At 44.6% G+C, this 144,179-nt stretch overlaps 1 long non-coding RNA gene across 1 annotated transcript; it reads right to left on the bottom strand.

Moving 5' to 3' along the window:
• Positions 1-9,564: 9,564 nt before the first annotated feature.
• LOC141047427 (uncharacterized) lies at positions 9,565-97,003 on the bottom strand. The gene is made up of 2 exons (XR_012219800.1): positions 96,918-97,003; positions 9,565-12,152 (listed from the first exon to the last, which is right to left on the bottom strand). It is a non-coding gene; the product is annotated as an uncharacterized lncRNA (long non-coding RNA).
• Positions 97,004-144,179: the final 47,176 nt, after the last annotated feature.

A 144,179-nucleotide genomic window follows, 5' to 3' on the forward strand; every position in this document is an offset into this window, starting at 1 on the left:
TCTTCACCTTCCTTAATGATCTTCAACGTAGCTAACCTCTCTTCGAGATTTTGCAACTTTTCCTCCAACAGGGACACAAGCTTGCATTTGTGGCATGTGAAGTTTGGCTTTTCCACTGGTAAATCTGTGAACATGTAGCAAGAAATGCAGCTCACCAAATGGCTCCTGGCCTCTTCCATCTTGAGATTTCTTAAAAACGATGAAAGATGAGCCAAAATTTTTCCGATTTCCTCTTTTCAGCTGCAACGGCCAAAACCCAGTGATCGTTGAGCCCGCGGAGACTCTTCACTTATCCCAGAAGGCACTGGGAATATGCAAATGATCTCCTCAAGACTCTTCCCCTGGTTTTCCGATTTCCTCTTTTCAGCTGCAACCGCCAAAACCCAGTGATCGTTGAGCTCGCGGAGACTCTTCACTTATCCCAGAAGGCACTGGGAATATGCAAATGATCTCCTCAAGACTCTTCCCCTGGTTTTCCGATTTCCTCTTTTCAGCTGCAACCGCCAAAACCCAGTGATCGTTGAGCTCGCAGAGACTCTTCACTTATCCCAGAAGGCACTGGGAATATGCAAATGATCTCCTCAAGACTCTTCCCCTGGTTTTCCGATTTCCTCTTTTCAGCTGCAACCGCCAAAACCCAGTGATCGTTGAGCTCGCGGAGACTCTTCACTTATCCCAGAAGGCACTGGGAATATGCAAATGATCTCCTCAAGACTCTTCCCCTGGTTTTCCGATTTCCTCTTTTCAGCTGCAACCGCCAAAACCCAGTGATCGTTGAGCTCGCGGAGACTCTTCACTTATCCCAGAAGGCACTGGGAATATGCAAATGATCTCCTCAAGACTCTTCCCCTGGTTTTGATACTAAGATACAAACAGGTTCAGGGACTGGTCCTGGTTTAGACAAGGACAGACACAGGTAAAGGTTGACGGTTCAGGCCTGGGTATACAGACCCAGGTAAACAGGTTCAGACAAGATAAGAAGCAGGACAGGATCTGGCAACTTAGTAGTGGCACAAAAACATAAAAATAATGTTGCTTAGGCCCCTTCCAACAGATGGAGGTGCCTTAAGTACCATGTGTTTCACAGCAATAGGCTGTGGACTAATTAGAAATGAGTGCACTGTCTCTTTAAAAAGAAAGACGTTCCCGCACGTGCTCCTTAAGCACACACAGCGAGCTGAGGGCAAGGTGTTCACACTATGGCCTGGGGTGGTGAGTAGAGTTGAGCGAATTTGTTCGGATTTGTTCACCGAATATGAATTTACCATATTCGTACCATAGTATAAACCCTATTTGTGCCAAATGTATGTTGTAAGATGGCGGCCGGAAGAGTGCTGGAGAGGAGATATGTGTCATCACGGCTGTTAGGTGTGGTGATGTGAGCTCGGAAGTATGCTCCAGCATCTATAGTGCTGAGAAAGTTTTTTGGCTATTCGAGGGCTGGGTTTTACGAGTGGTCATAAGAGATGGGTGGGAATGACCGCTCACATATCACAACCCCAGGGGGCGTGGCTTGGCTAATAAAATGGAAGCCAATTGCTTCATTCAGTGTCTGTGACTGTAGGTGTGGAGACGTCCATTGTGTGTGTGCTAAAGACACTGACCTGTGTGAGTCGATACTATATGAACTGTTTCTTTTTCTGTTTCTTACTTTGTGCCAGAAAAGGCTGTTCATTTGTTTTCCCATCCATAGAAATTTATGCCGTTTAAAATAAACTTGTTTGGACATTTGAGTGATACTGTTTCCTGTGCCTACTCAACCGCAGCTGAGTGAGTACGGATCCCTACAGTTCGTGGTGAATGCAGGTGGTGAATGCAGGCACAAATAACAAGAGGCAGTGTGACTGCTGATACAGCACTTCTTGGGTTAAAGTGGCTGAAAGAGGGAAATCTGATAGCAAGGAGGAGCTGCTGAAACACCTGGTCCAGGAGCAGCAACAACAGCAAGAGACCAACAGGTTGTTGTTACAGCAGATCCAGCAGAGCCAGTAGGAGCAACGGCAGCAGATGCAGCTTCTGGCAACTGCCATCCACGGCAGGACGAGCGCCCCCACCCAAAGTCCAACTGATGATGCTTACGTGAGGAAGAGGGTAAGACGAGCATTGCAAAAGATAACCTAGGGGGATGACATCAAGGTGTTCCTGGCAGTGTTTAAGAGAGTGGCGAAGCGGGAGAAATTGCCTCTGGAGAAGTGGGCCGAGGTTCTGGCGTCATATTTAACAGATGAATCGCAGAAGGCTTATTATGACTTGGCGTTGCAGGAAGCAAAAGAATATGCCAAGTTACTGGCACACATAGGAGTAACTTTGACTGTCAGGGCACATCCGGTGCAAGAGTGGGCGTATTGCAGTGAGAAACCTCCCCGGTCCCAAATGTTCGATCTCCTACATCTGGTCCAAAAATGAATGCAACCTGAATCCTCCTCCCCAGCACCCAGCACAGATGGTGGAGAAGGTTGTCATGGAAAGGCTGATACACTCCCTACCCAGGCAGGTGCAATCCTGGGTTGCCCAGGGAGATCTCCATAATGAGAAAAAACTTTGTCCAGCTCCACGATGTAGTGAAAAATATTCTTTATTCACTCAATAGAAATGAGGTTTAAAAGCCAGCATGAGTTACAAGGCATGCGATCGATCTACGCGTTTCGAGTGGCTAAGCACTCTTAATCATGATATGCAGCTTTGTCCATGTACAGAAGTTTGATGCGTATATCAATTGCAACTCTCTGAATCTAAGATTTCTAACACGACATGAAAAGACCACTATTGATTTTTTGGATTTAAATCTGACTGGCATACCTAACAAATCTGTTATTACTCGTACATATCGCAAGGAGACAGCTGGGAACACAATTCTCCATGCAAAAAGTCATCACCCCAGGCACACAATTAAGGGTATTCCTGTGGGTGAAATGATGCGTGCTAAGAGAAATTGTAGTTGTCCCTCTGATTATAAAAAAGAAGTTTCTGACATTAGACAACGTTTGGGTAGGAGAGGTTATAATCGATGGAGTCTAGACAGGGCTGAAAAGATTGTTTCAAAAAAATCTCGTTTTAAAGACTCGCATAAACTATCCAAAAATTCTGCTAATCCTATAACAATGGTGTTACAATTTAGTAATCAGTTTTCTAATATTAAAAAAATAGTTGAGGATAACCTGGCAATTTTAAAAGAAGATCCAGATATTGAAAAAATAATAAAAAAAGGACTAAGGATAGTTTCCAGAAAAGCACCATCCTTAAAAAATAGTTTATCACCAAGTTTTCTTTGTACTCGGCAAGAACATACGGGCAATTGGTTGAAAACAAGAGGTTTTTTAAATGTGCTGCCAGTCAGTGCAAGATGTGTACCTATACCAAAAGGTGTGATAAATTTGGAGATTTTGATGACAGTAATCTATTTGACATCAAAGATTTCATAAACTGCAACACCAAAAATGTAGTTTATATCATGGAATGTGTTTCATGTAGGGATGGGCGAATCCTGAAATACTCGGAATCGCTAGACTCTAACGAGTCCGACTCGGAAACTCGCTACTCGTTGCGAGTCTAGCGAGTCCAATGTTAATGAATGGGGATGCGAGTATTGCAGCGATTCCTGTGCTGCCATTTTTTTTGTTCCGCTTACTTCCGGAAAGTAAGCAGAACAATTGCGGATGGTACCCACGGTCCGGAGGAGAGGAGACTGTCCTCCGGGCTTTGGGCACCATATTCCTGTAAAAAATAGAATTTAAAAATAAAGAATATTGTTATTCTCACCCTCCGACGTCCCGCGCAGCCTTCCTGCCTCTCCACGCATCCGTTCCCAGTAGTCCTTTGCGAAAATGCCCGCGATGGCGTCCGTTCTCGCGGGATCGCGAAGTCTCGCGGTCATTCGCGCGACGTCATCGCGAATTACCGCGAGACATCGCGATCCCACGAGAACGGACGTCATCGCGGGCATTTTCGCAAAGGATTACTGGGAACGGATGCGTGGAGAGGTGGGAAGGCTGCTCGGGACGTCGGAGGGTAAGAATAACAATATTTTTTATTTTTTTTTACATTTTATCTTTTACTACTGATGCTGCATAGGCAGCCTCAGTAGCAAAAAGTTGGTCACACTAGTCATACACTATGTTTGACGAGTGTGACCAACCTGTCAATCAGTTCTCCAAGCGATGCTACAGATCGCTTGGAAAACGCTAGCATTTTGCAAGCTAATTACGCTTGCAAAATGCTAGTTTTTCCGCGGGAAAATCGCAGGAATTTAAAATGCGATTTTCCCGCGGAATGGAATTCCGGAATTCTCGCGGTAATTTCTGCGAGAGTTCCGGTACATGTGCACTTAGCCTTATTTGCATTGGACTCGTTACTGTGCGAGTAATCGCTTGGAAACTCGCAGAGTACCGACTCCTGCGAGTCCCCTACTACTCGCAGAGTAACGAGTCCTAACGAGTAGATTCGCCCATCCCTAGTTTCATGCCGACTTAAATATGTGGGTAGCACAAAACGCACGTTAAAAACTAGGATTAGAGAGCACATTCTCGATATAGAGAATGCTAATATGAATAGAAACATATCGCAGCTCTCCCGACATTTTATTGAGACTCATAGTAAAAAACTGGACTCATTAAAAGTATATGGGATTGAGAAAGTCCACAATCGGATTAGAGGTGGGGACTTAGAACCTGTGCTTAGGAATAGGGAGGCGTGGTGGATGTTCAAATTAAACACCAGTATGCCACGAGGCTTGAATAAAAGAAAAGACACCATGCTCTTTTATTAGACTAGCACTTATCAACCCTTTCCTCTTTGAAATATCTATTTTATTACATTTTTAATGAATCCTCATGTTCTGATTAAATATATATTAAAATATGTGGGAATATGGTAGTTTTTTGCAAGGTTTTTCATAGGGTATTTTTTGTGCATAGAACTGTATTTTCATGCCGCTTTTCGAATCTGCAAGTTTAAAATATAAAAACTAAAATATTTGACATAATTTTGTGTTGATTAGTTACTCAGGAAATACTTTATTTATTTGGGAAAGTCTATGATAATAATCTCTCTATATATGCATTAAAACGGTTTTTTTCAGTGCATGAAGGGGAAATATAATAACAGAATGCTCCCCCCCCTTTTTTTTTTTTTTTTTGGTTGAAGATATAAACTAAAAATTAAATATAACGAAAACATTTTTTTAGTGCAAATAGAAGTTTTCCATCTTTCTGTCTTGAGAAAGTTTATGATAACGACTTTTCAATAAATGTATCAGAACGTATTTTTATGATTGGTGTATGATGGGGAATAAAAGAATTAAATGTTTTTTTGGCTGTGTATATAAACAAAAAAATCATATACACTGAAAAAAATTCTTTAGAACAGTGCAAATTGGAGTTTTCCATCTCCTCTTTAAACGAATATATTATGGCTGTGTGCCCATTTGGTGCGCTAATTGAAATAGTCCCTGAAAAAATCTTTCTATTTATGATCCTTTTTTTTTTTTCTTTGTATACATGTGTATACTAAAAAAATGGTTTGTTGTGCTAAAATTAACATTGCACAAAAAAGAAATAAAAATTTGACATGTAATTGAAAACCGCATGCATCTTGAAAAAATTGTATCTATGTGAATTTTACTGTTGTGAATGGTTGCAACATTGAGATCTGTTATGTTTCTCTTCTATTTCAGAAGTTTGCTTCATTTTTTCATGGATAATAACAAGAGAATAATGAATAAAAATTAATGAATAAAAAAAGATAAAATACTACTGAAGGTGATAATATTGTATCTTAATGAATCAAATTGTTATATTTAATTGTGATATTTCTTGAAAATTATAATTGTTAGTTTTCTCTCTATTTGTTTTATATTTGTTTTAATTAATTATTTAACCGGTGTGTAGACCGGATAGAGTATATAAGATCTACCCATGGACAAAGCTGCGTATCATGATTAAGAGTGCTTAGCCACTCGAAACGCGTAGATCGATCGCATGCCTTGTAACTCATGCTGGCTTTTAAACCTCATTTCTATTGAGTGAATAAAGAATATTTTTCACTACATCGTGGAGCTAGACAAAGTTTTTTCTCATTGCCTTGGATTGTGCGCTTTGACACAGTGGTCTCGTGCTCCGATGTTGGAATGCTATGTCTGGTGAGCTGGATTTGTATCCTGATTTAGATCTCCATAATGCCAATGACCTAGTGAGCTTGGTGGAAAGGTATCAGGTGGTCAAGAGGTCCATGGGGCAGCAAGGAGATGGGGCATCCCCATACTGGGGTTCCCAAAGTGGGGCTGACACCCAAAAGAGGGGAGCTAGAGCCACACCTGGGGGGCTGCCAAGAGTACTGGAGTTAGTGCCCAAGGTCCCTTCCCATAGTATAGTGTGTTGGAGGTGTCATACCCCTGGCCATGTAGCCATACATTGTCCCATGACCACCGAACCAATGGACTGCAGCACAGGACGGTGCTGCTCGTACTTTGCATATCCAGCCTGCAATGTTGTTCCCCAAATGGGGAAGGGGCCGCACGAATGCCCCGTGTCAGTAAACAGGGCATGAGTGACTGGTGTACTTGGAAGTTTGGTAACGCTAGTGAGGGCCACAATTCCCCATTGGCTGATTCCTGGAAAGAGGGTGGATGTCCGCTGTATCCATGGTGACACGAAGGACTATCCTGTGGTCCAAGTGGTCATAAACACAAACTGTAGCAGCGAGTCCCATGAGGTCGGCGTGGTCAAGGACCTATTGCACTCTATTATAATAGGGCAGGACTTTGTGTTATTTGGAACTTGTGGGGAAAAGGGAGGCCGTCTTGTTTTCCGGACAACAGCCTGGATGCTCTGGAAGAAACCTTGTCGCAGGCTGCAGATGACAGGTTTCCATTTTGTTTACTCGTTGGCGATGAGGATGAGGCAGCATTCACTGCACTGAGGCCAACGTCCCTGAGCTGGAAGTGTCCGGGGAAAACCCTGGAGGCCCAATTCAGGGACCTAACTCTTAAAGGGGCATTTGACAATGGAACTGTGTTAAATGGGGTACCTTAGGAGCCGGGGGCTGATAGTCGGTTCCCTCATTTTGCTGTGAGTGGAGATCTGCTTAATAGGGTAACTAAGCCAGAAGGTGAGGTAATAGAGCAGCTGTTGGTACCAGGGCCCTATAGACGCAGGGGCTTAGACATGGCTCATTCACATGTATTGGGTGGTCACCTGGGGGCCGCTAAAACCCAGGAGTGCATTCTGCAGAGATTCTACTGGCATGGTTGTTACAGAGAAATTGTGAACTATTGTCATTCCTACCCCATGTGCCATTCGAGCGAATAGCAATGGACCTGATGGGACCCTTACTAAAATCAACAAGAGGACATCAATACATATTGGTGGTGTCATGATCCAGACTGGGTTTTCAGTCCTGTCTCTCCAGGTTCCTGGTCTGGTCATTTCAGTGGTTAATCATTCTCAGCCTCTGTCTGGGTTCAGGTTTGCTATTTATCGCCACTGCTTCCTGCAGGCGATGTCAGTTATAGTTCTGCCTACGGTGTGAGTAGCTGACTCTATTACACCATGATTTGTCTTGCTGTTATTTCTGACTTGACCCGTGTCTGTGTTATTCACTGCTCCCTGTCCCAACTCTGTGTGTCCCCTTTGTGTCTGAACTTCTTGGTACTTGAACTCAGCTTGAACCCTGACCTGCTTTTGTCTCTTGTCTCTGGCATATCTGCTCCTGACCGTTACTGATCCCCCTGCTTCATCTGTGTGCTAGACCTCTCTCCACTCTTTCGCCCCCTAGCGGAGCTAGCTTCTACCTGCATTTGCAGCAGCATGATAGGTGGTTCTTGATTATGTTACCTGGTACCAAGAGGCAGTACCCTTAAGAAATGCCTCTGCCAAGTGTATCGCTAAGGAGCTGATCCATATCTTCTCCCAAACCGGGCTACTGAAGGACCAAGGGACCCCCTTCATGTTGAAGGTCATGTGGGAGTTGTGCAAGACCCTGCAAATTTCCCTACTCAGAACCTCAGTGTACCATCCCCAGACTGATGGGCTGGTGGAGAGGTTTAACAAAAACCTTGAAGGCCATGCTGAAGAAAGCAGTGGAGAAGGATGGCCGAGACTGGTACTGTCTGCTTCCTTACCTGATGTTCTCCATCTGGGAAGTACCCCAAGCTTCCACTCGCTTCTCCCCATTTCAACTGCTCTATGGACGACACCCTTGAGGGCTCCTGGATGTGGCGAAGGAATCTTGGGAGGCTGAAACCACCCCCTATAGAAGTGTAGTAGAGCATGTCAACCAGATGCAAGAGAGGATTGCCATTGTGATGCCCATTGTGAAGAAGAACCTACTCAAGTCTCAGGAAGTCCAGTCCAGAGTGTATAATAGGTCCACCAGGGTAAGACAGTTCAACCCAGGGGATCGAGTACTTGTGCTGGTGCCCAAGGTGGAGACCTAATTCCTGGCCTAGTGCAAGGTCCCTATGCAATAGTGGAGAAAGTTGGTGAGGTCAACTACAAAGTCCACCAACCAGGGAAGCGGAAGCCCTACCAGGTGTACCAAGTGAACTGGATCAAACTGTGGCAGGACAAAGAACCCGTGGAACCTCCTTGTTTGCTGGCCAAGTCTGATGTCGGCGCAGAGGATGTTAAGGTGGCAGACATATTGTCTCGCTCACAGAAGCAGCAGTGTCGAGAGATGCTACAATGTAACAGGTCTGTTCTCACAACATCCAGGTTTTATGAAGGTCATAGAGCATGATGTTCTGACGGAGCCTCATGTCCGGGTCAACTTGAAGCCTTACCAGAGTCCCGAAGCACTCCGAGAGGTGATCTCCAAGGAGGTGAAGTTGATGCTGAGCCTGAGAGTCATGGAGAAATCAAAGAGTGGTGGAAAAACCTTCTCTCCTCCAGACGCAGAGAATGCACACTTGTGACCGTCACATTTCTTGGTATAAACAGATCCTTGGAGAAATATTATATTGTCCCCTTATATACTTATACATGGTTATTAGATCGCCCCTCAGTAATCTTTTTTCTAGAGCAAATAATCCTAATTTTGCTAATCTCTCTGGGTATTGTAGTTCCCACATCCCATTTATTAATTTTGTCGCCATCCTTTGTACTCACTCTAGTTCCAATATATCCTTCCTGAGCACCGGTGCACAAAACTGTACACAGTACTCCATGTGCAGTCTAACCAGGGATTTGTAAAGAGGCAGTATAATGCTCTCATCATGTGTATCCAGACCTCTTTTTATGCACCCCATGATCCTCTTTGTCTTGGCAGCCACTGCCTGGCACTGGCTGCTCCAGGAAAGTTTATCAATAACTAGGATCCCCAAGTCCTTCTCCATGTCAGATTTACCCAGTGGTTTCCCATTCAGTGTGTAGTGGTGATATTGATTCCTTCTTCCCATATGTATAACCTTACATTTATCATTGATAAACCGCATCTGCCACCTTTGGACTGTCGTAGCTGTTTTTGTTCTGACCAAGCGTCAGCTGTCCAGATCACCAGTGAGTCCGAATCGTGAGGTTTTTCGCCCTTTCTGTTCACAAGCGCTTGGAGACAAAGTGACACACACACTGGTCGTGGCTAAATCACTTTATCTGACGTAATGAAATATAAGACATGTTTTATACCATTTACAACAATATGTGACTCTGGAGCTCATTTGGCCCCCACCATCACCTCAGGGTCGTACGTACCTTGTTTACAATATACCCAGAACACGTTGTTGAGAACAAATATGATAACAAGTATAGTTTCCTTGAAGACAGAGACTACTAGTCTACATAAGAATAATTCTAGCAATAATAAGGCAAAAGGCAATTGAAGTCTTAAAGGCATTTAAAGGGATATAAAAGCAAACCATTAACTCTTCTATATCAATTTCCCCCTTTTGTAAATGGTATAACCTTTGCCACAGGGTCAGGTGATGTCCACAAAGGAGCTACTGTCTCATGGGTCTAGTACCCATAAGGGGGCTTCCTACCTGCTTCGCCCATCCACCCTCAGTGTGGACACTCACCTTCCCCATCAGCAATGGCTACCTGGGGTCTATGATACACTACAGAAGGTTCAGCCTTAGATTTTTTTTTCCCACATACATTATTCACTAGCTTAAGTAATACATATATTAGCGCTTTTACGGCTACATAAAACAATAAGCAAAACAACAAAATTTGCATACAAGTCTATATAATGCCAAAAATCCATCCTGCTAAGCTATTAAACCAATTTGCTGGATTTAGGAAAGAGAATGTGTTAAGGGCATGTCACACTAAGAGATATCGCTAGCAATATCGCTATAACTAGTGACGTTATAGCGATATTGCTAGCGATATCTCTGTGTCTGATACTTACCTACGACCCGCTCCCCCGCTGGTTATCGCTGATCGCGCGAGAACGTTCAGGACTGTTTCTCGTCGTCAGCTTCCTGTGGCGCTTCCTGCTGTGAGGACGAGCGACGGGTGGAGCCGGGCGGGAGGATGCAGGATCGCCTGGTGTGACAGGTAAGTAGCGATCCCCGTCCCCAGCGATGTCGCTAGTGAGATCTGCCTATGTGGCAGCTCACTAGCGACCACTTAGCGATGTACCAGCGATCCTGACCGCATCATATCGCTGGTCGGGATCGCTGGTACATCGCTAAGTGTGACAGTACCTTTACTCCACCAGGAGTCTCTGTTTGCACTGTGCTGCTTTAACCATTGGTCTCTAAGTTCACCTATTTTGTCTATACTGGCCCTGATCTGGAGATTGCCAGCAGGGTCGATATAATTACAACAGGTGGGACCAATTACCTGACACATTCCTCCTATTTTTGCTGTCAGGTAATCTAGTACTCTAGTATGTTGGTTAGTAACTACGATTAATTGTCTCTGTATTGTATTAGTCTCATTTAGAACTTCAAGAATCTGGAAAATCTGATCGTCCAGGTAGTCGGTAGCTTCCACTAATTTATCCCACAGTTGTGTTATGAAGGGGTATATTAGCATACTACTGAATATTTTGTTATCCCCATCTCTACTAGATGCGGCCTACCATGTGGCTTATTGTCTGCAGTCCTTCTATACAAAGTGTGAATTGAGACTGCTGCTGTGTCTATTTTACTATGAGGAACTATGAAAGTGGCTGGTGTCAGTTTAGCAAGAGTGCAGACCCCTCTTATGTCTGGCCTTCCCACCTGTAGGCTCGATGTCCGCAAACCAAGAATACTCCTTCAGGGAGAACACAAACGTGACCAGGGGTCTGTATACATTGGTATAAACTCAAAAGTCCTGACCTACTGCAGGCTTATGGGCACACCAAGTATTATTCATTGGCTTTCCCCTTATACCAGATGTACATTTACCCCTTTCTTTCCTTATTATTTTACCCGTAGATGCTCTACAGCCTTCAGCACCATCCTGGTACATCGTCTTATTAACCTGTGTTTGATCATGAGTGTATATACGGAAGCAATTATTGTCCTCACCACAGGCGTCTGCTCCAGTGTGTTGAAGACTGAACTACAGTCCATCATTGGGAATAGGGTCTGAGTGAGGGATTTCAGTCCTCCTCCTGGCGACCATATTTCCGACATCTGAATCATATTCCCGCCACCACATTTGTACCTTTAGGCCGCATTATATTAAACTGAAACCAGGGATTAGCGGCCCATTCGACTATAGCCAATGAGGCAGATATATCACGGGGCACACCTAGATTGAGTCCAAGTCTCATTGTGTATGCAGTGTGGGGTTAATACCTCCCATATCTCCAGAGGTAAGGCTAAGAATGGCATAGTCCTCGCGGATACAGGGCTGTGTGTACAGATCCAACAGTCTTTCGGTTTCTGTCCTTCCATGTCCTTTATAAGAAGAGCATGATGCCGAATAAGTTTGTTGTCCCAATCAGCATTTAAGAGTTTGTCCTGTGTCTCTGTAGAGTGCAGTAACCCTGTCACTGCCAGCAAGGTGATGAGGAGAACAGTCATTCTGCTGGTGAAAGGACCTTCTTGCAGTGACTGGCGTGGATCCAGGTGGACTTTCCCTCAAGTTTTACTGAAGTGGATGTGGTCAGCTGGACTTGGAAGGGGCCGTCAAATCGTGGGTCCCGGATCCTTCTCACGTGTCTGCGTATAACCACCCAATCACCTGGATTCAGCTGATGCACATCTGCACTGGCATTAGGATCTGGAATGTATGAGAACACATGTTTATGCACCACATTAAGTCTTTCCTGCTAGGCCTGGACATACAACCGTGTTGCATTTGTAGCACCTGTGGGAAGTACAGACCAGTCTTTGGTGCACTACCAAACAGGACTTCAAAGGGAGACAAGCCTGTCTTTCTATTTGGAGTGTATCTAGCTGAAAAGAGTGCAAGAGGCCAGCACTCTACCCAGCTCTTTCCTGTGTCTGCCATGGCCTTTTGAATTTTCAGTTCAAGTGTCCCATTTAGTCTTTCCACTTTCCCACTACTTTGTGGCCTATATGGTGTATGAAATGTTTGCTGTACACCCAGGGCCTGCATGACTTCCCTCATTATTTCTCCCGTGAAGTGTGTACCCCTATCTGTTTCTGTGGCTTCTGGGACACCATACCTGCATATCAGTTCTTTCATCAGTTTGTCTGTAGTCATTTTAGCATTTGCACATTTTACCGGATAGGCTTCCGGCCAACCAGAGAAGAGATCTACACATACTAGGATATTTGCATACACTCCTACCTTGGTAGCTGTATGTCGTCAATCTGCAGTCTCTGAAACGAGTAGAGAGGCCTAGATGTCGCTTTCTTAGGTACTTTTAATGTTTTACCTGGGTTGTGCTGTGCACAGATGAGGCATGATTGTACAAGTTTCGCTGCGTAACTGAAACCAGGAGCGATCCAGAAGGCATCTACCATGGCACACATGTGACTTTTTGAGGTGTGAGTGGGGCCATGTGCTGCTTGCACCATGATTGGGAACAGGGACTTTGGTGGGCACAATTTATCCTTATTCTCCCATACTCCGTTTGAGTTCAGCTCAGCTCCCAGTCTCCCCCGGTGTACCTTCTCTGTTTGGGCAGCCTTTTGCCGGAGGGATTTCAGGACATCTAGACCCAATGTGGCTGGAATACGCTGACTCCCCGCCACCGTCCACTGCTCTCTCTAGGCCGCCTTGTGCTATTTTAGCAGCCTCGTTCGCCCTTCTATTGCCCTCTACCTCCACGGAGTCACCTTTGTGTGTGCTTTTACCTTGACAATGCCAACCTGGACTGGTAACATCAATGCCTCCATTAATTGTTTCACCAGCTCTGCATTTTTAATGGGCTTCGAATCTGTGAAAATATTAGCGACTTTACCTGCAGCGGCTCTACACGCCTCAGTGAGTGCCTTCAACTCTGCCTCCTGCGCCGACATGTGAGGAGAGAGTGGTTCCGCTCGGATTACCTCATGTGAGGATACTACTGCATATCCAGTGTAGAATCGTCCATCCTGGTGGTATCTGGGGCCATCTACAAAAAATAAACTCAAAGTCTGCATTAGGAACAGGTTTTTCATGAATGTGTGCAAACCCAACTGTCTCCTGACACATCAGTTCTATGCAGACATGTTCATGCGTCATGTCAAAGTATCCTTCCTCACTCACTAATACGGTCACCAATTCCCCCTTTTCTGAATCCACAGGCAGGAGGGTGGCTGGATTCAGAACGTTACATCTTTTGAGGGTGACATACTCAGGAATTAGTAGAGCACACTCAAGTCAGAGCTGTCTGGCCATAGACATGTTTTGGTTGAACTTGTACGAGTATGGCATGGATGTCATATGGGGAATAGATTGTCAAAAGAAATGTCAGTGTGATCTCACATGCCTTTCCTAGTAGTAGTGCAGCTGCTCCTACCGCACAGACACAATCAATTGTATTTTGTGTGAGGTCCCGGGTCTGATGACAAGCAGTCATAAAGTGGTTGGAATATTTGTGAAGCGGACCTTATCCAAGGCCTACTGTAGGTCACTAAACCTAGGAAAGTGCATAGATGCTGATGTGACCTGGGTAGAGGGAGATCTTGAATTGCCTGTTTCCTGTCAGGTGTGTGGTACCTTCGGCAATACAATGTCCCAACAAATATCACCTCTTGTTTGTAATACTGTAATTTGTCACGTGAGACCTTGTAACCCTTAGGGTCATCCACGTACTGTAATAGTACAATCAGCGGATGAGGTGATTGCCACTACTCAAGGATCCCTGCCATTGCTTCTGAATAGATGGCAGGGGATTTCTTTCCCCCTTTGTGGGAGGACTGTCCAACAATATTGTTCACTTCTATGAGTAAAGGAGAAAGACACTGACAGTCAGGGTGCAGGGGTACAGAGAAGAATGCACCTGCTAAATCAATGACTGTGAAACATTCTGACATTACTGGGATCTGTGACAGTATTGTGTGTGTTAGGGACGATTGAGGTCACACTCACTGTATCATCATTAATAGCCCTTAAGTCATGAACCTTTCTGTAAGTGTCAGCAAACCCTTGAGTCCTTTTTTCCTAATGGGATACAAAGAGGTGTCGCAGGGGGAAGATCTTTGCAGTCCGGGGGGGGGGTTTCTTTGCACCAGAACCCCTGCCTTAACATACTCTCTAATATCTATGCTCGGGGTAATTGATTTGGCTAGGCTCAAGGGGTATTGCTTAAAACAATTCAATCATGACAGGGGGAATGGGCAACCGACCCACATCATTTTTCCCCCCTTGCCCAAACAGTGTCTGGCACCTGTCCCATTTCTTCATCCTCAGGCATTTTGGTGTCAGGTGTTCGTTTCACCGCTTTTGTCATATACACCATTGCCGCAATCTTACACAAATGTTTATCTGAGAGGGGACTTGTGACTGTAATACCCTCAGGAGAGTACTGTATGATGGCCGGGATCGCACTCAGCACATCTGCTCCCAGTAAATTCATAGGGGTATTGTCACTAACAATAAGTTTTGTAAGTACCACAATTCCAGTACCTCACTGTTTCTAGGTCCTTAGGTCCCTTATTACGTCTCCATTTTTTTCCTTGTGCTCCAGCATACATGACAGGTCGTCTTATTGTCCTTGTTTGCTCAACTTCTTTAGCTACTTTAAGGAGGTCTTTCAGATCTACATATCTCCATTCAGGTCTGGCTGTCTGTACTGCGTCTCGTAAGTCTTTGATCATACCGTCAATGAATGCATTCACCAGTATTGTAACATCAAGTGGGTTTATGCAAATGTCCCCCATGTCTGCCCATTTCAGCTGTATCCGTCCAAAGTACATCTCTACCCTCTCTCCTTTTTGCTGTGTCACACTAGTCAGGAGTACGGACTGCTCTGATTGTTCCACTGTAGCCCACTGTCTTAGTGACTCACAGTACGTCTCCCCAGACCGTGCAGATTTATCATCCATGCCCCAAGCCTGATTCTTTGTCACATCTGTGTGTGTCTTAATTATATGTCCTAGTGCGTCACTTGCCTTTAAACTCACCAACCTCTCTAGGTCTGCCCAGGTACACTTATATGTCTGCTGTACTCCCTTTATGTGTCTGTAAAACGGGAATGGTTGGTCTTCAGGGTCAGGCAGCTGCTTCAGCAAAGCTAGCTGGTCAGAGGGGCTCCAGGGATAATACACCTGCATCTTTCTTATTCTAGTCGCACTTCTAGGTCCTGATGGCGTTGGTCGTCTGATGTCTATTGTCAGCTTACTCCTCGAAGGTCAATGTCCCCACTACCCACTATCCACACTATTATGTCAGCTTCTTATGATCTTGTCTGGACAGGATTTAGCGCAATTCGCTTAGGTCAGTAGCACAGGTCACACAAGTAGCTATTCAGTCTGGTTTTGTCTGAGTCTGATCACAGTGTTTACAAGTCCATCTGTTTTGTCTGGGTCTCTGGTTACACTTTGTCAATCAAACATTCATAATACACCTTTCATACTGCTGCACATTCTCAAGCATCATTTATTCACTTGCTATTTTCTTCCCTTGTCTGTGCCTTTTTGTACATCCAAACATTCACACTCTGGTATTTTTGCCTTTTTCAATATTTGTCCAACCTACCTGTTTCACTGCTTCCTTTCTGCTCTGTCTTTTACAATTTGCATAGCTGTCTTGGATCTCATTGGGGGCACCGACTGTACACAGAAAAAGTTGCCATGGCTTCAACCTTTTTCTGCCGACAGCTCACCTTTCTTCTGAAATGCCCTCCCAGTGTGCCTGGACCTCTGTCTTACAGGCCACACTTAGCAAGTCAGAGAGAGCCTGACAAGGTGTAGCGGGAAGGCTCCTTGCCTCTCACCCGGTAGACCTACAGGATGTAACGGGAAGGCTCTCTGCCTCTCACCCGTTAGATCAGCTGGCTAGAATAGGATCAGGCCTGAATCCTTCCAGCCCAGCTCCATGGATTGTTGTGGGAAGGCTATTTCAACTTTAGACAGCTCACCTTTCTTCTGAAATGCCCTTCTGTGTGTCTGGACCTCTGTCTTACAGCCCACACATAGCAAGTCAGAGTGAGCCTGCCAAGGTATATCCAAAGGACTCCTCGCCCTCACCTCTCACCCACAACAAAAAACCCGCTGACTAAAGTAAGAAGGCCCAGGTGTGATAGGCCTCTGACCTACTTTATCAGCCGTACAGTCGGCTACCTCCTCTATTGATACACAATTTGCTATACAAATCAATCACACAACTAGAAGCAGGTTCAAACACATTAATGACCAAACAATCACTTACAATGACCAAACAATCACTTACAATTCCCTTCTAAATTAGGCACCATATCTTACTTTTAACTTCCAACTTCAATTAAGTACTGTTGCTTTAAAATGCACAAATCTTTCAGCGTGTACCTTACGGATAGAATTACAGAGAATTTTGAGCACAGCTCACACTCAGCAGAGATAAGAGCGAAGGGAGAAGAAAAACTGCGCAGCGCCATCCTTCCCCCCTACCATCAGCATTCCGTAGTTCTTTAGACTTACCAAAATCAACTTCTACAAAGAAACTCAAAATCACAGGATTTCACTGTAAGAGCAGATAACTGTATAATGAGATTAACCATGCCTTGCCCTTTTTCTGGCCAAATGCATTCAGGAAACTTTACAATGTAATGCCACATATAACACGAGCTATATCATTACTCAATTCATTCAGTCTCAGATGTAGATTTGAAATATCTATAACGCATCTGTCCGGGATTCCACCACAACTAGAAAGGTAACAAATCTCTTGACACAAAAATGATGTGTGATGATTCATTCATACGTGCTCATTCACGGATTTTTTTATACTCAATTACTCATCTCTCATCTTATTCAGAGGTTCTCATAGACATACTGTACATACAAGGATTCACACAGCCTGACTATCTTGCACTTTGGATTTGATTGACACTTTAACCTACAGCAGTGTCCACTGACACTCCGAGAACACCAAAGCCCACTTCTTACACAAGAAACATTGAAAACCAGAGCAACCAAAAACCACAGCCTTACAAATTTACTGTCAATCCAAAATAACCACTGCACAGAGTCTATCCCAGACTTTGTGCTACACAGTACACCAGTACACAACCAGTTAGTATATTAGTATATTGCCAGGACAGTTTAACAGATAATACAGATGACAATTATTATCTTATTACTCTATTATTCAACTCTCATACAGACATAATCACCACTCACTGGTGATGTGGGTTCTTTTGAACCATGCTGTTACAGTCTTACCCAGAGATATGTAGACATCCTTAGAAAGGTTGCAGATGCAGAATCAATGTAAGAATAAATGCTCTCACCTGCTGCAGCCTGGATTCTGCATTTTCAACCCTCCAGGAAGCTCCCACATACGGATTCCGAATAGACTGGTTTCCACTGCCCCACGTTGGGCGCCAAAACTGTCGTAGCTGTTTTTGTTCTGACCAAGCGTCAGCTGTCCAGATCACCAGTGAGTCCGAATCGTGAGGTTTTTCGCCCTTTCTGTTCACAAGCGCTTGGAGACAAAGTGACACACACACTGGTCGTGGCTAAATCACTTTATCTGACGTAATGAAATATAAGACATGTTTTTATACCATTTACAACAATATGTGAATCTGGAGCTCATTTGGCCCCCACCATCACCTCAGGGTCGTACGTACCTTGTTTACAATATACCCAGAACACGTTGTTGAGAACAAATATGATAACAAGTATAGTTTCCTTGAAGACAGAGACTACTAGTCTACATAAGAATAATTCTAGCAATAATAAGGCAAAAGGCAATTGAAGTCTTAAAGGCATTTAAAGGGATATAAAAGCAAACCATTAACTCTTCTATATCAGGACCAAGTTTCCAACTTATCCAGATCCATCTGTAGCAGAATACTATCTTTTCTTGTATTGACTGCTTTACATAGCTTTTTATCATCTGCAAATATCGATATTTTACTGTGTAAACCTTCTACCAGATTGTTAATAAATATGTTGAAGAGAATAGGTCCCAACACCGACACCTGCAGTACCCCACTGGTCACAACAACCCAGTTAGAGAATATACCATTTATAACCATCCTCTGCTTTCTATCAATAAGCCGATTACTTATCCATTTGCGCACATTTTCCCCCAAACCCAGCATATTCACTTTGTGTACCAATCTCGTGTGTGACACGGTATAAAACGCTTTGGAAAAATCAGGATATACCAAATCCAATGATTCACCTTGGTCCAGTTTATAGCTTACTTCTTCATAAAAACTGATTAGATTGGTTTGACAAGAGCGATTCCTCATAATCCCATGCTGATATGGAGTTAAACAGTCATTCTCATTGAGATAATCAAGAATAACATCCCTCAGAAACCCTTCAAATATTATACCAACAATAGAGGTTAGACTTACTGGCCTATAATTTCCAGGTTCACTTTTAGAGCTTTTTTTGAATAATGGTACCACATTTGCTATGCGCCTGTCCTGTGGAACAGACCCCGTCTCTATAGAGTCCCTAAATATAAGAAATAATGGTATGTCTATTACATTACTTAGTTCTCTTAGTAATCGTGGGTGTATGCCATCCGGACCCATAGATTTATCTATTTTAAACTTATTTAGCTGGTTTCACACCTCTTCTTGGGTTAGATTGGTAACTCTTCATATAGGGTTTTCTATGTCTCTCGGCATTTCACCTAGCATTTCATTTTCCACTGTGAATATCGTGGAGAAGAAGGTGTTTAATATATTTTCCTCATCATCTACAACCTTTCTTTCCTCACAATTTTTTAAGGGGCCTACAATTTCACTTATGATTCTTTTACTATTGATTTAGTTGAAGAAAAGTTTGAGATTAGTTTTACTCTCCTTAGCAATGTGCTTCTCTGTTTCCTTTTTGGCAGCTTTAATTCGTTTTTTAGATAAAGTATTTCTCTCCCTATAGTTTTCAGAGCTTCGTCCTGCTTTAGTAGTTGAAATGCTTTCTTTTTACTGTTAATTGCCCCTCTTACTTCTTTGTTTAGCCACATTAGGTTTTTCCTATTTCTTGTCCTTTTATTCCCACAAGGTATAAACCACTTACAGTGCCTATTTCGGATGTTCTTAAACATTTCCAATTTATTATCTGTATTCTTATTTCTGAGGACATTGTCCCAGTAAACCAGATTAAGGGCATCTCTAAGCTGGTCGAACTTTGCCTTCCTAAAGTTCAGTGTTTTTGTGACTCCCTGACAAGTCTCCCTAGCGAAAGAAAAGTGAAACAGTACAATATTGCGGTCACTATTTCCTAGATGCCCGACGACCTGCAGATTTGTTATTCTGTCAGGTCTATTAGATAGTATTAGGTCTAAAAGTGCTGCTCCTCTGGTTGGATTCTGCACAAATTGTGAAAACTAATTTTTCTTGGTTATTAGCAGAAACATGTTGCCTTTATGGGTTTCACAGGTCTCTGTTTCCCAGTTAATATCCAGGTAGTTAAAGTCCCCCATAACAACGACCTCATTATGGGTTGCAGCTTCATCTATCTGCCTATTGGAAGCTGAACGAGGTTTCTAAGACTGTTTATATTTACTGTTCTATTTGTATCCTTTTTTATTTACTTTTTAGCAATGTTTGAAAAAGTCCTGGATGTGGTCAAAACGTCACACTCTACTTAACAAAATTTTTTTGTTCATCAGACTTACATTATATCTGTGGTGTAATTTTCTGCACAATTATTAAAATTTTCCTTTTCTGCATCCATATGAGTGTGGCTGACTGTTTTCTACAATTTTTGGATTATTCTGGTTCAGCCAGCACCACCCACTATCTACGAGCTGTGTGCACCACCTGTTCTTGCTGATACGACCCTTTTGTTACTTTGTGTCAAGGCTGTCAGTCTGTGCTGGGTCTGTGCTGCAATCACCTGTGTTCATTTTCCTTAATCAGGCTTCTACTTAAGCATGCTAGGTCCTCCTCCCAGTGTCAATCATACACTTGCTGTTGCCTGTGGGACATTGATCCCTCTGCGCTTGACTTGATTCTCTTCCCGGACTCAGACCCTTTGCTTGTGACCTGACTTTGCTTGTGCTTGCTCCTTGTAAACGGTTTTGTCACTCTGGCTTTCCTAACCTCAACTTATGTATTTGACTTCATCTCTGACTTCCCTTTGTCATACAGCGCCATTTCCTGGACCTGAACTCACATTGTTTGACCTCCCTTTACTTACAGTCAGTGGCGGATTATAATGAGGTCAATCTGGGCGGTAGCCCAGGGCCCTGTGGTGTGTTGGGGGGCCCACCAGCCCAGGGTAAATTGCCCCATTATAATCTGCCACTGGCTTCAGGACGTGCAACTTTACCGCTGACCTATACTGGTTACCTGGGACACTGTCTCTTTAAATGAAAAAGATGACTCATTTAATCAAGCTGCACACTCTACGCATGCGTTGTTCCACATTGCCCAATTGCATTGCGGGAAAAGTAGTCTCCTCTGCCTTGGAACCTTACTGCTTGGGACGCTCTGGGACACTACAGTTCCCGTGGTGCTTTGCATCTCAGGTGGGCGGACCGTTGCTGTAGACAGTAGATACTAAACTTGAATGCAGCGGCAGGAAGGCATTGTAGTAATCAGGGAGGGAGATGTGTGATACCCGGTAGCTGCTCTGCACCCTGCACCGGCGCTCAGCGGAAGTGTATCTCACTGTGTCCATTGCTGGGGCTGTGACTGTATGGCATCCTGTGTGATTGGGGTACATGGCCGCTTACTAGCGCTCTGCTGTGTGTCATAAGCCTGGTATAGTCAGTGTATACAGTCACTGTGGTGTAATGCACACATTGCGGCTCTGGCTTCCATTTATTGCAAATACATGTGGTGCTGTATACCATGTGCCGCTGCCTGTATACCATGTGCCGCTGCCTGCATACCATGTGCCGCTGCCTGAATACCATGTGCCGCTGCCTGTATACCATGTGGTGCTGTATACCATGTGCCGCTGCCTGCATACCATATGCCGCTGCCTGAATACCATGTGCCGCTGCCTGTATACCATGTGGTGCTGTATACCATGTGCCGCTGCCTGCATACCATGTGCCGCTGCCTGAATACCATGTGCCACTGCCTGTATACCATGTGGTGCTGTATACCATGTGCAGCTGCCTGTATACTATGTGCCATTGCCTAAAAAAAACACAAAAAAAACTGAACTGGAGTAGAATTGAATGACATGCATGATGTAAAAGCATGTTCACACTGGCCAGTGTGAACATGCTTTTACATCATGCATGTCATTCAATTCTACTCCAGTTCAGTTTTTTTGTTTTTTCTTCAGCATTTTTGTATTCAGTACAAATAGGGTGTGGCCTCCTTTCTACTGAGCTGTGTAGTTCACTTATAGTCCCTCTGAAGCTGGGTGTCCGTTTGGGACCCAGAGACTCTGCTACTATTCACACTAGGTAGGTTCTGTCTCAAATGGGTACACCTTGCCGTGGTGGGACAGCTTTATACTTTTTTGATCAAAATTGTGTTTACCAAGTACCCTATGTTATTTAATGCACTTGCTTTTTTACTTATTTATTTTCATAAGGGTATATACACACACTGTTTTTTCCTTTTGGTTTTGCTTGCTTTTATAGCCAGTGTGAACATGCTTTTACATCATGCATGTCATTCAATTCTACTCCAGTTCAGTTTTTTTGTTTTTTCTTCAGCATTTTTGTATTCAGTACAAATAGGGTGTGGCCTCCTTTCTACTGAGCTGTGTAGTTCATTTATAGTCCCTCTGAAGCTGGGTGTCCGTTTGGGACCCAGAGACTCTGCTACTATTCACACTAGGTAGGTTCTGTCTCAAATGGGTACACCTTGCCGTGGTGGGACAGCTTTATACTTTTTTGATCAAAATAGTGTTTGCCAAGTACCCTATGTTATTTAATGCACTTGCTTTTTTACTTATTTATTATCATTAGGGTATATACACATATTGTTTTTTCCTTTTGGTTCATGTGCCACTGCCTGTATACCACGTGGTGCTGTATACCATGTGCCGCTGCATGTATACCATGTGCCGCTGCCTGTATACCATGTGCCGCTGCCTGTATACCATGTGCCACTGCCTGTATAACTTGTGGTGCTGTATACCATGTGCCGCTGCCTGCATACCATGTGCAGCTGCCTGTATACCATGTGCCACTGCCTGTATACCATGTGGTGCTGTATACCATGTGCCACTGCCTGTATGCCATGTGACGCTGTCTGTATACCATGTGCCGCTGCCTGTATACCATGTGGTGCTGTATACCATGTGCCGCTGCCTGCATACCATGTGCCGCTGCCTGTATACCATGTGCCACTGCCTGTATACCATGTGGTGATGTATACCATGTGCTGCTGCCTGCATACCATGGCTGCTGCCTGTATACCATGTGCCGCTGTGTGTATACCATGTGGTGCTGTATACCATGTGCCGCTGCCTGAATGCCATGTGCCGCTGCCTGTATACCATGTGCAACTGCCTGTATACCATGTGGTTCTGTATACCATGTGCCACTGCGTTTATACCATGTGGTGCTGTATACCATGTGCCGCTGCCTGTATACCATGTGCCGCTGCCTGTATACCATGTGGTGCTGTATACCATGTGCCGCTGCCTGTGTACCATGTGCCGCTGCCTGTATACCATGTGGTGCTGTATACCATGTGCCACTGCCTTTATACCATGTGGTGCTGTATACCATGTGCCGCTGCCTGTATAACATGTGGTGCTGTATACCATGTGCCGCTGCCTGTATACCATGTTGTGCTGTATACCATGTGCCGCTGCCTGTATACCATGTGGTGCGGTATACCATGTGCCACTGCCTGTATACCATGTGGTGCTGTATACCATGTGCCGCTGCCTGTATACCATGTGCCGCTGCCTGTATACCATGTGCCACTGCCTGTACACCATGTGGTGCTGTATACCATGTGCTGCTGCCTGTATACCATGTGCCGCTGCCTGTATACCATGTGGCGCTGTATACCATGTGCCACTGTCAGTATACCATGTGGTGCTGTATACCATGTGCCGCTGCCTGTATACCATGTGGTGCTGTATACCTTGTGCCGCTGCCTGCATACCATGTGCCGCTGCCTGTATACCATGTGGTGCTGTATACCATGTGCCGCTGCCTGTATGCCATGTGCCGCTGCCTGTATACCATGTGCCGCTGCCTGTATACCATGTGGTGCTGTATACCATTTGGTGATGTATACCATGTGCCGCTGCCTGTATACCATGTGGTGCTGTATACCATGTGCCACTGCCTGTATACCATGTACCGCTGCCTGTATACCATGTGGTGCTGTATACCATGTGCTGCTGTCTTTATACCATGTGGTGCTGTATACCATGTGTCACTGCCTGTATACCATGTGGTGCTGTATACCATGTGCCGCTGCCTGTATACCATGTGGTGCTGTATACCATGTGCCGCTGCCTGCATACCATGTGCTGCTGCCTGTATACCATATGCCGCTGCCTGTATACCATGTGGTGCTGTATACCATGTGCTGCTGCCTGTATACCATGTGCCGCTGCCTGTATACCATGTGGTGCTGTATACCATGTGCCGCTGCCTGTATACCATGTGGTGCTGTATACCATGGGGCTGTGTTATAATCCATGGGGGGAACATTATGTTCTATGGGGGAGGCTGTGTTATATATGGGGGGCTACATTATATTCTATGGGGAGGTGGGCTGTATTATATTCTATTTGGGGCTACATTATATTATAATGGTGGCTGTTTTATATTTATTATATTCTATGGGGGTGATTGCATCATACTCTATGAGAGGGCTACATTATATGAGGAGGCTACATTATATTCTGGGGGAGCTAGATTATATTGTATGGGGGCTTCATTATATGAGGAGGGCTACATTGTATTCTATGGAGGGGCTACATTATACTATATAAGGGGCTGCATTATATTCTCTGGGGGCTGTATTAACCTCTCTTAGGAGGCTGCATTATATTCTATGGGGGGTTACATTATGTTCTGTGGGGTGGCTGCATTATACTATAAGGGGTGGCTGCATTATACTATAAGAGGGGGTCTGCATTATATTCTATGGGAGGTTACACTATATTGTATGGTGGGGCTGCATTATACTCTGTGGGGTAGCTGCATTATGCTCTATGGGGTGGCTGCATTTTACTATATGTGGGCTGCATTATAGTGTATTGAGGACTGTGGGAAATACATTATACTATGTAACATAGTAACATAGTTATTAAGGTTGAAGGGAGACTTTAAGTCCATCTAGTTCAACCCATATCCTATCCTAACTTGCCCTAATATGTTGATCCAGAGGAAGGCAAAAAAACCCATGTGGCAAACAGTAAGCTTCACATTGGGGAAAAAAATTCCTTGCCGACTCCACATACGGCAATCAGACTAGCTCCCTGGATCAACGCAATTTTAAGGAAACTAGTGTATATACCCTGTAATATTATACTTTTCAAGAAAGGCATCCAGTCCCTTCTTAAATTTTAGTAGGGAATCACTCATTACAACATCATATGGCAGAGAGTTCCATAGTCTCACTGCTCTTACAGTAAAGAATCCGCGTCTGTGAGTATGCTTAAACCTTCTTTCCTCCAAACGTAGAGGATGCCCCCTTGTCCCCGTCACAGGTTTAAGAGTAAAAAGATCATTAGAAAGGTCTTGGTATTGTCCCCGCATATATTTATACATTGTAATAAGATCACCCCTAAGCCTTTGATTCTCCAAACTAAATAACCCCAAGTGTAATAACCTGTCTTGGTATTGCAGACCCCCTAGTTCCCTAATAACCTTGGTCGCTCTTCTCTGCACCCGCTCCAGTTCAGCTATGTCTTTCTTACACACCGGCGACCAGAACTGTACACAGTATTCTAAGTGTGGTCGCACTAGTGACTTATATAGAGGTAAAATTATGTTCTCCTCATGAGCATCTATGCCTCTTTTAATGCATCCCATTATTTTATTTGCCTTTGCAGCAGCTGCCTGACACTGGCCGCTAAATGTGAGTTTGTCGTCCACCCATACACCCAGGTCTTTTTCAGTGACTGTTTTGCCCAGTGTTTTACAATTAAGCACATAATTATACATCTTGTTCGTTCTACCCAAGTGCATGACCTTACATTTATCCCCATTAAAGCTCATTTGCCATTTATCAGCCCAAGCTTCTAGTTTACATAAATCCTCCTGTAATATAAAATTGTCCTCCTCTGTATTGATTACCCTGCAGAGTTTAGTGTCATCTGCAAATATTGAAACTCTACTCTCTATGCCCCCTACAAGGTCATTAATAAATATGTTAAAAAGAAGCGGGCCTAAAACTGACCCCTGTGGTACCCCACTGCTAACCGTGACCCAGTCCGAGTGTGCTCCATTAATAACCACCCTTTGTTTCCTATCCCTGAGCCAGCTCTTAACCCACCTACACATATTTTCCCCTATCCCCATTGTTCTCATTTTATGTATCAACCTTTTGTGTGGCACCGTATCAAAAGCTTTTGAAAAGTCCATGTACAGCACGTCCACTGCATTCCCTTGGTCCAGTCCAGAACTTACCTCCTCATAAAAGCTTATCAGATTAGTCTGACAGGAACGGTCCCTTGTAAACCCATGTTGATATTGGGTCATAAGGTTATTCTTCTCCAGATACTCCAGTATAGTATCTCTTAGAAAACCCTCCAGGATTTTACCCACAGTTGAGGTTAACTTACTGGCCTATAATTTCCAAGTTCAGTTTTTGTCCCCTTTTTGAATATTGGCACCACATTTGCTATACGCCAGTCCTGTGGTACAGACCCTGTTATTATGGAATCTTTAAAGATTAAAAATCATGGTCTATCTATGACTGTGCTTAATTCCTGCAGTACTCGGGGGTGTATCCCATCCGGGCCCGGGGATTTGTCAATTTTAGCGATTTTTAGACGCCGCCGTACATCCTGCTGGGTTAAGCAGGTGACATTTAACGGAGAATTTTTATCCCTGATCATGTTATCCGTCATGGGATTTTCTTGTGTAAATACTGTTGAAAAAAAGTTATTTAGCATATTGGCTTTTTCCTCATCCTTCTCCACCATTTCACCCAGACTATTTTTAAGGGGACCAACACTATCATTTTTTAGCTTCTTACTATTTATGTAGTTAAAGGATATTTTGGGATTATTTTTACTTTCTCTGGCAATGAGTCTCTCTGTCTCAATCTTTGCTGTTTTGATTTGCTTTTTACAGAATTTATTTAATTTTCTGTATTTATTTAATGCCTCATCACTACCTACTTGCTTTAATTCTCTAAATGCTTTATTTTTATCTCTTATTGCACCCCTTACAGCTCTATTTAACCATAGTGGTTTCCTCCTATTTCTAGCATGTTTATTCCCATATGGTATATATTGTGCACAGGTCCTATTCAGGATGCTAATAAACGTCTCCCATTTTCTTTGTGTATTTTTATGTCTCAGGATATCGTCCCAGTTAATTGCACCAAGATCATCTCTCATCCGTTGGAAATTTGCCTTCCTGAAGTTTAGTGTCCTTGTAACCCCTCTACTACACATCTTATTAAAGGATAAATGAAAACTTATTAATTTGTGATCACTATTACCCAAGTGACCCTCAACCCTTACATTTGATATGCGGTCTGGCCTGTTGGTTAATATTAGGTCTAGCAGTGCCCCCCCTCTTGTTGGGTCCTGAACCAGTTGTGAAAGGAAATTGTCTCTCATAGTAGTCAAAAACCTATTACCTTTGCTGGAACTGCAGGTTTCGGTTCCCCAATGTATTTCAGGGTAGTTGAAGTCCCCCATAATAATGACTTCTCCTTGAGTCGCACCTTCATCTGTGAAGAACTATGGGAAGTGAATTCTACTACATGGATGACTGGTGGTGTATTATACTATATGGAGCACTATAAGGAGTGTATTATACTATATGAAGGACTGAGCGGTGTATTGTAATATATGGAGGACTATGAGGAGTGTATTATACTATATGGAGAACTATGGAGCACATTTTATATGGAGGACTATAGGGAGTGTATTATACTATATGGTGGACTATGGAGCACATTATATTATACTAGATTATGGCCCGATGCTATCGCATCGGGAGGATGCGATAGCATCACACCTCTTGCCATGTTAACCCTCAACACACACACTCCTCTCACCTTTCACCATCTCCACTCACTCTTTCACTCCACATACGACCCTTTCTCTCACTCCGTCTCTCATACTCACGCCGTCATCGCCGCTGCTCCACGATCCCCGACATCTTCTTCCGCCGGCGCCATCCTGGATCCAGACGTTGTCCACGCCGGCAACATGTTCTTGCGGCGACACCATCGTGAGTATTGTGAAATCCCGCGATACTCAAGATGGCGTCGCCGCAAGAACATGTCGCCGGCGTGGACGACGTCGGGATCCAAAATGGCGTTGGCAAAATCTCGCGAGTTTTCGCCGACGCCATTTTGGATCCCGACGTTGTCCTCGCCGGCGACATGTTCTTGCGGCGACGCCATCTTGAGTATCGCGGGATTTCGCCGATCCAAAATAGCGTCGCCGCAGGAACATGTCGCCGGCGTGGATGCCATCGGGATCCAAAATGGCGTCGGCGAAATCTCGCGAGATTTCGCCGACGCCATTTTGGATCCCGACGTTCTCCACGCCGGCGACATGTTCTTGCGGCGACGCCATCTTGACTATCGTGGGATTTCGCCAATCCAAAATGGCGTCGCCGCAAGAACATGTCGCCCGCGTGGAGGACGTCTGGATCCAGGATGGCGCCGGCGGAAGAAGATGTCGGGGATCGTGGATCAGCGGCGATGACGGCGTGAGTATGAGAGACGGAGTGAGAGAAAGGGTCGTATGTGGAGTGTAAGAGTGATTGGAGATGGTGAAAGGTGAGAGGAGTGTGTGTGTTGAGGGTTAACTTGGAAAGAGGTGTGCGGTGACGTCACCGGTTACAACTGGACGGAAGTTGTTACAACCGGAAGCTGCTTAGGGCATTTATTATTATAGATGGAGGACTATAGGGAGTGTATTATACTATATGGAGGACTGAGGAGTGTATTATACTATATGGAGGACTATGGAGCACATTATATTATATGGAGGACTATGGGGTGTAAACTGTAGATGTGCTGCTGATAACATGATACTGTATTGGGACAGATTGATCCATTAGTGATTGTTCTGTCCCCATCATTCTTTCTCAGACGGTGGAAAGAGGCCAGGAAACAAGTGTTGAACGATTTCCGTATTGTCGATCACACTCATTTAGCGGCCTGAACTCAGCGCATGTAAAATACAACCGAAATGCTTCTGTATAATGTGCACTATGTTAGCATTTGGGGCCCCATTTTAAACTTTGCCTAGGGCCCCACTTTGCCTAAAACTGGCCCTGATTGCGATTTAGAGGAACCTGATTTACCGTTATTGATTTATTGGGCTACTGGACTCCCATGTACTGGAAGGGGTGCAGCTGATTGGGGGAGGGGTGGAGCCTTGCACATTGGAACAGGTTAATCCAATTGAGTGGGCGGCACCTGGTGCAATTTTTTTTCATCCTAACTGAAGGGTAAATTGACTAGATCAATGGATGTTTGACAGGTTATACTTTCACTCAGCAACTCTTTTTCTGGAATAATCTGTTTCAGGTATATGATGACCCCGTCACACAACCGGGGGACCCACAGAGTCTGAACAGCCCGGGGCCCTGGCTACCCTTAATCCACCCCTGCTTACAGTGAGTAGTATATATACAGCTCTGGCAAAAATTAAGAGACCACTGCAAAATTTTCAGTTTGTCTGATTTTTCTCATTATATGTATATTTTTGAGTAAAATGTAAATTGCTCTTTTATTCTATAAACTACTGACAACAACATATCTTCGAATTTCCAAGCACTAAATTTTGTATTTATTTTCAGAAAATGAGAAATGGTCAAAAGAGCAAAAAAATGCAGTGCTTGCAGACCTCAAATAATGCTAAGAAAACAAATTCATAATCATTTAGAAACAACAATATTAATGTTTTAACTTAGGAAGAGTTCAGAAATCAATATTTTGTGGAATAACCATGATTTTAATCACAGCTTTCATGTGTCTTGGTATGCTTTTCACCAGTCTTTCACATTGCTTTTGGGTGACCTTATGCCACTCCTGGTACAAAAATTTAAGCAGCTCTTCTTTGTTTGATGGCTTGTGACTATCCATCTTCCTCTTGATCACATTCCAGAGGTTTTCAATGGGGTTCAGGTCTGGAGATTGGGCTGGCCATGACAGGGATTTGATGTGGTGGTCCTTCACCCACACACTGATTGACCTAGCTGTGTGGCATGGTGCATTGTCCTGCTGGAAAAACCAGTCCTCAGAGTTGGGGAACATTGCCTGTTTTTCCAGGAAAACCTTGTATGTGTGGCGCCCCTGAGGGTTCAGGCACCACAGAGGTACTGCACATCCTCCTGAGGTGTAGTATTCCACTTCACAGGTAAGATGGTAACATCTGACCAGACTCCATCACCTGCATCCAGCACAGACACCTTAGAACAGCAGAGCACCCTTTATGGCAGCTGCTTTGGTTCATGAAGTGTGCTGGGTGGAGCTTAGAGACACTAAGAGGGGAAAGCTGATAGGAAGTTAGAGCAGAATCCCCTGAGAGGGGGAGGAAAGCAGAAGTTCCCCACAGGGAGGAGTGGAGAGGAGAACTCTTGACTGTGATAATCCCCGGCAGAGGGATAGTGATAGAACGTGAATGCAGCAGCCGCCTGTAAGTTGGAGCTGTTGGCAAGGGAAGAGAAGGAAGAAAGATCAGTTGTTCAGAAGGAAGATAGATAAGAACAGAACATGAGGAGGAGAGAGACTGGGGACGAGGGCTAGTGCGGAGCCTTTCCCTAAGTTCATTGCTCCAAGGCCGGGCGCCGGTATCCGAGGCTGTTTGTGATTCTAATGATCCTGCAGCAGAAACCGGAGGAATAGGAGGTGAGACTGCTCTATTCCCACCAAAGACTCGAAGACACAGTAGCAACCTATGTGTGAGCCGGGACATGATTGTTGCAGTCCCCGAAGCAGGCTACAGCCACCTGTCATACGAGTGGAGTTTAAGTAACATCAAGAAGGAGGCACTAGAGTGTAATTCAGAACTGCAAGTACTTCAGATTAGCGCTAGAAAGGAGACGTTCAGAACAGGCACATGAAAGGGAGTGCTGGAAGGGTTAATTCCACCTGCCTGGGAGTTGGCTGAGTCCCTGACCTGGAAGCTGCAGCATTGAAGCGGGCACCTGTCTGTGCCAGAACCGTGAGTAAAAGAATTGGAACTGCACTCAGCTGTGTCATTTCCTTTCTCCTGCGCCAACCCACTCAGCACTGCTACATCTCTGTGGCTAACACTACACCATATACCTCAATGCCTATTACTACTGCCCTGGGAATACAGCTCTACCTGTGGAGAGCTATTTCATCTTTGCTGCCTTATACCATCTGTCCCAGAGGATCTGCACCGCAGCGTCGGCTTGACACCTTCATTGCCGAGCACCACAGCTGGCGTCACAAACTACCTACCTATAAACTATAAACCCTAAACTATTTCATTTCACCCATTTTACATTGGACGCCCAGGGCCATGGACCAGGTTGCGGCCACTGCGACACATCCCTCTGAGACACCGGCCCGGTGCCGAGTAACCCCACAGCCCTGGGGGTGATCCAATTTTGGCGTCACGAACAGGATTACGAAGCCCGGTGCCACGGGGTCCTGTGTGCTGAAGATTTGACTGATTTGAGAAATTCTAAACCTGAAATGTGCAAAGGAATTGATTTATTGAATTATGACTGACTGTAAAGATGGCCGCCATGGCGGTGAAGTTACGTGTGCCATCGTGTGCGGCACCCAAGAAAGAGTGCGAAACAACATGAACCTCCCTTGCCTGTACTTCTATGCTTCTGCGTCATGGCCGACTCAGAGAGGGGTCCGGATCTTAGCCTGGTATGGCGGCAAAGGAATAAGACTGTCCCTCGGGGGCGGAGAGAAGCTCCACGGCAGGGAAAGGAGCGGAAGAGAAAGAGAAGACACAGTACCAGGAGGCCATGATGGAGAGCAGCAGGAGGCCTGTGGAGCACAGCAGAGAAGAGTCAGCATCTCCCTGCTCCGGATAATCAGGCTCTGGACACTCACCACTTTCCAACCTGTCGCAGCTGGAGGAGGAAATTACGGAGCTGCACAGGAAACTCCAGGACAAGCAGGCTCTGTTGGAGCAACAACGCCAGGCTGCCCAGGAGGAGTCCGCCATCTTGGTACCCACACCACCGGTACCGACAGTCACCCCACAGGTACCCTCACCACTGGTACCCACCAGCACTTCCCCGGTACCACCACCACCTCCACCGGTACTGGCTGCCTCACCAGTCTCCCCATCACCGGAGGCTGAAGAGGAAGACTGCAGCCCTGGAGGAGCAGGTACGTCCGACACCCCTGGGACATGGGAGGCCCTGCTAGGCCCCATCGGGTCCGGTTGTCCTAGATGTATCTTGGGACCGGGAAATGGCACCCAAGGGGGTATCCTAGAACCTGCTCCTATACCCATGCTACCATCCACCGCATGCAACAGGCTGGTGGTCCTCATGGAACAAACGGAGGAGTTGCATCATCAATTCCAAGACGCTAAGCTGACCGCAGTGGAGAAGTGGAAAATGTCCCTGCGGAAAGGAGAGCATTTAGTGGAGCAGCGATCCCTCCAACAACCCCTGATCTCCACGGAGGAGAAGGCTGATAACAAGATGACACCACTGGCAGGTACAGCCGCAGTATCAACGACCAGTTCGTTAACCCCTTTGGTGCTGCCAACTGTAATATCGATACCTACTGCATTATCCGCAACTATAGTTCAATGCAACCCTAAAGTGCAGGATCAAGCTACCCAAACTTTGGTAGTGGAACCTGAACGGCTGATGGGTGTTACCATGCATCACAGATTTCCCCTACCAGAGATTCGTCAACCCCGCATTTCACCATGCAAACGACCACACCCTGTTGCTTAAGGCGATGCTAATCAGGAGGTCTGACTTGAACTGATTCTCCAGTGAGTCTCTAATTGTACATAGTTACCCAGGAAGGTTTTACAAGTTTTCTGTTTCTTATCAAAGTGAACAGTGCACTTTAACAACTTTTTGAAAATGGTTAACCCCAGGTGGGTTTTGGAAAAATGTTCCTTTTATAAAGAACTGTGGAGAATATTGAGTGATCTGGACATTCCATTTGTACATAGTTAACGCCTATAAAGGTGCTCCCTCTTGGTTTTACATAAGTCTTTAGAAGATAAGGAGCCACCATTTCACAAAAATTACAGACCTGAGCAAAAACCCGTTGGGTGTGGCCGAAGACAGGGTCTAAGCGGGAAGACCAACTTGACCTGCAGCCTACCCAGGACCACCGTTGGAGGTTTAGAAAGGTCCTCCACACAGTGCAAGGACATTGTGCCATGGCCGGGCGCCGGTTTCCGAGGCTGTTTGTGATACTAATGATCCTGCAGCAGAAACCGGAGGAATAGGAGTTGAGACCGCTCTATTCCCACCAAAGACTCGACTGCCTTATACCATCTCTCCCAGAGGATCTGCACTGCAGCGTCAGCTTGACACCTTCATTGCCGAGCACCACAGGTGGCGTCACGAACTACCTACCTATAAACTATAAACTCTAAACTGTTTCATTTCACCGATTTTACATTGGCCACCCAAGGCCACGGATCGGGTCACCGCCACCGCGACCTATCCCTTTAAGACACCGGCCCGGTACCGAGTATCCCACAGCCCTGGAGGTGCTCCATATGCGGCTTGATTCATGCATCCTTCGCAAAGATTAACCTGCCCAATTCCAGCCTTGTTGAAGCATACCCAGATCATCACATATCCTTCACCAAATTTCACAATGGGTGCAAGACACTGTGGCTTATATGCCTCTCTGTTGTGAGTTCATTTTCCCCTCCATCACTGAGGCCTGGTGAACTCCCTATTCTAGTGAAGGAAGGTAGTGAGCCTGATTGTCAGGCACCTGGGACTAATGAGGACGATTGGCTGAGTGGAGTCACTGACTGGATTTAAGGCAGCCTACACCCTTTCTGCCCTGCGGGTGATTTCTCTGTGGACTCTTGGACACCAGTCTGATTCCTGCCCTCCTAAAGCTAAGTTTTCTGTTTTGCCTTTTTGCATCTAAGATATGTTTTTGTTTTTCTTGCTTTTTGGATTCTGCCACTCCCTGCTGGAGTGTGCAGTGTTCCTTGAGCTCTGTCTTCTGAAAGTACCTGAGTGCTGATTTAGTTTTTGAAGCTTAGTTGCTTCAGGGCCATTTTTATATCAGCTTGTTGGCTTTTGTCTCTTATAGGGTTTTGGCAGATTGCAGACAGCAGCCTTCCTATCCGTTCCTATCTAGGTAGTTTTTGGGCCCCGTCTTTGCTCAGCCTGTCTTTCTGTCTGTGTAAGTGTTTTCATCTTGCTTCACCGTCATTATATGTGGGGGGCTGCCTATTGCTTTGGGGTCTGCTCTGGGGCAGTTAGATTTCCCCTTTCCTTCTTTAGGCCTATGTATCTCTCCGGCTGTGATCGAGGGGTCTAGGTCATCGTAGGAACCCCCCACGGCTACTGCTAGTTGTGTTGATAGGTTCAGGGGTCTGCAATCAGGTTGCCAACTTCTCTGGTTTTCAGGACTTAGCTAGCATTTATGTTTTTGCCTCCTACGGTGACTCAATCATAACAGAATCACCCACCCAAACCGCAGATCCTGGGGTACTCAATAGCAGGAAAGAATTGTGTTTAAAAAAAAAAAAAAAAGGTGGGTGTATATTCTTTCCTCTATATCTCTGAGGCCGTAGGGGGAATTTTTTTTTTCTCTCAATGGAGATAAAGCAAGTGTCTGATCGTGTGGAGCAGCTCGCTGCTGAAGTGCGAGGAATTTCCGCCTATCTTGCTCGTTCGCATGCTGTTGAACCAAAGATCCCCACACCTGATGTATTTTTTGGGGATCGATCTAAATTTTTGAGTTTCAAAAATTATTGTAAATTATTTTTTGCTTTGAAGCCTAACTCGTCAGGGAGCCCCGCGCAGCAGGTTAAAATTGTCATCTCTTTGCTGCGCGGCGATCCCCAGGATTGGGCGTTTTCTTTGAAACCAGATGACCCTATTCTGACTAATGTGAACGCATTTTTTCAAGCCTTGGGGTTGCTGTACGACGAACCTAATGCTATTGATCAGGCTGAAAAGACCCTGTTAGCATTGAACCAGGGTCGAGAATCTGCAGAGTTGTACTGTCAAAAGTTCCGAAAGTGGGCGGTCCTTACTACCTGGAATGATAGTGCCTTGGCTGCTCTCTTTCGGAAGGGTTTGTCAGAAGCCGTAAAAGATACTATGGTGGGATTTCCTGTTCCCTCTGGTCTGGACGATTCTATGTCTTTAGCCATTCAGGTTGATCGGCGTTTACGTGAACGCAGGATTACACGAGAGGTGTTGCCACCGGTTGAACAGACGTCTGAACCTATGCAATGTGATAGAGATTTGTCTAAGACGCAACGTCAGGAATTCAGAAGGCGTAATAAGCTGTGTTTTTTCTGTGGAGATACCTCACATGTTATTTCTGTTTGTCCTAAACGTGAGAAACGCTTTGCACACACGTTTTCTGTTGGTGAGGTTCAGCCTAAGTTTCTTTTGGCGATTACTCTGATCAGTTCCCTGCCCACATTTTCCACCAAGGCTTTTGTGGATTCGGGAGCAGCACTAAACCTAATAGACTTGGATTTTGCTAAACGTTGTGGATTTCCGTTGACACCTCTGCAGACGCCTATCCCTTTGAGGGGGATTGATGCTACCCCTCTGGCTAAAAATAAACCTCAGTTTTGGACCCAGTTGGTCATGCGGGTCGCCCCAGACCACCAAGAAAATTGCAGATTTTTGGTGTTGCATGGTCTGCATGATGCCGTTGTTCTGGGGTTTCCCTGGTTGTAGATTCATAATCCAGTTTTGGATTGGAAGTCTGTGTCTGTGGTGAGTTGGGGTTGCCGGTGTACCTTTAGTGAGGCTCCGGTTTTTTCCACCTCTCCTCAGTCGCATGAGGTTTCTGGCTATTTGGCGGACTACTATGATGTATTTAGTGAGAATGAGTCTGCGTCCTTGCCTCCTCATAGGAGTTATGACTGTGCAATTGAACTAAACCCGGGGTGTAAATTTCCTAAGGGTCGGCTCTTCAATTTATCTGTACCCGAGCACGAGGCTATGTGGTCCTATATTAAGGAGGCGTTGGAGAAGGGTCATATTAGACCATCCTCTTCACCCTTAGGTGCCGGTTTTTTTTCTGTGGCCAAGAAGGATGATTCTTTAAGGCCTTGTATTGATTATCGTGCCCTCAATAAAATTACTATTAAATATCAGTATCTGTTACCCCTGATTTCGGATCTATTCTCTAGAGTCAGAGGTGCTTGCTGGTTTACCAAGCTTGACCTCAGGGGGGCGTATAATCTTATCCGCATTAAGCAGGGGGATGAATGGAAGACGGCGTTTAATACTCCGGAGGGACATTTTGAGTACCTGGTGATGCCTTTTGGGCTCACTAATGCCCCTTCTGTCTTCCAGTGCTTCATGAACGATATTTTCCGAGACTTTGTCGATAAATTTTTGATTATCTATCTGGATGATATTTTGATCTTCTCCAAGGATTGGGATTCTCATGTGGAACATATTCGGACTGTGTTCCGGATCTTGAGAGAGAATTCTCTGTATGTCAAAGGATCAAAATGCCTTTTTGGAGTACAGAGAATTTCTTTTTTGGGATTTATTTTGTCTCCGTCAACTATTGAAATGGACCCGGCCAAGGTACAGGCCATTTATGATTGGGTTCAGCCCACTTCTTTGAAGGCCCTCCAGAAGTTTTTGGGTTTTGCTAATTTTTATCGGAAATTTATAGCAAAATTTTCTAGTATTGCCAAACCATTGACTGACCTGACCAGGAAGGGTGCGGATGTGTTGAATTGGTCTCCGGAGGCGGTTGCTTCCTTTCAGGAGCTGAAGCGTAGATTTACCTCCGCCCCGGTTCTGCGGCAACCTGATGTCTCACTCCCGTTCCAGGTAGAGGTTGATGCTTCTGAGATTGGTGCAGGAGCGGTGTTGTCCCAAAAGGATCCGGTAACATCTAAAATGAATCCCTGAGCTTTCTTTTCCCGTAAGTTCTCTTCATCTGAACGTAACTATGATGTGGGGAATCGGGAACTGTTGGCCATGAAATGGGCATTTGAGGAGTGGAGACATTGGTTGGAGGGAGCCAAACATCAAGTTGTGGTCCTCACTGACCACAAAAATTTGATTTACCTAGAGTCGGCTAAACGCTTGAACCCTAGACAGGCTAGGTGGGCCTTGTTTTTTGCACGTTTTGATTTTGTGGTCTCTTTCCTTCCTGGAACTAAGAATGTCAAGGCAGACACCCTCTCTAGGAGTTTCTTTGCTGATTCTCCTGTGGTGACCAAGCCTGCCACCATCTTAGGCGAAGGGGTAGTTCTTTCTGCCATCTCGCCCGATTTGAGACTTGCTCTGCAAGAGTTCCAGGAGGACAAACCTGAGCATTGCCCCAGTGGAAAGTTGTATGTTCCTGACCAGTGGAAGAAGAGAGTGATGTCTGAAGTTCATTGCTCTGCATTGGCTGGTCATCCAGGTATTTTTGGTACTAGAGATCTGGTGAGTCGCTCTTTTTGGTGGCCCACCTTGTCTCATGATGTCAGGAATTTTGTGCAGTCCTGTGGGACTTGCTCCCGGTCTAAATCTTCTTCTCGCTCTAGTGGGTTGTTGATGCCTTTGCCGGTCCCCAGGAGGCCATGGACCCATATTTCAATGGATTTCATCTCTGATATGCCGGTCTCTCAAAGAATGACTGTTATTTGGGTGATTTGTGATAGGTTCTCTAAGATGGTTCATCTTGTACCACTCCCTAAGTTGCCATCTTCCTCTGAGTTGGTGCCTCTGTTTTTGCAACAGGTGGTTCGCTTGCACGGGATTCCTGAGAACATTGTATCTGACAGAGGAGTTCAATTTGTGTCTAAATTTTGGAGGACGTTCTGTTCCAAGTTGGGAATTCAGTTGTCCTTCTCCAATGCTTTTCACCCTCAGACCAATGGGCAGACAGAGAGAACAAACCAGACCTTGGATTCGTATTTGAGATGTTTTATTTCCGCTGATCAGGATGATTGGGTTTCATTTTTGCCCTTGGCCGAATTTGCTTTAAATAATAGAGCTAGTTCTGCCACTTTGATGTCACCTTTTTTTTGTAACTTTGGTTTTCACCCTCGATTTTCTTCAGGGCAGGTGGAGCCTTCTGCCTGCCCAGGTGTTGACACTGTGGTGGAGAGAATGCACCAGATCTGGGACCAAGTGGTGGATAAGTTATCTCTCTCCCAGGAAAAGGCCGAGCGGTTTTCCAATCGACATAGGACCATTGGTCCCCAGTTTAAGATTGGTGATATGGTGTGGTTATCATCAAAAAATATTGCTATGAAGGTGGCTTCTCCTAAGTTTAAGCCTAGATTTATTGGACCTTACAAGATTTTGGAGATTATTAATCCGGTCTCTTTTCGTTTGGCTCTTCCTGTCACATTTAAGATCCATAATGTGTTCCATAAGTCCTTGTTGAAGAGGTTTGTTGAGCCAGTTGTGCCTGAGGTGGCACCTCCGGACCCTGTATTGGTTGAAGGTAACTTGGAATATGAGGTAGAGAAAATTCTGGATTCCCGTCTGGCTAGACGGAGACTCCAGTATTTGGTTAAGTGGAAGGGTTATGGTCAGGAGGATAATTCCTGGGTCTCTGCCTCTGATATTCATGCCAAAAGATTGGTGCGTGCCTTTCATCGGGCTCACCCTGATCGCCCTGGTAGCGTTGTTGAGGGTTCGGTGACCCCTCCTCAAGGGGGGGGTACTGTTGTGAGTTCATTTTCCCCTCCGTCACTGAGGCCTGGTGAACTCCCTATTCTAGTGAAGGAAGGTAGTGAGCCTGATTGTCAGGCACCTGGGACTAATGAGGACGATTGGCTGAGTGGAGTCACTGACTGGATTTAAGGCAGCCTACGCCCTTTCTGCCCTGCGGGTGATTTCTCTGTGGACTCTTGGACACCAGTCTGATTCCTGCCCTCCTAAAGCTAAGTTTTCTGTTTTGCCTTTTTGCATCTAAGATTTGTTTTTGTTTTTCTTGCTTTTTGGATTCTGCCACTCCCTGCTGGAGTGTGCAGTGTTCCTTGAGCTCTGTCTTCTGAAAGTACCTGAGTGCTGATTTAGTTTTTGAAGCTTAGTTGCTTCAGGGCCATTTTTATATCAGCTTGTTGGCTTTTGTCTCTTATAGGGTTTTGGCAGATTGCAGACAGCAGCCTTCCTATCCGTTCCTATCTAGGTAGTTTTTGGGCCCCGTCTTTGCTCAGCCTGTCTTTCTGTCTGTGTAAGTGTTTTCATCTTGCTTCACCGTCATTATATGTGGGGGGCTGCCTATTGCTTTGGGGTCTGCTCTGGGGCAGTTAGATTTCCCCTTTCCTTCTTTAGGCCTATGTATCTCTCCGGCTGTGATCGAGGGGTCTAGGTCATCGTAGGAACCCCCCACGGCTACTGCTAGTTGTGTTGATAGGTTCAGGGGTCTGCAATCTGATAGTTGCCAACTTCTCTGGTTTTCAGGACTTAGCTAGCATTTCTGTTTTTGCCTCCTACGGTGACTCAATCATAACACCTCTCCAGGTCTCCGTCTAACCATTAGATGACCAGGTGTTGGGAAAAACTGAAAATTAGACTCATCACAGAAGATTACCTTACTCCAGCCCTCTATGGTCCAATCCTTATGGTCTTTGGCAAACTTTAGCCTGGTTCTCCTTTGCTTCTCATTGATGAAAGGCTTTTTTCTACCTTTACATGACTTGAACCCTGCCTCTAGGAGCTTGTTACGAACTGTTCTTGCCATGCACTTCACCCCAGCTGCGATTTGTCATTCCTTTTGTAGGTCACTTGATATCATCCTGTGGTTGCTGAGTGACATTCAAATAAGATGACGGTCATCAAGGTCAGTGGAAAGTCATTTTCGCCCTCTGCCGGTCTGTACCTTTGTTGTCCCTAATGTCTGATGCTTGACCTTGTTGTACTGGACTGCCGTTTAAGAAATTTTAAGGATAGAAGCAACATGACGCTCACTGTATCCATCTGCTAGTAAAGCCAGAATTGAGCCCTTCTTTTCCTCACTCAAGACTTTTCTTTTGATCTCCTTTGGCATGGTTAAATGTTATTTTTTCATTCCTATTACTTTTGGGATATTACTAGCACTTGTTTTGCCATCCAGCTTGTCCTATTGCAAGAGGATTGTGAACACCATAGCAGGGTTTTTTATACTTTCCTTCGTTAGATAAGATTTGGTTCAGGTAAAGCACATTAAGTAGAATGATTGGAATTCAACTGACACTGGAATGGAATGACTGTCAGACATGTAGAGAAGCTGATAGTTATAAAACTGTGCAGTGGTGTCTAAAGGTACTGTCACACTTAGCGATGTACCAGCGATCCCGACCAGCGATAAGACGCGGTCAGGATCGCTGGTACATCGCTAAGTGGTCGCTAGTGAGCTGCCACACAGGCAGATCTCACCAGCGACATCGCTGGGGACGGGGGTCGCTACTTACCTGTTACACTAGGCGATCCTGCGTCCTCCCGCCCGGCTCCACGCTCGTCGCTCGTCTCTCCACAGGAAGCGCCGCAGGAAGCTGACGACAAGAAACAGTCCTGGACGTTCCCGCGCGATCAGCGATAACCAGCAGGGGAGCAGGTCGTAGGTAAGTATCAGACACAGCGATATCGCTAGCAATATTGCTATAACGTCACAAGTTATAGCAATATTGCTAGCGATATCGCTTAGTGTGACAGTACCTTTAGTTTCTGACAGAGCTGTATGTTTACTGCCATGACTCACGTCACATTATGATTGACTGCTAAAAAACTTTCAGTTTCCCACCTTTGGATCCGTTACATACTTTGTGTGATCAGGTGGTGAATCTGACTCAATTAGTCCAAGATTTTGCTTTGGAACAGCACAAACTGGCTTCCTCATCATGGGTGCCCAATCATTGCCATTGTCATCTAGGGTCATCAAGACGACACCCGAAACAGCAAGTTACAGAAAGCTTGTGAGGCCATACTCTCAGGATGGTCTCAGAAGCTTTCAGCATAGGTATAGTGCACTGCAATGCTGGTGCACCGTAATGCATTATACCTCCAATCAAAGTAAAAAAAATGTGAAAATCTCATAGAGGTACTAAGTAAAAATTTTTTTAAAAAAAATTACATAATAATAATAATAATAATAAAAATATTACACTAATAAATACACATTTTTATGTAAAAAAAAATACATAAACGAAAAAGTACACATATTTGGTATTGCAGCATCTGGAAAAACCCCATCTATAAAAGTGTCACATTAGTTATCCCTTTCAGTGAATGCCATGAAGATAAACAAAAAATATCGTAGCAAACTGCGCGTTATCATATCGCTGAAAAAAAGTGGATTAAAACTTGATCAAAAAGACAAATATAAATAAAAATGGTATCACTGAAAACATCATCTTGTCCTGCAAAAAATAAGCTGCCATACAGCTCCATAAACGGAAAAATAAAAAAGTTATAGCTCTCAGAATAAAGCCATGCAAAAATAATTCTTTTTTCTATAAATATTTTTATAATGTAAAAGTGCCAAAACACAAAAAAAACTATATAAAAAGCTGCCTTATCAATTTTATAACTCAGTGAATGGCATGAAAAAAGCAAACAATTCCTGAATTGTTGGATTTTATTCATTCTGCCACCACAAAAATTGTAAAAGAAAGTGATAAAAAAGTGACCGAAAATAGTACTAATAAAAACATCAACTCATCCCACAAAAAACAAGCTGTCACATTACTTTGTCGGACGAAATATGGAAAAATTATAGCTGTCAAAATATGTCGATGCAAAAACTAGCGACTGCAATAAAAATTGTCTTTTAGTGTGTGACTGTTGCCATACATAAAAACCCAATATTAATCTGGTATTGCTGTAATTGCACCAACCCGAGGAATAAAGTCACCTAGTTCCTTATACCGTGCGAGGATCAGTATAAAAAAAATATAAAACCAATTCTTCACATGCTGTTGATTTTTTCATTCTGCCTCCCAAAGATCGCAGTAAGGCACATATATCTTTTGCTCTGCGCTACATGCTCACACCGGGATTTCCATGTAAATCTCTGAAATAAATGATTCAGACTGAACCCCTGGCTGAAGATTCCCTATTATGAGGTAGATGGATGCTATCTGGCTATGATCAGTTGGTGTCCATCTTTTTAGGTGTGCATAAACGCTTGGTCCGCCACAGTTTTGTGGACTTTTGAAAAGAAGGACTCTGCTGAACAGAGGCCAGACAGAGTCCAGAGTAACTCTACTTCCTCATTATATTGATTGGATCTTTCGTGGGTTTCATCTGAATCATGTAACTCAGAGATTTAGATGGAAACCCAAGTGCTCAGCGTAGATCACAGGATAAATGTGATCCAAAATGTTATGCAAAATGTTCCCAATAAAAGATTCAACTCAATCCACAAAAAAAAGTCCCCAATCAGGTCCATCATCTGTTAATGGAAATATAGGGGGCACTAAGGCTCTGGAAAAGCTATGACTTTTCTACCCCCCAAAAGAAATTCAGTAAATACTGTTAGGAGTCAGATTTCTGCCCTGACTATGCAGGAATCTAGACCCTTACATTCTGCAGTCTCCTGCTCTCTGTCCACTGCAGAGGAGATTGCAGAGGAGATTGCTTTGCAGCAACTCTCTCCGGAGGCTAAGTCCTTCATCCCATCCTCTGAGCATGCTCGTGGGACGATCTCCCATTGGAGTTCAGGAGTCAGGTGCTCAGGTCCTGCTCCTGATTCCATTGGTTCTGCTCAGGGTTCTGGAGACTTCCGGAAGGTCCCGTTCGCTATAAAAAGTGCGCATGGCTGTTCCGCCATGCACTAGTATAGTCATACTTGCTACAGTGTGTATGTTGATGGATGCTTGGACTGGTGAATGACTCATTTGAAACCCCCTTCCTTGGTTATTATGTCTGTGTGAGGGAATGTGCCGTAGCCAGTATTAGCGCCAGCGCGCCATTGCTCCATTATCGCCTGCTAGCGTCTGACATCGTGCCTGCGATTAGCGGTGTCTCTCTGTGGCACTATCCTCGCCGCGCTGCAGTTGCAGCTTATTTGTGCGTTTGCGGTTGCGACACTTTACTCACAAGTGTATACGGTAGGTCCTTGCGGTTTTAGCGCAGTTAAATAACTACTCCGTTGTACATCTACCGCTTGTGTGTTGCTGAGTACCTGTGCGGTTAACAGGCTCAGCACCATTGTAGTTATTATTTACTACTTGCAGCTCTGTGACTTCAACAGAGCTTGCTTTGTGCACTTGGGTGTTAGTTAACCCTGTGCACATTACCGCCTCAGTGCTCTGTCTTCATCTAGCTGCAGTTTTTCCATCTACCGCACGGTGGACCCCGAGCGGCGAACACGCTTTATTTATATTTTTATTTAGCGTGTTCCGCCGTTCATAAGAAATACTGTGCTCCCAATTCCAAATGTTCCCTCCCTTCTGAGCACCACAGTGTGCCTATATTACATTTAGCATCCACATGTTTGGCAGGGGTTTAATTTCCAAAATGGGATCACTTGAAGGAGGATTCTGCACTTAGGGGCTCTCTGTATGAAGTCCATAAACTATTCTAGGAAAATCTGCACTCCAGGAGGCAAATAGCGCTCCATTCATCCCAAGTCTCTCCGTATGGCTAAGCACTACTGTACAGCCTACATTTAGCAGCAATTGTGTGACAAATTTCGGTGTTATTTTTACCCATTTCCCTTTATGAAAATGTAAAATCTTGGGCTGAAACAAAATTTTGGTGATAAAAATGGAATTATTTTTTCGTCACTGCCCATTGGTAAAAAAAATTATGTAACACATTTGTGGTGTCAATATGATCACTGCACCCCTATATAAATTAATTGACAGATGTAGTTTATAAAATCGGGTCACTTATGGGGGATTCTGCTGTTCTGTCACCACAGGGGCTCTCCCAGTGGGTCGTGGCACCCTCAAACCATAACAGCAAATTTTGCACAATAATATGGCGCTCCTTTCCTTCTGAGCCTTGCACTGTGCCTCAAAAGTAGTTTCGATTACATGCAGAGTATTGGTGGACTCAGGAGAAATTAAACCACAAACTGAGAGGTCCATTTTTTCCTATTAGCCTTTATAAAAATTAAAAATTTGTGGTTAAACAACATTTTAGTGGAAGAAATGTAGTTATTCTTTCTTCACCGCCCAATGATGAAAATTTCTGTGAGACACATGTCTGCTGGTCAACATGCTTTCTGCACCACTAGATGAATTCATTGAGAGGTGTAGTTTGTAAAAGCATATCACTTATGGGAGGTGGTTTCAGCTGTTCCGGCACCTCAGGGGCTCTGCTAATGTCACATGGCACACTCAAACCATTTCAGCAAAATCTGAACCTCAATATTGCAATTTTGAGCTTTGGACTGTGCCTCAAAAGTAGATTTTGAGCACAAATGGGATATTAGAACACTCAGGAGAAATTGCACGATATTTTTAGGGTCCAATTTCTCCTGTTACCTTTGTGAAAATATAAAAAAAATGCTAAAAGATAATTTTTCTGGAAAAAAATTGATTTTTTATTTTCATGGCTCTATGTTTTAAGCTTATGTGAAGCACCCTGGAGTTCAAGGTGTTTCACCACACATCTAGATAGGTTCCCTGAGGAGTATAGTTTCCAAAATGGGGATAGTTGTGGGGGTTTCCACTGTTTAGGCACATCAGCGACTCTCTAAATGCAACATGCCGGTACACTTTCTCTTCTGAGCCCTGTTGTGCGGCAAAATAGTGGCTTTCCCCACATTTGGGATACCGATAAACTCAGGAGAAATTTCACAACAAATATTGGAATCCATTTTCTCCTAATACCCCTGAGAAACTAAAAAAGTTGGGTCTCAATTAAACATTTTATAAAAAAAAAGTTAAATGTCTATTTTTTCCTTTCACATTGCTTCATCCTGTGAAGCACCTCAAGGGTTAATAATATCTCGAATGTGGTTTTGAGCACTTTGAGGGGTACCGTTTTTAGAATTTTGTCACTTTTGGGTATTTTCTGTCATACAGAACCCTAACAGTCTCTTCAAGTGTGATGTGGTCCCTAAAACATTGGTGGTGTCAATTGTACTGGAAAAATGGTCAACTTTTAAGCCTTATAACTTCCTAACAACAAAAATGCTTCAAAAATTTTGCTGATGTAAAGCAGACATGTGGAAAACGTTATTTATTAACTATTTTATGTGACACAACTCTCATTTAAGGGCATAAAAATTCAAAGTTTGAAAATTGTGAAATTTTAAAATTTTTTGCCAAATTTCTGATTTTTTCACAAAGAAACATAGTTATATCGAATAAGTGTTATAACTATCATGAAGGACAATATCTCATGAAAAGCCATTCTCAGAATCAGCGGGATCCATTGAAGCGTTCCAGAGTTAATACCTCATAAAGTGAGAGTGGTGAGATTTTAACAATGAGACCCAAGCATTAGTCTACAAAGTGGCTCATTCCTTTAGGGGTTAAAAGAAGGGTACAAACAATTTTGACTATGTGTATATATTCTGCCTCCATGCCCAAACTGTAAGCGTTGGGCACTCAGACTGCCATCCCATGGCATCTGTTTACCATTACTCACGTTTAGTGATGTCCACAGATAGCTTAAACTCGACTGGAAAAGAGCACGTTTGAAGAGTTCAGGAGAGGGTTTACTCTCTGCTGAATCCTTGCATAATGCACAGTTACAGTAGGTAAAAAGAGACTTTCCTTATACAGAGCTGTATAAAACTTGTGTCTCCAAGATGGAGATAGACTCAAAGATGGAGAAGAAGGGAGGGGTTACAGAAATGAGAGTCACATGTGAGGGGGGAGGAGAAAACCTCTAAAAGGGACAGATCTATACACAACAATGAAAAACAACAATATCATAAAATGCAATACTGTCTGTATGATTCAAAATCATGGGACATGACAGTGTACCACATATTGTTCAGAGACTACAGGAAATAATTAAAGCGAACCTGGGCAGATAAGTACACCTATGCAGGATCGCCATTCCAGGGAGTGATGAAGAAGCAAGAGGGCGGTATCACAAGAAAATGGGAGGCGCCAGGCACGGACCTGCAAAACCCATCGTACCGGACCACATCAGACCACCCCCCGGGGGAGTATAATATAACTTATTTTTCCTCACTTGAAGGTCGGATCGGGGGCTTAACTACAGCATTATAGAATGCTGTAGATAAGCCCGGAAAGGCAGTGGCCGCATCTTATAGTGGCCAAAACAGGTGACACGTTCCCTTTAATTCAGTTGAACAGTAGTTCAAAAACAGTATGAATACGGTAGGACATTTTAAGTTGTTACACTGATTTTTGATGTCCCACATTTTTTATATACAGTATATATAAATAGTGTTCTGTTGATAGCTAGAGACTTTTATGCTGACAGAGGAAATTGACCACATTTCTACATTATTGTAATATCTAGTATAAAGAGAGCTATAAAGTTACTTAGATCAATTATATTAATATTCAAGCAGATTACAGTAAGCAATATTAATAAATATGAAAGTACCTGACATGAAAGCACATTATTGTTTCTTTGCACTAAGCATGTAGACACTTTTGTAACCCCCAGAATAATAGCTTGTAAACCATAATGCATTTTAAGCAAACCATATCCTGTCTTCGTCTAGATTCTTCCAGTCGGCACTTAGGGAGTTTACATTTACAATTAAGATTGCTTAGGAAATGATACTGTATATTAGAGATGTCATACTTGGCTCAAACATTTGCTTTTAACGAAAAAAAAAAACAAACAAATTATATCATCTTCAGTAGGTAGTCATGGTGAAAAGACTGAATGAATTAAAATCTGTACTTTACAGAGGGATTGCCCTTTTTAATGGTTTTATTGCCTCTGAGACAACTGGCATGTCTAACTCTTCACTGAAAATTTCATAGTGGATACTTATTCAGCCATGACTAAAAATGTGATCTTTGCAGCTTGAGAAATAATTATTTTTCTAGCTAATTGTTATTTTCATTAAATGTGTGAATTTACAAAAAATTATTAACATTTGTTAGGCTTTAGATTACCTACAGTTGTGGCCAAAAGTATTGACACCCCTGCAATTTTGTCAGATAATACTCAGTTTCTTCCTGAAAATGATTGCAAACACAAATTCTTTGGTATTATTATCTTCATTTAATTTGTCTTAAATGGAAAAACTCAAAAGAGAATGAAGCAAAAAATTGATCATTTCACACAAAACTCCAAAAATGGGCCAGACAAAAGTATTGGCACCCTCAGCCTAATACTTGGTTGCACAACCTTTAGCCAAAATAACTGCGACCAACCGCTTCCGGTAACCATCAATGAGTTTCTTACAATGCTCTGCTGGAATTTTAGACCATTCTTCTTTGGCAAACTGCTCCAGGTCCCTGATATTAGATATTCATTTAATTTGTCTTAAATGAAAAAAACGCAAAAATAATTGTCCTGAAGCCAAATTGGATATAATTCCAGACCAAACATAAAAAAGAGGGTGGACAAAAGTATTGGCAATGTTCGAAAAATCATGTGATGCTTCTCTAATTTGTGTAATTAACAGCACCTGTAACTTACCTGTGGCACCTAACAGGTGTTGGCAATAACTAAATCACACTTGCAGCCAGTTGACAGGGATTAAAGTTGACTCAACCTCTGTCCTGTGTCCTTGTGTGTACCACATTGAGCATGGAGAAAAGAAAGAAAACCAAAGAACTGTCTGAGGACTTGAAAAACCAAATTGTGAGGAAGCATGAGCAATCTCAAGGCTACAAGTCCATCTCCAAAGACCTGAATGTTCCTGTGTCTACCGTGCGCAGTGTCATCAAGAAGTTTAAAGCCCATGGCACTGTGGCTAACCTCCCTAGATGTGGACGGAAAAGAAAAATTGACAAGAGATTTCAACGCAAGATTGTGTGAATGTTGGATAAAGAACCTCGACTAACATCCAAACAAGTTCAAGCTGCCCTGCAGTCCGAGGGTGCAACAGCGTCAACCCGTACTATGCGTCGGCGTCTGAATGAAAAGGGACTGTATGGTAGGAGACCCAGGAAGACCCCACTTCTTACCCCGAGACATAAAAAAGCCAGGCTGGAGTTTGCTAAAACTTACCTGAAAAAGCCTAAAACGTTTTGGAAGAATGTTCTCTGGTCAGATGAGACAAAAGTAGAGCTTTTTGGGAAAAGGCATCAACATAGAGTTTACAGGAGAAAAAAAGAGACATACAAACAAAAAAACACGTTCCTTACAGTCAAACATGGCGGAGGTTCCCTGATATTTTAGGGTTGCTTTGCTGCCTCTGGCACTGGACTGCTTGACCGTGTGTATGGCATTATGAAGTCTGAAAACTACCAGCAAATTTTGCAGCATAATGTAGGGCCCAGTGTGAGAAAGCTGGGTCTCCCTCAGAGGTCATGGGTCTTCCAGCAGGACAATGACCCAAAACACACTTCAAAAAGCACTAGAAAATGGTTTGAGAGAAAGCACTGGAGACTTCTAAGGTGGCCAGCAATGAGGCCAGACCTGAATCCCATAGAATACCTGTGGAGAGATCTAAAAATGGCAGATTGGAGAAGGCACCCTTCTAATATCAGGGACCTGGAGCAGTTTGCCAAAGAAGAATGGTCTAAAATTCCAGCAGAGCATTGTAAGAAACTCATTGATGGTTACCGGAAGCGGTTGGTCGCAGTTATTTTGGCTAAAGGTTGTGCAACCAAGTATTAGGCTGAGGGTGCCAATACTTTTGTCTGGCCCATTTTTGGAGTTTTGTGTGAAATGATCAATTTTTTGCTTCATTATCTTTTGTGTTTTTCCATTTAAGACAAATTAAATGAAGATAATAATACCAAAGAATTTGTGTTTGCAATCATTTTCAGGAAGAGACTGAGTATTATCTGACAAAATTGCAGGGGTGTCAATACTTTTGGCCACAACTGTATATTACGTTTGTTAATGTTTCTGTTACCAAAACCAGCATTTAGGGAAAACTGGGCAATTGCCTCAAGGCCCACATTTCCACAATGGCCCTCTGATTTATATTCTAGCAGTCATGGACAGTGTCTGCCCTATTAACTCTTCATGAGACAGATTGCATATTCTCTTACTTCCTCCAAAGCTTCCCCTATTCATGCTAATATTCATTATGGACAGCACTCGGACGCTACATGTGTGCTCTATTTATTTTTCATGGAAACATAGACTTGTATTGGCACTTTTTATCAGTGATATCATAAAAAAACTAACATGTCTCTGTTTTGCACGGACACACGTTTAGTGAAAAAATATGGCCCTGTGAATAGCCTCTTAGACTATAATGGGCACGTGTTCGCTACATGAAAAATACAGATAGTGGAACACGAATGTCTGGATGAGGCCTTAATCCAATTTTCTATACTATATCAGTTGAATAATAGTGTGTTTTGTGATACACCACTTCATTTAGGACATTGCACACATGAAAAAAAAATATAAAAGTGATTTTAATGATACAAATATATAAGAACAGACCACAATTAATACACAAAGTGATAAACAAATACAGAGCTAGATGAAGGTCAAGGTGCACCAGTTATAGAAAAATCGTGCCATTCCATGAGCACAAAGCACAATTGAGGACCTCCATATATGGCATATATCTCATACTCAATTTATCTAAAGAGACATGTATCTACAAGCTGACTGTGCAGCATAAGACTCAATGAGTGGAGGACCAAGTAACAACATCCATTCCCAGAAATTTTTACCTATAGCATCCAACAGTACACACATGGACACAAGCACGGGTAAGAGGTGAGCACATCTGATCCATTCCTTTCTTGCTCCCTCTCCCCTGGGTAATTTGGCCACAATAATACTGGATATGTGGGGGCATCTCACTGTTGGATGCTATAGGGAGGGAATTGATGTTATTACTTGGTCCTCCACTCATTGAGTCTTATGCTGCACAGTCAGCTTGTAGATACATGTCTCTTTGGATAAATTGAGTATGAGATATGTGCCATATATGGAGGACCTCATTTGTGCACGTTTTTTGTATAATTGGTGCACCTTGACCTTCATCTATCTCTGTATTTGTTTATTACTTTGTGTATTAATTGTGGTATTTTCTTATATATTTGTATCATTAAAATCACTTTTATATTGATACTTTCTCAGACTCTATTGTTATGGATTATCTGCTCCATTTTTTTCGTGTGTGCAATAGCTAGGAGCAGCTCCATAGGGTATTTACCCAATCCTAGTTATAAAAGACTAGGATTCTGCTGCTAATAATGTACTCTGTACTTGAGATTGTCTTTCTTACCACTTCATTTAGGGTTAGCAGTGTTTCACCACAACTCTCTGGGTGCAGTCTTTGAGACAGTTTACGATCCAATTATAAACTTTACTTTCTAAGATTATTACCTCAATTTGATTAGATATCTACTTGAGACAGTGTGAACTGCCTTTGCAAAAGCATTATATTGACAGCTACCCCTCTGTCTAAGATTATACTCATCTCTTCATAAATGGTTGATTTATCAAGGTCTCTCCATAATAAAATGTGTTGGATAAACCTATTCCTGTCTATTGTCCCTTATAAGCCACTTGAACATTTTTCCCACAATGGATGTAAGGCTACTTTCACACATCAGGTTTTTGGCGTCAGGTGCGATCCGGCGTCGCGCCGGAGCGCCGGATCCGGCAAATATTTCGTAAAACCGGATGTGACGGATCCGTTTTTCTGCCAGATCTGTCTTGTTCTTGACAGACAAAACCGGATCCGTCTCATCCGGTTAATCCGGTTTTAGTTCCGTTTTTTGACGGATTACGCCGGATCCGGTTTTTAAAATTAACCCTTGTGGCCTTCCGAACGGGATTGGCTACTGAAAAACTATATATAACGTGTTCCTACAGCCCTTCTTTGACAGGTTGTAGAGGAGAAAGTGCAGGTTGGAGAGAAGAGCAAGTTACTGGCGAAGATGGATGTTGTGATTGGAAATATTTTGAAGAATTTGGCGGATTTTACAGCGGAGGCGAATCGTTTGAGGGTGATTGTTCTGGAGAAGGAGAGAGCGAGACAGCAGCGCATCAGGCATCGTAGACGACGTTTGTGGATCCACCCCATCACAGCCAAGAGAATGACGCGTGGGGTCTATTCTACACTCTGCATGGACCTTAGACGAAACCCGGATACATTTTCTGGATATGTTCGGATGAAAATGGAGAATTTTGATTACTTGGTGGAGCGCATTTCGCACCTCATAAGAAAAGCGGACACCTATTGCCGCTTCTCTATTTCACCCGCAGAGCGTCTGATGGTGACTTTAAGGTAAGCCACATTTATTGGATGTGCTCGCATCAGAGCACACTTTCACTGCAATCTTGTTGGTGGTAGTTTGTATCTCCAAGTGTTATAGCTGAGTTTTGGTATGTAATGCTGTGATTTAAAACTAATTGATTGTTTTTAATTCCCCACAGATTTCTTGCAACTGGAGAATCCCTTTCGTCACTGCATTTCCAGTACAGACTCGGGATTTCCACCATATCTGGAATAGTGAAGTACACATGCCGTGCACTGTGGGACTCCTTAGCTGAAGAATATTTTATCAGAGCCCACAACAGAGAGATGGATTGAAATTTCTGAAAAGTTTCTACAGATATGTCAGTTTCCGAACTGCTTGGGCGCTGTGGACGGGAAACATATCCGCATTGTAAAGCCAGCCGGATCGGGATCGGAATATTTCAATTACAAGAAATATTTTTCAATTGTCCTCATGGCCATCGCTGATGCGGAATAAAAATTTATTGCTGTTGATATTGGGGCCTATGGCCGCTCCAATGACTCTCAAGTTTTCAAACTGTCTGCCATGGGGCGTAAACTGTATGGAAACACCTTCCAGTTCCCACCCCCTAGACCGCTGCCGCAAACATCTGGTCCACCTATGCCATTTGTCTGTGTAGGGGATGAAGCCTTCCAGCTGTCAGAACACCTTTTGAAACCGTACTCTAGCAGAGGATTGACAAGAACAAAACACATTTTTAATTACCCCCTCACAAGAGTAAGAAGAATGGTTGAATGTACCTTTGGTATTCTGACAGCCAAATGGCGGGTCCTATTGACTGCGATCAACCTCAAGACAGAAACTGTGGATGAGGTGATCAAAGCTTGCGTGGTACTCCACAATTTTGTTAGCTGCAAGGAACCCATTTCCATTGAGGACACCTCTGAAGAAACCACCTTGCAAGATTACCATGACATTACCACTAGAAGTTCTGTGACGGTTTCAGTAATGAGGGACAATTTTGCACTATACTTTATGTCACCTCAAGGCAGAGTACACTGGCAGGATGACAGAGTGTGAAAGATTTGTGCCCTTAACCAAACTTGTGTACCTTCTGTACCAACAGTATATACCTTTGCCAACCAAAGTTGGCTATCTTGTCATGGTCTTACTATTTTTACCTTTAGGCCACAGGTGTGTACCTGGTTGTGTTTTATCCAAAGTATTTCACCTTGTAACAAAAGTTGTGTACATTGTTAGGAAATCACCAACAATAAACACAACTTTTTAGGTGAAATACTTTGCTTCAAACACAACCAGGAACACAACTGTGGCAAAAAGGTAAAATTTACCCACAGTTATATACCTGGTTTTGAATACGTTTTTACCTTTGAAATACCCTGTATTTAACCTTTTTTTTAAACATAGTTCGCCGCAGAAAGAAATGACAGACAACCATTGTAAAACGATAATTTAACTTTTATTTAAAATATTTTTTTTTTTGTAAAATGTTTTTAAAGTTTAAAAAACTTTTTTAATAAATGTTTGAAACCAACCAAATGGGCATTTTTATTACAACAAAAAACATTATAACTCGGTGTAGTGTGGGGTGGAAATACTGCTGGAGGGGCTGCGGGACACTTCGACACTGGGAGTGTGGAGAGAGGACTGGGATCGTGGTGGGGAAGGAACAGTTAGAGGTGAAGGTGTGGAAAAAGCTACAGAATGGGTGGACATGTGGGAGGCAGAAGAGGTGGTGGGCGGTGGAGTGGAGGGTTGGGCAGGGACTGTAGGAGCAGATGATGTTGATGGCAAGTTGTATGGGGAAGGAGTTTGGTACGGGGAAGGAGTTTGGTACGGGGCAGGTTGCTGGAAGTGGGGAGATGTCTGGTACTGGGGAGGTTGCTGGTACTGGGGAGGTTGCTGGTACTAGGGAGGTTGCTGGTACTGGGGAGGTTGCTGGTACTGGGGAGGTAGCTGGTGCTGGGGAGGTGGATGGTATGTAATAGGAGGGGGAGGATGGAAAGTGGCTGGAGGGGGTGCAGGTGGAGGAACTACTGTGGTGGGAGGAGGAGGTTGGGAGGTAACGTGCTGGAGAGCACCGTGGCATGAATGCATTACATGCATCTGCTGGGTAGGAGAGAGCGTTTCCATGCGCTCCACAACACACCTGAAAAAGGTGTGGTTTGGCGAAGATCTTGCTTCTGAATGCATGGTTTGCAGAAGTGTCTTCACCTCCAGAATGCTGGCGTTGATCTGCTGAAAGCCTGCGGAGATTTGCTCTGACAAGACTTTTAGACAGTTCTGGAAAGATGCATTCAGATGCAAGAACTCTGGCGCATAAGTCTTTTCCTGACCCCTCTGCCGCTGCCGCCCAGTACCCGCAGGTGTACTAGAGGTGGCAGGGGCAGAAGGGTGGGGTAAAGGGAAATCGATCTACTCACCAGCAGCTTCATGTAATGTAGGCGGCCACGATGCTCCTGTGCTGGTGGATGGGGCAGATGGGTCGAATGTGTGGGAAGGCTGGGAAGGTGCAGATGTACCGGGGCGGTCGAAGTGTCCCTCGGTGCCGGTCTCCTCAGGGATCGCCTCAGAAGGGTCCAATCGTGCAGGCTCCCGAGTGCTGCTCACCGTGTTGTGGAATAAAGAGAAAAAAAAACAATTAAAATAGTGACATGGTATGGCCCTGGCTGAAAAAAAAAAGTTACATCTAAACATTTTTTTTCACATGTGGTGTGTAATATTTACCTTCTGGTGACCATTGTTTCCCGGAGGAACGACAGGGCTTGTGCGTACTTGTACTTGCTCCTGCGTCCTCCAGATCCACTCGGGTCCCGCATCTCTTTATTGAACTCCTTCTTGAAACGATCCCTCACAGACCGCCACCGCTTCACAATTCTGTCCCCTGAAACGAGAAAGGAGTGGTTAGTATACAACATCAGTGTTTCCCAAACTCCAGTCATCATGATCCCCAGGGGTCATGTTTTCAGGATTTCCATAGTAAATGGAAATCCTGAACACATGATCCGTGGGGACCACGAGGACTGGAGTTCGGGAAACACTGGTTTACATCAAGCAACCGGTACTGTATATACTTACGCTCTTTAATCTGGGCCCGAGCATCGAGGTCCTCCCAGCGGTCCACAAGGAGCGAACAGATTTCCTCCCAGAGTCGTCGGGTAACGATCAGGTCAGCATGGCGGCGGTCAGCCATATTCCATAGCGGCTCCCTTTCTCTGACGAGATCGATGAGGTGGTCCACATCAATCCCTCCATCCTCACCGTCAGAGTCGGGAGCACGCTGTGAAGGCTGTTAAAGAAAAAGACAAAAATAACATAATTAGCCTCCACAAAAGAAATGAAATAAAAAGTGCAAAAAAACAAAGCAAAAATATTTATACTTACACGCTGGTGACCGCCGCGTTGCTGTCGCCGACGACCCTGGGAGGCACTGCGAGGACCTCTTGGCCGAGCACCAGATTGGGAAGACTAGAGAAGAAAACAAAAAATGTTATGTCTTTGGATGTAGGCATTTGTTTGCTGTGTGTGGTCTGCAGAACATTGTTTTCTATGTGTTGTGTGTAGTGTGATGTTGTGTTTCTGCGTTTGGTGCAAAAAACTTACCAATTGTGAGCCCACTCCAGGTGTCTGTCCACCCCTTCCTTCTTCTTCTGGGAGCTCCTCTTCATCTTGTGATTCCTGTTTTGAAATAAAAGGCAATGAATAGACATATATTACAGAGATGATGGATTTTGGAAATAAAAACTTACCGTCAAACGCTGACGATGCGAGGGAGGGCTCCCAGAAGAAGATGTGCTGTCTTCCTGCTGGCCAGACTCCATGCCTGTGGGTGGTGTTACTGCTGCTGTCAGTGCTTCCAGTGCTGCCACTGTTGCTGCTGCTGCATCTCTTGGGCGGCTGTTGAATAAAGAGAAACAAAGGGGCAATGAATATCTTGATATTCCATGGCCCTAGTTTGGAGGAATGGGGGATTTGATAATTACCGTCTCTCATCTGCTGCTGGACTCCCCTCCCGTTGTTCAGCATGCTGCTCCATTTGGGGTGGTGGTGGTGCTGATGGTGCTGCTGCAGTGGTCTCCTGCCTTCTCCTGCGCCTGGTTGCTGTCTTGGGTGGCATGTTGGGTGTGGCTGAGGGTCCCACTGTCATGCTTTTATATATGTGTCTTGTGGGCAGAGCTACTGAGCATGCTCAGACCAAAAAAACCGGATCCGGCCATCCGGCGCGATCCGGCGCAAATGCAAGTCAATGGGGGGGAAACCGGATCCGGCATTGCATTTCGCCAGATCCGGTTTTTGTCAAAAGCGTCTGATCGCGCCTGACGGCGAAAACCTGATGTGTGAAAGAGGCCTAAAGCTTTTTGGTCTATAATTTCCTGGGAAAGACCTAAGCTCTTTTTGAAAACGGGAACCATATTTGCCCTTTTTGCTTCGCACTGCACCTAACATTAGACAGACGCTAGGAGTCTCTAAAAATGACAAACAGAAGAATAGCAATAACTTAGTTCTTTAGGAACAGTTGCAGGCGGTCAATCTAGGCATAGAGGCTCGGGTACACTGATTTTTATTTAACTCATCTTGGACCATATATACGGTTAACCAATTGAGTATATTGCTTGATATGCTAAAAGCAACTACATCAGTTTTGGCGGAAATTGATTGTTGATTTCAATTGCAAAACCTCCAAGGTACTGAAACAGCACAAACCCCCCTCCTCAAAAATGTGCCACATTTTGCAAACTATACAGTTCAAAAAATTAATTTAAGGCTGTAATGATCTTTTTTTGGACCACTTGTGCTTCATGAAAGTTTACAATTTTTGGAAATTAAAAATGAAAAATTGCTTTATTTTCCACAAAATTATTATTGTAGCCCCAAATTTTTCATATTCAGAAGGATAGTTGGAGAAAATTGACCACCCATATGTGGTTGAAAATAATTGTTTGTAATGAATGGAAATGTAGGCACAGGTGGTGAAGTTGACATTCGTTCTTTATTGCGACTTTTGTGGAACCTCGCGGCCACGGTCCGGGGGGGCTCCGAAGGGGGCATGACTAAGTGAGCCCCAGAGACCCGTAGTAAGTCCCCTCGAACAGGGTCAGACTGTGATGTCTGGAGAACACCGGTGCTACCTCCAGTTCGACCTCGGACACGTGGCAGCTGTCCCAGCGGGACAGACGGATGAACAAGTTTAACAGGTATGATGGAGCTGATTGACGGGTTCCGGTTCTGCGTTTGAGTCTTTCTGGGTAAAAGCCGAGATGGGTGCCACTCAGGTGGAAACATGTGGAATGAATAGACGGTATTAGTTGGCGAACCCAGGAACCGTTGTACGGCTTTCGGCTCAGATGAGCGAGGCCACTTGAGGATGGCGGACAACTCCGGATCCATCTTTAATCCTGTGTACAAGACTATATAACCGAGGAAAGGCAGAGAGGATTGTTCAAAGAGGCATTTTTCAAATTTGACATTGTCTGTTCTCCCTGAGTCTTTGTAAGAACAGATGTACTTGCCTCCAGTGTGAGGCTAAGTCTGCTGAGAAGATTAAAATGTCATCCAGGTAGACAACAACACATGTATAGAGCAGATCCCTGAAAATGTCGTTTACGAATTCCTTTAAAACTGCGGGTGCATTACGTAGGCAGAAAGGCATTACCAGGTACTCGTAGTGTCCACCCTGGGTGTTGAAAGCTGTTTTCCACTTGTCTCCTTCCCAAATACGAATCAGGTTGTAGGCCCCTTTGATATCCAGTTTTGTGAAGATCTTGGCCCCTCTGAGATGATCAAACAGCTCTGAAATAATATGTAACGTATACCTGTTCTTTGCCGTGATCTGGCTCAGCCCTCTGTAGTCGATACCGGGCTGTAGGGATCCGTCCTTTTTATTCATGAAAAAGAATCCTGCCCCTGCCGGCAAAGATGATTTCCGGATAAATCCTCTGGCCAGGTTCTCCTGGATGTACTCAGACATGGACTGGGTTTCTGCTTGAGAAAGAGGATAGATTTGCCCCCGAGGAGGAGATGTTCCGGGGAGCAGATCAATCGGGCAGTCATACGACCTGTGAGGAGGTGGTCTCTCTGCTTCCTTCTTCCCAAAGACATCAGAGAAGGCCCAATAAGAGGAAGGTAGGCTCGGCAAGGCCATTGGCTGGACTGGAGGCGGAACAGGTTGAACAGGAATGATACACCGATCAGAGCAGGAGTCTCCCCAGTGCAGAACCTCTCCCGTCTTCCAATTTAAGACAGTTTTGTGCATCCGGAGCAAGGGTAGACCTAAAAGCAATGGGTGACACAAACCAGGCAACACATAAAGATGGGTTCTTTCCGAATGTGTTACTTACCCAAAGTTCCACTGGCTCAGTCTGGAACTAGATGGGCTCGGCCAGGGGTTTGCCATCCACGGAAGTCACCTGCAACGGATCTGAAAGACGCTGGACTGGTATCTGGTAATGGTCCACAACCGCCTGCTGGATAAGATTCCCGGCAGCTCCAGAGTCCAGGTAACAGAGTTTCAAAAATTTTACCGTGCCAAAGGACGTGGAGACCGTTATTTGCAGGGATGGTGAGAGATGTTCCTTACCTAGGGCAGCCTCTCCTACAGACCCTAGGCACTGGCGTTTTCAGACTTCTTTGGGCAGTTGCAGATCAGAAGTTCAGGACTGCCACAGTAGAAACAGCCCCCCTTCAGGCGACGTGCCTCCTGGCGGCGGTTGTCCAAGCTTACTTGATCCACTTCCATAGCCTCTGGGGATGAAGACGAAGTCAGAGAGGCCACAGGTTTTGGTGAACTAAAAACCAGGCGGTAGAACCTCTTATCACCTTTGGTCTATTTGGAACATTCCTGAAATCGCAGGTCAATTATGGGTTGCCAGGGGTATCAGGTCATCCAGACATGTAGGCACATCCCGTCCCACCAGCTCATCCTTTATTCTTCCTGACAGACCTTCCCAGAAGGCGGCCACCAAGGCTTCATTGTTCCAGGATAGCTCAGATGAAAGAGTACGGAACTGAACAGCATACTGAGCCACTGTAAGAGCCTCCTGGCGTAGCCGGAGAAGAGCCAAAGCTGTCGACGTGGCACAACCAGTTTAGTGAAAGGTCCTGCGGAATGCTTCTAGAAAAGACTGTAGATTATTAACCAGAGGATCCCTCTCTCCCACAGTGGATTCAGCCAGGTGAGGGCCTCTCCAGCAAGGTGAGACATAATGAAGCCCACCTTGGCCCAATCAGAAGCAAACATATGCCCCAGGATTTCAAAGTACAGTGTGCACTGATTGATGAACCCTCAACACTGAACGGGATCGCCATGGAAGCAGGTGGGAGCCACCAAGCGAGGACCTTTACTTGCCATGTAACTGGATACCTGGATGCCGGTAGCAGAGATGGGTGCAGCCGAGGATATCAGAGAATCCATCCGTGTTGACAAGTTGCTCAGATAGGTCATGATCTTGTCCTGTTGATACCTCAGACGGGTAACCTCTTGACATAGCTCCATGGCCGGGGGTCCCTGGGATCCAGCGAGTTCCATGGCCGAAGCAATCTGTAACAAATGGAAATGGAGGCACAGATGGTGCAGTTCACATTTGTTTTTTATTGCGACTTTTGTGGAACCTCAGGACCACGGTCCGGGGGGCTCCAAAGGAGTCATGACTAAGTGAGCACCAGACACCTATAGTACGTCCCCTCAAACAGGGTCAGAATGGGATGTCTGGAGAACATCGGTGCTACCTCCAGTTAGACCTCGGACACGTAGCAGCTGTCCCAGCGGGACAGATGGATGAATAAGTTTAACAGGTGTAATGGAACTGACCGACGGGTTCCGGGTACATGGGTATAAGCTGGCACTGGCGTTGTCCAGAGGTTCAGATGGCTGAGTAGCAGAACGGGACGGAACTGGCATAGACAGTACGGACGTCGTCCTTGACAGCCAGGTAACAGCTAACTGACAGTCTGTGGAGACAAACATTGCAGAAGCATAGGCACAACAACAGTAGAACCAGAAGCTAGCAACAGAAGATACCTGTTGCTCTGGCACCCACCCTATGGCGGAGGGGCCAGAAATAGTAGTCAGTACCACGCCATTGGTTAAAGGCAAAAAATGCATGCTGTCTCTTTAAGAGACCGGGAGCACACATGCTCAACCTAAGCACTCTCCCTGGGGACCTGCTGACAGTGCGCCAGGAAGCAGAGGGGAGGGAAGCAGCAGAGGCTGCAGCAGGACGGCGTGAGGCCGGCACAGAGCGGGAGTCCGGACGGGGACCCCGCCGAGGTATGAAACCAGGGCCGGGGGCAGCAGGACCGGGACCAGGCGTAACACTGTTTAGACATACTGCAGGGATTGGAAGAGAAGAAACGGTTTTGAAGCGCAAATTTGTCTGGGATAGTTTATGGACCCCACTTGCATAGCCCTCAATGTGCCAGGAGAGCAGAAATTTCCCCCCAAAGTGATCCCATTTTGGAAACTTTACTCAATAAATTGATTTAGAGATGTGCTGACCATTTTGAACCCATAGGTATTTCACATGTTATAATCCTCAAATGTGGAAGCTAAAGCTTTGATTTAGCCCCAAATTTTTCATTTTCATGAGGGGTAATAGGAAGAAACAGATCTCCAAATGTATAAAGCAATTCATCACAAAAGCAGCAATGCCCAATATAGAATCTACTGTTTGTGCACATGGAAGAGCTCAAAAGGGCAAAAAAAAAAATTTGGCAGAGCCTCCGAAAGTGACACATTTTGATAAACTAAAACACTCATGGAATTCATGCAGGGGTGTAGTGAGAATTTTTACCATTATGCTGTGTAGGCTATATTTTTATTATTGGACTGTATAAAAATGAAAAAATGCATTTGTTACAAGAATAAGTAGATATAGCTCAAATATTTCATCTTTACCATGGCTAATTTGAAGAAACGTACAGCAGAAATTATTATGCTATTTCTGCAAAGTATAGCTTGTACCCCATCCTGTGCTAACGTGTTCCTGGGGCTGTGGGAGAGGAATAATTTTCTATTTGATTCCAAAACGTCAATGGATAGAGCCATTTTCTTGGTTTGATACATTGACGACATTTTCTTGATTTGAGTGGGTACTCCAGCAGAGCTACAATCTGTCATTGACACACTTAACAAAAATGATTGTAATATTCATCTGACATGCAAATGTGATCTTTTATATTATCTCATCTAGGAGCCACGTCATTGTAATCAATGTATTTACACTATTTATTCACTTTGCATTACTGTATCAACTACTTAATACAGTAGACATTATTTGTCTGCTTATTAATATAATGTACTAGCAAAATACCCACGGCTTCATTCGTGGAAATGATATTTTAAATTGTTGGTTATGCTTGCTAAGGTTAAATTTTCAATTTCACCCTGAAGCTGACATCTTCAGCATTTTAAATTTGTTTTTTTTTACTCTTCTTTTTTGTTAGTTTGGTGTTAACAGTTGTTTATTTTTACAAATTTGATGTAACACTGAGGCGAGCAACAACTACTTTTTGAACAAATTTTTAATGAATATTTAAATTTACTCTCCTTTCACAAACACATAAAAAATTAAGAGGGTGACCGCATAGTGCAACCCTTCATCACCCCTCCCCCTGCGTAACCTATCAGTGATTAAGGGACAAAGGAGTAAGATTGATATACAGATACAAAGCTTTCAATTGTAGCGCTTTTTTGTAAGCAACGTTTTTCGTATGAAAAAAGTGGTTCGTAAGGTAGATTTAAAGGTGGCAAATTTTTTTGCCTGACAATGTTCGAATATTACGTCCAATTTGCCTATTATGACTTTCAGATGTGACCTATAGTCCTGAAAAGTGTCATAGTGAAATGCTTCCAAACTCAAGTCAGCCTGCCTACATCTTTTTTATAAGTTGCATATGTCATATGTGGTCATTTTGACTACAATCATTTGTTCAGATCATTTGTTCAGATTTTTAAGCATCTCTTGATTAAGCCTGTTTCATACGATTCTCCTGAAGATGGTGCTCCTTGTGTTCAGATACTTAAGCTTCCCCTGACTCAGCCTGTCTCATCTGTTTCTACTAAATTCAATATTCCCATTGTTCAGATGTTTCAGTTGCCTTTGATTTAGCCTTTGTCATCCGTTTCTTTTCAAGCCAGGACTGGTGTTCAGGGGCTGGCTGGCGCTTTTCAGCCTGGGGGCAATCACAAGACAGTGGTCCTCCTTTTCTCTGCTTATCTCTGGCCATTGCATTAAAGCAGCAGAGATAACAGGCTTTAAAAATAGGCTGGTACATAGATATGGGAACAGTAAAAAGGGCTTTACACATAGCGATATCGCTAGCAATATCGCTAAAGCGTCACCGATTTTGTGACGCAGCAGTGATATTGCTAGCGATATCGCTATGTGTGATACTTACTTCCAACCGGCTCCCCCGCTGTCTGTCACTGATCGCACGAGATTGGCCGGGTCCATTTCTCATTGGGCGCTTCCTGCTGGGCTTCCTGCTGGCGCCGACGAGCGACGCGTGGACGCGGGCGGGAGGACGTCAGCATCGCTGCGTGTGAAGGGTAAGTAACGACCGCTGCTGTGTCGCTATATCGCTAGTGAGATCTGCCTGTTTGGCAGCTCACTAGTGACTATTTAGCGATGCACCAGCGATCCTGACCGGGTCATATCATGGCCAGGATCGCTGGTGCATTGCTAAATGTAAAGGGGCCTTATGGAGCTTGCTGCATAGATATGGGAGCAGAACCGAGCTTACTACAGAGATATGGGAGCAGAACCGAACTTACTCCAGAAAAATGGGAGCAGGATGGAGCTTACTCCAGAGATATGGGAGCAGAACGGAGCTTACTCCAGAGATATGGGAGCAGAACCGAGCTTACTCCAGAGATATGGGAGCAGAACGGAGTTTACTGCAGAGATATGGGAGCAGAACGGAACTTACTCCAGAGATATGGGAGCAGAACGGAGTTTACTGCAGAGATATGGGAGCAGAATGGAGCTTACTGTAGATATATGGGAGCAGAACGGAGCTTACTCCAGAGATATGGGAGCAGAATGGAGCTTACTGCAGATATATGGGAGCAGAACAGAGCTTATACCAGAGATATGGGAGCAGAACCGAGCTTACTCCAGAGATATGGGAGCAGAGCAGAGCTTACTACAAAGATATGGGAGCAGAACCAAGCTTACTCCAGAGATATGGATCAGAACGGAGAATACTCCAGAGATATGGGAGCAGAACCGAGCTTACTACAGAGATATGAGAGCAGAGCCGAGCTTTCTATAGAGATATGGGATATATATAGTATATATAGTGCGATGGCCCCAGTTCCCCCATAAATATAGTGCGATGGCCCCAGTTGCCCATATACATAGTATGATGGCCCCAGTTTTCCCAAGATATCTATTATGATGGCCCCAGTTCTCCCCACATATCTAGTATGATGGCCCCAGTTCTCCTCACATACTGTATATAGTATGATGGCCCCAATTCTCCCCGTATATATAGTATAATGTGATGGTCCCAGTTCTCCCCATATATATAGTATGACGGCCCCAGTTATCCCCATATATATAGTGTGACGGCCCCAGTTATCCCCATATATAGTATGACGGCCCCAGTTATCCCCATATATATAGTATAATAGCCCCAGTTCTCCCATATATATATACAGTAGGATGGCCCCAGTTCTCCATATTAAAAATAATGAAGTTTAGGCTCACCTCATCTTGATTCCCGGCACTGCAGCCTCCATTTTCTCTTACGGTCCACAGAGAGGCATGAGATAATAATGTCATCACGCAGCCTGCGTGAGCTCACTGAAGTCTCAGGAAGCTGCGGTCTGTAGCTTATGAGACAGACCAGGGCTTCCACTAGGAATTTCGGAGCCCCATACTGGAAAAAATTTCGGGTTCCCTTGAGACTCCACCTAGGTTCCACACCAGCTCTGCCTCCACCGTCCCACCGCCCACTCTTTGAAAAACTCAACTTCACCACCACATCCTCACCAATCAGATATTAACAGTTCCCATCAAACACCAGATCACATTTATAACCAGCAGTTTTTGGTTTGGCCAAAACAATTTTAAGCTGATACCACGACACGGTACATTTTTTCAGCTGGGCCCTACTCTAAACTATTAAAAATAAATATATATTTATGTATTTTTCTTTAAGGGAATGAGTCACATACATTTACATTTTTTTAAACAACCATTAATACCACATACAAGAGACAAATATCGTCAGACCATGACCAGACCACATATTACCACCACACAGTGACTGAATAATACAACATATAAGGAACAAATAACGCCACACCATGACTAGACCACATATTACCACCACATAGTGACTGAATACTACAATACTGATCATTAATTAAAAAAAAAACACAACACTAAGTGCCATTGTATACAGAAACTCTGTATTTACTGTCAGTGTACAGGTAATACAGTGATCACTGGTGACATTATACACAGGAGCTCTGTATATAGTGTTAGTGTACAGGTAATACAGGGATCACCAGTCACATTATACACAGGAGCTCTGTATAAAGTGTCAGTGTACAGGTAATACAGTGATCACCACAGACAGTGACATTAAACACAAGAGCTCTGTATATAGTATACAGTGTATAGTAGAGATGAGCGACTTTGCCTTTTTTCGGGTCGAGTCGGATTGTACGAAATCGGCCGATTATCGTGAAAAGTCGAGGGCCGACTGAAACACGAAACCCAATGCAAGTCAATGGGGAACCAAGGTCGGCAGGGAGTGGAGGACAGGAAACACACCTACAGTGCCCATTTTAATGCCAAAAACATCAATTCTTATTACTTAAGCTTGTCAACCTTAATTTACTTTATAATAATAGTTAGGCATTAAAAACTGGGGGTTATTTGGCTAAAGTTGTGGGGGGTAGGGCTGGCTCCAGATTTTTGTGGGCCCTGGGCCAAAGAGTGTCACTGGGCTCTTTTAGCACATGCCACAATTCATGATCCTCTGATACGGCAGAGAATTAGCGGTATAGTACAATGAAAAATACTTCACTTCTTACATCTCATGACTGATATCCATTTTAAATTCTCCAATAGCTCCAAAAACGGACAGTATATTACTCATACAGTATTATGGCCACCGCATTGTGCACCATACAGAGTAATGAGGCCCATATATTTCTCCATACAGAATCATTGGTCCCATATAATGTTTGACACAGTATATGATGAGCTCCACATAATGCTACAGTATATGTTGGTCCCCATGGATGAAGCTCCACTGTGTTAAGGGCCCAAATAATGCTCCATATACAATGGGCCCCATTTCTAATGCTCCAGTGCATAATGGGCCCTGTAAATGCTGCTCCAGTGTCTGATGTCCACCTTTGGAATGCTCCAGTGTATGGTGGGCCTCATATATCATTCTCCAGAGTATAGTGCTCCCCAAAAATAGCTGTCCCAACATTGAAAACAATTAAATAAGTCTCCTCGCTAGGGAATCCCTGTACTAGTTTGGACTCCTCACCATCCACATCTTCCATCTCTCTGCACTTGGACTGTTTAGGCATAGGGCGTACAGACGTAATGTCATCGTGCTCTCTGACCAGAATGTCACTGTCAGGAAATGCGGAAGACGTCACGGCGGTGGAGCAGGGAGAGGTAAGTATTTCAACTTTGCAAGTGCTGTGATCCTGAGCAAGCAGGGGGGACCCACTTGTTGGCGATGGCACTGGCACAGGGCCCCTCATAGTATGGCGCTGTGTTTGACGGCGGGTGGGGGTGGCACCCTCCCCCTCCCACAGGCAGAGACCGTACTATGAGGGGCCCTGTGCCAGTGCCATCGCCCATGAGTATGCCCCCCAACCTGCTCAAGGAACCTGCAGTTTCATCTGCACCTTCCTCTTTGTCACCGTGTAAGGTGGTATAGTATGCGGGAAGGGGCACCTGAGTTTCATCAGGGTCTGATTCTGCCTCCGTACACTGCGAGGACAATGTAGTGCTCTGAGTGAATGTACCAGCAGAAAAATCTAGCAGTGGCTGTGCATCAGTGCACTCCATGTCAGATTCATCTTGGACTGGGGAATTCACGATTTGACTTGCTAACCCAGGCATGGTATGTGAAAAGAGCTCCATGGAGTAATCGGTAGTGTGGCCTGCCACATCCTTCACTTTTGGTAGGGGTGAAGGACACAAGGAAAGGTGTTGTTCCTGACCAGGAGCCTATACTGAGGACTCAGTGCTTTTATTTTTTGAAACTTCAGAAGAGGAGGCAAGAGAGCTGGAGGCTGTGTCAGCAATGTAAGCCAAAACTTGTTCCTGAAGCTCCGGCTTTAAAAGTGGTTTACCTACTCCCAGAAAAGAGAGCCTTCGAGGCCTTGTGGAGCCAGACGATGGTGCAGGCTCAACACCTTCTGCCATAGGTGCTATTGTGCTTTTGCCACTACCAACAGATGCAACACCACCACCATCACCATCGGGACCAGCTGGCAACCCCAGTTTCATGGCGTCTTCCACCATACTTCCTCATTTTTGTGAAAATGTACCCAAAATAGCACCAGCTATATAGTACTGTAAAACAAGGTAGAAGGTGTATCTACTATTGGTGAGAATTTGAATCTCACTATAGATTTGAGGACGCAGAACTATTGTCTCAGGCCCAGTAGAGATTACACCTCAATGTAACAGGCTGAAATTGGATGGTGTATGACAAGGTGGAGGGTGTCTATAGGATTGGTGAGAATTTGAATCTCACTATAGATTTGAGGACGCTGAACTATTGTCTCAGGCCCAGGAGAAATTACACCTCAATGTAACAGGCTGAAATTGTATGGTGTATGACAAGGTGGAGGGTGTCTATAGGATTGGTGAGAATTTGAATCTCACTATAGATTTGAGGACTCTGAACTATTGTCTCAGGCCCAGGAGAGATTACACCTCAATGTAACAGGCTGAAATTGGATGGTGTATGACAAGATGGAGGGTGTCTATAGGATTGGTGAGAATTTGGATCTCACTAGAGATTTGAGGATGCTGACAATGATGCTCTCAGTCCAAGTATGGATGCAGGCAGCCTAATAAGCAGGACTGCTGCACACACAAAGGGGTGGAAAAATGAATGCTTGGTAACTGTGCAGAAAAGAGGAAGAAAAGTATTTTTGCTTTTAAAAAAGCAGTTTGCACAGCAGTGTGCAAACAGCAATGCAGCTATAAGGGAGCCTTATAAGGCAGCCTAATAACCAACAGAGCTGATGCACAAAAATAGAGCCTCCCCTGTCACTGCACACAAAGTGTTGTGTTGTAAGTGGAAATCGCTAACAGCAGAAGCAGTTTTATTGTTCTTCTTCCCTGCCCAACACTCTCCCTACAGAATCAGCAGCAGCAGCACTCCCTATGCTAAGATCAGCATAAGATGGCGGTCGGCGTTCACACCCTTTTGTAGCCCCTGTGAAGCCACACAAAGCCAGCCAATCACTTGCACGCGCTTCTCAAAGATGGTGGTGACCGATGCCTATGTCATCGCGTTGCCCACAGTGTGCGTCCTCCATCATTGGCTGAAAAAGGGCGCTGGAAGCATCTTTTGAAATGTGACTTTGGCGCTCTGGTCACTGACCTCATGGCCGACCTCATGCTATGGTCGGGTTTCGTTTCATGAAACCCGACTTCAGCGAAAGTCGCCGACTTTTGAATATGACTGACCCATTTCGCTCAACTCTAGTGTATAGTGTTAGTGTACAGGTAGCACACTGACTCACCAGTGACGTCTCTAGCTGAAGTCCTTCATCTTTGCTTTTGTTTTTCATCCAGCACAGACCACCATCACTTCTTCCAGCCAGGACTCGTCTATGCATAAAATAACAGTTACCTAGAGATCCACTCCCAGAGTACATTCCCCACATTTTCCCTTTCTTCTACACTACACATCTGATTAAAAACATATGTGACATGCACTAGTGTGACCAAGTCGGTCAGACAATGCTCACACGACCCAATGGCTGAAACACAACAAGAGAACACAAAATGACTAATTTGCAAAAATACTCTGCAGTAAAAAACATGACAGTAATCAGCAAGTGCTGTATAACAAATACAGGGTATTTAGTCGATACGTTTTTTGCAAAAAATGTATACCAAGCCGCTTCACCACGTCATGGTAACCCTTCACGAAGCAGTCCCTATCTAATGTATTTAAAACCTAAACATGTGAACAGTGTCTAAATGAACAGGATACAGACAGGCGCCTCCTAGTATATGGGCTTGTGGTGTAAGACAGCTCATTTATGTGCATGTCACACAGGAGAGGGGTTGGGTCTCCCAAACCATGCTGAGCAAGGAAAAAATGGATTAAAAACATATGTGACATGCACAAGTGTTAACAAGTCGGTCAGACAATGCTCACACCACCCAATGGCTGAAACACAACAAGAGAACACAAAATGACAAATTTGCAAAAATGCTCTGCAGTAAAAAACATGACAGTAATCAGCAAGTGCTGTATAACAAATACAGGGTATTTAGTCGATACGTTTTTTGAAAAAAATGTATACCAAGCCGCTTCACCACGTCACGGTAACCCTTCACGAAGCAGTCCCTATCTAATGTATTTAAAACCTGAACATGTGAACAGTGTCTAAATGAACAGGATACAGACAGGTGCCTCCTAGTATATGGGCTTGTGGTGTAAGACAGCTCATTTATGTGCATGTCACACACGAGAGGGACTGCTTCGTGAAGGGTTACCGTGACGTCATGAAGCGACTTGGTATACATTTTTTGCAAAAAACGTATCGACTAAATACCCTGTATTTGTTATACAGCACTTGCTGATTACTGTCATGTTTTTTACTGCAGAGTATTTTCGCAAATTTGTCATTTTGTGTTCTCTTGTTGTGTTTCAGTCATTGGGTGGTGTGAGCATTGTCTGACCGACTTGTTCACACTTGTGCATGTCATATATGTTTTTAATCCATTTTTTCCTTGCTCAGCATGGTTTGGGAGACCCAACCCCTCTCCTGTATGACATGCACTTAAATGAGCTGTCTTACACCACAAGCCCATATACTAGGAGGCGCCTGTCTGTATCCTGTTCATTTAGACACTGTTCACATGTTCAGGTTTTAAATACATTAGATAGGGACTGCTTCGTGAAGGGTTACCGTGACGTGCTGAAGCGGCTTGGTATACATTTTTTGCAAAAATCGTATCTACTAAATACCCTGTATTTGTTATACAGCACTTGCTGATTACTGTCATGTTTTTTACTGCAGAGTATTTTTGCAAATTTGTCATTTTGTGTTCTCTTGTTGTGTTCATACACTACACATCTAAGTACAGAGGTGCACCCACAATCAATATATAATTGGTTATTAGGCAACCCACCATTCCAAATAGAAATTATAATCCACCACTGTGCACTCACTAACTATAAATAGCCATTTCCCCATTTAATATATAAATTAATTTGCACCTGTACTCTTTCCCCCCAAATCATTACCAGGCACTTCATCCTCAACGCCCTCCACTATATACCTCCCACTCTAACCCTAACACCGATTCATTATATTTACATGCCCCTCTCATCTCAATTCATTGTCATGTCCTTCTCTCCCACCCTCTATTCATTATCAACTGCTCTACCCCACATTCAATACATCATTTACTCCCCCACTCTCAAAAGTCATTATTTGTTCTCCCCATAGATCATCGTTTGCTCTCCCCAGCCTCCACCTTCACTGCATCATTTGCTCTCCTCACCCCCACCTTCAATTAAATTGCTGTGCTGTGTCACTCACACTGAATTCATCATTTGCAGTTCCCCATCCTCTCCCCCACTTCATCATTTGCAGTCCCTCCAATTTAATTTGAAGTCCCCTTACTTCATCCATTGCAGTCCCCTATCACCTCCTCACTTCATCTGCAGTGCCCCTTCATCATTTGCAGCCCCATATTCTCCTTCCATTTAATCATATGCAGTCCCCCCTCAGACATGCTTCATCATGTGCAGTCCCCTTCCCCCACTTCATCATGTGCAGTCCCCCTTACCCCCACTTCATCATGTGCAGTCCCCCTTACCCCCCCACTTCATGTGCAGCCCCACTCCCCCATCATCATGTGCAGTCACTCTTACCCCCACACTATCATGTGCAGTCCCCCTTACCCCCCAATTCATCATGTGCAGTTCCCCTTATCCTCCAGTCATCATGTGCATCCCCACTCCCGCTTCATCATGTGCAATCCCCCTTACTCCCGTCATCAAGTGCAGCCCCACTCCATCATGCACAGCCCCATTCCCCCCACTTTATCATGTGCAGTGCCACTCCCCCCAATTCATCAAGTGCAGCCCCACTCACCCCCCTTCATCATGTACAGCCCCACTCACCCCCCTTCATCATGTACAGCCCCACTCACCCCTTCATCATATACATCCCCACTCCCCCCTTCGTCATGTACAGCCCCACTCACCCCCCTTCATCATGTACAGCCCCACTCACCCACCTTCATCATGTACAGTCCCACTTCCCCCTTCATCATATACAACCCCACTCCCCCCTTCCATCATATGTGGCCCCACTCACCCCCCTCCATCATGTGCGGCCCCACTCACCCCCCTTCATCATGTGCAGCCCCACTCACCCCCTTCATAATGTACAGCCCAACTCACCTCCTTCATCATGTGCAGCCCCACTCACCCCCCATCATCATGTATGGCCCCACTCACCCCCTTCATCATGTGCAGCCCCACTCACCCCCTTCATCATGTATGGCCCCACTCACCCACCTTCATCATGTGTGGCCCCACTCACCCGACTTCATCATGTGAGGCCCCATTCCCCCCTTCATCATGTGTGGCCCCACTCACCCCACTTCATCATGTGAGGCCCCATTCCCCCTTCATCATATGCAGCCCCCGCAGCCCCCTCACCCATTGAATTCATTTTATAATGAAAAAAAAAGTTTTCCATTCTTATCTCACAGCTGCTCCCCAGCAGCGCCTCTCTGCATCCAGCTTCAGGTACATATCGGCGCGCGCGATGACGTCATCGCGCATGCCCGACACCTCACCCGGGAGTAGAGAGGGAGGGAGCTGGAGCTATGCAGCCGTCAAGGTGATACACTGTGACGCGGGCGGCTGTGTCTGTTGCCAGCCGTGTCACAGTACAGAGGGCACGGCCGCCCACAATTTGCTGTGTGGCCGGCTCTGTACAGGTGCTGGGGGAGCGGCCCAGAGGGCATTTGCCTCTCTGCCACCCAGCCCAGCCCGCCCCTGCTGGTGTTGTTCACTTGTCTCAGCTGTTTGAGGCAGTTCTGCTTTCTTAGCCTTTGGATTAAGTTGCCTAATGGATCATTTTTTGGGCAGAATTTTAAAAAATATTCCTTAGCAATAATGACTCTTAGTAATGACCTCACACTGATCAGAGATCTAATATGTGAATCTGTTAAGAAGAATATGTGTGCCTACCTCATGGTCAAACTGTTATAGCTGTCCATAGCAACCTATCAGAGTTCAGCTTTTACTTCAGCAGCTTCAATGCTGAAAGCTGCACCCTGGTTGCTATAGGCAACCTGAACAATCTTACTGTGAGGTAATTATCATAAATGAGACCCCAATTACATCTGCAGTGGCTATACGCAACCAGAATTACACTCACTGGCCACTTTATTAGGTACACCTGTTCAACTGTGTGTTAAGACTTAATTTCTAATCAGCCAATCACATGGCGGCAACTCAGTGCATTTAGGCATGTAGACATGGTCAAGACAATCTCCTGCAGTTCAAACCGAGCATCAGTATGGGGAAGAAAGGTGATTTGAGTGCCTTTGAACGTGGCATGATTGTTGGTGCCAGAAGGGCTGGTCTGAGAATTTCAGAAACTGCTGATCTACTGGGATTTTCACGCACAACCATCTCTAGGGTTTACAGAGAATGGTCCGAAAAAGAAAAAAAATCCAGTGAGCGGCAGTTCTGTGGCCGGAAATGCCATGTTGATGCCAGAGGTCAGAGGAGAATGGGCAGACTGGTTCGAGCTGATAGAAAGGCAACAGTGACTCAAATTGCCACCCGTTACAACCAAGGTAGGCAGAAGAGCATCTCTGAACGCACAGTGCGTCGAACTTTGAGGCAGATGGGCTACAGCAGCAGAAGACCACACTGGGTACCACTCCTCTCAGCTAAGAACAGGAAACTGAGGCTACAATTTGCACAAGCTCATCGAAATTGGACAGTAGAAGATTGGAAAAACGTTGCCTGGTCTGATGAGTCTCGATTTCTGCTGCGACATTCGGATGGTAGGGTCAGAATTTGGCGTAAACAACATGAAAGCATGGATCCATCCTGCCTTGTATCAACGGTTCAGGCTGGTGGTGGTGGTGTCATGGTGTGGGGAATTTTTTCTGGGCACTCTTTGGGCCCCTTGGTACCAATTGAGCATCGTTGCAACGCCACAGCCTACCTGAGTATTGTTGCTGACCATGTCCATCCCTTTATGACCACAATGTACCCAACATCTGATGGCTACTTTCAGCAGGATAATGCGCCATGTCATAAAGCTTGAATCATCTCAGATTGGTTTCTTGAACATGACAATGAGTTTACTGTACTCAAATGGCCTCCTCAGTCACCAGATCTCAATCCAATAGAGCATCTTTGGGATGTGGTGGAACGGGAGATTCGCATCAGGGATGTGCAGCCGACAAATCTGCGCCAACTGTGTGATGCCATCATGTCAATATGGTCCAAAATCTCTGAGGAATGCTTCCAGCACCTTGTTGAATCTCTGCCACGAAGAATTGAGGCAGTTCTGAAGGCAAAAGGGGGTCCAACCCCTTACTAGCATGGTGTACCTAATAAAGTGGCCAGTGAGTGTATTTTACTCATAAATGAGGCCCCTGTCATTTGTGCAACAGCCATTGCTATAATTACAGACTTTAGAGCAACTGGTTGCCCCACTGTAGCGACTGTGTGGATGCTGCCCCTTTAAGTGTGACTTTTTGGGTGCTGTCGCTTTAATACCCTTTTGGGCAAAACTTGTGGTTTTGCATTCAACTGGCTACCACACACAGATTTTCTACTTTATACATATAGATTATACTATTTCTACATGAATATATGCTTGTCATTTTTCATGTTTTGCTACCTCATAAAATGGAATTTCACTGGGCTCTTTAGGAATTTGCATCAGTTCATGTAAAGAACATACCTACAGCTATGAAGATTTGGGTTTCTTTTTTGGTGAAGAAAGCAACAAATAGGACAGAATTACTGAAAACTTCAGTGTGCATAGCTATTCAACCCCCTAAAGCTAGCACTTTGTAGAGCCTCCTTTTGTGGCAATTACAGCTGCATTTCACCAAAAAGTGGCAAGATGTGGAACGCTCATAAAGACTTACAGTTGAAACTGTAAGCTTTAAAGAAATTTGTGGACTTGCACAAGTCTGGCTCATCCTTAGGTACAATCTCAAGATACCTGAAGGTGCCTCATTCATCTGTACAATCAGTTATATGCAAGTACAAACAAGATGGGAATGTCCTTGATGGCGGAAACTGGTCAGAGTATGTCAATATCCACAGTGAAACAAGTACTGTATCAACATGGGCTGAAATGCCACTCTGCCAGGAAGAAGCCATTACTCCAAAAGAAACATTAAAAAGCCAGATTAATGTTTGCAAATGCACACAGGAACAAAGACCTTAATTTTTTGGAGACATGGCTAAAATTGAACTATTTGGGCATAATGACCATTGTTACGTTTGGAGGAAAAAGGCAAAAGCTTGGAAGCCTAAGAACACCATCCCAACTGTGAAACATGGGGGTGGCAGCATCATGCTATGGGGTTGTTTTGCTACAGGAGGGACTGGTGCACTTTACAAAATAGATGGAATCATGACGAAAGATTGTGGCAATACTGAAGCAACATCTCAAGACATCAGCCAGGAAGCTTGGGTGGAAATGGGTCTTCCAAATGGACAATGACCCAAAGCATGCTGCCAAAATGGTAACAAAGTGGCTTAAGGATAACAAAGTCAATGTTTTGGAGTAGCCATCACAAAGCCCTGATCTCAATCCTATTGAAAATTTATGGGCAAAGCTGAGATGGCAGTTGAGAGCAAGGTGACCTACAAACCTGGATCAGTTACACCAGTTTTGTCAGGAGGAATGGGCCCAAATTCAGACCAACTATTGTGAGAAGCTGGTGGTAGGATACCTGAAGTGTTTGACCCATTGCCCTTAAACTGAATGTTTAAGGGCAATGGTACAAAATACTAATGAAATGTATCTAAACTTTTGACTTTTAAGTAAGTAATAAAAATGCCTTAAAGAATTCTGTCTCTCTCAATATTCTGGCATTTGGCAAATATTAATAATTATGGTAATCCTAATTGACCTAAATTGGGAAAGGTTTATTCTGATTTCACGTCAGATATTGTGAAAAATATGCATATGTGTCTTTTTATATAGTGTATGTAAACTTCTAGTATCAACTGTAAATCTTTATGAGCTTTCCACATCTTGCTACTGGGATTTTTGGCCATTCCTCCAGGCAAAACTACTCTAGCTTCTTAAAGTTAGATGGTTTCTTCTGGTGTAAATGTAAGGGGTGTACCGGGACCGTGTAATTCCCCACTCTCTTCCTTGGTGTTGATACTGTTGTAATTAATATAATGTATATATTTGCTATTTTGTGTACCTGTTATTAGGGAAAGCGTAGTACCCATTTCTGGCTACTAGATGGAGCAGTATAGTAGATGTAATATAGTACAGTGAAACCCATTGGAAAACAGTTAAACATAGGAGGGGTCAGCTGCAGCTAAGAGAGGATGGACTTCCTCAAAGTAGTTAGTTGGGGCCAGGGCACCCAATTAGCACGGGTGGGCTATATAGCCGGGGCAGCTCCGGACCACATAACGTTACTAAGAAGTGAAGCCCAGCCATCCAATACCAATGGGTCCGAACACCATCAGTAACAGTGGTGACAGCAGTGGCAGCAGTGCAGCAATAGTGGAAACTTTAGCTACAACGGAAGTCACAGCATTGCGGGCAGGTCGCTCATCATGTGGCAGCTTATTGTGTGGGCTGATGCCATCAGAACCGGGGTGAAATGGCTGAGGGAACTCCCAAACAAAGTAAGTCTGGACAGGGAGGATGCTGAGAAACTGAAAGATACGTTGCTACCCGGGAACGTGCTAAGTGACAGAGAGAGAAAGACAGGGAAACAGGAAGAGTTGCATTGCGTGGATTCTGATGTTGAAGCTGTACCAAATGTGGATGTGCTGTGTGATAAGATCAGTAAAGTTGTTTATTTGAAAGTTAAAATGGACTGTGGCTCATTTTGTGCGAAACTGGATGGAGGAAGCTTCCAACAACTTACTGAAGGCCCTGACGGTGCAGGTGATGGAGCAACAGGTATGCAGAGTGATGGACCGTGTTTACAAGTGTCGGCGGGACGTTGGGGTGTGTTAAAGCAAATATTCTTAGCCACAACTACCACCCTGGACGACCCTCACACTTAGTATAGTTGGCAGGATGCCAATTCCTTGCAATACGGGATGATGTGAAGAATGAAGAGACAAACTTTAAGGCTGAGTTCACACGTGGCGTTTTTTTCGCGTTTCCGCGGCGGTTTTAACCGTGCGATTTTGCCGCGAAAACGCAAAAAATAAGCATCCCATGCATTCCTATGGGATTCCGCAATGCTGTACTAATGCTGCGGTTTTTACCGCGGCGGAATCGCTTCGCGGTAAAAACCGCAGCATGCTCATTAATTTGCGGAATCGCGGCGATCCCGCACCCATAGGAATTTATTGTTCCGCTTACTTTCCGCATATGGCTGTGCACACCATGCGGAAAGTAAGCAGAACATTTGCGGATGGTACCCACGGTCCGGAGGAGAGGAGACTGCCCTCCGGGCTTTGGGTACCATATCCCTGTAAAAAATAGAATTTAAAAATAAAAAATATTGTTATTCTCACCCTCCGACGTCCCGCGCAGTCTTTCCGCTTCTCTTCACGCTCCCGTTCCCAGTAGTCCTTTGCGAAAATGCCCGCGATGGCGTCCGTTCTCGCGGGATCGCGAAGTCTCGCGGTCATTCGCGCGACGTCATCGCGAATCACCGCGAGACGTCGCGATCCCGCGAGAACTGACGTCATCGCGGGCATTTTCGCAAAGGATTACTGGGAACGGATGCGCGGGACGTCGGAGGGTAAGAATAACACCATTTTTTATTTGTTTTTTACATTCTATCTTTTACTATAGATGCTGCATAGGCGGCCTCAGTAGTAAAAAGTTGGTCACACTTGTCAAACACTATGTTTGACGAGTGTGACCAACCTGTCAATCAGTTCTCCAAGCGATGCTACAGATCGCTTGGAAAACGCTAGAATTTTGCAAGCTAAATACGCTTGCAAAATGCTAGTTTTTCCGTGGGAAAATCGCGGGAATTTAAAATGCGATTTTCCCGCGGACTGGAATTCCGGAATTCTCGCGGTAATTTCCGTGAGAGTTCCGGTACGTGTGCACTTAGCCTAAATGTGACTGAAATATCGTATATGACTAACACTGTTTTTGTGACTAATGTAGCGTCTGTAAAGATGGCGGGAAAAGGCACCAAAGAAGAGAACAACAATGTGGACCTCGCCCTTCATGGGCGTTCTGATGTAGAGCTGCCGCCAAAACAGGCCGGGTTACATCCTCCACTGGTGGCAGCGGATATAGAGAGAAATCCAAACCCTACAGAATACAGGAAAATGTGTGCAGTGGTTGGAAGTGGCCCCAACTTGGAACGGGTGGGGTCCCGAACGGAACACCGAGTGCAGCTGCGTGGCCCCATTGTGTGATCCGGGACCGGCAGTGAGGGAGCACTCATGCACCCAACACTGCAGGGGCGTAGGCCGCGTGGAGTGGAAGTGGCTGCAGGAAGAGGAGAAGACTCTGGCCGGGCGGCTACGAGGAGTAGCCGACAAATTTTGGACTTACCAGTTTCCAGTGTCATTGGTGGACCAGTATCGACGACAGCCGGAGCCAGAACAGCACAGTCCACCGGAACCACAACGCCCTCGGGAGCCGTAGATACTATAGCGGGAGTCGGAACCATCTCATCTGGAATTAGAGGCCAAGAGCCGGAAGTAGCGTCATTATGTTCAAGATTTTATATCATGCAGAAATAATTATTTTGTGTACACATTATTCTGTCCGTGCGGTTTTTTCTATATCGGCAAAACAATTAGACCTCTCTTCATAAGATTTAGAGAACATGTTAGTTCTATTAGGACCGGCAAAGGGGTTCCACGATTGATTAACCATATTAGAGAGATCCATGGAGGCAACCCAAATGCTTTGCGCTTTGCTGGCATAGAAAAGGTGATCTTACCTCCAAAGGATGGTGATCTGCACAAATTACTTTTGAGAAGAGAAGCCAGGTGGATAATGTGTTCTTAAGCGTTGGGGCCGACAGGTTTCAATGAAAAATTGGATATGTCAGTGTTTTTCTGAATTTATTTTTGTTCCTTTTTTGGTTAGGTTTGTGTGATTTTTAGATTGTTGCAATTCATGTTTTGATTTTACTCTTCTGTTTAATTGCTGTGACATTTATTTATGACTATCTTTTGGATGTTAGCAATTATTTAGATTGCAGGTGAGTCAGAATGGGGAAGGTGTTCAGCCTCGCAAGAGGCATATCTTCCCCGTCATTACCCTTGAACTCACAGGACCAGTAGAAGCGCAGGTGCACGTAACCGCCGCCGTCCGTTTATCATCCACTGGTTCTAAATCTTGCCTGCCTGTATGAAGATGTTTTACGCTACAGAATAAAGTTTGGATTTTTAAGAACGATGAGTGCCACCTTTTTTCTTTCTTTTGAATGATATCTCTTATGAAGCCGTACCCCTGGTCAATGTTGGTGTGGACCAATTGCCAGCGAGAGCGGCGCCCAGTCATAGCGCCTTCTCTGTGTTGACACAGCTGGGCCCAGATTTCCTTCTCCGGCTGTTTCTTTTTTTTCAATTATGTCCGAAATCCAGGCGGACTGCCTGGGGGTGGGGAAAGAGCTTAAGGGTACAAGATGGAGCAAGTTAGGAAGGGGTTAAAGGGATTTAATTGCACATATGCAATAACCTATATATAATTGATATCTCCATGTCCATAACAACCCAAGTAACTTGTTAAACTGGATAGATTTGCTGCCTGTTTAACAAGGGGAACAAAAACCTGACATATTTGGCCTCACAAAAAAAGTAATAAAAGCTGATTGTGGTATGTATCGCAAGGTTTAAAAATTACAACTCATCCTGCTGAAAATATGCCCCCATATGGCTCTGTCAACAGAAAAATTAAAAGGTTATGGCTCCCAGAATAACAAGACACAAAATTTCTGAAGAATACACAGTGCTATTATAGAAGGATGTGAAGTGTAGTCTCGGCAAGAAGCTTGAGACAACAGTCACACCCCACCATAACAGGACAGCAATGTCAACAAACAACACATGACAGGAATGTGGATAGCTGTAGCACTGTGTTTTGTAAAAATGTCTCTTCATCTTTTATACACTATGGGAAAGTATTTTTATAAGGTTTTTTAGGACAGGATCTGGAAAACTCCAGTTTCTGAAAAGTCCAAAGGTTTAAGCTTCAATGATGTATCTGACAAATACAATTTACTGTTTACTGTCATTTACACTGGAAAAATGAATATTCATGAGCAGCTATTTTGATTAAGATACACAGGAATATTTCAGGAATATCACAGTATGAATGATGTGAGGATAATCTTCTCACAGAGCAGAATATACAGTATATTCTGTATATATGAAAACAATATCACTAGAACAGATGTCATAATTGTGAAAACAATCAGAGTAAAGGCCTTATACCTTTAGGTTAACAGGCCTGATATATTATGGACATTTCTTAGATTAAACTTAAGATACCAAAAACATAGAGCAAAAAGTCCATTTGAAAATGTATAAATAGGTGTATTCAAAAAACATTCCAAGAGAGGTATATAAACACATACATGTATACATACTGTATAGAAACAAGGTTAAGTGAAGAACTCAAGTGGTAGAAGGCTAGTCATCCTAAAACATCTGGAGCAGTTTGCAAAAGAAGAGTAGTCCAAAATTCCAGTTGAGAGGTGTAAGAAGATTTTCATGGTTATAGGAACTAATTGACTGCAATTATTTTTTCCAAAGGGTGAGCAACCAAATACTAAGCTGAGGGTGTCAACAATTTGGTCCGGACCATTTTAGGGGTTTTGTGTGAAATCATGTCCAATTTGCCTTTTTTACTCTTTTTTTTATGTTGTTTCAATACACACAAAGGAAATAAACATGTACAGTGGGTACGGAAAGTATTCAGATCCCTTTACATTTTTCATTCTTTGTTCACTGCAGCCATTTGGTAATTTCAAAAAAGTTGTTTTTTCTCATTAATGTAGAATAGAAAACGATCTAAAAATGACATGTGCCCAAAAATAGTACCTATAAAAATGTCAGCTCGTCCCTAAAAAAAACAAGCCCTCACATGACTCTGTGGGCCAAAATATGTAAAAATTATAGCTCTCAAAATTCGGTGATGCAAAAACTATTTTTTTTTGCAATAAAAAGCATTTTTTAGTGTGTGACAGCAGCCAAACATAAAAACCCAATATAAATTTGGTATCGCTGTAATCACACTGACCTGAAGAATAAAGGCGCCTAGACACTTATAGAACATGAGGAGCAGCGTAAAAAATAAATTAAACCAATTCTTCACCTGCTGTTGATTTTTTAATTCTGCCTCCCAAAGATCCCAGTAAGGCTCGGCGCACATTTAACATTGGGGTTTCCATATAAATCTCTGAAATCCATGATTCAGATGGAAACCCTGGAAGAAGATTCCCTCTAAGGAGGCGCAGTGGATGCCATCTGACCTGTGATCTGGCGATGTCCGTCTTTCTAGGATTGTATAAAAGTGCTGTTGGCTACAGTTTTGTGCCCTTCTGAAAAGAAGGACACCACTAACCAGGGGTCAGACAGAGTCCAGAGTAACTCTGCTGCCTCATTATAGTGAATGGATCCCTCGGGGGTTTTATCTGAATCACATCACTCAGAGATTTAGATGAAATATCCGAAGTAAGTAGTCAGAGTAGAGTGCCGGATAAATGTGTTCCCAAACGTTATGTAAAATGTTCCCAATAAAAGCTTCAACTCAGTCAACAAAATCAAGTCCTCACTCAGCTCTGTCATCTGTTAACGGAAATATAGGGGGCTTCCATGCTGCCGATAGCACAAAGGCTCTGGAAAAGCAAAATGGCTCCTTACACGCCTAAAGAAATTCAGAAAATTTTCTACTCCCAAATCCAAATGCACCTCATGGGCTCTCCCAGTGGATCATGGCACTTGCAAACTGTAATAGTAAAATCTGGTGATCCTTGCCTTTTGAGCTTTGCACTGTGCCTTCAAAATTTTTAACGATTACATGTAGGGTGTTGGAGCACTCAGGAAAAAATGGACCTCAGTTTGATGTAAAAAAATTCATATTAGCCCTTAGAAAAATTAAAAATTTGGGGCTAAAATATTTTAGTGGTAAAAATGTAATTTATTCTTTTGTCACCGCTTAATGGTATAAAATTCTGTGAGGTACATGTGGTGTCAATATGATCACTGCACCTTTAGATGAATTCATTGGGGAGTTCAGTTTCTAAAATAAGTTTACATATCGGGGGTTTCTGATGTTCTGGCACCTCATGGCCTCTGTCAATGTGACATGGCACCCTCACACCATTACAGCAAAGTCTGAACTCCAATATGGTGCCTCTTACCTTCTGAGTTTTTCACTGTGCCTCAATAGTAGTTTTCTCCCTCATGTTGGGTATCTGCCTACTCAGGAGAAATTGCACAACAAATTGTATGGTGCAATTTCTCCTGTTACCCTTATGAAAATGCAAAATTTGGGTCCACAATAACATTTTTGTGGGGGAAATTTGATTTTCTTTATTTTCACAGCTCAACATTATAAACTTCTGTGAAGCACCTGGGGGTTCAAGGTGCTCATCACACATCTAAATACATCCCTTGAGAGGTCTAGTTTCCAAAATAGGGTCACTTGTGAGGGGTTTCCGCTTTTAGGCACATCAGGGGCTCACCAAATGGGACATGATTCCAGGAAATTTTACATTCAAAAAGTCAAATGACACTCCTTCCCTTCTGAGCCCTGCCATGCTCCCAAACAGTAGCTTTCTCCCTCATATGGAGTATCAGCATACTTAACAAATTGTATTGTGCAATTTCTCTTGTTACCTTTATGAAAATGCAACATTTGGGGTTAAAACATATTTGTGGGGAAAATTAGATTTTTTCTACTTTCACATTATAAACATCTGTGAAGCATCTGAGGGTTCAATGTCCTCACTACACACACATCTGGATCAGTTCCCTGAGGGGTCTAGTTTCCAAAATGGTGTAACTTATGGGGAATTTTCACTGTTTAGGCACATCAAAGGCTCACCAAATGCGACATGGTGTCTACCAATTGTTCCAGCAAATTTTGCATTCTAAAAGTCAAATGGCACTCCTTCACTTCTGAGCTCTGCTGTCACAAACAGTGGTTTTCTCCCTGATAAAAGGTATCAGCATGCTCAGGAGAAACTACACAAATTTTGGGTCCATTTTTCCTTGTTACCCTTGTCAAAATAAAAAAATTGTATCTGAAGTAATTTTTTTGTGAATAAAATGTAAATTTTTTTTACACATTCCAAAAATTCATGTGAAGCATCGGAAGGGTTAATAAACTTCTTGAAAATGGTTTTGAGCACCTTGAGGTTTGCAGTTTTTAGAATAATATCACTTTTGGGTCTCTTCTGTCACATAGACCCCTTAGGCTAAGTTCACATGTAGCGGAACTCTCGCAGAAGTTACCGCGAGAATTCTGGAATTCCATTCTGCGGGAAAATCGCATTTTAAATTCCCGCGATTTTCCCATGGAAAAACTAGCGATTTGCAAGCGTTTGTAGCTTGCAGAAAGCTAGCGTTTTCCAATCGATCTGTAGCATCGCTTGGAGAGCTGATTGACAGGTTGGTCACACTCGTCAAACATAGTGTTTGACGAGTGTGACCAACTTTTTACTATTGAGGCTGCCTATGCGGCATCAATAGTAAAAGATATAATGTTAAAAATAATAAAAAAAATGGTGTTATATTCACCTTCCAGGGTCACGCGCAACCTTCCCGGGCCTCAGCGATGCTTCCATTCCCAGTAATGCCTTGCAAGACCTTTGATGACATCTCGGCCTTGCGATAATGTAGCGGTCTCGTGAGGACCGCCGGAAGGTGAATATAACACCATGTTTTATTTTTTATTCTATTTTTTACAGGGATATGGTACCCACAGCCCGGAGGGCAGTCTCCTCTCCTCCGGACCGTGAGTACCATCCGCAAATGTTCTGCTTACTTGTCACATGGTGGACACAGCCACATGTGGGAAGTAAGCGGAACAATGTAATCCTATGGGTGCAGGATCGCCGCGATTCTGCAAAATAATGAGCATGCTGCGTATTTTTCCATGATGCGATTCCGCCACGGGAAAATCCGCAGCATTAGCACAGCATTGCGGAATCCCATAGGATTGCATGGGATGCTGTTTTTTGCGCTTTTGCGGCAAAATTGCGCGTTAAAAAACCCCACGAAAACGCAAAAAAACCTGAACGTGTAAACGCAGCCATAAAGTGACTTCAAATATGATGTGGTTCCTAAAAAAAATTATTTTATAAATTTTGTTGGAAAAATGAAAAATTGCCGGTCAACTTTTAACCCTTATAACTTCCTAACGAAAAAAAAATTTTGGTTGCAAAATTGTGCTGATATAAAGTAGACATGTGGGAAATGTTACTTATTAACTATTTTGTGTGACATATCTCTGTGATTTAAGGGCATGAAAAGTCAAAGTGTCAGGGACAGAGTAACCACCCTGCTATCCAGGTGACCAGGACACCAATACCAAGTATGTGGAGGCTCCTTACCCACAACCATGAGAGGTAGGAGCACAGCGCGGGTATGAGTAATCCAGCTCCCGGACCTACGGGGAGGGTGGAGCGATAGTGAAGTGCTCGATGCCCGCAGGACCTGCGGCCTCGTGACCGCGCGTCAAAGGGCTGGGCGGGGCTACAGCCGAGCTCCTGCAGCGCCGATGGCAACACTGGTAAAGAAGCGGCACAGAGAAATAACAATAGTCAGGTAGGCAATAAGGTCATACACGGGGCGAGCAATGAGGTACAGGAGGGATACTCAAAGGAGGGTCAAACGTAACCAAAGGTCATACACATAACAGGCAGCGAGGTACAGAATCAGCAGACAAGAGACGTAAACTGTGACGAGACCGGATCAAACACCAAGCAGACAAACAACGATTGGCATGAAGCACAAACAGAACAGGGTCAGGCACACTCAGCTACGAGTATAAATGACAGGGGACGGCTCTATCATGAGGCTATAAGAACCCTCCCTGGATCCACAGAGAGGCTTTCGATGTTAACCCTTACCACACCTACCCTGACCTCCCAGTAAACCATGACAGTACCCCCCTTTCAACGGGGGGCCTCTGGACCCCCAGGCCTTTCAGGATATCGAGCATGGTATGTATTCCTGATGGTAATCTTGTTAAGTTCTCAAAAGTCGAGGCAGGGACGTAGGCCACCATCTTTCTTTTTAACAAAGAAAAATCCTGCTGCTACTGGGGAAACTGAAGGCTTGATGTGCCCTTTACGGAGACTTTCAGTGATGTATTCCTTCATAGCAAGATGCTCCGGGCCTGACAAATTGAACAAATGGGCTTTGGGCAATTTGGCCACAGAAACCAGATCAATAGTGCAGTCAAATGGCCTGTGCGGGGGCAATGCCTCTGCCTCGCTTTCAGAAAACACGTCCTCAAAGTCCTTAAGGTACTCCGGAATACCCTCCAGACTGACAGAGGACTCACAGACAGATTTTGCTGGTGTCACACAAAAAACAGATTTATGGCAACAGTCAATACATTTTGAACCCCACTTGACAATTTCCCTTTTTTCCCAATCAATCACTGGGTTGTGCCGTTGAAGCTATGGCATGCCCAATACCAGCCCTGCGGGCAATTTGTCCATCACAAAACATTTAATTTTCTCTATATGAGAAGAACCAATCCGCAGGGAAAAACTGTCAGAAATATAAAGAATCCCTGAATGGGTGAGGGGGGGAAGAGTCGATGGTCACGATTTTCAGTGGGGTCTCCAGCCTGACTGTCCCTATCTTGAATTGGGAGATGATACAGGAGCTGACCAGATTGAGCGATGAACCGCAGTCCACCAGTGCTATAGAAACAAAATGATAATTGTCTACCACCAGTTCAACTTTAAGCAAGATTTTAGGGCATGAGGATAAAAGTACCTTAAGGTCTGGGCAGCCTCCTCGATCACTACCCAGACCTAGTAGTTTACCATCGACTTAGAGGATGACGGACATGATGGGCAATCCCTCCTCCAATGTCCCGATTCTCCACAATAGAAACAGAGCTGCTTCTCTCGGCGGCATTTTCTTTCTTTCTCCTTAACTGAGGTGACACCAATTTCCATGGGCACCGGGGAGGCATCAACCTCTTTACTGCCAGAAAATAAGGAGCTTTCCTAGTGCATCACTCCTCTGGCTTTTAGCCGGCGATCCATCCGCATGGCTTGGGTCATGGCATCCTCCAGGGTATCAGGAGGTGGATGCAAGGCCAGGGCATCCTGAAGGCGTTCTGGCAGGCCTCTACGGAATAGTCCCCGGAGAGCTGTATCATCCCAGGAGACCTCTGCTGCCCATTGTCGGAACTCTGAGCAGAACCACTCCGCTGAGTGCCGACCCTGATGTGCATTCATCACCATATCCTCAGCCATTCGAACCCTATCTGATTCATCATAAATGCGACCCAAGGCCTCAAAAAATGCATCAACAGTCATTCGTTCCGGGGCCGTGGGAGCGAGAGAAAATGCCCAGGCTTGTGGGGCACCCCGAAGCAGAGAGATTTTCACCCCCACCCTCTGGAATTCTCCCCCCCGAAGAATGGGGTCTCAGGGAGAAGAACAATTTGCATCCTTTCCTGAAAGCCCTGTATTCTCTTTTGTCCCAAGAAAAAGAGTCCGGTAATTTAACAGGAGATTCTGGGGACATAAGTGACACATCCTTACTCTCAGGACCGAGAGCCCCCGCAGTGACAGCCCCCTGTACTGTGTCTACCAGCTGCTGCTGGGTATGGGCCATCGTGCGCTGTTCCTAATTTAACTTCTGTGTTTTCCCTGGTCTGACAGCGCTTGCATGGGATCCATGATACACGCTTGTGATGACCAAATACACACACACTTTTTCCCTGAGTGGAGGGGAGAAAAAAAACTGTGATGGTCATTTATAATGTCAGGGACAGAGTAACCGCCCTGCTATCCAGGTGACCAGGACACCAATACCAAGTATGTGGAGGCTCCTTACCCACAACGATGAGAGGTAGGAGCACAGCGCGGGTATGAGTAATCCAGCTCCAGGACCTGCGGGGAGGGCGGAGCGATAGTGAAGCGTTCGATGCCCGCAGGACCTGCGGCCACATAACCGCACATCAGAGGGCTGGGAAGGGCTACAGCTGAGCTCCTGCAGCACCGATGACAACACTGGTAAAGAAGCGGCGCAGAGAAATAACAATAGTCAGGCAGGCAATAAGTTCATACACGGGGCGGCCAATGAGGTACAGGAGGGATACTCAAAGGAGGGTCAAACATAGCCAAAGGTCATACACATAACGGGCAGCGAGGTACAGAATCAGCAGACAAGAGACGTAAACTGTGACGGGACCAGATCAAACACCAAGCAGACAAACGATTGGCATGAAGCACAAACAGAACAGGGTCAGGCACACTCAGTTAAGAGGGACGGCTCTATCATGAGGCTATAAGAACCCTCCCTGGATCCACAAAGAGGCTTTCCATGTTAACCCTTACCACACCTACCCTAACCTCCCAGTAAACCATGACACATAGTTGGAAAATTACGAGATTTTCAACATTTTTGACAAATCTCCATTTTTTTCACAAATGAACGCAAGTCATGCCAAAGAAATTTTATTACTATCATGAAGTACAATATGTCACGAAAAATAATCTCAGAATCAGTGGGAACCGATGAAGCATTCTAGAGTTATTACTAGTGTTGAGCGATACCGTCTGATACTTAAAAGTATCGGATCGGATGGTATCGGCCGATCTAAACAAATATCGGGTATCGCCGATTCCGATACCGGAAGTCCCATTCAAGTCTATGGGACTTCCGGTATCGGAATAAGAAAAACCCTATTTTTGCCTTGTACAGCCTCTCTGGGGTCTGTACGGGCCTTTCGGGGGGCTGTGCCGGCCTGCCGGGGGGTCTGTGCAGGCTCCGGTGGTCTGTGCCGGCCTGCCGGGGGGCTGTGCCGGCCTGCCGGGGGGTCTGTGCTGGCTCCGGGGGTCTGTGCCGGCCTGCCGGGGGGTCTGTGCAGGCTCCGGTGGTCTGTGCCGGCCTGCCAGGGGGCTGTGCCGGCCTGCCGGGGGGTCTGTGCAGGCTCCGGTGGTCTGTGCCGGCCTGCTGGGGGGATGTGCCGGCCTGCCGGTGGTCTGTGCAGGCTCCGGGGGGCTGTGCCGGCCTGCCGGTGGTCTGTGCAGGCTCCGGTAGTCTGTGCAGGCATCGTCCGATGGGACTACAAGTCCCATCGGGCGATGCCTGCTACCATGACAGTGATTGACACATTAGCCAATGATGGGACAATTCCCACGCAGCAATGGCATAAAGTGAGACTAGGGACTTTTTTTTACAGTGGTGGAGGAATACAGTGCGGAAGGATACCTACCTTCCGTCATTGTATTCCTGGAGCTGGTAGAGAACGGTAGCATCAGCTGATGCTGCTGTTCTCCACGCAAGATGGATGTGGGACCCTCGTGGACTTCTGCGGATCGGGGTAAGTATATTGGTGTTTTTTTAATTTTGACATTTATTCCTCAGGCGACAATGGCTTCGGGGATCAAAGTGACAAGTGACGGTGAGTATGTACTCTATGTTATATGTACTGTATGTCTATGTATGTAGTATATATGTATGTTGCATGCATGTAGTATATATGCAGTATATATGTAGTATACATGTTGCATGCATGTGGTATATACACTCACTGGCCACTTTATTAGGTACACCATGCTAGTAACGGGTTGGACCCCCTTTTGCCTTCAGAACTGCCTCAATTCTTCGTGGCAGAGATTCAACAAGGTGCTGGAAGCATTCCTCAGAGATTTTGGACCATATTGACATGATGGCATCACACAGTTGGCGCAGATTTGTCGGCTGCACATCCCTGATGCGAATCTCCCGTTCCACCACATCCCAAAGATGCTCTATTGGATTGAGATCTGGTGACTGAGGAGGCCATTTGAGTACAGTGAACTCATTGTCATGTTCAAGAAACCAATCTGAGATGATTCGAGCTTTATGACATGGCGCATTATCCTGCTGAAAGTAGCCATCAGATGCCTGTTCTTAGCTGAGAGGAGTGGTACCCAGTGTGGTCTTCTGCTGCTGTAGCCCATCTGCCTCAAAGTTCGACACACTGTGCATTCAGAGATGCTCTTCTGCCTACCTTGGTTGTAACGGGTGGCAATTTGAGTCACTGTTGCCTTTCTATCAGCTCGAACCAGTATGCCCATTCTCCTCTGACCTCTGGCATCAACAAGGCATTTCCGGCCACAGAACTGCTGCTCACTGGATTTTTTTTCTTTTTCTGACCATTCTCTGTAAACCCTAGAGATGGTTGTGCGTGAAAATCCCAGTAGATCAGCAGTTTCTGAAATACTCAGACCAGCCCTTCTGGCACCAACAATCATGCCACGTTCAAAGGCACTCAAATCACCTTTCTTCCCCATACTGATGCTCGGTTTGAACTGCAGGAGATTGTCTTGACCATGTCTACATGCCTAAATGCACTGAGTTGCCGCCATGTGATTGGCTGATTAGAAATTAAGTCTTAACACACAGTTGGACAGGTGTACCTAATAAAGTGGCCAGTGAGTGTATGTAGTATGTATGTTGCATGTATGTAGTATGTATGTAGTATGCATGTAATATATATGTAGTATGTATGTTACATGTAGTATATATAGTATATATGTAGTATGCATGTTGCATGCATGTAGTATATATGTTGTATGTATGTTGCATGCATGTAGTATATATGTATTATGTATGTAGTATGTATGTAGCATGTATGTAGCATGTATGTAGTATGCATGTTGCATGTAGTATATATGTAGTATGTATGTTACAAGTAGTATATATAGTATATATATATAGTATGCATGTTGTATGCATGTAGTATATATGTTGTATGTATGTTGCATGCATGTAGTATATATGTATTATGTATGTAGTATGTATGTAGCATGTATGTAGTATGTAGCATGCATGTAGTATGTAGCATGTATGTAGTATGTATGTTACATGTAGTTTATATGTAGTATGCATGTTGTATGTATGTAGCATGTATGTAGCATGTAAATTTTTTTTTTTTTTTTTTACATTCAACACATTAGCCGGATGATGGGACTACTACTGTCCCATCATTGGCTAATGTGTCAATCACTGTCATGGTAGCAGGCATCGCCCGATGGGACTTGTAGTCCCATCGGACGATGCCTGCACAGACCCCCGGAGCCTGCACAGACCACCGGCAGGCCGGCACAGCCCCCCGGCAGGCCGGCACAGACCACCGGAGCCTGCACAGCCCCCCGGCAGGCCGGCACAGCCACCCGGCAGGCCGGCACAGACCACCGGAGCCTGCACAGACCATCGGCAGGCTGGCACAGACCCCCGGAGCCTGCACAGCCCCCCGGCAGGCCGGCACAGCCCCCCCCGGCAGGCCGGCACAGACCACCGGAGCCTGCACAGACCACCAGCAGGCCGGCACAGCCCCCCGGCAGGCCGGCACAGACCACCGGAGCCTGCACAGACCACCGGCAGGCCGGCACAGCCCCCCGGCAGGCCGGCACAGACCACCGGAGCCTGCACAGACCACCGGCAGGCCGGCACATCCCCACGGCAGGCCGGCACAGACCACCGGAGCCTGCACAGACCACCGGCAGGCCGGCACAGACCCCCGGACAGTCGGCACAGCCCCCTCGAAGGCCCGAACTGACGGCGCATCATGATGCGCACAGACAGTGCATCATGATGATGTCATTTCGGCAGCCAATCAGAGCCACAAAAGTGGCTCATTGCATTTTGGACTTCCGATTCCGGTATCCGATACGAAAAAAGTATTGGTACTCGGTATCGGAATTCCGATACGGCAAATATCGGCCGATACCCGATACTTGCGGTATTGGAAAGCTCAACACTAGTTATTACCTCATAAAGTGACAGTGGTCAGAATTGTAAAAATTGGCCTGGTCATTAATGTGCAAACCACTTTCGGGGGTAAATATATTGAAGTCTTCATGTTATGTGGCACTGTGTACTTATAATTGCTCATTTTGCCTATCTACCCAGCTAATTCTTCTCTTTTACATTAGGCCTAGGACATCACATGATTAAAATCTGACTAGCTCAATCCTTGTAAGTGCTATGAAAAGAAAGAAAGTCAATTTTCCCTGTATGAGTCATAAATCACTACAAAAGTTCCTGGCAGGCTGTAGGCGTGAACTGCTTGGTCAGGAGTTGTAATGGGGCATGATAAATATGGGGACAAGAGACTTCCTGTTTCTAAATAGAGAAGAGAAAAGAGAAGAATTAGCTGGGTTGAAAGACAAAATGAGCAATTGTAAGTACACAGCTACATATAATATGATTTTTGCAATATATTAAGAAGATAACATTTTTGACAGGAGTGCTTCTTTAACTGGTGGTAATCAATAGATGTCAACACACTGCAAAGTTAGTACTTAGTAGCACCCCTTTTCTCTCCTAAGGAAGAAGTTATGTGAACTTCAAAATGCTTTGAGAGAATATTGAATAAAATACCAATTTTTTTTATCCATATACTGGGATTGTGATTTCTACAGCAGCGCGGTCAATATCCACATTTCCTACTATTCACTAAAGTTTATAACGCAGAGCCGTGAAAATAAAAAATAATTTATTGCCCACAAAAATGATTTTTTTTAACCCGCAATTTTTTACTTTCACAAGGGTAACAGAAGAAATTAGACCTCAAAAGTTGTTGTGCAATTTGTCCTGAATACTCTGGTACCCCATATGTGGGGGGAAGCATTGTTTGGGCATAGGTCGGGGCTCGAAAGGGAAGTAGTGTCGTTTTGGAATGCAGACTTTGATGGAATGGTCTGCGGTTGTCATGTTGCGTTTGCAGAGCCCTTGATGTGCCTAAACAGTGGAAATCCCCACATGTGACCCTATTTTGGAAACTAGACCTCAAGGAGCTTATCTAGATGTGTGGTGAGCACTTTGAGCCCCTAAGTGCTTCACAGAAGTTTATAACGCAGAGCCGTGAAAATAAAATATCTTTTTTTCCACAAAAATGATTTTTTAACTCCCAATTTTTTTATTTTCCCAAAGTTAACAGGAGAAAATAAACCCCCAAAGTTGTTGTGCAATTTGTCCTGAGTACGCTGATGCACCATATGCTGGGGTAAACCACTGTTTGGGCACATGCTGGGGCTCGGAAGGAAGGGAGCACCGTTTGACTTTTTGAATGCAAAATTGGCTGGTATCAATGGTGGCGCCATGTCGCGTTTGGAAACCCCCTTATGTGCCTAAACAGTGGAAACCCCTCAATTCTAACTCCAACCCTAACCCCAACACACCCCTAACCATAATCCCAACCCTAACCATAACTCTAACTACAAACCTAACCCCAACACACCCCTACCCCTAATCCCAACCCTAACCATTATCCTAATCACAACCCTAACCTCAACACACCCCTAACCCTAATCCCAACCCTAACAATAACCCTAACCACAACACTAACCCTAATCCCAACCATAACCATAACCACAACCCTAACACTAATCCCAACCATAACCCTACCCACAAACCTAAACCCAACACACCCCTATTCCTAATCCCAACCCTAACCCTAATCCCAACCCTAACCCTAATCTCTAACCCTAATCCCAACCCTAACCCTAACCCTAATTCCAACCCAAACCCTAACCCTAATTCCAACTCTAATCCTAATTCCAACCCTAATCCTAACCCTTAGGGTATGTGCACACGCTGCGGATTCTGCTGCGTTTCCGCAGCGTTTTTGGCTCTGCAGAAACGGAGCAGATTTTGCTGCGTTGTACAGTACCTTTATTTCCTATGGAAATAAAAAAAAGCTGTGCACATGCTGCGTTTTTTTCCGCGCGGTTTTGCTGCGGTTTACAATCCGCAGCATGTCAATTGTTTGGTGCAGAAACGCTGCGGTTTTACACCTCATCCATTATGAGGTGTAAAACCGCAGGGCAAAACCGCAGAAAAAACGCAGATAATCCGCAGATAAACCGCAGAAAAACCGCAGCACTTTGTCCTGTGGATTTCCTGCGGTTTTCTCTACAAAATCCGCAGAGACTAAAAACTACGTGTGCACATACCCTTACCCTAACTTTAACCCAACTCTCTTTAGCCTAACTCTAACCCTAATGGGAAAATGAAAATAAATATATTTTCTTTATTTCATTATTTGTTCCTAACTAACGGGGTGAGTTTATTTACTATTTTTTTATTTTGATCACTGTGATAATGGGGAACCAGTGTGGGGATTGACAGAGGGGAGAGGCCAGGGAATAGCGGGGGGACAGGTGAATTAGTTGGGCAGCAGAGTTTAGAATAGATTGGATGGGTTCGAGAGTGTTAGCGGGGAGGCCACCAAGCAGGAGGTTACAGTAGTCAAGGCGGGAGATGATGAGGGCATGGACTAGGGCTTTTGCAGATACTTGGTTGAGGAATGCACGTCGAGTGAGATGGGGGAAAGATGATGAGTTCTGTTTTGTCCATATTAAGCTTCAGAAATCTAGTGGAGAAGGATGAAATAGCAGACACACATTGTGGGATTCTGGTTAGTAGGGTGGTGATATCTGGTCCAGAGATGTAGATCTGTTTATCTTCTGCATAGAGGTGATACTGAAAGACGTGAAATTCTATGAGCTGTCCCAGGCCGAAGGTGTAAAAGGAGAAGAGCAGGGGCCATAGGGCTGAACCTTGCGGGACTCCGACAGATAGGGGGTGCAGTGAGGAGGTGGAGTGGAATTGGGAGACACTGAATGTCCGGTCTGTTAGGTATGAAGTTAACCAAGATAGGACCAAGTCTGTCATGCCAAGAGCTGAGAGGGTCTGTAGTAATAGGGAATGGTCCACTGTGTCAAAAGCAGAGGACAAGTCCAGGAGGAGGAGAACAGAGTAGTGTCGCTTGTCCTTGGTGCTTATTAGGTCATTGGTGACCTTAGTTAGAGCAGTTTCAGTGAAGTGGTGTGGCCGGAAGCCAGATTGTAAAGGTGTCAAAGAGGAAGCAAGAAGAGAGGTGAGATGACAATTCAAGATGGACGTGTTGTTCCAGTAGTTTTAAGGCATAGGGGAGAAGTGATATGGGACGATAGCTAGATACAGAGTATGGGACAAGAGACGTTTTTTGAGGATAGGCGTGATTGAGGCATGTTTAAAGCTTGAGGGGAAAACACCAGATGTTAGTGATAGGTTGAAGAGATGGGTTAGGGTTGGGATGAAGACTGTGGTGAGGTTTGGGATGAAGTGGGATGGGATTGGGTCAAGTGCACAGGTGGTGAGATGTGATCTTGAGAGTAGAGTGGAGAGTTAATCTTCTGTAATGGTGGAGAAGTTGGTTTTGGAGGAGGAGGGCTGAGCAGTTAAAAGGAAGGGCTCTGGAGGTTGTCGACCAATACTGTATCTGATGTTATCAATTTTCTGCTTGAAAGTCTTCAGCTGAGATGAGTGGAAATGGAGGAGGTGCTGGACAACGGAGGAGAGAATTGAAGGTGTTGAATAGCTGTTTAGGGTTGTGAGACAGGGTGGATATGAGAGATGAGAAGTAGGTTTGTTTTGCTGCAGCGAGTGTGGCCTTGAAAACAGTGAGGGACTGTTTGAATGTGATGAAGTCCTCTTTGGAGTGGGATCTTATCCATCTCCACTCAGCAGCCCTGGAAGCCCGTCTCAGTTCTTTGGTCAGGCTGGTGTGCCAGGGCTGTCTGTTGATTTTGCGAGCTTTGGTATGTGTGAAAGGGGCAACCGATTCCAAAGCTACAGCTATCCTGGTGTCATATAGAGTGGCAGCGGCATCCGCATTGTGTAGGGAACTTATGTCTGTAAGAGGGAGAAGGGATTCAGACAGTGAGTGTAGATCGAGGTGTTTTAGAGTTCTGCAAAAGTGTGCAAGTTTGTGGGGTGGGGACTGTGAACCTGGAGAGGAGAGGGAAGAGAATGTAAGGATGTTGTGGTCAGAATGAGGAAGAGGTGAGTTAGTGAGGTTAGATAGGGAGCAGAGTTATACAGTTAATAACGGCGATCGCAAAACCGGGTTTGGTAAAATCGAGCCGAAACACCAGAGAAAATCCAACTCTGGGAAGCGCTATACACTTTTTCCACAGCCCTGTTAATTAACGGCGCTGTGTTTTAAGTACCCTTAACTACCACCGTTAAAAGGCGTATCGGCGGTCGTTAAGGGGGTTTAACCATTTCTTCGCCAATCTCGATGTATGCTACGGATTGTTGCTGGAACACCATGTAGTCCTTTTCATACCCATATTACTTGAGTGTATGAAATAACTGGTCTTGTAGGATAGTCACATATAGCTAAGCTTTGAGACCACTATCGATACTGGTCAACTATCTAACACCTTTGGCTGTGAAAGAATCCCATATCATCAGGCTTCCTCCACTAAACTTGACAGTTCCTTCAATTTCTCAATCCATAAGCTCCTTTTACTCTTGTTTATTCTATACCAATTTGCACCCATCAGAGCCCAGTCTATTGACTTTCATCTCATCTCTCCAAATCACCTAATTCCAATCTTTTACTGTCTACTTTTCGCAATTTAATGCCGACGCATCTTATGATGATATTGAAATCGAGGCTTCGAGCCACCATTCCAGACTTATGTTACGTACATCGCAGGGTGCTCGCATGTTCATCTGCGATCTCACTATTACAAAGCAAATGAGCCACCTCCTCGGGTGTTTTTCATGACGGAACTGATAGAACTTGTGATGAGCCAAATTGTTGACTCTAATATTTTAACAGTACGTACAACTCTTGGCTTTTTAATGGATGGACAAACTTCATTTCATATTCTTCCATCTGTCATGGCACCCACATAATGCATTTTGGCAATTTTCTTGGCTGAGAGACCAATATCAATGAACTGCATGATGCTGCTTCTCGTTTCTTGGGAAATCTTTTTTATGGCTGCTACTCAATTCGAACCAGTGACCTTTCGCTTGGAAATCAACCTAATAACACACTGAGCTGTTAGGGAATGGGAGAACAGGTTGTATTTTCAAGTGTACAGGAAGAAAAAGATTTTTCCACTAATAGGAACAAAACAGTAACAATGCAGTGACAAGACAAAAATGTGCATAACTAATCATATTCCCAATAAATTTCAAAAACCATTCATTACCTAGATCTGCGGCAACCTCCAAATGCAAACCATCATAAAGAGAAAATCACGAAGCCATGATGCCATAAAATTACAAGAAATGTTTATTGAATATTATTTAAAAATGTATACACCAATTTGATAAAAAATGGGGACAACAAAAAATGCAAAAAAAAAGCCAAAACCAAATACCAAGATTGGCTTTCTTGTTTGGACACAGTGTTTAATGGGGGCACAATGCAATTGGATACCACAGAAAATGGGCAAAAATTGGTTTTAAAAAACCTCCATGAAATCCTCCCTGAAAAAAAGAGCTTGCACATGGTGGAACAAAGCATTTTTAGAAAACTACCTTGCCAAGGGATTAATCCCTAGAGGGCTCCATGTATGAATAATGCCTTATTTCCCAATCGAGGATAATACGTTTAAAACCAGATGGGAGGAGGCCTGCAGAGCTTGTTTGAAATCTCTCATGGAACTCCTTATAGGTAATAATAGGAAGAGACTGGAGAAAATTGACCAGGAAATTGAGGGTACACGCCAAAAACTCCAACAGAACTTATCTGTTGTTGAGATGGAAACTTTTAACAAAGAAATCGACTCCCAATCCCTCATATGGGAAAAAGAGATTAAAGAAACTAAATCCAAGAAGTTCCAAAGGGACTTGCAGGACTTTAAAAATGGTACCATATATAAATGGCAATCTTCCATTAGGAATGAACACAGTATCTCCAGATCAGCTTCTTTTTCATCCTTATCATCCAAGGAAGATGATGAAAGTCAAAAGCGTACCTATAATCTACGTAAAAATAGATTTGGTAGAAGAAATGATACTCCAAGAAGATATGATAGACTATTTGACCAACCCTCCACTTCTAAGTTACAGGTAATTAACCTCTCGGAGATCCATCTTACTCCGCCTCAGATAGAGGTATTAAGTCTAGGACTATCCTTCTCACCTACTTCCTTTTTTGACCCTTTTGTAGCGATAAAAGATCTTCAACTATTTGCGTGCCAGTTAGTCCTGAAAAAAATGCATGAAAAACCAAATATGAAAGAGAATTGGACTGAACAGGATTTACAAGCTATTGCCATTCTGGAAGAACTGCAAGATGAGCCAGAAACAATTGCGACAGGTAAATTTGTTCCACCTACACGAAAGACATTTCCACCCTTAAATCTATATCCTAATATTTAAATTGTTGTCAAATTGGTTTCACAGGATTTTGAAAAAATCACTAATAAAATAAGACAGGATAATTTCACTTGGGAGCAAAGAAAGGCCCTAAAAGAGCTAAAAGGCTTTAAGGAAGTGGTAATAAAGCCCGCTGATAATGGGGTAATGTGGTAATTTGGCCGCATAAAATGTACAAGAGGGAAGCTTTTCGGCAGCTCAGGGATATAAAGTGTTACAAAAAACTCACTTTCAATCCTATATCCAAATTTCAGGATGAATTGCAAGTGATCTTAAACAAAGCTTTTGATGAAGGAATCATCACTAAAGACTTTAAAGATCACTTAATCCCTGTGTATCCAAAAATGTCATGTATTTATTTCATCCCCAAAATTCATAAGGATTCCAAAATCCCCCCTGGCTGCCCCATCATTTCAGGTAATGGTAATTTATGCGAAACAATCAGTAAATATCTGGATTTCCACTTCAAACCCCTGGTGAGTAATCTTCCCTCTTACTTAAAACAGGAGATGTACTAAAAAAGATTGAGGGGATACCAATAGAGGACAATATGGCTAGTCACTATGGACGTTGAGTCCTTATACACCTCAATATGTCATAAGGATGGTATAATGGCGATTGAAACATTTTTATGTCTTTCTAACTATGAAACTGATTTAATTGATTTTCTCGTAAGGCTCCTTAAGTTTGCATTGTAGCACAATTTTTTTACATTTAAAGAAAGTATCTATTTACAACAGCAGGGCACTGCAATGGGGGCTGCATTCACATGTTCTTATACAAATTTGTTTTGGGGGAATTGGGAACAATCTACCTTTTTTACCAATCCAGTGGCATTCATCGAGGGGTCCTGCTATGGGCCCGCTACATAGATGATATATTACTCATCTGGCAGGGCTCAGAGCAGCATCTCTTCGATTTTGTGGGCATGTTGAATGATAACATGCTCAATATTAAGCTGACGTGCAAATATAGTCAAAGTAATATTGACTTCCTGTATATTTTGATTTCGAGACCAATGTGTTCCGAAAGGAAACCGCAGTAAATTCTTTATTGCATGCCACATCCTCACATCCACAACCCCTGATTAATGGGATTCCTACTGGTCAATTTTTGAGAACCAAAAGAATCTGCTCCAGTGAACGGACATTTTGTGAACAAGCTAATCTCTTATCCCTCAGATTTCAAGAGCGAGAATATTCTAAGAGGAGCATTAGGAAAGGATTCAGGAGAGCAAGAATGACACAAAGAACTGACTTGCTGCAGCCAACTATTAAATGTGCTAACGAATCTAAGGTATGATTCATCTCAACTTACAATCACAAATGGATGGAGATGAGAAATATTCTGAATAAATATTGGCCGATAATTCAGATGGATCGTACGCTGGTTAAGCACATTCCTGATTATCCATCAATCACTTATAGGCAGTCACCAAACCTCCGAGACCAACTTGTTCACAGCTGCTATTCTGGGCCTCAACTAAATAAAGCCTTTGGATCTAAGGGACCCAAATGGGGATTTTATAATTGCGGAACGTGTATAGCTTGTCCTAATATGTCAAGAGCCTGTATCTTCCAATTAAGTGATGGTAAGAAAGAATTTGTAATCACGAAACATATCACTTGTGAAACCATAGGCGTAATTTATTATGCAGTATGTCCCTGCCCCAAAATTTATGTTGGGCTCACATTGAGACCCCTAAGAATCAGAGTGAAGGAGCACTATCATGACATCCTGTATCTTCCAATTAAGTGACGGTAAGGAAGAATTTGTAATCCCGCAACACATCACTTGTGACACCATAGGCGTAATTTATTATGCAGTTTGTACCTGCCCCAAAATTTACGTTGGGCTCACATCGAGACCCCTAAGAATCAGAGTGAGGGAGCACTATCGTGACATCCTTAATGCTCGGAATGTTGATGATTGGACAACTTTGAAACCCATACCCAGACATTTTTGGGTTTATCACGATTGTGACGCCTCAGCCCTTAAGGTCAAGGATATTGATAAAGTGCATATAGACTTGCATTTGTAATTGGAGGAAAACCCTTGCGCAACTTGAGTCCCGGTGGATTTACAAAATTCAATCTGTTCAGCAAATGGGACTTAATGAAGTATTGCGCTTTGCCCCTTTTTTGTAAAATATGCTATTTTTTGTATATATGTTTTTAATGCATTCTTTTTATTTTTTAGTATTTATACTCACATTCAGGGGTCTGTTGTTGAGGATGATATGGTCTATTTAGAGTCAGCTGGCTTTCGAAATTGCTGTTACTTCTATAAATCTGCACCTGGAAAATACAAGAATTGGACCTTGATATGAGATATGCCTAGTGAAATGCAGTGTTAAGACTATAGTATTTGGGACTCTACATGGATATATTCTTTCACATTTTTAAATTTTATAAATTGTATTTTTATCTCGTTTATCTATTATCGCTGTAATAGTTTACCTGGCTAATTGTATATATATTAGTTATTATATTGGTACAGTATTTGCACTTTAATGCATAATCTATGTATTAATAATATATTTTTGTAATACATTATTTGATTATTAATATATAAATTAATCTTTTTTATTTGCACAGCTCTTTCACTTTATTGCTTATGTGCACCAATAATATATTCTTGGGCACCTTCTTTTACTTATATTTTTCCTTATATTTGATATGCAGTGATGCATCGTTCACGTCATCACTCATTTATTTTAACCTAATAATATTTAACCATCTTTTTAGTATACCTCTGTTGATGGAATGAGCTGATCACCCATGTAAATACTCTATATTGAGAGTGCCATTACAGCTTAACACTGCATTTGCAGCCTTTAGTGATGAGCGCTCGTGCTCACTTTTTGTTTATGCCATTACGACGGCAATGGTGCATCTGCCAGCTTCAGGGGTGAGCGCTTCTGCTCACTTCCTGTTTAAGCCATTGCCACGGTAACGCGTCTTCGCTGGCACCTCAGCCTTCCCTCTGCTCTGATGAGTCGGACCGGGGATGGGCTGGGCGTCACATGACGCTGACCCATACTGACTTTGGACAGGCCATGTGAGCGTAAGTGCCGTCATCAGATCGCTGCCACTAAGGGTTCTCACGCCCTATAAATACCCATACATAAGAGCAATTAAACACACATGCTTCCCTGGAAGAAGCAGAACATAAAACGCACGTCGGGGTGCCACGCCTCACTAGAGGTACAGAGTATAACATTTGGCTATTATAATTACCTATTCTTAATCGTTTCTTGTGCCATATTCTCTGCATACTATCACAGTTGCATTTATTACTTGTATTTTGGGTAATTCACCTTTGAGGACATTAAATCTTTTAGGTAAACTAGCTGTTTCACCTGAATATGAGTTATATATGGGTGATCTAATTCTGCTATTGTCATGCACTTTATGCATTAAATATTCCTGCCGCTAAAACACTTTGATATTGTGGTCTCATTAAAGTCGTTCTTTTCGGCTCTATATGCACTTAGCACCTTATTTATAGACCAGTTAATTGCTTGTTAATATATATGCACTTGTTTTCTGCGGGACTGTATGTCTAATACTTTATTTTCATACGCTCAATCATGTTTTCTGTGTTTTCTCTAGTGACCATATTCCCAATAGTTGTAAGTCAAATTTGTGTATGAGATAGCCAAGATGATTATCTACAAAATTATGGTAGCAGTAATGGATGATGAGATACACAACCTGAAAGTCAAAAGTTCAAAATATTGCTTTCCTTTTGCTCATCAGTTTATATACCGAGATATGAGCACTGCCAACTCCACAATAACAAAAGGAACTACAAACTGCCACCACCAATCATTTATAAAGACCGATTTGACATCTGTTACAGGTAGCATGACTTCAGGGGTGTGGTTTACAGAGCAAGATGAAAGGAGCAATTACATCTTATATACTGTATTTAATCCAGAAATGTAGGCACTGTTTATAAAAAAATATACAAAGATGTTACAAATAGGAACAAAACAGTATGGTATATACAATCACAAGGGGATACCAAAAGAAAAACTACTAAAATTGTGTGACGGAAATGGCTAAGAGCTTAGCCAAGGGAAGTACTCCTTTCAGGGAAACTCCTTAGAGCAACGGACAGAACCACAGCAAACTGTACCTTCCAGGACTGACAAATGACTAAAACCCAACCTCTGATTTTTATTAGATCAAGGTTATGCCCACATACCTTCCCTTGGTCTGCTTATATGGGGGCTGATTGTGGCATGCGCTAGGTCTGTTATAATTTCATGAGACCCTTAACTTTATGGATATATTCGCCCCAGGAAGTCCTAGTCAGTAAATATTGTAGTCCTGTTTCCTATTGCAATTTATTCCTTTTATATAGAGATGAAATATGTCCTGGATATCATCATCCATATAACCGATATTAAGTTGAAGGGCTTAGAATGGTCTTACGATGATGTGAGTGAATGCGTTATGTTCATCCCATTGCTACGACGATGAAAATATTTCTCCCATAAATATTGGATTGATGCAAACTCCAATCTTTATCACTGACCACTGCCACCAAAAAGTCTGGGGACTAGTAATTTGAATAGAGGAAGCTTTTGTCTCAGGAGTGTACTTCTCCACCTCTGAATAAATGAATGCCAAGCTTAGTGTCTGGCTTTCAAAATAAATCTCTTTTTGTAAATACCTGGTCATTGCAGGAGGTCCCTACTTCAATGGAGATTGAAGTTTAGGCTCTTTCGCTCTTCCCCAGTTATAATAAATCCCATATGTTCAATGTGAGGGTGATATGTTCCCTCTCTGGAGATGTCTTTATGGATTTTATTTTTTCTCTACAAGAGTGCTTGTAAAAGCAGTATTGTTCCATTCCAAATCTCCATTCTCAAGTACAGAGGGAATTTTAATTCTTTTGTGTACTGCATGTTGTTAAAATTAAGAGCAGCGCTTTCAAGATGTTTGACATAGAGCATCCAAGCACTGCTCTGAAGATAGTCAGATTGTTTCATCTGGCTAGCTTCAGTGCCTAGTGCTTCGGCCTCTCACAGTTTACTAATTCTCCTATACATGAGGACGGGAATACTCTGGACCTGGTTTTCTCCTGTCCCGGCTCGCTGCACGACTTTACCAACTCCCCTCTCCCGCTCTTGGACCACAACCTTCTTTCCTTCTCTGTCAAGAATTGTCTCCTCACCCGGGACACCCACACTTACCACACTTATCGGAATACACATACCATTAATACCCAGCAGCTTATGGACAATCTCCACACATCTTTAGCCCCCATCTCCTCCCTCTCCTGTCCAGACTTAGCATTGTCACACTTCAATAATACACTGAAGAATGCCCTAGATGAAGCAGCACCTTCCACACGCAGAAAGACTCGACACAGACAATGGCAGCCCTGGCACACAATGCAAACACACTTTCTTCAGCACTGCTCAAGGTGTGCAGAGCGGCAGTGGAGAAAATCTCTCTTAGCAGAAGACTTCATCCACTATAAGTTCATGCTCAAAACCTATAACTCTGCCCTTCATCTAGCCAAACAATCTTACTTCACCACGCTCATCACCTCACTATCCAACAACCCAAAACGACTTTTTGAAACCTTAAACTCCCTCCTGAAACCTAAAGTACAGGCCCCCATCACCCACCTCAGCGGTGAGGATCTGGCCACTTATTTCCTAGAAAAAATTAACCACATCCATCAGGATATCTCAGCCAAATCTCCTCAGTGCCTGGATCCCCTTCCCTGCGGCACCTCAAGCTCACTAGACATCTTTGAGTCTGTTTCAGAAGAAGAAGTTTCCAAGCTCCTCGCTTCTGCTCAGCCTACAACCTGCAACAGTGACCCCATTCCTTCACATCTCCTGCAGTCTCTCTCACCAATGGTCACCACTAGGGATGAGCGATATTGCCCGATATCGTATCAGAATTCCGATTTCCGATATTGAAAAAATATCGGATATCGGAATTTCCGATTTCCGATATCAATGCAAGTCAATGGGAGAAAAAAATCGGAATTACAAAATGACCACTACAGTGCTATATAATGGATAAAATGGAGGGGAAACACCTCAGGATAATGGGGAAGGAGTTTGCAGAGGCAGAGGAGAAAAAAATCGCTAGAAAAATGCACAGAGCAAAAGCTGTAGCAGGAAAACTGGTCACCATCTTCTTAACAGCTGTTTTTTTTCTTTGGGCTAGGATTAGTTGGGGTAGGGTTAGGGTTTATGGTTAGTAGGGTAGGGTTAGGGGTTAGGGTTAGTTAGGGTTATGGTTAGGGTTAGTAGAGTTAGGGTAAGGGTTAGGGGTTAGGGTTAGTTAGGGTTAGGGTTATGCTTATGGATAGTAGGGTTAGGGGTTAGGGGTTAGGGTTTAGGGTTAGGGTTAGTTAGGGTTAGGCTTATGCTTATGGATAGTAGGGTTAGGGTTAGTTAGGGTTATGCTTAAGGTTAGTAGGGTTAGGGTTAGTAGGGTTAGGGTTAGGGTTTAGGGTTAGAGTTAGGGTTATGGTTAGGGTTAGTAGGGTTAGGGTAAGGGTTAGGGGTTAGGGTTAGCTAGGGTTAGGGTTATTCTTATGGTTAGTAGGGTTAGGGTTAGGGGTTATGGTTATGGTTAGTAGGGTTAGGGGTTAGGGTTAGTAGGGTTAGGGGTTAGGGTTAGTTAGGGTTAGGGTTATGCTTATGGTTAGTAGGGTTAGGGTTAGTAGGGTTAGGGTTAGGGTTAGAGTTAGGGTTATGGTTAGGGGTTAGGGTTAGCTGGGCTAGGGTTATGCTTATGGTTAGTAGGGTTAGGGTTATTAGGGTTAGGGGTTATGGTTAGTAGGGTTAGGGGTTAGGGTTAGTAGGGTTAGGGTTAGGGGTTAGCATTAGTAGGGTTATGGTTAGGGGTTAGGGTTTAGGGTTAGGATTAGGGTTAGTAGGGTTAGGGTTAGTAGAGTCAGGGTTTACGGTTAGGGTTATGCTTATAGTTAGTAGGGTTGGGGTTAGTAGGGTTAGGGTTTAGGGTTATGCTTGTGATTAGGAGGGTTAGGGTTAGGGGTTAGGGTTAGTAGGGTTAGGGTTACGGTTATGCTTATGGTTAGCAGGGTTATGGGCTAGGGTTAGGGTTTAGGGTTAGTAGGGTTAGGGTAAGGGCTAGGGGTTAGGGTTAGTTAGGGTTAGTGGTAAGGGTTAAGGGTTAGGGGTTAGGGATAGTTAGGGTTAGGGTTAGTGATTTTACATTATTAAATTAAAACTGCCAGTGGTGGTGTCAATATGCCCTTTGACTGACATGTGTCTGCGTTCAGTTCACCTTGCTTTGCAGGGAGTTTCCAGGAGCACCACGTGGAGGAACGGATACACTCCCTTTAAACCATGCTTAGTCTTCTTCTGCTTTCCGATTTCCGATGTGAAAAAAATGTCGGAATCAGAAATCGGAATTCTGATATCGCAAATATCGGGCCGATTTCCGATATTTCAATATCGGAAAGCTCATCCCTAGTCACCGCTCACCTGACTAAAATATTTAACCTCTCTCTTTCTTCAGGTATATTTCTCTCCTCATTTAAACATGCCATCATAACCCCTTTACTTAAAAAGCCATCCCTGGACCAGAACTGCACTGCTAACTACAGACCTGTCTCTAACCTTTCCTTCATCTCTAAACTCCTCGAATGCTTGGTCCACTCCCGTCTAATCCGCTATCTTCTCGTCCCCTTACAATCTGGTTTTCACTATTTACACTCAACTGAAACTGCCCTCACTAAAGTCTCTAATGATCTAATAACAGCTAAATCGAAAGGTCATTGCTCCCTGCTGATTCTCCTGGATCTCTCTGCCGCATTTGACACTGTGGATCACCAACTCTTCCTCACTATGCTCCGCTCTATAGGCCTCAAGGACACAGCTCTCTCCAGGTTCTCCTCGTACCTCTCTGACCGCTCCTTCACTGTATCTTTTGCTGGCTCCTCTTCTTCTCTGCGTCCCCTTACTATCGGGGTCCCGCAGGGCTCAGTCGCAGGCCCCCTCCTCTTCTCTCTATACACTGCCCCTATTGGACAAACAATCAGCAGATTTGGGTTCCAGTATCATCTCTATGCTGATGACACCCAATTATACACTTCTTCCCCTGATATCACCCCTACCTTAATTCAAAATACCAAGGATTGTCTGTCTGCTGTCTCTAACATCATGTCCTCCCTCTATCTGAAACTAAATCTCTCCAAAACTGAACTTCTTGTGTTTCTCCCCTCTACTAACCTCACTCTACCTAACATCGAAATAACCCTGGAGGGTTCAACCATAACTCCCAAGCAGCTTGCCCGCTGTCTTGGGGTCATATTCGACATCGAACTTTCCTTTACTCCCTATATCCAATCACTCACTCGCTCTTGTCACCTGCCTCTTAAAAACATCTCCAGAATCTGACCTTTTCTCACCTTTGAAACTGCTAAGTCTCTTACTGTCGCTCTTATTCATTCTCGTCTGGACTACTGCAACTCTCTTCTGATCGGTCTCCCTCTTACCAAACGTTCTCCTCTCCAATCCATCTTGAACGCGGCAGCAAGGGTCATATTTCTGTCCAGCCGCTTCACCGATGCCTCCATCTTGTGCCAGTCATTACACTGGCTACCTATTCGCTACAGGGTCCAGTATAAACTCATCTCTCGCTCCCACAAAGGTCTCCACAGTTCTGCACTGCCTTATATCTCCCCTCTCATTTCTGTCTATCGCCCTACACGTGCCCTCCGTTCTACAACTGACCTAAGACTAACATCCCCCGTAATCCGAACCTCGCACCTCCGTCTCCAAGACTTCTCTCGTGCTGCGCCAGCTCTCTGGAATGCACTTCCCCAGTCGATCAGATTGATACCTAGCCCCGACCTATTCAAAAGCGCTTTGAAAACCCATCTCTTCAAACAAGCCTACCACATCAACTACTCAGCAAACTAACTTTGCCCTGTTCCCTCCTCCCAAATATTATTCTTAATCTGCACACTACTATGTCTCTACACCCTCCATGCACATGATAACTGCACTTGATACTTGACTATTGCACTTAAACACATGGGCTAATGACCGGATCATGCAGCTTTATATGAAAATCCCTATTTATTATAATTGCCAGACCTGAAATAACAAGCACTTTTCACCTACTGTGTCCACCCATTTCCTTGTAGATTGTAAGCTTGCAAGCAGGGACCTCACTCCTAAGGTCACTGTTTAAATTGTCTTAACTTGTATTGAATTTATTGTCTATACATGTCCCCGCTTAATTGTAAAGTGCTGCAGAATATGTTGCCGGTATATAAATAAAAATTATTATTATTATTATTCTCCATTTCTGCAGAGTCCAAAATTTCCTCTGCTTGCATCATAAGAGAGTGTACAGTTCAAGCCAGCGGCTCAGCCATGCCCCATGCCGAACCTTCAGTCATCAAAAGGGCACTGTCACTTGGCAAGAACGAAGCTGCAAGTGTGTTCCTGAATACGGAAGACAAGAAAAACCCTTTGAATTAATAGTTGTAATAAGTAAAATAGGCATTGTGATGGCATTCAAACGTTATCATAGTACTATATTTGTCTTTTTCTTAATTACTAATATACACTATGTAATTGATCAATATTATTTGTCCCGCACCTGGAACAAGGATGCTTTACTCCGTTAGTCAGCCATATGTTCCACATTTGACTCCACACCCTTCTAAGAGCATTCTCTCACTTGTAGTGATGCGCAAGAGATGACGCGAACTTTCGTCCGAACCCCAAGCTTGGACATTACAGATATGGGATGGGGCGGAGGGGGGGCGGCTGTAAAACAAAACATTATTAATGATAAACATAATTATTAGAGTTGAGCGAAACGGGTCGAAAAAATTCAAAAGTCGCCGACTTTTGGCAAAGTCGGGTTTCATGAAACGAAACCCGACCCTAGGATGAGGTCGGCCACGAGGTCGGCGACTTACGCGCCAAAGTCGCATTTCAAAAGTTTGTTTTGCGCTCTTTTTCAGCCAATCAGGATCCACGGACACTGTGGGCAACGTGATGACATAGGCACGGGTCACCACCATCTTTCAGAAGGGCATGCAAGTGATTGGCTTGCTTTGGTGGGCGTCACAGGGGGTATAAAAGGGCGTGCACGCCGACCGCCATCTTACTTCTGCCGATCTTAGTATAGGGAGAGGTTGCTGCTGATTCTGTAGGGAGAGCGTTAGGCAGGGAAGAAGACAAAAAAACTGCTTCTGCTGCTAGCGATTTGGCCTGCACAACACACAAGTCACTGTGTGTGCAGTGCAAGGGGAGGCTATATTGTGGTGTATCAGTGGTGTTGGTTGTTGGGCTGCCTTTTAAGGCTTCCTGACACGCTGGCATTGCTGTTTACCCACTGCTCCGCAAACTGCTTTTTTAAAAGCAATCCAATCTCCCTTATCCTCTCGTCACTTTGGTCACAGGCAGCTGTGCCATCGAGCGTGTCACATAGCGCTCAGATATCAGTGGGCCGCACACAATCCACAAGTGTCCACTGTCCACAAGTGTACGCAGAGATTCAAAATCTCCATTATCCTCTCGTCACTTTGGTCACAGGCAGCTGTGCCATCGAGCGTGTCACATAGCGCTCAGATATCAGTGGGCCGCACACAATCCACAAGTGTCCAGTGTCCAAAAGTGTACGCAGAGATTCAAAATCTCCATTATCCTCTCGTCACTTTGGTCACAGGCAGCTGTGTCATCGAGCGTGTCACATAGCGCTCAGATATCAGTGGGCCGCACACAATCCACAAGTGTCCAGTGTCCAAAAGTGTACGCAGAGATTCAAAATCTCCATTATCCTCTCGTCACTTTGGTCACAGGCAGCTGTGCCATCGAGCGTGTCACATAGCGCTCAGATATCAGTGGGCCGCACACAATCCACAAGTGTCCAGTGTCCAAAAGTGTACGCAGAGATTCAAAATCTCCATTATCCTCTCGTCACTTTGGTCACAGGCAGCTGTGCCATCGAGCGTGTCACATAGCGCTCAGATATCAGTGGGCCGCACACAATCCACAAGTGTCCACTGTCCACAAGTGTACGCAGAGATTCAAAATCTCCATTATCCTCTCGTCACTTTGGTCACAGGCAGCTGTGCCATCGAGCGTGTCACATAGCGCTCAGATATCAGTGGGCCGCACACAATCCACAAGTGTCCAGTGTCCAAAAGTGTACGCAGAGATTCAAAATCTCCATTATCCTCTCGTCACTTTGGTCACAGGCAGCTGTGCCATCGAGCGTGTCACATAGCGCTCAGATATCAGTGGGCCGCACACAATCCACAAGTGTCCACTGTCCACAAGTGTACGCAGAGATTCAAAATCTCCATTATCCTCTCGTCACTTTGGTCACAGGCAGCTGTGCCATCGAGCGTGTCACATAGCGCTCAGATATCAGTGGGCCGCACATAATCCACAAGTGTCCAGTGTCCAAAAGTGTACGCAGAGATTCAAAATCTCCATTATCCTCTCGTCACTTTGGTCACAGGCAGCTGTGCCATCGAGCGTGTCACATAGCGCTCAGATATCAGTGGGCCGCACACAATCCACAAGTGTCCAGTGTCCAAAAGTGTACGCAGAGATTCAAAATCTCCATTATCCTCTCGTCACTTTGGTCACAGGCAGCTGTGCCATCGAGCGTGTCACATAGCGCTCAGATATCAGTGGGCCGCACACAATCCACAAGTGTCCAGTGTCCAAAAGTGTACGCAGAGATTCAAAATCTCCATTATCCTCTCGTCACTTTGGTCACAGGCAGCTGTGCCATCGAGCGTGTCACATAGCGCTCAGATATCAGTGGGCCGCACACAATCCACAAGTGTCCAGTGTCCAAAAGTGTACGCAGAGATTCAAAATCTCCATTATCCTCTCGTCACTTTGGTCACAGGCAGCTGTGCCATCGAGCGTGTCACATAGCGCTCAGATATCAGTGGGCCGCACACAATCCACAAGTGTCCAGTGTCCAAAAGTGTACGCAGAGATTCAAAATCTCCATTATCCTCTCGTCACTTTGGTCACAGGCAGCTGTGCCATCGAGCGTGTCACATAGCGCTCAGATATCAGTGGGCCGCACACAATCCACAAGTGTCCAGTGTCCAAAAGTGTACGCAGAGATTCAAAATCTCCATTATCCTCTCGTCACTTTGGTCACAGGCAGCTGTGCCATCGAGCGTGTCACATAGCGCTCAGATATCAGTGGGCCGCACACAATCCACAAGTGTCCACTGTCCACAAGTGTACGCAGAGATTCAAAATCTCCATTATCCTCTCGTCACTTTGGTCACAGGCAGCTGTGCCATCGAGCGTGTCACATAGCGCTCAGATATCAGTGGGCCGCACACAATCCACAAGTGTCCAGTGTCCAAAAGTGTACGCAGAGATTCAAAATCTCCATTATCCTCTCGTCACTTTGGTCACAGGCAGCTGTGCCATCGAGCGTGTCACATAGCGCGCAGATATCAGTGGGCCGCACACAATCCACAAGTGTCCACTGTCCACAAGTGTACGCAGAGATTCAAAATCTCCATTATCCTCTCGTCACTTTGGTCACAGGCAGCTGTGCCATCGAGCGTGTCACATAGCGCTCAGATATCAGTGGGCCGCACACAATCCACAAGTGTCCAGTGTCCAAAAGTGTACGCAGAGATTCAAAATCTCCATTATCCTCTCGTCACTTTGGTCACAGGCAGCTGTGCCATCGAGCGTGTCACATAGCGCTCAGATATCAGTGGGCCGCACACAATCCACAAGTGTCCAGTGTCCAAAAGTGTACGCAGAGATTCAAAATCTCCATTATCCTCTCGTCACTTTGGTCACAGGCAGCTGTGCCATCGAGCGTGTCACATAGCGCTCAGATATCAGTGGGCCGCACACAATCCACAAGTGTCCAGTGTCCAAAAGTGTACGCAGAGATTCAAAATCTCCATTATCCTCTCGTCACTTTGGTCACAGGCAGCTGTGCCATCGAGCGTGTCACATAGCGCTCAGATATCAGTGGGCCGCACACAATCCACAAGTGTCCACTGTCCACAAGTGTACGCAGAGATTCAAAATCTCCATTATCCTCTCGTCACTTTGGTCACAGGCAGCTGTGCCATCGAGCGTGTCACATAGCGCTCAGATATCAGTGGGCCGCACACAATCCACAAGTGTCCACTGTCCACAAGTGTGTGCAGAAATTCTAAAACTCCCCTGTCCTATAGACACCTTGTACCTTGTTTTACATTACTATATAGTTTGTGGGATTTTGTCTACATTTCTACCAAAAATGAGGAAGGCTGGTGGAAGAGGCCGTGGAATTGGGCGGGGGTTGGCAGCTGGTAATGATGGTGTTGGTGGTGGATCTGATGGTAGTGGCAAGAGCAAAATAGGACCGAATGCAGGAGGTGCTGACCCTGCGTCATCGTCTGGCTACATAAGGCCTCGAACGCTTAGTTTTCTAGGAGTTGGCAAACCGCTTTTAAAGGCAGAGCATCAGGAAAAAGTTTTGTCTTACATTGCTGACTCAGCCTCCAGCTCTATCGCCTCCTCTTCTTCAGTTGTAAAAAGTAAAAGCACTGAGTCGTCATTGGAGGCTCATGTTCATGAACCACACCTTTCCTTGTGTCCTTCACCCCAACCAAGATTGAAGGATGACGCAGGCCATACTACTGATTACTCCATGGAGCTGTTTTCACATACCATGCCTGGATTATCAAGTCAAATGGTGAATTACCCAGGCCAAGATGAATCTGACATGGAGTGCACTGATGCACAGCCGCTGATGGATGATTCTGCTGGTACATTCACTCAGAGCACTACATTGTCCTCGCAGTGTACAGAGCCAGATTTTGACCCTGATGAGACTCAGGTGCCCCTTCCCGCACACTATACCACCATACACGGTGACACAGAGAAAGGTGCACATGACATTGAAGAGGAGGTGATGGATGACCCAGTTGTTGACCCAGATTGGCATCCATTGGGGGAAGAGGGTGCTGCTTCCAATAGCTCAGATGAGGAGCATCCACAGCAGACATCGACATCGCAACAGCTGCTATCTGGCAGGCCCGGAGCACTCCAAAGACAGGTTCCAAACATCAAAAGAGTTGCTGGACAGCTTGTCCAGAGGGTCAAAAGATCACAGCGTGCTAGGCCGCAAAATGTCTGCCAAAGTAGGAAGAGTGCAGTGTGGCGCTTTTTTGAACAAAATCCTCATGATCAGGCCAAGGTTATCTGTAAGAAGTGCGCAAAGACCTTTAGCCGAGGGAAAAATCTGAAAAATTTGAATACCAGTTGCATGCTTAGACATTTAACCAGCATGCACTTGCAAGCGTGGACACAACACCAAACCTCAAGTGCCACATGTGCAACTGATCACAACGAAGGTAGTCAGCAATGCTACATTGTTTCCCCCACTGTAAGCCCACCGGTTAGCACAGCAGCAAATGTTGAGGTGTCGTTGCAAGGCCACAGCAGTCAGGGAATCCCACTGTTATATCAACGAAAGACTGATTCTAGGCCATCAGAAAGAACACCAACTCCATCACCATCATCAACCCTCTCTCAGTCCGCCCTGTCCACCGCTACTTCCACCATATGCAGCTCTCAAGTCCAGCTCACCCTCCCAGACACTATGAGTAGGTCAAGAAAGTACTCAGTCTCTCATCCGCGTACACTGGGTTTGAACGCCCACATTGCCAAACTAATCTCGTTTGAGATGATGCCCTTTTGGTTGGTGGAAAGCACAGCTTTCCGCGAACTCATGGCCTATGCAGTACCACGCTATGACCTACCCAGTCGCCACTTCTTCTCTCGCAAAGCCATCCCAGCCCTCCACCATCATGTGAAAGACCGCATTGTCCATGCACTCAAGCAGTCAGTGAGCGGAAAGGTGCACCTCACAACTGATGCATGGTCCAGTCGGCATGGCCAGGGCCGTTACGTGTCCATCACTGCACACTGGGTTAATGTGGTGGATGCAGGGTCCACAGGGGACAGCGGTGGTGGGACAGTGCTGCCTAGCCCACGGTATAGGAAACAGTTGGCTGTAGGCGTTCGACCCTCCTCCTCCTCCTCCTCCTCCTCCAGAAGCGACAGCTCGTCCACAGAGCGCAGTCGTACGAGCACTCCATCTGCAGCTGCCACTGTTGCACACGATGTGTCCCCCTATCGAGCAGCTTGTGGAAAGCGTCAGCAGGCTGTGTTGCAGATGATGTGTTTGGGCGACAGACACACCGCCGAGGTGCTGGCCGAGTACTTGAAGCGACAAACTGAGTCATGGCTGGGCAGTGTACATCTTGAGGCAGGCAAGGTAGTTAGTGATAACGGCCGTAATTTTGTGGCAGCCATAGCCCTTTCAAAACTCAGCCACATACCTTGCTTGGCTCACACCTTGAACCTGGTGGTGCAGTGCTTCCTCAAAAATTATCCGGAGTTAACAGCCCTGCTCCAGAAGGTGCGAAGACTGTGCGCGCACATCCGCCGGTCGCCTGTACACTCCGTTCGTATGCAGAAGCTGCAGCGATTGCTCCACCTTCCCAACCACCGCCTCATTATCGACATTGCAACAAGGTGGAACTCCACCCTGCACATGGTGGAGCGGCTGTGCGAGCAGAGGCAGGCCATAATGCATTTGTGGGAGGATACACGGCCAGGCACTTTGAGAGCAGACATGGAGTTGACAGGCGTGCAGTGGTCGAAGCTGAAAGACCTTTGTAAAGTCCTTCAGTGTTTTGAGGAATGCACACGGCTGGTAAGCGCAGACGACGCCATCCTAAGCATGAGCATCCCACTTATGCGTCTGCTCATGCAAACTTTGACGCACCTTAAGGAGCAGGCGTCTGCAGCCAATGTTGATGAGGAGGAAGAGGAGGAGGGAATCCTTGATGACATTCAGCCATTGTCTGCTCAGGGACCTCTCCTGGACGAGGTGGAGGAAGAAGAGGAGGAGGAGGAGGAGGAGGATGATGGGGATGATTACTTAGGGGAGGAGGATGCATCTCGTGGGGCAAGTGAAAATGTTGGCGTGGCAAGGTCTGGTACAGGGTTTGTGCGTGACTGGAGGGATGTGGATTTGCCAGAAAGTGCTCCTCCACCCAGCACTCGCAGTGTATCATTGACACCGGGAACATTGGCCCACATGTCAGATTATGCCTTGCGGATCCTAAAAAGGGACCCCCGCATTGCCAAAATGATGAACGATGACGACTACTGGTTGGCCAGCATCCTGGATCCACACTATAAAGGCAAATTACAAAACATCATGCCACAGGAGAACCTTGACCTAATATTGGCTAATAAACAAGCAACTCTGGTAAATCGGTTGCTTGAGGCATTCCCAGCACACAGCAGCGGTGATGGTTCTCACACGAGCCGTACGGGCCGGGGGCAGCTTGGCAGAGGTGTTCGTGGTGCACACAGCAGATGTGGCGTTGGAGACAGGGGTTTCATGACAATGTTGTGGACTGATTTTTCAAATACCGCTCACACAACTGGTAATACTGCATCGATGGAAAGTGACAGGAGACAGCAGTTGTCAACTATGGTTACAAACTACTTTTCCTCCCATATCGATGTTTTCCCACACAGGTCATTCCCCTTTGACTATTGGGCCACTAAACTGGACACCTGGCCTGAATTGGCCCAATATGCCTTACAGGAGCTCGCTTGCCCAGCTGCAAGTGTGCTATCGGAAAGAGTCTTCAGTGCAGCTGGATCAATCCTGACAGAAAAAAGGACCCGTCTGTCAACCCAAAATGTGGATGATCTAACCTTCATTAAAATGAACCACGCATGGGTTTCCAAGGATTTTGTCCCACCTTCCCCTGATGACACATAGGGTGACAGAAAAATGGCTTGCTTTGGTCCACCTCTTCCTGGTACTTCACCTATTTCGCCTTTTGCATCAGTTGAATGTCCAACATCAACATATGCCACTTTCTAAAACTCCCTAACTGTGCTGCCTCCCCCCCCCCATGGCCGGGGTCACCACCTAGCGCACGACACCGTGCGAGTGCCGTTGCCCTGGACAGGTGGGTAGGCCGACTCTTGGGCGCGGGCACTGGCACAGGGTCCCTCATAGTGCAATCAAGTGTCTCTGACGGCGGTGGTGCACACCCGCCGTCAGACACACCGCTGTACTATGAGGGGCCCAGTGCCAGTACCGACGCCCACGAGTGGGCCCCCCTTGCTTGGCCAGGGCCCCAGCATTTGCAATCTTTACCTCTCCCTGCTCCTCCGCTGTGTAATCTGGGCTGTCAAATCCATACTGTGCCTGACACCGTCTGAGCCTGCCTCCTGAGACATATATTTTGAATGTGTACGCTATCCATACATGTTATCCGGGGATACGGTACCCCTTCTAACCTTTGTGCAATGACGTGCAATCCATACTGGGCCTAACACCGTCTGAGCCTGCCTCATGCTGTATAGACATATATTTTGAATGTGTACGCTATCCATACATGTTATCCGGGGATACGGTACCCTTTCTAACCTTTGTGCAATGACGTGCAATCCATACTGGGCCTAACACTGTCTGAGCCTGCCTCATGCTGTATAGACATATATTTTGAATGTGTACGCTATCCATACATGTTATCCGGGGATACGGTACCCTTTCTAACCTTTGTGCAATGACGTGCAATCCATACTGGGCCTAACACCGTCTGAGCCTGCCTCATGCTGTATAGACATATATTTTGAATGTGTACGCTATCCATACATGTTATCCGGGGATACGGTACCCCTTCTAACCTTTGTGCAATGACGTGCAATCCATATTGGGCCTAACACCGTCTGAGCCTGCCTCATGCTGTATAGACATATATTTTGAATGTGTACGCTATCCATACATGTTATCCGGGGATACGGTACCCTTTCTAACCTTTGTGCAATGACGTGCAATCCATACTGGGCCTAACACTGTCTGAGCCTGCCTCATGCTGTATAGACATATATTTTGAATGTGTACGCTATCCATACATGTTATCCGGGGATACGGTACCCTTTCTAACCTTTGTGCAATGACGTGCAATCCATACTGGGCCTAACACCGTCTGAGCCTGCCTCATGCTGTATAGACATATATTTTGAATGTGTACGCTATCCATACATGTTATCCGGGGATACGGTACCCCTTCTAACCTTTGTGCAATGACGTGCAATCCATACTGGGCCTAACACCGTCTGAGCCTGCCTCATGCTGTATAGACATATATTTTGAATGTGTACGCTATCCATACATGTTATCCGGGGATACGGTACCCTTTCTAACCTTTGTGCAATGACGTGCAATCCATACTGGGCCTAACACTGTCTGAGCCTGCCTCATGCTGTATAGACATATATTTTGAATGTGTACGCTATCCATACATGTTATCCGGGGATACGGTACCCTTTCTAACGTTTGTGCAATGACGTGCAATCCATACTGGGCCTAACACCGTCTGAGCATGCCTCATGCTGTATAGACATATATTTTGAATGTGTACGCTATCCATACATGTTATCCGGGGATACGGTACCCCTTCTAACCTTTGTGCAATGACGTGCAATCCATACTGGGCCTAACACCGTCTGAGCCTGCCTCATGCTGTATAGACATATATTTTGAATGTGTACGCTATCCATACATGTTATCCGGGGATACAGTACCCTTTCTAACCTTTGTGCAATGACGTGCAATCCATACTGGGCCTAACACCGTCTGAGCCTGCCTCATGCTGTATAGACATATATTTTGAATGTGTACGCTATCCATACATGTTATCCGGGGATACGGTACCCCTTCTAACCTTTGTGCAATGACGTGCAATCCATACTGGGCCTAACACCGTCTGAGCCTGCCTCATGCTGTATAGACATATATTTTGAATGTGTACGCTATCCATACATGTTATCCGGGGATACGGTACCCCTTCTAACCTTTGTGCAATGACGTGCAATCCATACTGGGCCTAACACCGTCTGAGCCTGCCTCATGCTGTATAGACATATATTTTGAATGTGTACTCTATCCATACATGTTATCCGGGGATACGGTACCCTTTCTAACCTTTGTGCAATGACGTGCAATCCATACTGGGCCTAACACTGTCTGAGCCTGCCTCATGCTGTATAGACATATATTTTGAATGTGTACGCTATCCATACATGTTATCCGGGGATACGGTACCCTTTCTAACCTTTGTGCAATGACGTGCAATCCATACTGGGCCTAACACCGTCTGAGCCTGCCTCATGCTGTATAGACATATATTTTGAATGTGTACGCTATCCATACATGTTATCCGGGGATACGGTACCCCTTCTAACCTTTGTGCAATGACGTGCAATCCATACTGGGCCTAACACCGTCTGAGCCTGCCTCATGCTGTATAGACATATATTTTGAATGTGTACGCTATCCATACATGTTATCCGGGGATACGGTACCCTTTCTAACCTTTGTGCAATGACGTGCAATCCATACTGGGCCTAACACTGTCTGAGCCTGCCTCATGCTGTATAGACATATATTTTGAATGTGTACGCTATCCATACATGTTATCCGGGGATACGGTACCCTTTCTAACCTTTGTGCAATGACGTGCAATCCATACTGGGCCTAACACTGTCTGAGCCTGCCTCATGCTGTATAGACATATATTTTGAGTGTGTACGCTATCCATACATGTTATCCGGGGATACGGTACCCCTTCTAACCTTTGTGCAATGACGTGCAATCCATACTGGGCCTAACACCGTCTGAGCCTGCCTCATGCTGTATAGACATATATTTTGAATGTGTACGCTATCCATACATGTTATCCGGGGATACAGTACCCTTTCTAACCTTTGTGCAATGACGTGCAATCCATACTGGGCCTAACACCGTCTGAGCCTGCCTCATGCTGTATAGACATATATTTTGAATGTGTACGCTATCCATACATGTTATCCGGGGATACGGTACCCCTTCTAACCTTTGTGCAATGACGTGCAATCCATACTGGGCCTAACACCGTCTGAGCCTGCCTCATGCTGTATAGACATATATTTTGAATGTGTACGCTATCCATACATGTTATCCGGGGATACGGTACCCCTTCTAACCTTTGTGCAATGACGTGCAATCCATACTGGGCCTAACACCGTCTGAGCCTGCCTCATGCTGTATAGACATATATTTTGAATGTGTACTCTATCCATACATGTTATCCGGGGATACGGTACCCTTTCTAACCTTTGTGCAATGACGTGCAATCCATACTGGGCCTAACACTGTCTGAGCCTGCCTCATGCTGTATAGACATATATTTTGAATGTGTACGCTATCCATACATGTTATCCGGGGATACGGTACCCTTTCTAACCTTTGTGCAATGACGTGCAATCCATACTGGGCCTAACACCGTCTGAGCCTGCCTCATGCTGTATAGACATATATTTTGAATGTGTACGCTATCCATACATGTTATCCGGGGATACGGTACCCCTTCTAACCTTTGTGCAATGACGTGCAATCCATACTGGGCCTAACACCGTCTGAGCCTGCCTCATGCTGTATAGACATATATTTTGAATGTGTACGCTATCCATACATGTTATCCGGGGATACGGTACCCTTTCTAACCTTTGTGCAATGACGTGCAATCCATACTGGGCCTAACACTGTCTGAGCCTGCCTCATGCTGTATAGACATATATTTTGAATGTGTACGCTATCCATACATGTTATCCGGGGATACGGTACCCTTTCTAACCTTTGTGCAATGACGTGCAATCCATACTGGGCCTAACACCGTCTGAGCCTGCCTCATGCTGTATAGACATATATTTTGAATGTGTACGCTATCCATACATGTTATCCGGGGATACGGTACCCCTTCTAACCTTTGTGCAATGACGTGCAATCCATACTGGGCCTAACACCGTCTGAGCCTGCCTCATGCTGTATAGACATATATTTTGAATGTGTACGCTATCCATACATGTTATCCGGGGATACGGTACCCTTTCTAACCTTTGTGCAATGACGTGCAATCCATACTGGGCCTAACACCGTCTGAGCCTGCCTCATGCTGTATAGACATATATTTTGAATGTGTACGCTATCCATACATGTTATCCGGGGATACGGTACCCCTTCTAACCTTTGTGCAATGACGTGCAATCCATACTGGGCCTAACACCGTCTGAGCCTGCCTCATGCTGTATAGACATATATTTTGAATGTGTACGCTATCCATACATGTTATCCGGGGATACGGTACCCCTTCTAACCTTTGTGCAATGACGTGCAATCCATACTGGGCCTAACACCGTCTGAGCCTGCCTCATGCTGTATAGACATATATTTTGAATGTGTACGCTATCCATACATGTTATCCGGGGATACGGTACCCTTTTTAACCTTTGTGCAATGACGTGCAATCCATACTGGGGCTAACACCGTCTGAGCATGCCTCATGCTGTATAGACATATATTTTGAATGTGTACGCTATCCATACATGTTATCCGGGGATACGGTACCCCTTCTAACCTTTGTGCAATGACGTGCAATCCATACTGGACCTAACACCGTCTGAGCCTGCCTCATGCTGTATAGACATATATTTTGAATGTGTACGCTATCCATACATGTTATCCGGGGATACGGTACCCCTTCTAACCTTTGTGCAATGACGTGCAATCCATACTGGACCTAACACCGTCTGAGCCTGCCTCATGCTGTATAGACATATATTTTGAATGTGTACGCTATCCATACATGTTATCCGGGGATACGGTACCCCTTGTAACCTTTGTGCAATGACGTGCAATCCATACTGGGCCTAACACCGTCTGAGCCTGCCTCATGCTGTATAGACATATATTTTGAATGTGTACGCTATCCATACATGTTATCCAGGGATACGGTACCCTTTCTAACCTTTGTGCAATCACGTGCAATCCATACTGGGCGTGAGAACGGCTGGCGAGCTGTTAAGCAAGCTACAGCACCTGTCCAGACAAGTACAGGGATTCCCTAGCGAGGAGACTTATTTGATTGTTTTCTATGTTGGGACAGCAATTTTTGGGAAGCACTATACTCTGGAGAATGATAGATGGGGCCCACCATACACTGGAACATTCCAAAGGTGGACATCAGACACTGGAGCAGCATTTACAGGGCCCATTATACACTAGAGCAGTAGAAATGGGGCCCATTATGTTTGGAGCATTATTTGGGCCCATAAGACAGTGGAGCTTCATCCATGGGGACCAACATATACTGTAGCATTATGTGGAGCTCATCATATACTGTTTCAAACATTATATGGGACCAATGATTTTGTATGGAGAAATAGATGGGCCTCGTCATGAGATGTAAAAAGTGAGGTATTTTTCATTGTACTATACCGCTATTTCTCTGCCGTATCGGAGCATGATGAGTTGTGGTATGTGTTAAAGGGGCGCTCTTTCGCCCAGGGCACATGAAAACCTGCAGCCAGCCCTCCCCCCCCACAAATTTAGCCAAATAAGGCTGGTTTCACATTTGCGTTTTTTAGCGCTGGAAAAAAACGCTAACCTGCGCATGCGTTTTTTCCCCTATATTTAACATGGGTGCGCATACCTGCGCGCTTGTAAGCGCATGTATGCGATTTTCATGCGCTGCGTTTTTTTGGGGTGTGCGATTGGATTTTCCAGACGCATCATGTTGCATTTTTTGGCCCTGCAAAAAAGCGCATGCGCACATATGCGCACGTTTTGCGCTAAAAATGGCCATTATAGCCTATGGATGCGCATATGTGCGCACTGGCATGCTCATGTAAGCGTTTTTTTGCATATGCGTTTTTTTTTTTTAACCATGGAATTTAGGGGTTTGGGTTAGAGTTAGGGTTAGTTAAGGGGGTTTAGGGTTAGGGTTAGGGTCAGGGTCAGGGTTAGGGTTGGGTTTTGGGTCAGGGTTAGGGTTAAGTATGGTTTGGTTAAGGGTTAGGGTCAGGGTTAGGGTCAGGATTAGGGTTAAGTATGGTTTTGTTAAGGGTTAGGGTCAGGGTTAGGGTTAGGGTTAGGGTTAGGGTCAGGGTTAGGGTTAGGGTTAGGGTCAGGGTTAGGGTTAGGGTCAGGGTTAGGGTTAAGTATGGTTTTGTTAAGGATTAGGGTCAGGGTTAGGGTCAGGATTAGGGTTAAGTATGGTTTGGTTAAGGGTTAGGGTCAGGGTTAGGGTTAGGGTTAGGGTTAGGGTCAGGGTTAGGGTTAGGGTTAGGGTCAGGGTTAGGGTTAGGGTCAGGGTTAGGGTTAAGTATGGTTTTGTTAAGGGTTAGGGTTAGGGTTAAGTATGGTTTTGTTAAGGATTAGGGTCAGGGTTAGGGTCAGGATTAGGGTTAAGTATGGTTTTGTTAAGGGTTAGGGTCAGGGTTAGGGTTAGGGTCAGGGTTAGGGTTAGGGTTAGGGTCAGGGTTAGGGTTAGGGTCAGGGTTAGGGTTAAGTATGGTTTTGTTAAGGGTTAGGGTCAGGGTTAGGGTCAGGATTAGGGTTAAGTATGGTTTTGTTAAGGGTTAGGGTCAGGGTTAGGGTTAGGGTTAGGGTCAGGGTTAGGGTCAGGATTAGGGTTAAGTATGGTTTGGTTAAGGGTTAGGGTCAGGGTTAGGGTTAGGGTTAGGGTCAGGGTTAGGGTTAAGTATGGTTTTGTTAAGGGTTAGGGTCAGGGTTAGGGTTAGGGTTAGGGTCAGGGTTAGGGTTAGGGTTAGGGTTAGGGTTAGGGTTAGTTAGGGTTTAGGGTTTGGGTTAGGGTTAAGTATGATTTGGTTAAGGGTTAGGGTCAGGGTTAGGGTTAGGGTTAGGGTCAGGGTTAGGGTTAGGGTTAGGGTCAGGGTTAGGGTTAGTAAAGTCATGGTTTGGGTAGTGTGAGGGGCCACCTAAAAATGTTGGAAAAAAACGCAAACGCGGTAAAAACGCACTAAAAACGCATACAAACGCTTAAAAACGCTGCGTTTTTTTCATGCATGCTCATAAAAATGCTTGAAAAAATCGCAGCAGTTGTATGCTTTTGTATGCGTTTTTTCAATGCGTTTTTTTGCGGGAAAAACGCGCTGCAAAAAAAAGCAAGTGTGAAACTAGCCTAACCCCCATTTTTCAGTGCGTAACTTTTATTATGAAGTTAATTAAGGTTGACAAGCTTAAGTAAGAAGAATTGAGGCAGTGTTCGTGTGGAAACTCGTGTTCGGGACCTTTTGACCGGACACTATGTGTTCAGGTCCAGAACTTTACAGTTTGGGTTCGCCCATCCCTACTCAATTGTACTATAACTTTTTGGGAAATACTATTTCATTTACCATGCGCTACAATAGTAATCATCCTACTGAAATGATGGCACCTATCAAACAAATGTGTCATTCTGATAATAAAGAAGTTTTTTCAGACTCCCCCTTAGAATATGGGTGGCACTTACAGTGGGTATGGAAAGTATTCAGACCAGTTTAAATTTTTCACTTTTTGTTTCATTGCAGCCATTTGGTAAATTCAAAAAAGTTCATTTTTTTCATAAATGTACACTCTGCACCCCATCTAGACTGAAAAAAACAGAAATGTAGAAATTTTTGCAAATTTATTAAAAAATAACTGAAATATCACATGGTCATAAGTATTCAGACCCTTTGCGCAGACACTCATATTTAAGTCACATGTTGTTCATCTCATTGTGATCTGCCTTGAGATGGTTCTACTCCTTCATTGGAGCCCAGCTGTGATTAATTAAACTGATAGGACTTGACTTGTAAAGGCACGCACCTGTCTATATAAGACCTCACAGCTCACAGTGCCTGTCAGATCAAATGAGAATCATGAGGTCAAAGGAACTGGCCAAGGAGCTCAGAGACAGAATTGTAGCAAGGCACAGATCTGGCCAAGGATACGAAAGAATTTCTGCAATAGTCAAAGTTCCTAAGAGCACAGTGGCCTCCATAATCCTTATATGGAATAAGTTTGGGACCACCACAAATCTTACTAGACCTGGCCATCCAGCCAAACTGAGCAATCATGGGAGAAGAGCCTGTCATGGTTTACTGAGGCTTCAGGCTAGGCGATGCAGAGGTTAATATGGGGAGCCTCTCTATGGATCCGGGGAGGGTTCTTATAGCCTCATGGAGGAACTGTCCCCTGTCGTTTATACACTTAGCTGAGTGTGCCTGACCTTGTTCCATCTGTGCTTCATGCCTGTCTCTGTATGCTTGCTTGGTTTTTTATCCGGTCCCGTCACGGTTAACGTCTCTTATATTCTGACTTTGTACCTTTGTACGGATTGACCTCTCTCTGATTATCCCTTCTGTACCTCGCTGCCCGCCCTGTGTATGACCTCTTTGCCTGTCTGACTTATCTGCCATTCACTCCTCTGCGCCACGGTATCATCAGTGTTACTGTCGGCGCTGCAGGGGTTACTGTGGTAACCCCTCCCCTCTCCCTGACGCACTGTCACACGCACGCAGGTCCTGTGAGCACCCAGCTCTTCACCGTTGCTCCACCTCCCACAGGTCCTCGAGGTGGTCTGCTCATACCCACATTAGACGCCGGACTCTCGAGGCTGCGGATAAGAGTACCTCACGTACACTTTGCCTGTGTCCTTGTAACTTGCAGTGGTGGTGCTTCTGAACCACCCTTGACATTATAAACGACCTGTACAGTTTTTCACTGCAGAAGGAGATTGTTTGGGTATTTTCAGGTTAGTGTCATGGACCCTATGCAAGCACTGTCAGATCAAGTGAATCATCTGAAGCAAGTGTTCCAAAAAATGAATGTGGAACATCGCTCTATGGCCCATACCCAGCAGCAGCTGGTAGATACAGTGCAGGGGGTCGTCGCTGCAAGGGCCCGTGGTCCTGAGAATAAAGATGTGTCCCTTATGTCCCCTGAGTTGTCTGTTAAACTCCCTGACCCTTTCTCTGGGGATAAAAAAGAGTTCAGGGCTTTCAGGGAAGGATGTAAATTGTTTTTTCCCTGAGACCCCGGTCTTCCAGGGATGAATTTCAGAGGGTGGGGGTCATTATTTCCTTATTTCGGGGTGCCCCACAAGCCTGGGCATTTTCTCTTGTCTCCACGGCCCCGGAATGAATGACTGTGGATGCTTTCTTTGAGGCCCTGGGTGGTATTTAGGACGAACCAGACAGGGTTCGAATGATATGGTGATGAATGCATGTCAGGATGCAAATTGTTCTTCTCCCTGAGACCCCATTCTTAGGGGGGAGAATTCCAGAGGGTGGGGGTGAAAATCTCTCTGCTTCGGGGTGCCCCACAAGCCTGGGCATTTTCTCTCGCTCCCACGGCCCCGGAACGAATGACTGTTGATGCATTTTTTAAGGCCTTGGGTCGCATTTATGATGAACCAGATAGGGTTCGAATGGCTGAGGATATGGTGATGAATGCACGTCAGGGTCGGCACTCAGCGGAGTGGTTTTGCTCAGAGTTCCGCCGGTGGGCGGCAGAGGTCTCCTGGGATGATGCCACTCTTCGGGGACTATTCCATAGAGGCCTGTCAGAACGCCTCTAGGATTCTTTAGTCCTGCACCCACCACCTGACACTCTGGAGGAGGCCATGACCCAAGCAGTGTGGATGGATCGCCGACTTAGGGCCAGAGGAGTTATGCACTCAGAATCTTCACTATTCTCTGGCAGTAAGGAGGCCGATGCCTGTTCTGTGCCCATGGAGGTTGGCGTCACCTCATTTAAAGAGAAAGAGAGAAAACGCCGTTGGGAGAAGCAGCTCTGTTTCTACTGTGGAGAATCGGGACATTGGAGAAGGGATTGTCCGTCGTGTCCGTCATACTCTAAGGCGACGGGAAACTACTAGGTCTGGGAAGTGGTCGAGGAGGCTGCCCAGACCTTCAGGTACTTCTTTCCTCATGCACAAAAATCTTGCTTAAGTCGAATTATTAGTAGACAATTGTCATTGTGTTTCTACAGCATTGGTGGACTGTGGTTCATCCCTCAATTTGGTCAGCTCCTGTATCGCCTCCCAACTCAAGATAGGGACAGTCAGGCTGGAGACTGTTGTGAGTTCATTTTCCCCTTCACCATTGAGGTCTGATGAACTCCCTCTTCTGGTGAAGGAAGGTAGTGAGGCTGATTACCAAGCACCTGGGCAGGATGATGATGACTGGGTGACAGGAATTACTGACTGGATATAAGGCAGCCGACGCCCTTCTGCCTTGCTGGTGATCTCTCTGAGGGATTCTAGGAGACCAGTCTGATTCCTGCTCCTCAAAAGTTTTCTGCTCTGCTTTTTGCATTTGTGTTTTGGTTTTGTTTTGCATTGTTTTCCTTGATTTCTGCCATTCCCTGCTGGGGTGAGCTGAATTCCCTTTTGCTCTGTCTTCAGAAAATACCTGAGTACTGATATAGTCTTTTTGAAGCCTAGCGTCTTCAGGGCTTTTTTCCCTATCAGCTGTTGGCTCTTGTTTTGATAGGGTTTTGGCGGATTACAGACAGCAGCTTTTCTGTACTGTCCTATCTAGTTAGCTTGGGCACCATCATTTGCTCAGCCTATCTTTCTATCTGTGTGAGTGTTTTTTCATCTTGCTTCACCGTCATTAAATGTTGGGGGCTGCCTATTGCTTTGGGGTCTGCTCTGGGGCAGTTTAGATTTCCCTTTCTGTCTTTAGGCTATGTAGTTTTCCGGCTGTGATCCAGGGGTCTAGGGCACCGTAGGAACCCCCCACGGCTACTGCTAGTTGTTGTTGATAGGTTCAGGGGTCTGCAATCCGATAGCTGCCAACTTCTCTGGTTTTATGGACTTAGCTAGTATTTCTGTTTTTGCCTCCTACGGTGACTCATTCATAACAGGAGGCCCCCTTGAAAATTGTGGCCATCGACTCTTCCCCCGTCACCCGTTCAAGGATTCTTTATGTTTCTGAAAGTTTTGTTCTACAAATTGGTCCTTCTCATCGGGAAGAAATGAAATGCTTTGAGATAGACAAAGTGCCCGCAGGGCTGGTACTGGGCATGCCATGGCTTCAATGGTACAATCCAGTAATTGATTGGGAAAAAAGGGAGATTGTCAATTGGGGGTCAAATTGTATTGACTGTTGCTATAAATCTGTTCTTTGTGTCACACCCGCAAAACCCATCTACGAGTCTTCTGTCAGTCTGGAGGGTATTCGGGAGTACCTTAAGGACTTTGAGGATGTGTTTTCTGAAAGCGAGGCCGTGGCATTGCCACCGCATAGACCATTTGATTGAACTATTGATTTGGTTCCTGGGGCCAAATTGCCCAAAGCCCGTTTGTTTAATTTGTCAGGCCCTGAGCGCCTAGCTATGAAAGAATACATCGCTGAAAGTCTCCTTAAAGGGCATATAAGACCTTCAGTGTCCCCAGTTGCAGCGGGGTTCTTCTTTGTTAAAAAGAAGGATGGTGGCCTACGTCCCTGCCTCGATTTTCGAGAACTTAACAAAATTACCATCAGGAACACATACCCCTTACCCCTGATTCCAGATTTGTGTAACCAGCTCTCAGGGGTTAAGGGGTTTCCAAATTAGACCTCAGAGGAGACTATAACCTGATAAGAATAAGGGAAGGAGATGAATGGAAGACAGCTTTTCTTACGTCAGAGGGATTGTTTGAAAATTTGGTAATGCCATTTGGGCTTACTAATGCACCAGCTGTCTTCAAGAACTTCATTAATGTGGTGTTTGCGGATCTCATTGGCCGCTTTGTCGTTGTCTATTTAGATGATATTCTGATATATTCTGCCGACAAGGATTCTCACTTATTGCATGTTAAAACTGTTTTGCAAAGGGTCAGAGAAAACCAGCTATTCATCAAGCTTGAAAAATGTACATTTTTTGTCCAGGAACTAACATTTTAGGGCACATAATCTCACCACAGGGGTTTCGAATGGATCCCAAGAAGGTGCAAGCCATCATGGAGTGGGTCCAAACTCAGGACCTTAAAGGACTGCAACGCTTCTTGGGATTCGCGATTTATTATTGCAGGTTCATCAAAGGCTTCTCGCAGATAGTTAAGCCCCTTACTGATCTCACGTGCAAAGGGGCTGATGTTAGGAATTGGTCTTTTGCAGCTAAACAATCTTTTCTTGTTCTAAAAAACCATTTCATGCATGCTCCAGTTTTGATTCAATCAGACCCATCTATGCCATTTATTGTGGAAGTTGATGCTTCGGAGGTGGGGGTGGGGGCTGTGTTGTCTCAGGGGTCTGCCACTCTGACTAACCTTAGGCATTGTGCCTATTTCTCAAATAAATTTTCTCCAGCAGACAGAAATTACGATGTGGGGAAGAGAGAGCTCCTGGCGATCAAATTAGCGTTTGAAGAGTGGAGGCATTTTTTGGAAGGGGCAGCTCACCCTATCACGGTAATCACTGACCACAAAAATTTAGAGTATATTAAAACTGCTAAAAGACTAACGCCCAGGCAGGCCCGCTGGTCACTTTTTTTCTCCAGATTCCAATTTTCTATTACTTTCCATCCAGGGTCTAAAAATGTGAAAGCAGATGCGTTATCACGTAGTTTTGAGCCGCTGTCCACCCCGGACCCACCCTCCTCCATTCTTCAACCCGGGGTGGTGATTGCGGAACTGTCATCGGAATTGGAGCGGGAGATTGTGGGGGCTCAATTTTAGCTCCAAACTCCAAACCTGTACATAAATTGTTTGTTCCACAGCATCTGCGCACCAAACTCCTGTGGGAATTCCATGACTCAAAATTGGGTGCTCACCCGGGTATTACAGCCACATGCGAAGCAGTAAAGAGAGTTTTTTGGTGGCCATTAATGTCTGCAGAGATCAAGAAATATGTTGCACCGTGTGGGGTATGTGCCCATTCCAAGAGCTCTCATTGCCGGCCGGGGAATTGGTACCTTTACCTATTCCAAGAAGACCTTGGACTCATTTGTCCATGGACTTCATTACTAACCTTCCTCCATCCCGGGGTAACACTGTTGTTTGGGTAATTGTTGACAGATTCTCCAAATTTGCACACTTTGTACCTATGGCTAAGTTACCATCAGCAGAAGTCCTGTCTAGACACTTGCTGTCCCAGATTGTTCATCTTCGTGGAGTGCCCATGAACATTGTGTCCGATAGGGGAGCACAATTCGTAGCTAAGTTTTGGCAGGCTTTTTGCAAAAAGTTGGGGATAGCTCTGTCTTTTTCCTCAGCTTATCACCCAGAAAGCAATGGACAGACGGAGCGCACCAACCAGTCGCTTGAACAGATTCTCCGGTGTTTGACCTCCACTTTACAGGATGACTGGTGCGATGCCTTACCGTTGGCGGAGTTCGCCTTCAACAGTCGAATTAATCAATCTACTGGTAGGTCACCGTTTTTTATTAATTACGGATTAAACCCTCATTTTGGGGAATTTTCACATCTCGATTCCAATTGTCCAGGGGCAGAGGACTGTATCAATCAGATTAGTGTTCTGTGGTCTAAGGTTTGTTTAAATATTTCCAGAGCGCAAGGGAAATATAAACATTACGCAGATAATAAGAGGGACTATGGTCAGGCATTACAGTGCGGAGGTAAGGTGTGGCTTTCCACACGAAACATAAGCCTAAGGCTACCCTCTGCCAAACTAGGGCCGAAATTCATTGGCCCGTATGAGATAACCGAAGTGGTTAACCCGGTAGCGTATCGGTTGCGTCTTCCTTCATCGTTAAAACTCCATGATGTTTTCCATAGGTCCCTGCTTAAACCTTTAGGTTCGGTGGTGGAGGATCCAGGTTCCCTTCAAACCCCGGTACTGGTTGATGGACATATGGAATTTGAAGTGCAACACATTGTAGATTCGCGATGTGTTCGCGGATCTTTACAATACTTGGTGCATTGGAAGGGGTACGGTCCGGAGGACCGGTCTTGGGTACCAGCTAGATTGGTGCACGCTGATCGCCTGGTTAGGGCATACCATGCTCGATATCCTGAGAGACCTGGGGGTCCAGAGGCCCCCCGTTGAAGGGGGGTACTGTCATGGTTTACTGAGGCTTCAGGTTAGGCGGTGCAGAGGTTAATATGGGAAGCCTCTCTATGGATCCGGGGAGGGTTCTTATAGACTCATGGAGGAACCGTCCCCTGTCGTTTATACTCTTAGCTGAGTGTGCCTGACCCTGTTCCGTCTGTGCTTCATGCCTGTCTCTGTATGCTTGCTTGGTTTTTGATCCGGTCCCGTCACGGTTAACGTCTCTTGTATTCTGACTTTGTACCTTTATGCCCGCTCTGTGTATGACCCCTTGCTACGTATTGACGTCTCTGTGATTATCCCTCCTGTACCTTGCCGCCCGCTCTGTGTATGACCCCTGGCTACGAATTGACCTCTCTGTGATAATCCTTCCTGTACCTTGCCGCCCGCTCTGTGTATGACCCCTGGCTATGAATTGACCTCTCTGTGATTATCACTTCTGTACCTCGCTGCCCGCCCTGTGTATGACCTCTTTGCCAGTCTGACTTATCTGCCATTCACTCCTCTGCGCCACGGTATCCTCAATGTTACTGTCGGCGCTGCAGGGGTTTCTGTGGTAACCCCTCCCCTCTCCCTGATGTGCTGTCACACGCACACAGGTCCTGTGAGCGCCCAGCTCTTCGCCATTGCTCCACCTCCCACAGGTCCCCGAGCTGGTCTGCTCATACCCACGTTAGATGCCGGACTCTCGCGGCTGCGGGTAAGAGTCCCTCACATACACTTTGCCTGTGTCCTTGTAACTTGCGGTGGCGGTGTTTCTGAACCACCCTTGACAGAGCCTTGGTGAGAGAGGTAAAGAAGAACCCCAAGATCACTGTGGTTGAGCGCCACAAATGCAGTAGGGAGATGGGAGAAAGTTCCACAAAGTCAACTATCACTGCAGCTCTCCACCAGTTGGGCCTTTATGGCAGAGTGGCCCGATGGAAGCATCTCCTCGGTGCCAGTCATATGAAAGCCCGCATAGAGATGTCTAAAAAACACATGAAGGACTCCCAGACTATGAGAAATAAGATTCTCTGGTCTGATGAGATGAAGATAGAACTTTTTGGTGATAATTCTAAGTGGTATGTGTGGAAAAAAACAGGCACTGCTCATTACCTGCCCAATACAATCCCAACAGTGAAACATGGTGATGGCAGTATCATGCTATGGGGGTGGTTTTTAGCTGCAGGGACAGGACGACTGGTTGCAATTGAAGGAAACATGAATGCTGCCAAGTACAGAGATATTCTGTATGATATTTCAGAGTGCTCTGGACCTCAGACTTGGCCGAAGGTTTACCTTTCAACAAGAAAATGACCCTAAGCACACAGCTAAAATAACAAAGGAGTGGCTTCAGAACAACTCTGCGACCATTCTTGACTGGCTCAGCCAGAGCCCTGCCCTAAACCCAATTGAGTATCTCTGGAGATACCTGAAAATGGCTGTCTACCAACGTTCACCATCCAACCTGATGGAACTGGAGAGGATCTGCAAGGAAGAATGGCAGAGGATCCCCAAATCCAGGTGTGAAAAACTTGTTGCATCATTCCCTAGAAGACTCATGGCTGTATTAGCTCAAAAGGATGCTTCTACTCAATACTGAGCAAAGGGTCTGAATACTTATGACCATGTGATATATCAGTTTTTCTTTTTTAATAAATTTGCAAAAATTTCGACATTTATTTTGTTTTCAGTCAAGATGTGGTGCATAGTGTACATTAATGAGAAAAAATGAACTTTTTTGAATTTACCAAATGGCTGCAATGAAACAAAGAGTGAAAAATTTAAAGGGGTCTGAATACTTTCCGTACTCACTGTACCTAATGCTGTTTTCTCATTTCTTCTTGTATAGCTTGTGAGAGACTTGGGTTTATGCACAGCAATCAGGCAGATCAGTAGTAGGGAAGGAGAAAGCAGTATTCTGAACTAATGATAAGATCGGGTGAATCTCGAACCACCACAGATTCCCTGTAGACACTGTAGCTAAACTGTAGTCATGGTCCAATCTACTGATTTTTCACAGCTGCCGAATATTATTATAAAGCACTGCTACCAGTCATAAGCGATAGCGGACAATTTATGTTGGCACTACAAATTAAATGTTTATTAAAGAAATATTAAGAATGTGATGTAGTTCTAATTGACTGTTTCCCCCATATGTACATTGCGACTATCATGGCTGAGAACACAACAGATCACTTTGTCCATGTATATTTTATTTTCTTTATTTCACACATTTTTGTGTTGCTGAAAGATCTTGCCATACTACCTGAAATGTAAACTAGTAAACTCTTGCATCTGTCACTTGAGTAAACAATGTATTTTATATGAGCTGCGAATCATGCTGATAAGCTTTAGTTTAGTGACTTAGATTTCCTAACATTTTTTTTCAGCCAGGATGCTTAGGAATTTCTAACAAGCATTTTAACCTGTATCTTTAATTTTGAAAAGCTATTTAGAACAGCAGTGCTTGCACTCAATCAATGTCTGACAAGCATAATGAACAAAAGAAGGAAAGCTTTCTTGGCACAAGTGATTTGTGTAGCATAATGGACCTGTTCCTTAACGTCTATAGATTAACCTTGTTTCACAGTTGGATCTCTTAACTCCCTACAAAGTACCTATTTAAAAACACAAGCAAGAAATAAGGTCTCTGTTGGATACTTACCAGTTTCCAAGGTTCTGTGCATTTTACTTTGAATTCTCCACTTGATTCTTTAGGGAAAGTATCTCCATAGACAACAATGTTATATTGCTGTACTGCCCTCAGTCTTGACTCACGCAGGGTTTTTTGGCAAATGTGCATGGTTGTATGAGTCACTATCTCAGGCTTGTATGTGGATTTGAAACATGTATAAGGAGAAGCCATATATCAATACATTCATTTAGCATTCTTTCCGCTAGCAACAAGAATAATACAATGTGGTCATACGCAGATACAAAATCACTGTTATGTCTTAAGCAGACACTCTTAAATCAAGCTTATTACATTAAACTCTGCCATTGTAAAGATAAATCATCAGAAGAAAAATCATATAAAAGGCTAATTCTCTATTAAGAGAAGCAAAAAGCAACATAACCTTTAAAATAATTTAACAACCATTTGTCACTTGGGCAGTTTTTATCCTTCGCTCTTTGGTAACTGCACACAAATTACAATAAACATAGATTTTTTTTATCTGACATCCAACCTAAATCCAATATAATCTTTGAAGCACTTTGACATATTGAAATATTGAAATCAAATGAATGTATTCTGACTCATGCCTTCCTTTATAGAGATAGGTGAACTTGTCCGGAAAATGTTCACCAATCTCTAAATCGGCAAGAGCATTGCATATTTGTGCTCGGCTTCCCAAGCATTTTTCTGCAAAATAGACAAAATTCGGCCAAATCTCGGTAAATCATCGAGATTCCACTAATGCTTTTGTGTTGTGAGTTCATTTTCCCCTTCATTACTGAGGCCCGAGGAACTCCCTCTTCTGGTAAGGAAATGTAGTGAGCCTGATTATCAAACACCTGAGGCTGATGATGATGACTGGCTGAGTGGAGTTACTGACTGGCTATAAGGCTGCCGACGCCCTTCTGCCCTGCGGGTGATTTCTCTGTGGGATCCTTGGAGACCAGTCTGAATTCCTGCTCCTCTAAAGCTAAGTTTGCTGCTCGGCCTTTTGCATTGGTGCTTGAGTTTGTTTTGCTTTGTTTTTCTGGATTTCTGCCATTCCCTGCTGGGGTGTGCTGAATTCCTTTAGCTCTGTCTTCTGAAAATACCTGAGTGCTGATTTAGTTTTTGAAGCCTAGCTGCTTCAGGGCCTTTTTCATATCAGCTTGTTGGCTTATGTCTTTGATAGGGTTTTGGCAGATTGCAGACAGCAGCCTTCCTGTCCTTTCCTATCTAGGTAGTTTTGGGCCCCATCTTTGCTCAGTCTATCTTTCTGTCTGTGTTAGTGTTTTCATCTTGCTTCACCGTCATTATATGTTGGGGGCTGCCTATTGCTTTGGGGTCTGCTCTGGGACAGTTTAGATTTCCCCTTTCTTTCTTTAGGCCTATTTAATTCTCCGGCTGTGATCGAGGGGTCTAGGGCATCGTAGGAACCCCCCACGGCTACTGCTAATTGTGTTGATAGGTTCAGGGGTCTGCAATCTGATAGTTGCCAACTTCTCTGGTTTTCTGGACTTAGCTTGTATTTCTGCTTTTGCCTCCTACGGTGACTCATTCATAACAGAATCACCCGCCATACCACAGATTCTAGGGTACTCAATAGCAGGAAAGAATTGTAAAAAAAAAAAAAAAAAAGTGTGTATATTTTTTCCTCTATATCTCTGAGGCCGTAGGGGGAATTTTTTTCTCTCAATGGAGATAAAGCAATTGTCTGATCGTGTGGAGCAGCTCGCTGTGGAAGTGCGGAGAATTTCCGCCTACCTTGCTCATTCACATGCTGCTGAACCAAAGATTCCTACACCTGATGTATTTTTTGGGGATCGGTCTAAATTTTTGAATTTCAAAAATAATTGTAAATTATTTTTTGCCTTGAAGTCTAACTCGTCAGGGAGCTCCGCGCAGCAGGTTAAAATTGTCATCTCTTTGCTGCGTGGCGATCCCCAGGATTGGGCGTTTTCTTTGAAACCAGATGATCCTTTTCTGACTAATGTGAACGCATTTTTTCAGGCCTTGGGGTTGTTGTATGACGAATAGAGTTGAGCGATACCGTCCGATACTTCAAAGTATCGGATCGGAATGGATCGGCCGATCTTTAAAAAAAGTATCGGTATCGCCGATTCCGATACCGGAAGTCCCATTCAAGTCTATGGGACTTCCGGTATCGGAATAAGAAAAACCCTGTTTTTGCCTTGTTCAGCCTCTCTGGGGTCTGTACGGGCCTTTCGGGGGGCTGTGCCGGCCTGCCAGGGGGTCTGTGCAGGCTCCGGTGGGCTGTGCCAGCCTGCCGGGGGGCTGTGCCGGCCTGCCGGTGGTCTGTGCAGGCTCCGGTGGGCTGTGCCGGCCTGCCGGGGGGCTGTGCCGGCCTGCCGGGGGGCTGTGCAGGCTCCGGGGGGCTGTGCCGGCCTGCCGGGGGGCTGTGCCGGCCTGCCGGTGGTCTGTGCAGGCTCCGGGGGGCTGTGCCGGCCTGCCGGGGGGCTGTGCCGGCCTGCCGGTGGTCTGTGCAGGCTTCGGGGGTCTGTGCAGGCATCGTCCGATGGGACTACAAGTCCCATCGGGCGATGCCTGCTACCATGACAGTGATTGACACATTAGCCAATGATGGGACAGTAGTAGTCCCATCATCCGGCTAATGTGTTGAATGTAAAAAAAAAAAAAAAAAAAATTACATGCTACATACATGCTACATACATACAACATGCATACTACATACATGCTACATTCATACTACATACTACATACATGCTACATTCATACTACATACTACATACATGCTACATTCATACTACATAAATACTACATGCAACATACATACTACATATATACTACATACATACTACATGCATGCTACATACATACTGCATGCTACATACATACTGCATGCTACATACATACCACATATATACTACATACATACTACATGCATGCTACATACATACCACATACATACTACATACATACTACATACATACTACATGCATGCTACATGCATGCTACATGCTACATACATAACACATATATACTACATGCATGCTACATACATACTACATGCTACATACATACCACATACATACTACATGCATGCTACATACATACTACATGCATGCTACATACATACTACATGCTACATACTACATATATACTACATGCATGCTACATACATACTACATGCTACATACATACTACATATATACTACATGCATGCTACATACATACTACATGCCACATACATACTACATATATACTACATGCATGCTACATACATACTACATGCTACATACATACTACATATATACTACATGCATGCTACATACATACTACATGCTACATACATACTACATATATACTACATGCATGCTACATACATACTACATGCTACATACATACTACATATATACTACATGCATGCTACATACATACTACATGCTACATACATACTACATATATACTACATGCATGCTACATACATACTACATGCTACATACATACTACATATATACTACATGCATGCTACATACATACTACATGCCACATACATACTACATACATACTACATACATACTACATACATACTACATGCTACATACATACCACATATATACTACATACATACAATACATTCATACAATACATACATAGACATACAGTACATATAACATAGAGTAACATACTTACCAATACTTGTCACATTGTTCCCCGAAGCCATTGTCTTTTCCGGAATAAATATTAACATAACAAACCACAAAAATACTCACCCACGATCCGAAGCAGTCCATGAGTGTGTCCCACGACGATCTTGGGTAGAGAACTGCAGCATCAGCTGATGCTGCCGTTCTCTACGGGCTGTAGGAATCCAATGACGGAAGGTAGGTATCCTTCCGCACTGTATTCCTCCGCCACTTAAAAAAAAAAAAAGTCCCTAGTCTCACTTTATGCCATTGCTGTGTGGGAATTTCCCACGCAGCAATGGCATAAAGTGAGACTAGGGACTTTTTTTTTTTTTAAGTGGCGGAGGAATACAGTGCGGAAGGATACCTACCTTCCGTCATTGGATTCCTGCAGCCCATAGAGAACGGCAGCATCATCTGATGCTGCAGTTCTCTACCCAAGATCGTCGTGGGACACACTCGTGGACTGCTTCGGATCGTGGGTGAGTATTTTTGTGGTTTGTTATGTTAATATTTATTCCGGAAAAGACAATGGCTTCGGGGAACAATGTGACAAGTATTGGTAAGTATGTTACTCTATGTTATATGTACTGTATGTCTATGTATGTATTGTATGAATGTATTGTATGTATGTAGTATATATGTGGTATGTATGTAGCATGTAGTATGTATGTAGTATGTATGTAGCATGCATGTAGCATGCAGTATGTATGTAGCATGCATGTAGTATATATGTAGTATGTATGTAGCATGCATGTAGTATATATGTAGTATGTATGTAGCATGTAGCATGTATGTAGTATGTATGTAGCATGTAGCATGTATGTAGTATATATGTGGTATGTATGTAGCATGTAGTATGTATGTAGTATGTATGTAGTATGCATGTAGCATGCAGTATGTATGTAGCATGCATGTAGTATATATGTAGTATGTGTGTAGCATGCATGTAGTATATATGTAGTATGTATGTAGCATGTAGCATGTATGTAGTATATATGTAGTATGTATGTAGCATGTAGTATGTATGTAGCATGTATGTAGTATGTATGTAGCATGCATGTAGTATGCATGTAGTATGTATGTAGTATGTATGTAGTATGTATGTAGCATGCAGTATGTAGCATGTATGTAGTATGTATGTAGTATATATGTAGTATGTATGTAGCATGTAGTATGTATGTAGCATGTAGTATGTATGTAGCATGTAGTATGTATGTAGCATGTAGTATGTATGTAGCATGCATGTAGTATATATGTAGTATGTATGTAGCATGTAGCATGTATGTAGTATGTATGTAGTATGTATGTAGCATGTAGCATGTATGTAGTATATATGTGGTATGTATGTAGCATGTAGTATGTATGTAGTATGCATGTAGCATGCAGTATGTATGTAGCATGCATGTAGTATATATGTAGTATGTATGTAGCATGCATGTAGTATATATGTAGTATGTATGTAGCATGTAGCATGTATGTAGTATATATGTAGTATGTATGTAGCATGTAGTATGTATGTAGCATGTATGTAGTATGTATGTAGCATGCATGTAGTATGCATGTAGTATGTATATAGTATGTATGTAGTATGTATGTAGCATGCAGTATGTAGCATGTATGTAGCATGTATGTAGTATGTATGTAGTATATATGTATTATGTATGTAGCATGTAGTATGTATGTAGCATGTAGTATGTATGTAGCATGCATGTAGTATATATGTAGTATGTATGTAGCATGTAGTATGTATGTAGCATGCATGTAGTATATATGTAGTATGTATGTAGCATGTAGTATGTATGTAGCATGCATGTAGTATGTATGTAGCATTTTTTTTTTTTTTTTTTTTTTAACATTTAACACATTAGCCGGATGATGGGACTACTACTGTCCCATCATTGGCTAATGTGTCAATCACTGTCATGGTAGCAGGCATCGCCAGATGGGACTTGTAGTCCCATCGGACGATGCTTGCACAGACCCCCGGACATCAGCACAGCCCCCCGGCAGGCCGGCACAGCCCCCTGGCAGGCCGGTACAGACCCCCACAGGGTGCACAGACCACCGGCAGGCCGGCACAGCCCCCCGGCAGGCCGGTACAGACCCACACAGGGTGCACAGACCACCGGCAGGCCGGCACAGCCCCCCAGCAGGCCGGTACAGACCCCCACAGGGTGCACAGACCACCGGCAGGCCGGCACAGCCCCCCGGCAGGCCGGTACAGACCCCGGGCAGTCCACACAGCCCCCAGCAGGCCGGCAGAGACCCCCGGAAGGCCCGAAATGACGGCGCATCATGATGCGCACACACCGCGCATCATGATGACGTCAGGCTGTCAATCAACTTTGAACTTCCGATTCCGATGCCGAATTCCGATATTGAAAAAATATCGGAAGTCGGTATCGGAATTCCGATACAGCAAGTATCGGCCGATACCCGATACTTGCGGTATCGGAATGCTCAACACTAATGACGAACCTAATGCCATTGATCAGGCTGAAAAGACCCTGCTGGCATTGAACCAGGGTCGTGATTCTGCAGAATTGTACTGTCAAAAATTCCGAAAGTGGGCAGTACTTACTACCTGGAAAGATAATGCCTTGACTGCTCTCTTTCGGAAGGGGTTGTCAGAAGCCGTAAAAGATACTATGGTGGGATTTCCTGTTCCCTCTGGTCTTGACGATTCTATGTCATTAGCCATTCAGGTTGATCGGCGTTTGCGCGAACGCAAAGCTGCACGACAGGTGTTGCCATCTGTTGAACAAATGTCTGAACCTATGCAATGTGATAGAGTTTTTTCCAGAGAGCAGCGTCAGGAGTTCAGAAGGCGTAATAAGTTGTGTTTTTTCTGTGGAGATGCCTCGCATATTATTTCTGTCTGTCCTAAATGAGAGAACCGCTTTGCACATACGTTTTCTGTTGGGGGTGTTCAACCTAAGTTTCTTCTGGCTATTACTCTGATCTGCTCCCTGTCCACATTTTCCGCCAAGGCTTTTGTGGATTCGGGAGCATCCCTAAACCTTATGGACTTGGATTTTGCTAAACGTTGTGGATTTCTAATGACACCTCTGCAGACGCCTATCCCTTTGAGAGGGATTGATGCTACTCCTTTGGCTAAAAATAAACCTCAGTTTTGGACCCAGGTGGTAATGCGAGTCGCCCCAGACCATCAAGAAAATTGCAGATTTTTGGTGTTGGATAATCTGCATGATACTATTGTTCTGGGGTTTCCCTGGTTACAAATTCATAATCCAGTTTTGGATTGGAAATCTGTGTCTGTGGTGACTTGGGGTTGTCGGTGTGCCTTTAGTGAGGCTCCGGTGTATTCCACCTCTCCTCAGTCGCATGATGTTCCTGATTATTTGGCGGACTTTTATGATGTATTTAGTGAGAATGAGTCTGCGTCTCTGCCTCCTCATAGGAGTTATGACTGTGTAATTGAACTGAGCCCGGGGTGTAAATTTCCCAAGGGTCGGCTCTTCAATTTATCTGTACCCGAGTACGAGGCTATGCGATCCTATATTAAGGAGGCGTTGGAGAAGGGTCATATTAGACCATCCTCGTCACCCTTAGGTGCCGTTTTTTTTTTTGTAGCCAAAAAGGATGGATCATTAAGACCTTGTATTGATTATCGTGCCCTCAACAAAATTACTGTTAAATATCAGTATCCGTTACCCCTGATTTCTGATCTATTCTCCAGAGTTAAAGGTGCTTGCTGGTTTACCAAGCTTGACCTCAGAGGGGCGTATAATCTTATTCGCATTAAGCATGGGGATGAATGGAAGACGGTGTTTAATACTCCGGAGGGACATTTTGAGTACCTGGTGATGCCTTTTGGGCTCAATAATGCCCCTTCTGTCTTCCAGTGCTTCATGAACGATATTTTCCGAGATTTTGTCGATAAATTTTTGATTATCTATCTGGATGATATTTTGATCTTCTCCAAGGATTGGGATTCTCATGTGGAACATATTCAAACTGTGTTCCGGATCTTGAGGGAGAATTCCCTGTATGTCAAAGGATCTAAATGCCTTTTTGGAGTACAGAGGATTTCTTTTTTGGGATTTATTTTGTCCCCGTCAACTATTGAAATGGACCCGGCCAAGGTACAGGCCATTTACAATTGGGTTCAGCCCACTTCTTTGAAGGCCCTCCAGAAGTTTTTGGGTTTTGCTAATTTTTATCGGAAATTTCTAGCAAAATTTTCTAGTATTGCCAAGCCATTGACTGATTTGACTAAGAAGGGTGCTGATGTGTTAAATTGGTCTCCGGAGGCTGTTTCTTCCTTTCAGGAGCTGAAGCGAAGATTCACCTCCGCCCCGGTTTTGCGGCAACCTGATGTCTCACTTCCATTCCAGGTAGAGGTGGATGCTTCTGAGATTGGTGCAGGAGCTGTTTTGTCCCAAAAGGATCCTGTAACATCTAAAATGAATCCCTGTGCTTTCTTTTCCCGAAAGTTCTCTCCATCTGAACGTAACTATGATGTGGGGAATTGGGAACTGTTGGCCATGAAATGGGCATTTGAGGAGTGGAGACATTGGTTGGAGGGAGCTAAGCATCAAGTCGTGGTCCTCACTGACCACAAGAATTTGATTTACCTAGAGTCGGCTAAGCACTTGAACCCTAGACAGGCTAGGTGGGCCTTGTTTTTTACACGTTTTGATTTTGTGGTTTCTTTTCTTCCTGGAACGAAGAATGTCAAGGCAGACGCCCTCTCTAGGAGCTTCTTTGCTGATTCTCCTGTGGTGACCAAGCCTGCTACCATCTTAGGCGAAGGGGTAGTTCTTTCTGCCATCTCGCCCGATTTGAGACGTGCTCTGGAAGAGTTCCAGGAGGACAAACCTGAGCGTTGTCCCAGTGGAAAGTTGTATGTTCCTGACCAGTGGAAGAAGAGAGTGATGTCTGAAGTTCATTGCTCTGCTTTGGCTGGTCATCCAGGTATTTTTGGTACTAGAGATCTGGTGAGTTGGTTTTTTTGGTGGCCCTCCTTGTCTCGTGATGTCAGGAATTTTGTGCAGTCCTGTGGGACGTGATCCCGGTCTAAATCGTGTTCTCGCTCTAGTGGGTTGTTGATGCCTTTGCCTGTCCCCAAGAGGCCATGGACCCATATTTCAATGGATTTCATCTTTGATATGCCTGTCTCTCAAAGGATGACTGTTATTTGGGTGATTTGTGATAGGTTCTCTAAGATGGTTCATCTTGTACCACTCCCTAAGTTGCCGTCTTCCTCTGAGTTGGTGCCCCTGTTTTTACAAGAGGTGGTTCGTTTGCACGGGATTCCTGAGAACATTGTATCTGACAGAGGAGTCCAGTTTGTGTCTAGATTTTGGAGAACTTTCTGTTCCAGGCTGGGAATTCAGTTGTCCTTCTCCTCTGCTTTTCACCCTCAGACCAATGGGCAGACAGAGAGAACAAACCAGACCTTGGAGTCATATTTGAGATGTTTTATTTCTGCTGATCAGGATGATTGGGTTTCATTTTTGCCCTTGGCCAAATTTGCTTTAAATAATAGAGCTAGTTCTGCCACTTTGATGTCACCTTTTTTTTGTAACTTTGGGTTTCATCCTCGATTTTCTTCAGGACAGGTGGAGCCCTCTGCCTGCCCAGGTGTTGACACTGTGGTGGAGAGAATGCACCAGATCTGGGACCAAGTGGTGGATAAGCTATCTCTCTCCCAGGAAAAGGCCCTGCGGTTTTCCAACCGACATAGGACCATTGGTCCCCAGTTTAAGGTTGGTGATATGGTGTGGCTATCATCAAAAAATATTGCTATGAAGGTGGCTTCTCCTAAGTTTAAGCCTAGATTTATTGGACCTTACAAGATTGTGGAGATTATTAATCCGGTCTCTTTTCGTTTGGCTCTTCCTGTCACATTTAAAATCCATAATGTGTTCCATAAATCTTTGTTGAAGAGGTTTGTTGAACCTGTTGTTCCGGGGGTGGCACCTCCAGACCCTGTATTGGTTGAAGGTAACATGGAATATGAGGTAGAGAAAGTACTGGATTCCCGTCTGGCTAGACGGAGACTCCAGTATTTGGTTAAGTGGAAGGGTTATGGTCAGGAGGATAATTCCTGGGTCTCTGCCTCTGATATTCATGCCAAAAGATTGGTGCGTGCCTTTCATCGGGCTCACCCTGATCGCCCTGGTGGCATAGTTGAGGGTTCGGTGACCCCTCCTCAAGGGGGAGGTACTGTTGTGAGTTCATTTTCCCCTTCATTACTGAGGCCCGAGGAACTCCCTCTTCTGGTAAGGAAAGGTAGTGAGCCTGATTATCAAACACCTGAGGCTGATGATGATGACTGGCTGAGTGGAGTTACTGACTGGATATAAGGCTGCCAACGCCCTTCTGCCCTGCGGGTGATTTCTCTGTGGGATCCTTGGAGACCAGTCTGAATTCCTGCTCCTCTAAAGCTAAGTTTGCTGCTCGGCCTTTTGCATTGGTGCTTGAGTTTGTTTTGCTTTGTTTTTCTGGATTTCTGCCATTCCCTGCTGGGGTGTGCTGAATTCCTTTAGCTCTGTCTTCTGAAAATACCTGAGTGCTGATTTAGTTTTTGAAGCCTAGCTGCTTCAGGGCCTTTTTCATATCAGCTTGTTGGCTTATGTCTTTGATAGGGTTTTGGCAGATTGCAGACAGCAGCCTTCCTGTCCTTTCCTATCTAGGTAGTTTTGGGTCCCGTCTTTGCTCAGTCTATCTTTCTGTCTGTGTTAGTGTTTTCATCTTGCTTCACCGTCATTATATGTTGGGGGCTGCCTATTGCTTTGAGGTCTGCTCTGGGGCAGTTTAGATTTCCCCTTTCTTTCTTTAGGCCTATTTAATTCTCCGGCCGTGATCGAGGGGTCTAGGGCATCATAGGAACCCCCCACGGCTACTGCTAGTTGTGTTGATAGGTTCAGGGGTCTGCAATCTGATAGTTGCCAACTTCTCTGGTTTTCTGGACTTAGCTTGTATTTCTGCTTTTGCCTCCTACGGTGACTCATTCATAACACTTTTGTCAGGACTTTGACTAGGATGGTGGTGCTGTATGATGAGTGAGGATGAAAGGGGGTGGACGTGTTTGATGAGGGGAGGAGATAATAATAATCTTTATTTTTCTATAGCGCTAACATATTCCGCAGCGCTTTACAGTTTGCACACATTATCATCGCTGTCCCTGATGGGGCTCACAATCTAAATTCTCTATCAGTATGTCTTTGGAATGTGGGAGGAAACCGGAGTACCCGGAGGAAACCTACGCAAACACAGGGAGTACATACAAACTCCTTGCAGATATTGTCCTTGTTGGGATTTGAACCCAGGACTCCAGCGAGGGGATGGGGAGAAGACAGAGTAGTGGCCTACTGTATATTTTTTTATTAACTTAATGTGGGGAGATTCCGGCAGCCAATCAAGGCACAGAAACTATCCACAATGTCCAGGAGAAAACACCGTGTGCACAACTGTGTTGGTGCCGAGGTAGGTTCCCAAACCATATATAGTATAATGAAAACCTGGCACTCAACTTAAATGCTTAAATGGTGCAGTTTATTTGTAGTACCAAACAAAACGTTTCGGTCAGTACAGACCTTCATCAGTTACGTGCTCAAACGTTTTGTTTGGTACTACAAATAAACTGCTCCATTTAAGCATTTAAGTTGAGTGCCAGGTTTTCATTATACTATCCACAACGTCCAGACACAAGGGCTTCTGTCATTGTCAGCTGAGTTGGTGAAATGTCCCTCTCCATATATTTGTCAGTGTAACAGCGCAGAAAGGCTGTTTCTGCTGCTGCAAGTAGTTAGCTAGGTGGTTTATTGTCAGCTAGTTCAGCTAAGTTTGGATCCTGTATCAAATCCACCTTCCAGCATCAAAATAATTTGTGCTAATAAAGTGGTGCAGCCAGGCATAGACATTTGAGAATCTAAACTGTTTGTGCTAATTGTGTGGTGCAGCCAGGAGTCCACATTTCAGAATCTAAATCATTTGTCCTATTAGTATTGTGCAGCCAGGAGTCCAAATTTGAAAATCTAATTCGTTTGTGCTAATAGTGTAATGCAGCCAGAAGTCCACATTTCAGAATCTAAATCTTTTCTGCTAATAGTGTGTTGCAGCCAAGATTACACATTTTAAAATCTAAATCACTTGTGCTAATTATCTGGTGCAGCAAGGAGTCCACATTTCAGAGTATAACTAGTTTGTGCTAATGTCCAGCCTGAAGCCCACATTTCTGAATCTAAATCTTTTCTGATAATAGTGTGGTCCAGACACAGGCCACATTTCCTAATCTAAATCATTTGTGCTAATAGTGTGATCCAGACACCAGGCCACATTTCGGAATCTAAATCTTTTCTGCTAACTGTGTGGTCCAGACACTGGGGCACATTTTTTAATCTAAATCATTTCTGCTAATAGTGTGCTCCAGACGCGAGGCCACATTTCAGAATCTAAATCCTTTCTGCTAATAGTGTAGTCCAGAAACTAGCCCACATTTCAAAATCTAAATCCTTTTTGCTAATAGTGTGGTCCAGACACCAGGCCACATTTCAGAATCTAAATAGTTTGTACTAATAGTGTGGTCCAGCCAGGAGTCCACACATTAGAATCTAAACCCTTTATGTACATTGTGTGGTCCAGCCAGCAGCATTATACATTTAAGTATCTAAATCGTTTGTGATAAATGCGTTGTCCATCCAGGAGACCACATTTTAGCATCTAAATCCTTTGTGATATTTCTGTGGTCCAGACATCGGTCCACATTTCAGCATCTAAATCTTTCGTGCTAATTCTGTGGTCCAGCCATACTATCTCAGCAAATAAATACAGATTGTCAATTTACGGACAGGTGACTGACAGGTGTGGGCCAAGGGTTGTGAAACAACTGATTAAAGAAGGGGAAAGGTACATCCAACATGAGTGGGAGAAAGCAAGGTCATGGTGGAAAGGGAAATAGGCTTGGTGTTCGAGGTGTACATGGGGTAGGTGGTAATGTTACTGAAAGCACTGCTGAACAAACACCAGCTTGTCATATCCAAAGACAACTGACAAATTATGTTACTGGATGGGCTACTCATCTCCCTTTCTATCGCAGCCTCTAAGCAAAACATCTTGTTGATGAGGTCGAGAAAGAGCATTTGCTCCAGTGGATGGCAAGTGCTCCATCAAGTGGCCTCTCGTCCTCTTCCTCCACCTTAACATCACACACACTACAGTCCTCAGTGGTGGCACTCCAATTACTCCTGTTCCCTCTGTGTCACATCTCTCCAACCAGCCAACCAACACCGAGTACAAATAGTATAATTATGAAGCATGTATGAATGGGACAGGGCCAGGGACAGGGCTTGGACCAGCATTTCAAACTTAAATATTGATCAGTAACAGGTGGATGAGTGACAGGTGCAGGCCAGGAACTCTTAAAGCCCTGCCAAATTCAGGTAAAACACATGAAGGAGACCCAACTTGGAGTCCAAACATTTTCAAAAATTATGAGCGGACACCAAGAAAAGTGGCATCAATTATCATTATAAATGTTATAATGGCACAGCAGCAGTCAGGCATGGGCCATTTATGAGCCAGGATCTAGGCCAGCATTTACAGATTTGAATTGAAGCTCAAATTAAGAGGTGGGTGAGGGACCGATGTAGGCCTGCTGTGCTGGGAGCCCTGATACCTCATGCAACAGCTCAAACTGCTTTTTTGCTCAGCCACTCTCAGGTGGCACAAATATCAGCTTTATAGACTACTTTTGTTTAAAATATGTAAAGATCATAAAACAGGTAGTTGACTGAAAGTATGATCAGGCCTGCTGGGCTGGGAGCCGTACTGCTGTAGGCAACACACATGAAGGAGACCCTTCTTGGAGTCCAAACATTTCCAAAAATTAGGGGCAGATGTAGGAAGATGGACCAGGCCAGTGGTACCTCTCTTGCGTCGGTTCCGGAACTATTGGGGCTGTCACCATTGTTGCTGGGGGGGAAAACTTTGCACTCAACTGTAGGGGGTGGGTCAGTGAAAAAAGGGACGATGCACGGGAAAGCAGGAAACTTGGTGGGAAGACAGAGTGCTCAGCAGGAGAAGGTTGATTCACTCTCCGAGGAGCGATGCAATAGCCCAGGCCTGCGCTGCAGATCCCCAGCCTATGCACACACCGACTGTGAGCAAGGTGTATCTGTGTGCCTGATCACCCCTGTCACTGAGAATTCTTCCCATACCGTTCCGCTGACTGCTGCGAGCATGTGGCCTAGTTCTGACCAGGTGAATCATACAAAGCAGGGTAGCTTCACCATCCGCCTCTGCCACTGAACAGAGTCACACTCCGGCAGTACCACAGATTACTCCACGTCACGTGGGATTTCAAGCTTCCACCTCCCGGAAACCATCAAACTGATAAGTTTACCTGTTTCAAAAACATTTGTTCTTACCCTGGTACAATACTCAGTTTTACTTTCTTCATAACTCATTCTCTCCCTGCATGAAGTATCCCCTCTAATAAATCCTTTAACTCTTGCTCTGCCTCCTGCTTATCACTGCATCCCGAGTACCTGCTATCCCACACTTGGCGTATTCGGCAGGATGCAGTCTAACAGCACGGAGGCCGCAGAACAAGCACTTGGGGTCAGCCCTAGGTCCAGTGTCTCTCTGGGGGCAATGTTGAACAATCTCCCTAAGTTTACAGGGAATAATACCATGTTATGGAGTTGGACTGATCACATTAGAGGGATGATTAGAATGCATCCCATGACCCCTGCATTATAAGCCAAGGTGACCATGATGGCTCTAGATGGAGAAGCCAGAGATTCAGTTATGTTACAACCCTCCAGAGAGGGAGACACCTTTAACAAGGTGCTACAAATTTTGTAATGTATTTATTTATTAAGAAACAAAATGGAATAACAATACAGCTGGTGATTACAATACATAAAGAAAGCCAGATGAAAAGCAAGCTGTATAATCACAGAACATAAAATCAACAAATGTTTAAAGTTTAGTAAGCATTGCCAAACTACGTAAAAGTTGGTAACAAGAGCAATACAACTACACATTGGTACAACAATGAGCAAGTACTAGAAGAAATTATTGCTGTAATATTTAGGCCATCCAGGGTGCATAGCCCCGGATAAGTATTTCAAAACGCAAGTCAGGAGGATTGTGAATGGTCCCTAGGGCCATATACAGTCATATGTTAAAGTTTGGGCACCCCTATTAATGTTAACCTTTTTTCTTTATAACAATTTTGGTTTTTGCAACAGCTATTTCAGTTTCATATATCTAATAACTGATGGGCTCAGTTATATTTCTGGATTCAAATGAGGTTTATTGTACTAACAGAAAAGTGCAATCTGCATTTAAACAAAATTTGACCGGTGCAAAAGTATGGGCACCTCAACAGAAAAGTGACATTAATATTTCGTAGATCCTCCTTTTGCAAAAATAACAACCTCTAGTCGCTTCCTGTAGCTATTAATGAGTTCCTGGATCCTGGATGAAGGTATTTGTGACCATTCCTGTTTACAAAACAATTCCAGTTCAGTTACGTTTGATGGTCGCCGAGCATGGACAGCCCGCTTCAAATCAACCCACAGATGTTCAATGATATTCAGGTCTGGGGACTGGGATGGCCATTCCAGAACATTGTAATTGTTCCTCTGCATGAATCCCTAAGTAGATTTGGAGCGGTGTTTTGGATCATTGTCTTGCTGAAATATCCATCCCCTGCGTAACTTCAACTTCGTCACTGATTCTTGCACATTATTGTCAAGAATCTGCTGATACTGAGATGAATCCATGCGACCCTCAACTTTAACAAGATTCCCGGTGCCGGCATTGGCCACACAGCCCCAAAGCATGATGGAACCTCCACCAAATTTTACTGTGGGTAGCAAGTGTTTTTCTTGGAATGCTGTGTTTTTTAGCCTCCATGCATATCGCCTTTTTGTATGACCAAACAACTCAATCTTTGTTTCATCAGTCACAGTACGTTCTTCCAAAATGTAACTGGCTTGTCCAAATGTGCTTTTGCATACCTCAGGTGACTCTGTTTGTGGCGTGCTTGCAGAAACGGCTTCTTTCGCATCACTCTCCCATACAGCTTCTCCTTGTGCAAAGTGCGCTGTATTGTTGACTGATGCACAGTGACACCATCTGCAGCAAGATGATGCTGCAGGTCTTTGTAGGTGGTCTGTGGATTGTCCTTGACTGTTCTCACCATTCTTCTTCTCTGCCTTTCTGATATTTTTCTTGGCCTGCCACTTCTGGGCTTAACAAGAGCTG

This window comes from Dendrobates tinctorius, unplaced genomic scaffold (genome assembly GCF_039654945.1).
Source record: "Dendrobates tinctorius isolate UK_male_01 unplaced genomic scaffold, ASM3965494v1 ptg000127l, whole genome shotgun sequence".
Classification (NCBI taxonomy): domain Eukaryota; kingdom Metazoa; phylum Chordata; class Amphibia; order Anura; family Dendrobatidae; genus Dendrobates; species Dendrobates tinctorius.